The sequence below is a fragment of the Musca autumnalis genome, unplaced genomic scaffold, assembly GCF_047663935.1.
Source record: "Musca autumnalis isolate F117 unplaced genomic scaffold, ASM4766393v1 scaffold_5, whole genome shotgun sequence".
Lineage (NCBI taxonomy): Eukaryota > Metazoa > Arthropoda > Insecta > Diptera > Muscidae > Musca > Musca autumnalis.
Genome location: NW_027412088.1, coordinates 112552243 through 112696421, shown reverse-complemented (window position 1 = coordinate 112696421; position 144179 = coordinate 112552243). Strand labels below are relative to the sequence as shown.

Genomic DNA, 144179 nt, shown 5'->3' with positions numbered 1-144179 from the left:
AGGCCCCACATAGGGCCCCTTATAAAGTACGCGTCATTTTAATATATTTTGAATGTATTAGGCCCATTTGACCAAAGAATCGGTTGTAACTTTGTAATTTGTGTTTCCAGAGGCTAAGAAACATTTCTACCATAAAATGTTTATATAGGTCCACGTGTTGATATAGCCCCCATAAGACAATATCTCCCGATTTTCGATATTTTGAACGTTTTAGACTCATTATCACACCGATATGGCTGAAATTTGGTATTTAGTCTTCTTTAGGCGTATAAAAGTTTCCCCCAGAAATTTGTAGGTATAAGTCCACGCCATCATATAGCCCCATAGAACTGTACCTTCCGAATTTCGGTATTTTGAAGGTTGTGGCCACATTAATCCACCGAAATGGCTGAAATTTGTGGTGGAGGGTATAAAAAGTTCGGTCCGACCGAACTTAACGCTTTTCTTACTTGTTATTTCTATTTATTTTAATAACCAAACGTTTGTTTATGTTTTTGCCAAGAAGTCCGCCACAAAACATTCGAATTTAAATCAGCTGATCAAACTTGCAAGCTCTTACAAGAAAAATTTTCCTTGCAAAAACTTGTTAACAAAACTCTCCAAAGCTCTCCAAAATTCTCTCACTATTGTCTCCAAATTCGCTCTCTTTTACTTTACAAGTTTGTTATCGAACAGCATTTTGTAAAAGTTTGTGCAAATTTGTACAAACTTTTGGGTTATCGTACAGACCTAATATGTGCCGTTTTAATTGTTTTCAATATATCTAACTTCTTAAACACACAACCAATTGTATGTAGTTCTGTATTCGATGTTCGATGAATTTGTATTGATACAACTTTTATAATTATTATTTTTGCAATTTCATTGTTTTCGGCCATAAGGCTTAAAATTTCATGTTATGAAATATATAAAAAATAACTGTTTTCAAGATATTGCAATTTCGAAAAATCTCTGTAATTTCTGAAAAAATGCAAATATCGAAATTATCTGTTTTTTTGCTGAGTTAGTTTATAATTACTATTTCCATCCAACCGTAATCTAGTAATAATAACGTCATTCATTGGAATCTACCAATCCATCTGTTATATTCTATTACCGTTTCATTGATTTGGGAGCCAAGATTTTTATCGGTGCACCTATACTTACGTTATTTTATTAAATGAAAAAGAGAAATATTACATTATACAATTAGTATGTAGATATTTATTTCGTATGAATTTATGTTTGTCCACAATAAAAGTTTATCTTTAATTTGTAGAGTTATCGTCGCATTTAATAAAACATACCTAATTAAACAATATATGTTTAATGTTTGTAATTACTTTTTATTATCTTAGAATAAAACTGTATCTCTTGTAATATTACCACCTCTCAAAGGGTTTAGCATTTCATAATCTTAAAGTAAAATATTTTAATTAAAATATGTAAACTAAAGATGACAGCTTAAAGCCCAGAGTATGAAATCATAAATAGACAGACAGAAAGAAATCGACAGGAAAAGAGCAAAGATATTGTTGTAAAAAATTGAGGAAAATTTTATAAATAATAATTAACACTACCCAAAAAGGGATAAGAAATGCAACCAAGGAAGGCTAAAAACCATTAGTGAATGTATATTTAAGCATCGAATAAAGAACATGCACAAAATTACTATGTATAATCGAAACTAATATTATTTATTGTTTGGACTTAATTGGGGAACGCAGAAATAATAACAAAGAAAATATTATAACAATTTTAAAAGAGGGACTGGACTAAAATAGGATTTTGGCGATAAAGAGATAATTCTAGGTCGAAAACATTCTGTTTTTTTTTATATAAATTCGCCATTATGCATAAATAGAATACGTTAGGTTTATTTATAAATCGTTAAAGCACTCCTACATACGGATGTCGTTTTGTTAAGATACATACAAAACGTTCTTTAATATTTTTAATAATTTATTCCTATCACGTTTTATTATTTTTACGCATGGTTTTTTTACTTCTTAAATAACTTTGCACGCATAATAGAGCAAAACTTTTCATTGTTTGCTACAAGAGAAGTTTTTACATAGAAATTGCACAATATCGTAATAAATTCCGCATGACAATGACCATTTGTTGTTACCATAGGTCCATAGGTGGCGTTTTAGTTATTGGTTTTCTAGTTAATTATTTCAATATATTCAAGAAATGAATACAAATTAACTATCATAACATAGGTAGCGAACGAAACGAGATTACTACTTATGCAATAATTAGTGTGGGAGTCTCAACGCAATTTCTATTTATACTGTATGAGTTTTATTGTAATCGATGTAATGATAAGAATACATGTTGACCACCTCTTTTTCACCTTTCTCTCACACGTAAATCAAAAAGCATAAATCGATCATATAATAAACATTAGAATAGTATCCCGACTTTATGTTGAATATTTTATGATGATTTATCATTAATATTTTAATTATAATTTCAACTTATTATCAATTATTTAATTACTATTTAACCTGAGTCCGTATGTGTTGCAAAAATTCATAGTATGATAAACTAGATTCACTTCTATCGTCAACTAATTTCTCAATTAGCTGGGGTTTGGCTGTACTAGTATCCCTGCAAAAAAAATTAAACGGTTAAGAAGAATAGTATAGATCAATCACGACTTTTTGATTACCTTATGATCTGTACAATGGGAGGATAGGGTTTTTCATCGTTTAATTTCATTATGAAACGTTTGAGTGTGTCGTTCTCTGTACTATTTACATTTGGCAGACCATAGTAATAATCTGGCAATTCAGCTGTCGATTTAATACCTTTAAAATTGTATAAAAATTGTTATATGTATTTGTGCAAATGCCACTTTAGTGTACATACCAAACACATTTTCCAAGATATTTACTGGTACATTAAGGCCAACATATATTATTATCAATGTACCGCAGTCCATTAAGAATATTGAGCGTGAGTCCAAGCTAAATTTAAATAAAGTAGATTAATTATCAGTTGTTATTAGTTACAACTAATTTCCATCTAACACTTACTGTTCAGCCGACAACTGTAAACGTTGAACTTCAGGCAGATCATCATCATCTTCATCAGCATCACCTGCGGCATTCGCGTTTGGATTTTGATTATGGTAGAACAATATATCGATGTTGTAAAATTCGGGATAGATGAATTTCATCAATTGATCCAATGGTAAAGTTTTCATACAGTCCATAGCAAATACACGATCATCTAGACGTGTGCTTGTACCAACGCGGAAAGCAGGCTATAAGTGCGTAGATTGTCAAATAATAGATTCCAGAAACTGATGTAATTACTTACGTGCTTCAATAAGGCCGAAATATACAAAGGCAACAGTGCCAAGCTTCGTGGAACAATTAGTTGGCCCGACTGACCAGAGGGCAAATTTTGTGCAATTTTAAATGCATTCAATATATCAACTGTAGCATTAATGAATGCCTCTCGGGCGTCGGCTATATTTGAAGTTACTGACCGGTCAACAGCCATTTTAGATAGTAAACCTATAATTGCTTCCGTATCGGCCGCATGCATTACTTCTGGCAATGAAGCGGTGACCGGCAGACACATTGTATGTACCCGAATTCGACGTTCCCCTTCGCTATTTGTGTAAAGCAACGCCGCTTGGAAGCAAATAGTTTTAACATCAGTCAAACTTTCCTCATATGAAATCTAAAAATATGACAATTTGTTGCCATCATCAATACAGATATGACATTTCTCAATCTAGAAATACATACCTGCATACCGTATCCAGCATCTGGATTAACATTAGGCAACGACAGCAAATCTGTAGAACGAACAAAGAAATTGCCATGGAATGTGTGTACCTGCAGACCCCTAGTACATCTTATACGCATAACAGCTTCAAATCCGATCTTGCGCACCAAATAACGCTTAAAGCAATGTTTCAACGAGTCCACCAAATGTGTTTTAGTCTTTTGATATAATGGGAAATGATGAACACAACCACCGCTATGTTTGCTAATGCCAGCTATTCAAATATACAAATACAACAAAAATGTTTAGATTTTGCAAAAAATTAAATCACTAACAACAATAAAAATGTCATTTGAAACATACAAATTGTAGCTATATCACTATATTGCTGATTTAAAAGGAAAAGATCACAAGCAATTTGATAGCCAGAACATTCCAATGCATAACGTTTATAGAAGTCTGTGGCTGGATTTAGATGAGCGACGTCCTTTGCCGAACGGTTGTTGGGATCTTCGCGAGGCTCTAATGCACCAGGCCCTTTATTAGGAAGGCACGTTTGGAAAACGGTTATGCGACCACCAGAAGCTTGCTGAAAAGTTATGTACTCATTAAATATATAACCACGAGAAAACAAAATTAATCATTTACCATTAATTTGAAAGCTACTTGTAAAGCAGCACCCAATGCTGATCCAGGATCATGTGTATCAGCAAAACGATTCGGCAACTGGCCAAGCAAGTCCTTTACAAGTTCTTTACATTCCTTTAAATTTACCAACAAATTATCCGGTCGTGGTAAAAATGGATCTAAATTAAAAATATATATTAGACCGTTGCCGGAACTTTAGGATAATTTATAAATATTTACCATCAATATCCAATAATGTCATTTCGTGCGGTTGATTATAGCCCTCTGCCATACTATAAAAGTGAACATTACTGTTGTATGCAATAAAACCAACTTGGGTGCGAGCATCGCCAGGCATATCATCCAAATGTTTCGATAACATTGCACACACATTTTCCAAATAACCACATTGTTGAGCAATAATGGAAACATCGAAAAGGAATAGATATATTGCTGGTTGTGGAGGTCGCAGCTACAAGCATATCACACAATTAGTTTGTAAATAATATCATCTAATATCATCATCATACCATATATTCAGAAGGTGCGATAAATTCTATTGTACTAGAACGAACTTCCGGGCGTCGAGTGACATCACCATACGTTTTTGTAGCGGGATCGAATTGAAAGTCTTCGGGTACTACAAAGAGAAAAACGATTATCCTTTCTGAATAGTATTTAGTTTACTCTGGTCATTCTTATTTGTTTTCCTTTGTCAGTTATCTATGCTCTATAGTAACATATAATAAATAGTGTTTTGGAAATAGGTACATGTTAACACATTGTGACATGAACATTCTTCTTTTAAAGTGTACTGCACATTTAGTCTCTTGCATCCTTGTTTTAGTTGACTGAACCATTCGGTTATTATGTAAACATTAAGCTCAAATTCCATTAACATTATGTATGTAAAATAAAAGAAAATGACATAAACAAACGAAATACTTGAAACTTACGCTCATTGACTCTGTAACACAGATTGCATTTCCACATTTTGCTGTCGACAAAATAAACAAACGGGTTGATATATGTACGGCATAAACGACAACGCACTATATTTGGACATTGAATTACGGGTAAACTCTACAACGAAAGATAGTAGCAGAGGAAGTCAGGGTAATGTCAGTTGATAACTGGAAATGTATTTATACTCACATTTATATCACGGAATGGATGAATTACAATTCCCAGCGGCAACCGAGATTTCTGCAATAATGAATTACTTTCAGGAATCTTCGCTAAAGTACAACGCATAATACTGAAAAATATAATATGGTAATCGTAATAAAATTCACCCATGACATTCGAATTATATAACGTACTTTGGATTACAATTGATGGATTCGTGGAATTGATTATGCAAAACTATTTTCGGTGGTACTAATGTAGCAGGGGACAAAATGTGTCGATTTTGCATTAAATCAATTGTATCTTGGCCCCACAGTCGATTGAAACCCTGATGAACTACGCTACCTGCGGGGTAGTGAGGGTTTTGTTGCTGCTGTTGTTGTTGCTGATACGTCTGGTTCTGATTTTGATATTGTAATGGTCCACTATTGGGCTGTCCATTAAACATTCCAGGAGGCTGTGAAGGTCCCGACATTTGTTGCTGAGAATAGTTATATGCAGCGGAATACGCTTGCTGCGGCTGCTGGAATTGCTGTGACTGCTGTTGCATCATGGGAGGCAGTTGTTGATTTGAAGGATACAAAGGTTTCCTTTGTCCCGTCGGTAGTTGTGATGTATTGGATTGTAATTGCTGTGCTGCTTGTTGATTATTATTTAGCTGATTTTGAAGCACACTTCCGTTATTTCCTGGAAGCGGGGGCATAGATCCGCTGACTGGTGGAACGCCAGCATTGGCATTTGGATAATTGGCATTTTGTGATGGACTTTGTTGATACGTCATTGGAGTAGATGTAGGAGTGTTATACCCACTCACAGGAGGTCGATTGCCCAACAGTTGCTGTTGTGGCTGGGGAGGACGATTGTTTTGGTTGCCAGCGGTGTTCTGAATAGTGTTAGGCGAACTCGCAGATGCATTCTGCGTGTTTAAGGCAGAAGTTTTGAAGTTAGTCTGCAATTAAAGGAAAGAATGAACATATGCATTTTACTGTTGTTAATAACACTTCGACTTACAGCGAAATTATTCATTGCCGGTGTTGCTTGGGAAGTTGGTGCTAGCGTAGGGCCCACATTTTGTCCGGGTATTTGCATCGATTGAGATGAAGTTGATGTTGTGGGGGGTGGGGCTGTGCCGTTTACACGGTTAATATTTAGGCTTTGCATACTGCCACTTAATTGATTCATTGTCGACGACTGTACAGGCGGCGGCATACTTGCAGAGTTCGTAGATGATGGTGGAGCGTATTGATACTGTTGTTGGGTTAATTGAATGGAAGGGGAAGCTGTCCTTGAAGAATTAGCACTTGCTGTCATACTCCCATTGCCACCTCCATTAGGTATTGCACTCGGTCCTTGTGAGGGTCCATTCCTTACATTGGGTGGCCTCATATGAGGTGGTAAATTGCTGGCTATAGGCGGTTGACTTGCTGGCACCCTTTGAGGCCCGTTGACATTTGTTGCAGGAGGAAAGTTTCCCGGTGCAATAGAAGTCGGTGTCATAGAAGGTGGCATAAATTTACTCAAATTCGTGTTCAAGGTAGCTGTTGGTGGAGGCATACCAGAGAATTGCTGCTGTTTTTGTGGTAGCACTTGTGACATTTGTTGCTGCTGTTGAGGTTGCGGAATTTGAGTTGATCCTAAAGGTGGCATGCCGTTGACGGCATTATATTGTCCCATATTTGGTGGTGGTCCATAATTTGTATTGGCATATGACGACATTGCGATTTATTATTTATTAGAACATAGAAATTTGACAAGTACAAGTTTTGGGATCTGGAATAATAAAACTAATCGTTATTTTTGGTACATGCGAAAACTGTTGGGAGTAAATACAAATACAACAATTTATCTTATCATTACATTGTATTGTAGAACCGTGACCTTGCAAATTACAATAAAACTTTTGGAGATAGTGCTTTTCTTTCAGTTTTATCAGGAGAACATGGAAAGTACATTGTATGCCGATGTACACAAAAACAAAGAATGTGCTGCCTTATCAATAGGTGAACTAAGACGTGTGTTACCTACACGCTTGGCAAGTTTATATATCAAACCAAACGGAGAGTCAATGACTGACATTGGCAACCAAAATTGTTTGGAAAAGCGTCTTATCATAGAAAATGAGAAAATTTACAGAAAATACATTAAGATTTAAAATTAAGTACAATGATGTCGTTAATGTTAATGCATTGAAATATTATGATTTTAACAAAAATGTCGAATTACTTGTTCTTTTTTAACAAACAGGTTCTTTAATATTCCTAAGAACAAAACAAGAAACAAATTGGAACAATAAGGTATATAATGGGATAAAATGTAAAAACACATACATTTTTTACAAATTACTACATGCAATTCTTAACCACTGCGGATATTTTTGTTTTCATAGCATATACTTTTGAAGATATGGCCCTTTACAATCCTTTGGACAACTGTGTATGTAACGCATAGAGATTTAATTTCCCATAGCCGGTTTTCAGATTGTGTTTCCTTAATTTTCATAAGATAACTTTGATGAAGCACCATATAAAATATACAATCGCTTATTAATCGGAAGTAGCAACACGCTCTCTTTTCGGACAAAAGCGGAAACATAGAGCACGTTTGATATTGACCCAGATATAGCAAAGAAGACCCCACTCTGCAGCAGACAGTGCGACTAACTTATTGCATTAAAAAATAATAAAAAGAAAACTCTGAAACATGTTATACGGGTGTAATGAACTGTATTCCAACAAAGAATTCAACGACATATTCAATTTCAACCTAATACGAGAGCCAATTATAACAAGAAGAAACGTATGTGACGTATGTGTACACAACTCATTCACACGTATGCTTTCTTTCATTGAGGTCAGGGCACAGAAAACACCCGATGATCACTCCTCTCATTAGGCCTATTTATTTGAGATCATAAAAATGGTATTGACGCCTGTAAAACAAGAAAATATACTCACAGTTCCCTTTGCAAAGGAAGAAAGATGACGTCGTATAATTGTGATTTTTAATTGAAATTTGACATTTGTTTTTGGCACGAATCCGTAGTGCCTTGTATTAAAAACGCAAATTCACGGGGTGGTACATATACACACACACTCACATCACTTCACTACACACCAGCAAAGCACGGCAAAGAATTACGATAATTGGAATGTGCATCCATCAAAGAAGTTCAAAGCAAATAAGAAAAAATACTTCGAGTTCTCGCTTAAGCACAACTGAAAACAATTCACTTAAAAAACTTTCTCCTTACACTTATTTACCTTGAAAACACTTTAGCCTAGTTTTTGTAATCCTTGTAATTTTATTGTAAATTGTCCAAGTCAAAGTTCGAGAAAAACTTCGGGTGCTTTGTCTATCGTTCTCCTCCCTTTTACGACCAGATAATATTTTTGTTTTCACGAATCTCTATATTCACAATCACCATATGCATTTGTTTTTTGCACAAATTAATCACTGTCTTTTACAATTTAATTTGTTTAATTAGACTAATTCCTTTCCTTGAAAAAAATAATTTTTCATTTAGCAAAAATAGACAACTCAGCTCATTGGTGAGTATTGCCAGACAACCAATTGACAGCTCACAATTGTCAACGATGCCAACCATTTTATGGTTGGCAATGTTCGCTCTTCTTATTTTTCCAGAGGTAGAGTAAAGTGAATTGATACCTTCACGTATAAATTAGGTCTATCTGTTGATTGTTGAAAAATCGTAAAAAAATTCAAAAATAGTAGATTTTTGCCGCAAAGTTAAGGCCGGGGTACATAAGCTGCCTCGCCTGCTTACTTTGCTTGCTTCTGATAAAAGAATAAAAAAGAAAAGAGCATCCTAGTTCGAAATTTGCTCGGCCTTCTTTTATTTTTATTATGCCAGAAATGAAGCAGGAAAGCAAGGCAACCAGGCGAGGCGGCTTATATACCCAGGCCTTTACACCCAAGTATAGAGGACCGAACGTAATCGTGGATTTTCTGTCGCCTGTTATCGTTCGTGTGAAGGGTTTGCACTCCGACGACAATAGGAATGTCACCTGAGCGAACTCAAGCCCTACTTAATACCATAGACAGACGGCAGCGTAAATTTGCATTATGATCTGCATTTAATTTTAGCCTGACAGACGGCAGTTTCTGCATTTACGAAACAGCTAATTCCTGGTAAACTGTTTTGTTGTTGTTCGTCGATGGTCAGACTAGCAAGGTTTCTAACCCTGCGTTTACAAATGACAGGACAGTTGACTTCATGTATTGATTGTCAAAATCCCAAAACTTGCTTGTGTGATGTAGGCGTCCAGACAACTGCAAAAAAAAATATGAATGAAAATCATCGATTTCATTTTGTTTTCCCATGGTAGAACAAATACAAGGTAAAGTTAATACTACAACAAATACAACTCGAACAACAACCACAAAGGAATTTGTTTTTGTTTGTAACGTTACTGCCAGTTGTATTTGTAAACAAAACAAGGAAATGTCTATAAATTATTGGAATTTAAAAAACTAATAATTTTTCACATTTGATCGAATATTTTGGAAAACATGAATGAAAATTCGTTACATTTTCAATTTTTATGTTTCCACATCATTCCACTAAATGCATAAATTCTCGCAGAAAGTAGAATTCTTGCAGAAAAGTTTGGGGTCGCTGGAAATTCATAGAAAAAGAGAAGCTGTTTCAATGTTTTGTTTTAGAAATCAAAGAAGCACATGTTTATTAGGGCTTTATTTTTTTTAAATTTTAACAAAATACCTCACATATTTACAAGCGGGGATGTACTGCGCGGCTTATCGTTCGAACTTGGAGGAGGTTACATATCATTGATATGAAGAAGTCTTTCTGGGAAATGGTTTTTTCCCAATGATATATTTTTTTTCTCAAAAAATATATGTCCCTAATGTACATCGAAATTGAAATAAATGTATAAAATGTCATATGAAATTTGACACTAACGTTACAACCCAGTTCAGTCAGCTGTGTATTGCTGCTACCTTTTCTTATTCTACCATGTTGTTTTCCATTCACATATTTTGTTTTAGTTCATGTTATTTTGTTTTCAACACATTTCAATTATTATCTCACACATTTTTACAAAAAATGTCAAAAATTTGTTAAACAGGCTGTCTATGAAAAAAATGATGGACAGCTGGAGGACAGCCGACAAATGTATGTATGTGTTAGTAAATCAGAGTTGTATTTGAAGACAAACTGTCTGGTGTAAACGGCTAGTTAGGTCCTGGTCCACACTAGCGTGAATTTCATTAAAAAATTTCATGAAATTAGGCGTTCTTAAATCGAATTCCCCACTACAGCAATTTTGTGATTTTAATTTATTATGGAAGTCGATCTAGAGACGCATAATTTCAAGCAATTTTTTCAATGAAATCGCTCTAGTGTGGACCGGGACTATGTTAAAGTTTATTTTTAAGTTTCGTTAAGCCCTCGGCACATACAGTCCGTTGAGTGACACGTTGGGACACGCGTTGTCCCAAAACAGTTAAATTATGTTTAACTTTAATGCGTCAGCCATTTTGTTGTTTTTAAAAAAACTTGGCATCACTTACACTTTTTTCAAGTGGTTGTTGTAACGCGACGCATAACGCACCATATGTGCCGAGCGCTTTAGTGACCACACACGTTAACGTGAAATTTAAGATTTTTGCGCGTCCTCTTTACTTTACCATTCGCGTTTGTTGTGTTTCTCATACCACTAAAACCAAAACAAGCATAAATATAACAAAAAACAACAAAAAATTATTAAATTAATATTAATAGTTAAATTTCCATATTTGATTAATTAAATGTTTTTATTAAATCTTTTTATGCTTGTTTTGTTGTTAACGTCCCAGTAAAAAGTTTGCCTCCAAAGAGGCAGTTAAATCATATGTACAAGTAATTTGGAAGTGCATAAAATTATGCATCTTCACTCATTCTTTTTACAAGAGCGTGACCCCGGAAAGAGGCACTCCATTGCACTACATTTTAAGATACCGTCGATCACGCCATTCTGCTAGACGATATTCTAAACTCCACTTTGCCACACACAATCAAACGTTGGTTATGTAACTAAATAAACGGCAGGCAGGCTCATGTGGAATACAGGGACAGAAAATCTAAAAGCCGTAAGATTAAGATGGTTGTACCACAGGGAGGGGTCATCTCCCCTCTGCTCTTTAATGATTATGTTGCTATTTTTCGTGCGCCTTCAGAAGGAGTGAAACTTGTTACATATGCAGACGACTGCACAATTATGGCAACAGGTGTCAACATCCGCTCGCAGGAGACCAAAATAAATTGCTACCTCAACACCATTGCGTAGTTTTTGCAGAATAGACATTTACAGCTTTTGCCACAAAGTCAACTGCAACTCTTTGCACAACATGGACCAAGGAGGTGAGGAGGAAACTGAACATCAAAGTCGGAGAAATGGAGATTCCAACTGTCCAGAGTCCGAGAATTCTTGGAGTCGTCTTCGACAACCTTCTCACTTTCTCCAAGCATGCAGCAGCCATAAAAAACGAAGTTTCAGAAGAGGAATAAGGTGCTAAAAGCCATTTCTGGCACGTCCTGGGGTAAGGACAAGGAGGTCCTGCTGACTACATATAAAGCAGCCAGTCGCTCAGTTTTAAACAACGCTGCCACAGTTTGGACATCGTTTTTAAGCAATACAAGGTGGAGATCTCTGCAGACTACACAGAACAACGCCATTCGCGCCGCTACCGGATGTGTCCAGTTGTCGAGTGTGGACCATCTTCATCAGGAGGCAAGGATGTTGACAGAGAAGCAACATAATGTGTTGCTCTCTCGACAGTTCCTTCTGGCATGTCATCAGCCAATGTATCCCAACCACGATATAATGGTTCAGGATTCACCCCCTAGACGTATCCGGAAGGACATCCGACGATACAGCCCCGACATCCAGGATGTCATTCCATCGGGCAGTCCAGCAAGTAGTAGAAGGGTATGAACATAACCAAGTCCTATAACAACATCCTCCAGCGATTGCAGAATCAGATGCACTAGAACCCAGATGCACTAGAACCATCCTGGCACAACTACGATCTGGCTGATCTACCATCCTCAATACCTACCAAGCCAGAATCATACAAGGTGTTGAGGACTTGTGCCCGCATTGCAGACGGGGACCTCATGATACTAAGCACTTGTTCTCTTTTCCAGCTCGGCCTACAGACCTGCGCCCTATTGACCTGTGGTGCCGACCAGTACAAGTTGCGGCATTCCTCCAGCTTCCACTCCAACCAGACCAAAATATTTCCACAACCCACTAACCCCTCCACACCATCCTTACACATATATAACCAATCCACATACACAACTCATCCATAACCCACACACACAACCCCAATAACACCACACTCATCAACCACTTCCCACACATAACAGACTACCCTGCCAGCATTTGGATGTCAGTTTCTCACTCCCTCGCCTAGGAAGTCAATCCGGAGACACGTCAAGGAAAATCGTTGGTGAATTACACAAACAATTTCCATAGCCTTATTCCCTGCAAGCAAAAACTATCGCGGAAGTGACTTAGGCGTGTCGCCCAGGGCGATGAAAACAGTCGCGGCGATAGTCGCAGAAGTTACCCTGAAGTGACCTTCGTTGTGAAGAAATGAACCACGCCGGCGTGTCGTCTTGGAAGCCACTCCAGCGACACTTCTAGAAGATCATTTCCGCGATAGTTCTAGAAATTAAAAAAAATTGTTTACATTTTTTTAATGATTTAACACATTTGAACAAATATAGAACATTTTGCTATCTGATGATTATAAGAGACGGTGGTGCAGTGGTAAGCATACTCGTTTTGCACTCTGAAGGTCCGGGTTCGCTTCCCAAGACAGGAAACAAAACATCACATTTTTAAAATGACAAAATTAATGTAGATGGAATTTTAGAAAAAAATAAAAATTAAAAAATAAATGAATAAAAATAAAAAATTAAAATAAGTAGAAAAAAAATATTTTTTTTAATTCCAAGAATTATCGCGGAAAGTCTCTTCTAGAAGTGTCGCTGGAGTGACTTCCAAGACGACACGCCGGCGTGGTTCATTTCTTCACAACGGAGGTCACTTCCGCGGTTATCGCCGCGACTGTTTTCATCGCCCTGGGCGACACGCCTAAGTCACTTCCGCGATAGGTTTTGCTTGCAGGGTACCAGAATTAACATACATACTTTGTTGTTTTAATCCATATTGCCATCTTATGGATTTTCAGAGGAAACAACAACTACATTTTAAGTAACCCTTTGGCACTGCATTTGAACTGACCCTTTTGCATTGCATTTTAACTAACCCTTTGGGGTAGAATAGTCTAAAGCACTTCCCAGCAAAAAATTTTGGAAATTGTGCAATTGGAGTTATGATTTCACAACATCTTTCGATGTAGTCCAACAGAGTTATGAAAAATGCACTCCGTTCGATACATTTTAGCTTCGTTCCCGTACTTTTTAATGGTAAAACTCGTAAAAGAAAAAAATTTTGTTCTCACACACAAGTTTTTTGAAATAGTTCGGGAACGGAAAAATGGAAAATACGTCAAAAAAACTGGAACAAATGTCAAAGTCGGCGTATCAGCCAATCACACGCCGGCAACCATGTTACTATTTTTTTACTCGCCCAAATTTGTCGTGTAAAAAGTTTTTAAAGAGAGCGTCATTCAGCGCCATTTTTGTTTAAAGAGAAGTGAACATTTTACAACTTTATTGTGTACGGGAACGCTTTTTCGAGTAAAATGTGTAAAAGTCGTAAAAATTGTAAAAACTTTTTAGTTCTGGAACACAGCTTTTATAAGCAGTTGCTGTAGAGATCCCTACAGAAAAAACAGTCGGTTGATCCCTTTGACATTTCGAAGCATTTGTTATAAAATAAAGAAATAACAACTTCAGTTGCGAACATTTTTGCGGTAATTCACGAGACGGAAATTTTTAATGGAGTGGAGTTGGAGTCCATGTCGAAAGCTGAACTAGTGATGGGAAGGCAACATAAAATAACTTTAGGATGATGAAGGAAAATCAGATGCGCTTGGATTAAATGGAGAACGGAGGAAGTAAGCTCAAATGTGATTGAATTTAATGGAAACTTTTTTTAATTTGTGTTTATATAATAAAGTTCTTTGTGTTCTTATTTTACACAAATAATAAATGCATTTTATTTATTTTGGGATATTTCGCAATGGCTTGCATTTTAATTGCATCTTTGGACTGATTAAAAATGCAATCCGAAGAGTGCCTTTAAATTCAATTCAAAACACTACATCGAAAGCTGTGATTTGGATCGAAAATGGAGTGCATCCTAGCTGTGTGCTGTGGAAGCAAAATGGAGTGCATTCTAGCTGCGCGCTCTCTTGTAAAATTCATAAGTGAATTCATAGGAAAAGAAGTACTCCAACGGCAAATGTACCGTACACTTGTAGTGATTCAACTGCATCCGCGGATGCAAACTTTTTGCTGGGTTGTTTTGATACAGGCATTCTGCGGGCCATTGCAAAATATCCCAGAACAAATAAAATGCATTAATTATTTGTGTAAAACAAAAATATTAAGAAATTTAATACATTAACCCAAATTATGAAAATTCTCCATGGAATTCAATCGCAACCAAGCTGAACTGTTTTTGCTTCTTCTGCCAAATGGGTTTGATATTGTCTTCCTATCACCAGCTAAGATTTCGACATATACTCCAAGAACACTCCATTGGGAAATTTTCTAATCGTAAGTTACGGCAAAAATGTTCGCTAGAATTTTATTTTATAAAAAAATTTTGGGAATGTTAAATTTTTCGTAAGGGCGAAACCTATAGCTCTGCGTGTTGTGTGTGCGTTCAAAAATACAAAAACAAAATACATGTATTTCAAATTGAAAACAACAGCAAATACATGTATTTTGTTTTTGTATTTTTGAACGCACACGCAACACGCAGAGCTATACGGGCATGTTCTGCAATTCACCGTGCATCCATTTCACATCACACATGCACTTCACCTGTAAAAGAGCTTTCATATTTCACAAAAGAACTTTGGAAAGCTTTATTAGAGCTTTCAAACTTTATCATGAAACAATGAAAAAATATCAGTCTGTGTTGGCACATTAACGAATACACATGCGTGTGTGGGTATGTACGCTTTGTTCTTTTGGTTGTTTACGAAACAGACGTAAACAAAGAAACGAATGTTTGGTTTACATTCGGCGTCTTTTCGTGATTTCGAAGGCGTTTCGTGATTTCGCGCGGAATCAAGCAAAAATTATCATGATTTCGCATACAAAAATGAAATCATCTCATTTCGTGATTTCAGCGAAATCAACATCGAAATCACAGTACACATGATATACAACCCAGTTTGTGACTGAAAAAGTACCAAAAGTTGCAACACTTTTCACGTATCACAATAAACAAGGTAGATGGTCAATTGCTGCAACAAAAAATTTTAGAATCAAAATTTTTAAACAATGTGAAAAAATATTAGATTACTTTGTAACAATGCTATTTTTCATTGCGTTCTCGTACTTTTTTAATGGTAATGTTAGAAAAAAGAGCGAAATGTCTAAAATTGCTTCCGCATACAAATTTCTTAAAAAATACGGGAACGAAAAAATTACAGAAATTGCAAAAACTGCAGCAAATCAACGTATCAGCTATCGTATTTAGATGATAATGAACATGTTGCTAGTTTCTACTATGCCAAAATTGTATGGCAGAAAACAGGAGAATAGGGTGTTATTCGGCGCTATTTTTGTTTAAAGAGAAGTGTAAGTCTTGCTAGACTTTGGAGTACGGGAACGGGTTCTATACACAATGAATACGATATATAGATAGTTTTACGATAATTTTCGAAATAAAGTAGTAAAGTTCTATATTGTCGTATATTTTTGATGACTAATACGGCGTTTAGATTATAGTTTTTTGCAGGGTTAACCTTCTTTATGAGGATTTGTTTGAAGTATACACAATGGAAATGACATTTGAAAACCAGACCCACTGGGTTAACCCGGTTATATGTAAACGGCCTATAAGTCAATTTGCAACAACTTGTTTTGAAAATTCATGTTCGATCAGCTGCGCGTATGCATCTACCTTGATCATTGTGATATGTATGAAATCAACAAAAAAATAAGTGTAAACACCGGGATGTATTTCAGGATTTCGTGAAATCCAGTGGATTTTAGAGCGCAAGTGTAAACTTGGCAGAACTCTTACAAGAGCGCGTACATGTTGAATTTAGTACTTCAAGAAAAAAATACATTTTTAAATCATATTTTGTTAAGAAAATTAAATGTTTCTTTAAATGATCATAGAAAATAAATTAAATTTTAGTTCTATGCAGTTTTTTGTAGAAATTTTCAATTATTTTCTTTAAAAAATAAGGATTCACTTAACTCTCGCCATCAAAATTTCAGTGTGAGGAATATACCCCAACTAGGTGTAAAGTGTGTTGCAGAACAGCTTTAGGTGTGTTCGATACACGTGAGGTGCTGAGGTGAATGCCAGAACATGCCCGATAGGTTTCGCCCTTAAATTTTAAATGTTAGAGTTGTACAAACTGATTTATGTACTTGTAGGGATCTCTAACAACTGTTATAAAATGTAGCGAACGGAGTGCCTTTTTCACGACTCAGTTGAACTGCATGCGGATGTTGTTAAATTTTGACAAATGGATGTGATTCTTTGGATTGCATCCAAATGCGGTTAAAATGTGCGAAATGGAGTGTTTTTTAACGACTAGTCCACATTGCACTACTTCCAATTTATTTCGCTGGGCGTATGCTTGGAAAATAAAAAAGAAAGAAAATGGAAGAAAAAATCTTGCATCGAATAACAACAAGAGGCAATACAACAAACACAGAAAACCATGTACATGGGTTTCGCTACTTCATACCCCTCGCCTATAAACTTGACGTCGCCATGTTGAAATCGTGCTAGTCTGACCATCGACTTTGCAATGCAAATTGTGTCTCAGAATGAATATGCTCTCTCCCTCATATGAATATGGACTCTCTTTTACGGTATTTTATTTATTTATTAATAAACTTTACAATAATTCTACGCCATCGGACCAATTTAAATGAATTGCATTTGCCTTATGCTTTGTTTACATTTACGAAATCCACTCGATTTCAACTGTCAATTCCTTTGCGTATACGTCAATTGAAAACTCATCTGAAATCAATTGGATTTCATTTGACGTTTAAGCAATGGATTTGACAGTTGAAATCGAGTGGATTTGGTAAATATAAACGTAGCATTATTAATATTAAATAGTTGTGTTTTTACTTTTTCAGTAATAATTATACAGTAACTTCTTTTCAGAGAGTAATGCTTGGTTTACATTACGAAATCCACTCGATTTCCACTGTCAATTCCATAGCTCAAACGTCAAATGAAATCTCATCTGGATTTCATTTGACGTTTAACCTATGGATTTGACAGTTGAAATCGAGTGGATTTCGTAAATGTAAACCAAGCATAAGAGAGATTTTACTCTTTGATACGAAAATAGTAGCCCTGTTCCTTTACGTTCAAGAATCTTCAAGTTTTACAACTTTTTACTCGAAAAGCGTTCCTTTACTTCAGACACAATACAATTCATATGGGAGCAGTTTTCAACTTTTACTACTTTTGCCGGTTTTACCACTTTCAGAAGTAAAGGAACAGACCAAGTGAGAAAAGTAAAAAGACAGCAGTTAGTAAACTTTACCCTGCGTTTACAAATGACAGGACAATTGACTTCATGTATTGATTGTCAAAATCCCAAAACTTGCCTGTGTGACGTAGCCGTCCAGACAACTGCAAAAACAGTTGCAAAATATTAATGAAAATCATCGATTTCAATTTGGTTTCCGTTCAAATATTTTGTTTTTGTTCATGTTCTTTTGTTTTCAACACATTTCAATAATTTGTTAACCAGACTGTCTGACAGACAGCTGAAGGACAGCCGACAAATGTATGTATGTGTTAGTAAATCAGAGTTGTATTTGAAGACAAACTGGTGTAGACGCCTTGTTAGCAAGATAACAGTTGATAACAAAACAAAAACATTGGCGCCAATGCATAAAAGAAAAACTAACTCCAAAGCAATGAAAATGTTCTTAAATTTTAAGCAAAATAAATAAAAAATTATTAATATATTAATAAAATAATCAATAAATATAGCTGAATCGTAATATTTATATTATTTTTCCATAAAAATAAGGTAAACATTGAGCAGCTGACCATAAGCAGATGATTAAAAAACAGCTGATCGAACTTGCTAAATGTTGCTGGGCAAAATTCTTTCAGCAACTTTTAGCAATTTCTCAGCATTGTTCTCTCACTTCGCTCTCTTTTACTGAACTTTTGTATAAAAAGACAGCATTTAGTAACATTTCGTAATAATTATTACAAATTATCACGTAAAAAGACACACCTAATATAGAAAGTAAGATTGAGATCATTAGTTAGTCCCAATTTACATTGGGCGAGTTTACTTGCGGCAATTGTCATTTTGTAGGAGAGAGAGGTGAGGCATATGGTAACCCTTTGCCTCTCAGCACCCTCTCTCACATACAAACTGACAATTGCCGCAAGTAAACTCGCCTAATGTAAATTGGGACTAACTAATTAATTATAGAAATTCATATTTTATATGTACATATATACATACATATTTATTATAAAAAGAAAATTACGTTTCTGCCACAAGGCAATAGCGCACAGAATGTATTGTACTCTACTTAGACAATAATAGGTTGTCTCACAAAGTGTCTAACAAGACGTTTTGAGAACGAAGTCGTGGTAATGCTAAAGTCTTTCAATTCATTCGGCAAGGAATTGTACAGCCGCGCAACACGTACCATAAACAAAAGATCCATGAGATGGTGAACTGTGGGAATCTCAAGTTGAAGGCGGCGAGTTGAAGAGAAAAAAAAAAGAAATCATTTACCAGAAATAGAGGGCACTGATTCTTAATGGTTTTAAAAACTAAGCATAAGACGAGTGTTCACAAACGCATGGAAGAACAACCAAAGAAGTCCATCACATAAGGTGTGATATGAACACGATTCAATTTACATATATACAAAACGAATAATCCTGTTTACTGCCAATTGAATCAAGTGAAGATTACACAAAGTTGACCCAGAATAAACTTCAAGGCAGTAAAGAAAAATAGGTAAAACCAAGGCATGAGCCAAACGTTTCCTAATGAAAATCGGAAAAGCTAAATCAGTTGCATAGAGACTCCAAAGACAGGAATTAAGTTGGGACACAACCATATTTATATGACAACAAAAATTAAGTTTGTTATCAAACAACACTCCCAGACACAACAACTCGAAACCAAAATCAATGTTCGTATTATTGAATCTAACAGATACTCCACTGTTCGTAAAAGTCGCAAAAAATATATGTAGCTTTTGTCTTCGATGGATTTACACTTAGATAACTATTTATCATCCACCCCCGCAATGCCTCCATTGCATTATCAATCTTGCACTGAAGAACTGAAATGAAACGACAATCACCTTTGAAAAGTAGCTGTACGTCATCTGCAAAGGCGAAAGGTTCACACAAAAAACTTATTTCAGGGAAAAGATCATTAAGAAAAATAATAAAGAGAAGTGGCCCTAAAACGGCACACCACTTCTAACTGGAAGAATAGAGCTCAATGCACCCTCAACACATACAAGCTTTCAGCAAGATAAGAGGACATTAAGCAGCAAGCACTTCCGGAGAATCCATACAATGAATGTAATTAAGTATCATCTTCGCATGATGCAGTCAATGCAAATTAACGCTGTCGTCTGTCTAGTTTATAATCCTGAAAATCCTAATCCTTCCTCCGCCTCGAGTGGGTAGGCCCATGGTTTAATAGAAAAGGTTATAGGTCATTTAGATATGACATCATTAGCCGGATTTAGCCCATTATCAGGTTTTATTTGCTAAATCCAGTCAAAATCTACCAGATTTCCCATACAAAAATAAATCTTCCTATTGAGTGGATTTGTTTTAAATCTGGCATAAATCCTCGTATACAACTCTGTTTTTTGCAACATGTTGCTAGAAAATACAAAAAGTTGCAAGCTGGCACAAGAAACAAGGTAGATGCATCGGTGAATTGCTACACTAAAAATGATTTAACTGCTAAACCTAAATAACGACTGGACGTACACAAGTAGTTCACCAACCTACCAAAACAACGCTCTCTGAGCGTCCGTATTACCCAAATACGTTGAGTCCCAAATCACATTTAAAACACAAAATCCGCGACCGAAACTTACTAAATGTTTTCATTCGTAAAACTATAATTTTCCTTTGCAATGAATTGTATTTCATGTTTTGTTGGGCTTTCGTTTTTAAAATACAAAACACACACACATACAAACAACAACGTTCTGTCAAAGTTAAACTTTGTCAACTTACAAAAAGTATACGCTCGACGTATTTCGATAGTTCTCATAAGAGTACATGTGTTCTGCTTTTTTCACCACACACGCCCTGGGTATACGTCGGTATATAGGTATGGGCCTAAAATATAAAAATTTGTAAACAAGGCGGAACAATTAAATTTGTTTTGATGTACAAAGTTGATTTTAGTCAACCAAGACTAATATTTATGATGTCTTTCTTCTTTATTTGCCAATTCGTTTTCCGAATGTTAGCGACCAATACAATTATAAATAGATTTGTTTTAATAAATACGTATATATACAATATTTGTTTAAAGATTGCTTAGTATGTCTGCAAACGCATTTCTATCTCTAGCCTTTGATAATAGGGTTGTAGTATCTCGGATGCCCGTCCATTCTGTAATATTATCCATCCATGTTGTCTCCTTTCTTCCTCTAACAGGTCTTCCTTCTATCTTTATGTGGATTATATTTTGTAGCAATTTATATTTTTGATTTCGCATTATATGCCCCAGGTATGCAGTCTTTCGTCTTTTTATTACTGAGATAAGTTCTTTTCGCAGTGCATCCTTCTCAGTACATCGGTATTTGTCATATGGGCTGTCCAGGGAATTTTGAGTACTCTCCTATAAATCCATATTTCAAAAGCTTCCAGTCTTCTTATATCAGCACTTTTAATTGTCCATACTTCCGTTGCATATAATAACACTGACCAGACATATGTTTTGATAAAACGAATCTTTGTTTCAAGATTAATGTCATGACTCGTAAGTACTCTCTTATATTTTGAAAATGCTTCTCTGGCCTGTTCAATTCTGCATCTTATTTCTTGAAAGGACTGCCACTGTTCAGTTATTGTAACTTCCAGGTATTTGAAACTTTTAACTCTGTCAACATAGGTATTGTGAATTTTTAATGTTGTATTATTGTGTTCATTCTTCTTGCTTATAACCATGAATTTGGTTTTGCGGATGTTAATTTTCAGACCGTATTTTTCGCTGTGTATTGCGAGTTTATTCACAAGGTTCTGGAGTCCAGATATGCTATGCGCCAGTAAGGTTGTATCATCAGCATATCTTATGTTGTTCAGAAATGTTCCGTTTATATGAATGCCGATTGGGATTTTGTTTATGGATTCATGAAAAATTTTTTCTGAGTAGATATTGAATAGCAAAGGTGACAATATGCACCCTTGTCTCACTCCCTTAGATATGTCAATTCTATCTGTCATTTCCCCGTCCACTTCTATTTGTGCACTTTGATGCCAATATAGACTTTTGATACAATGCACTTCTTTCTGGTCTAGGCCAATGGAGATGAGGATGTCAATCAACTTATCGTGTAACACAGTATCAAAAGCTTTTTCGTAATCTATGAAGCATAGAAATACGTCTTTTTGTGCGTTTTTACATTTCTGGATCAATGTTTGTATAGAAAAAATTGATTCTCGGGTTCCCATACCTTCCTTAAATCCAAACTGAGATGTTCCCATGGCTTTTTCGCACTTTGAGTATATTCTGGAGTGAATTATCCGTAGAAAAATTTTTAGGGCATGGCTCATGAGACTTATAAGTCTGTGTTCGTTACAATATTTTGCGTTATGATGTCTAAACGATAAAATTATTCTTTATTTGCTCTTTAGTTAGCATTAGTAGCATAATGTGCTAACATTTTCGGTATTAAACAATAAATTTGTAATTTGACGTATGTTTTTTGAGATGAATTCAATTTACACAAAATTCTTTTGACGTTTTAAATTCGATCAGTTGGGCTGATGGTTGGTAATTGTGCTATGAACAAAAATCAGCTGCCATTTAAATCATCCAAAATGTATATCTAAATGCAATGAGATTTGTACTGGATTTATTAAATCCAGTCGAGGATTTATGGCTAGTCTAAATGAGATATTAGCTAAAGCTTTCTGCCAGTTAAAATTTTTTCTTCCGAGTGTTCCTAATAGTACGTTTATATATAACCGGATTTAACAAACCCACTGGGTTTTAAATGTCAATTCAATTACATATACGTCAAACAAATCCTCATAAAGAAGGTTAACCCAGCAAAAGGCTATAATATAAACATGGCCTAAAACTTCAAACAATATAAACTAACTGTGTATGTGTGTACTGATTGAAAAATATGCCAAATAATTTTGAAAAGAATCAAATTCAACGACTTTTTAAAATTGTTTTTCAAAACATATTTAAGGTTTTGCAATTAAACAAACATTAAATCATATCCACAACACGATGAAGAAACCTGGATACTTCATTCATTTTTCGCCTTTTTTATAAAATGCTCAAAAATGGGTTTATAAACAAACCCACTTGTTGCTTTTGTGTTTAGTAATTTTGAAGTTTTGGCCATGGTACAATTATTACAGGTAAAAGCAAGTGTTGTTGTACAACAATCGTAACAACAACCACATAGGAATTTGTTGTTGCACGTAATACTAGTGTCAACGACAAAATGTCTATATTGTAAACAAAATTTTGAGTTTCAAAAATGTTGTCGTAAAATAAGTTGGAATTATAAATGTAAACATTTACTGAAAAAACAATCTAATTTGCAATTTTATTGCAACTGTTGGATACTTCTCACAATAAAAATTGTCAGCGGTAAGTATTGCTGTAATAAATATGATTAATCGGTAATAACTCATTGTTTTACTTTCAGATGGGAGCACAGAAAACATATAAGGATCGAAATTCCCTACATCAATTAATAGAAGATCCGCAACGATATTATAGTGCAACTCAATCAGAAATGTGCTGGAGATGATGAAAAATTCATTCCATAGAGGTGGCAGTACAATCCAGGCGAAATTAAATTTTTAGAGGATTTGTATGTATGTGTTTCTTTACATTACAATTGTGTGAAAAATAAAACAAGAATGCAAAAATGTGTAAATTTGAGTTTCGAAAATCAGTGCTCTGTTCCAGAAGCTGCAAGGATGTACTTTTTTGACAAATTTATATAGGAAAGATTGCCAAAATTAAAAAATATATATGTATATATATTAGACTATATGTATATATATTAGACTCTGGAACAGAGCATAAGTTGCATGTGCCAGGAAAGAACTTTAAAAAGCTTTATACGAAATATACATAGTTCGGCCTATAGAACAAATGTTCTGTAATGGGCCAGCTAAGTAAGTAAGTAAGGATGGTGAAGGTAGAGGCAATTGCAGATCATTTGTCGGCTAGTTGGAGCAATAAACATTTATGATGTATTCCGTTTGTACGAGGTCTTGGCCAACTGGAATCATAGGGTAATCATACACACATGTTTGACTTCGATGAACATGTACATTATTCCGTAGTCCATCAAAGTTTTAAACATGGGCCAAGTTTGCAAATAAGCTACATTTATCCGCGGATTTTTATAGCTGAAGGTTAAAAATCATTTCCTTTTTCTAAACCGAATAATATTCACAAAGTTGGGAAAAATATTATTTTCTTCTGGAGAATGAAAACATAATTTGACAAAAAACAGAATTCAAAATATTAAAACTTCATATCAGCTTTGACACTAGTATTACGGGTTATTAAAATCAGCTGGCACTTGCTGTTACCTGTAATAATTCTACCATGAGTTATAGCAAGGCATATTTAAAGAAGGCAGAAGTGACAATCAGCTGTATTTTTACTTTTTTTTGTAAATTTGGTTTTCAAAATATAATAGGGTCTACTAATGAAATTTGCTACCATAAAATACTTCTCTTCATCCTAAACGTGTAATTAAAATAACCTACGACGATTCTGAATGCTTTATATTAACATTTTGATTCAAATTTGTTCTATTTTAGAGGATTTTCAAAATGTATTTATGGTTTTCCGGAGAATATTTTAAGAACGACCCTATTATTCAATATTTTCTTTGACATTAAATTTTCAATAACAACAATGTTGTTTTTGTAAATTTGTTAGTTGTTGTAATTCATGCATATACCTTATATGAATTTGCCTTGAGTTGTTGAAATTCATTCATCTACCTTAAACGCATTTTACACTTGCACTTAAAACAGATGTTTTGGGAGTTTACGTCATTTATATGATAGATATCGTATGGAATTGACAACTTAAATGAAGCATGTTTTACAGAACACGTTAAATGTAAAATACTGTTAGGGAAATAAGGTTTGAACTTAATCCCGTGTAGATGTTTTATTCCCCGATACGATTTGTACCAAATAAAACAGGGTTCGTTTTGGATTACGATTCTACAATGCTTTATTGACGTTATTCACTTCAGTTATACACAAGGCTTTATTTTTCTACTAATCACACAGCTTGTCTCTAGTAGGCACGCAGCTCTTCTTTAACTAACTGTTCTGTTTAACGTCTAAAACAGAACTCACTCGCTGTTGCTGATCCCACCTGTATTTATCGCCAAAATCTCCTTTTTCGGGAATTCTCCAGAACAGGTCTGGTAACACCCCGAATGTGTGCAACGAACACACAGACGCATATTCCTACTAACCCACTAAACAATTTTTGTCGAGGACTCTAATATTAGATTCTTTTACGAGGTTTTCCAACATTTTGTCAGAAAATTTACGGATTTCTCAAAATTTCCCTTAGAAATTGAACAGATTTTCAGCAAGATTTCTTTTACGAATTTCTGCACACTCGCCTGTGCTTGTTTTCGAAAATGTTCCGAGTAATATGCACATACTCTAGTGGGAAATTTTGATTAGTTTCTCTTTCTCGCGAACAACTTTGCCGAACTTTCGTTAAGAGTCGATATAAAGGCAAGGGAGAGTATTTGTCGCGTTCGACTTTTGTGTATTCACGCTGTTGCTTGTTTTTTAGGTACATATTTCGCAGCTGTTACGTGATAAAGACTTAATGCTAAGTTTACATTTACGAAATCCACTCGATTTCAACTGTCAATTCCATAGCTCAAACGTCAAATAAAATCTCATCTGGATTTCATTTGACGTTTATGAAATCCAGATGAGATTTTATTTGACGTTTAACCTATGGAATTGACAGTTGAAATCGAGTGGATTTCGTAAATGTAAACCAAGCATTACGGAACAAGTTATTTTGTGATGAAATTCGCACATGTTTTATAAATTGTTATTTCTATTTTAGACAATAACATATGGAACATTTGTTAGGGAGGGCTGTGCTTTATTATTTTATAAATGTCCAATCCAGCGGCGGCGAATGTTATTTAATCCAGATTGTATAATACAAAGTTCAACAAACATTTTAAATAAAGTTCCGATGTAATAATAATAGATATCCGATTGGACTCAAATTTTGGATCTAGGCGTTTTAAGGGTCAATTTTTCGATATTTGGGGTCATATCGAATATATGCAAAAAATATGCAAACCGTTTTTGGCCGAAAATCTTCATAAAAGTCTTAAAATTGACAATTAGAGTTGGAAAAAATCACAAATTAAAAATCAAAATTTAAGATTGTTGCCCATTAACAGATTATGTTATTGAGACATCTTACGACAGTGTGATGTAGGGTATAATAATTCGTATTGTAATACCATTTTTTATTATTAATTAAACTATCCAAAAATATAAAATTTGATCAAATATCAAACACTTTATGTAAATTCAATATTTTTTGTCTTAATTTGTAGCATTAGGCTGGTTTTAACTCATTTTTTTAGGCGGGAGGTGCCGCCTAAACTGTTTACTTAGATTAGATTGGAATAAGTTAACTCGTGCTACTGGGGTCTCGAAGTTATGAAAATCTCGTCTCTCTCGGAGACATCGGCGAACCATATCTGTGGAACGGGTAAAGTTATTTACCCTTATTATCCATTAAATTAAAGGCCATTCTGTTCATTTTATGTTTAAAAACAAAATACGTTATTATTACTGAATTCGAGACAGAAAGCGTCCCGAAAAACGTGACTATGTACGCCTTAGTGTGAAAATGTAGCCTATCTGGGTACAGCCGACTACTTGAAAAACGTATTGTTTCAGTTGTTCGTCCTTTGTAATTGGTTGTAATCTTTAGTGAGCTAGACTCGGAGTTTATTTTATGTCTAATCTCTTGAGCAACAAGAAGGCTCACTTTAAATTACGCCATGTAGACTGTTTTAGGAATTTTGACAGTTGTTCTTTTGTAAGTTTGGGTCGAATATATCCGGAGAAGTTTCCATCTTCGCTATGTTAAGATTTTTGTCGCCATTTGACTCTTTATGGTGTTTTGCACTGTCGGATCAAACAATGCCAATCCAACAAGTTCAGGGCTAAGATACCACAGTTGATTTATCATTTTGTTATTTCTTTTTTCTGATACTAGTTTGTCTATGTTTTCGTATTTCAATCGATTTTCAATGAGGTCTATGTCTTTTTTTATGCTAAACGCTTCGTAGAATCATGGTATAAGTAAAGAGGTAGATCTAGATGAAAACAAATTATAGAACCCTGGTTTTTCCTGAAATCATAAAACGTCAAAATTACTAAGTCCCGGTCCACACTAGCGTGAATTTCATTAAAAAATTTCAAGAAATTAGGCGTTCTTAAATCGAATTCCCCACTACAGCAATTTTATGATTTTACTCTACTATGGAAGTCGATCTAGAGACGCATAATTTCATGCAAGTTTTTTAATAAAATTACGCTAGTGTGGACCGGGACTAAACATAAAAGCAAAAAATTATTAAAATTAAAACGCCTATATCTTTTGCGCGCAACAATCAAAGTTAGTTAAAAAAAACAGATTTGGAATCACGATTCTTTTCTTAATCTACGAGTATGTTCCAAAAATTATTGATGTAGGATTAAAAACTTTTTTTAATTTTTTTGAAATAAAAAAAAAACTATTTTCAATTTACAAACGTACAACAATACATATGTACGTACCATACAAAGTATTAGAATGGTGTTGCGTGAAAAAGGCAATATGACAAGCTACATATGTTAGGCGCTCGGCTGGATCATAATAACTCAAACCAACATAAACACTAGTATTTGCAAACCAAATCAAGGTGATGATCATTGTCTTGCGAAACATGTTTGTAGTTCGAAACAAATCCAAGATGCCAGAAGAGGAGTTCGGCTGGTTCGGGCCACGGGCCCTATGAAAACGCTCTTACTTTTTCTTGGTTGTTGTTGTTGTAGCAACGCATATATCGCACCTGTTCAACAAAAGGCCAGTAACTCAAAATTTTGAAATTTTCACTTTTCATCAAAAAACGATACATAATAATCAACTCCACCTCCATTGTTTTGTTTACTCTTTCATAAAAAATACCGATAAGTCAATTGTCGTCTCTTCAGAATAAGTACTCTGTATCGACAAAACAGACTTATTTCAAGTTGCGCCCACATGTTTCAGGCATTTCCATCGCGATTTTTTCAGCAAAACAGTAGTATTTCGAATTGTTCTCTCTTTATGTTATCAATCGCCGGCCATTTTTTCAGTTAAAGGGGCACAAGTCGAAATAATTTCACTACTAAAACAAACATTTGTTTCAACAAATTGGTAGTAACTCGAAAAATGGTTAGAAACATGACCAAATACTTAATGGAATAAAAAGAAATCCAGTGCTGTAGTGTAGTAAAAAAGATATCTTTACGATGGCATAGTTTTTTGTGTATTATACCTTTAACATTAACATAAATCGTTTTTTGTCTGTACTGAAAAGTAGAAAATTTTGAGTTACTACCCTTTTGTTGAACAGGTGCGATATGTTCGTTCATGTATTATTTCAGTTATCAAGTTCCTCTGTATCCAGACTCAAGAATTCTGCAACCTGGACTGGTTGCGTCCGTAAAGAATGAGGAGACAGGTGAGTGGGGTTAGCTGGGCAGTTGAATAAATGCAGAGTATCGTGTGGTCCCAATCCACATGCTGGGCATATGTTGGGTATCATGGCGTCAATTCTGGCCCAATACAAATACTCGTGTTTGCCTTGGCAGCTGGCGTTCTTCTGCTGCGATGGATGGGGGATGGTTTCCAAGTACGGCATTCACACTGTATCTTCGTACTGCTTGCGCAACCATGTTGGTGTGAAAGCGATTCAAGCCTGCCTGATAGGCTCGTTGATCTAGCGGTTCTCTTTTATACCTTTGGACCTCTCTCTCTAGATCATGAAGGTCTCTCCTGACGTGCCTGGGTGGGGGGAGCCTGTCCATTAAATCGTGACAGGGATGCTCATTGCGGTAACACCCAAGCAGGTACTGCATCGACAACATCTTATTGTGCTGACGCACCGGTAAAACCTTCGCCTCCTCATGAAGATGGTCCACTGGTGTCATGAGGAGGCACCCTGTTGCAGTCCTCAGGGCGCCATTCTGGCAGGTTTGAATCTTCTTCCACTGCGATGCGCTAACCTTTGCGGACCACGTGGCGCCGCATACCTTGGTGTTTCTATTTGCTTCCTTTTTAGCCAAACCTATGAATAAGTCGGTTTGTGTAATCGAATTGTGGTAGAATTCTATGGTTATGGCGTTATGGGCTATGTCATTACTAATTCTTCCTTTAGCCTTACCATATTTTTTACGCTTCGTTGGAGACATTACGGAGCTCCACAATAACATGATGAAATTTGAAACTGGTTTTTACACTAATTTGATGTCATGCAGAAATTATAAATGTTTAATCGATCGCCGAATGGAAATTATTAGTAGTAAAAGTAGATAGACAAAATAATTTTCTTAATTCTCTTTCGAGTTGAGCTGTAAGGCCTTTAGAGATACATTGAAAAATTAGGAGTCTACCGAAGTCCCACGCATCCAACCATTACACTACGTTTCACGGGTGGTAAAGCCGATCTTCAGGTGTATTAGGATGTTGTTGTTGTGGCAGGCGAAGGCAAAGCTTGGAAACTAGTATATATATCGCACTTCATTAGATAAATGTATATGCGAAATTATGTCAGTTAATTGAAACTCCAAACATTTCCTATAGTCTTGCTTGGTAATCCCATTTTTCAATGTTCACAAATACTACGGTAAGTTTTATTCCTACATCATTAGTAATTGCTCTTCTATATCAGAAGATTTTATTTGATCATCAATTATTGTCTACTAAAGTTTTGACAAGTTGATGGTGGCTTAGAACGCTAAGACGTCGGCAACCTTGACACTCAGTTGTCGGAGACCCAGGTACGAATCCCAGCCTGGCTCATGCTGAAATTATTTTTTATTTTAGCCTTATTAAGGCGAAGGCCATTTATAGTGATATTTAATTAATTCTCTTTCGAGTTGAGCTGTAAGGCCTTTAGAGATACATTGAAAAATTAGGAGTCTACCGAAGTCCCACGCATCCAACCATTACACTACGTTTCACGGGTGGTAAAGCCGATCTTCAGGTGTATTAGGATGTTGTTGTTGTGGCAGACGAAGGCAAAGCTTGGAATCTAGTATATATATCGCACTTCATTAGATAAATGTAATTTTCATTTGCGTAGAATTGAAAAATGTCACCCCGGACATCTGTTTTTAAATTGCCTGATATTGTTGATTTAGCACTGAAGTCTTCCATAATGAGCGTAATGTCTTCAAGCTTTGATGCTGTTTCAAAAACCACTTTTAACGATCGGTGAATATTGTGGTCTTCGTTAGTTCGGGGTATGTAAACCGATAAGACGTTGACGTTTTTACGTAAGTTGAGAGTACTGATACCCACAACTTCACAATTGGTATCAGTATATAGAATTTGATATCCCTTTTTAGTACAGATATGCTGAGTTTTACGTGGGTACCTGCCTTTCAGCCTAACCCCACGGTGTTCTCAACACCGGACGGAAGCAATGCGTCCATCGGCGCCCTCAACACAAGTGTGAGTACCAATTCGTTCCCACGTATTTGGACGTGTTCCCCCCTTGGTTTGGGGTGGAGCCTATCTAACACTCCTGCATTGCTATGGGTTAGGCACCCGGTTGATAATGCAACTCCACATTTGAGCCAACGCTCTACCCGCGATTTGGGTATAAACCACAGCCACCGCGATACCGCGATGCTCCCAACAGGGGCCTGCACCAAACTGCCAGGCTAGATCTTTGCGACCTAGGGGCTCCTGACACCCGCGGTACCAGAATATAGCCTCCGGTCAGGCTTTACTTTTAAATATTTACTTTTAAATAACCCCCAAGAATTTTTCAAGTTTCGTCACCTTGTGCTGTTATTCAGGAATGTTTCGTTTCCGTACTTAAAAGTTTCTCCTGAAACCTTTTATATTTAAAAATTATAAATATATATGTATGTGAATAAAAACACAAAACCCACCTCTACTGGACCGATGAAATGGGTTCGGATGAAAAGATCGGATCTTTCATGATTTCCTTTCAACCAATACAAAAGATCCTATGAAATCATGTAATCGCAGGAACACCTCCTTCAAATGTTGCTGGGTACCGATGTTAGGTTAGGTTCAGGATGCGCAACTGCCATGGTGGCAGCTACTCCACTCGGAGACCTTGAGGTCCATTGTGATCATCCAAACTATTGAATTATGTGTGTTGTAGAGGTGAAAGATGTTGTATTGATGTGTGATTTGGGCTTTTTGATTGTAGATGATGGATATAGTGTGTTGATGTTGATTAGGTTGTAGATGGTGATGGTGTGTAACTGATGGCTATATGGTGATTTGTGCATTCAGGTGATAACTGTGCAAAGAGATATGTTATATATCTGTAGATGATGATGCGTGGCTATTTAGATGATGATAGAGTGTGTGAAGATATTGGTGGTGTGGAAGACAAGTGATGTGGTGCCTGTTGTGGATAGAGCTATGTGGTGCTGTGTGACTGTTGGTGATGATATATGTCTGTTGATGTGATGTGCTGTGTGGGAGGAAGATGATTAGGTTGGAAAGGTTGGACAGGAAGGGAAGCGGAAGTTGGTATGACAAGAGAGAAGAGTAAGAATAATTAGAATAATTAGTGACTGTATTGGAGAAGTCAGGTCATTTAAAGAGGGAAGATGGTTTAGTAGCTAACTACGATTTAAATTACTAATGGTTTTAGGTCTGTGCTGGCCTGCCCCAGAGCATCTTAAGGCTCTAGATACCTTACAACCAGGCACATCCTGCCAAACTTTAACGGTTTTCTCTGCGTGGAGCTTACTGAGTTTGTCGAGGAAGAAGCAGAGAGGTGGCTTGACACTATCCTCTACCTTGAGGTCCGAGGATTGGGATCCTCTTCTAGCCAATTCATCAACTATCTCGTTTCCCTCAACATTGCAATGCCCTGGAACCCAACAAAACCTAACAACTATGTTACATGTTTTTAAGAGAGACCTGCATCTTTGAACAATCCTGGATTTAGTACTGTATGACCCTAACGCTTTTAGGGCAGCCTGACTGTCCACATAAACAGCGACTGCCTTATCTATAAGGTTCGTCATTCCCACTATTAATTCCAAGGCTGAGATGTAGTCAGTCTCATCTCCCCTGGCTCTTAGTCCAATCTGGCTACATATGCGCTGTAGAACACTAGCATGTCCAAGATGTGAACCACGCCACAGATTTAGCTCTTTAAGCCTCAAGGCAGATCGTGAAGCTCGATACTGTACAAGTATGTCCTTACGTTGGATGTTCAGTATGGGATTCAATGCGGCCTGAGGGGTGCTTCTTGCTGCTCCAGTAACGAGTACTGACGCAGCTCTTTGCACAGTAGCTAATTTGGAAGATTGGAATTATTGCCTAGGGCATGCCACCAAACGAGACAACCATAGGTCAGAATGGGACTGACCACTGTCCTATACAGCCAATGTATTACATGTGGTCTAAGGCCCCAGCTCTTGCCTATGGAGTTCTTGCAGGAATAAAGCGCGATTAAAACCCTCTTGGTGCGCTCCTCCGTGTTCCTATTCCATCTTAGCCGATGGTCCAGGATCACACCCAGTATTTCGCCTCCGTAGAGAGATCCAACCGCACTCCATCCAGCGTTGGCGGCACAAATTCGGCAATATTTCTTTTTCTGGTGAATAGTACCAGCTCAGTCTTCGCAGGGTTCACCACAAGACCATTGTGGTAATAGAAAGGAGGAAAGACTTATCGGTCTGTAGTCCTTCGGCAACGCGTGGCTTGGCTTGAGAATATAAGTCACTGTTACCTCTTTCCACAGTGCCGGCAAGTGCGACAGCAATAGACAAGCCCTAAAAATAACCTTCAGTATAGTGATCAAAATCGGCGGTGCGTTTTGAAGCATCGCCGGAATGACGTCATCTGGGCCAGGCGACTTGTAGGGTTGAAAAGTGCTGATCGCCCAAGAGATCCTTGAGTCACTTATCAACCTATCGACGAAGAACCTCTCATCGGGTGTATAGGTTCTGTTCGCTTCCGAGCTCGGATACGAAACAGCGTCCTTGCATCCCGGGAAATGAGTCTCTGCCAATAGGTCAAGAGTCTCCAGAGCAGAGTTCGTCCACGTGCCATCATATCGTTTGATGCTCCCAATAGGTTTGGGGTCCTTTGAGATTACCTTACGAAATCTTGCCGCCTCGTTTACTCCCTCTATCGACTCACTAAAGTTAATCCAGGAGTTTCTCTTAGCTTCCTGACCTCACTTTTGTACTTATTGAAACTGTTCTTATACAGATCCCAATCCGTACTAAGTTTGGTCCTGTTCGCTTTGTTGTATGCTCTCCTGCTAACCTTCCTGAGGTTAGCTAGATCTTTGTTCCACCAAGCGGGCTGTGTTCTCCTACCTGGATAAGTCAATGGGCATGTCTTGTCATAGCAATCCCTGAGGACATTTGTGAGATCCTCAACCCGTCTGTCCACTTCCCTCTCTGTGTGAGGTTCAGATATTTCACACAGTCTTGAAGAGGCCATGGAGTTGAATTTCTCCCAATTAGTTCTCCTGGGATTCCTATGAGGTTGTTGCCGTTTACTTCTACTCGGGACTCGAAAGTGTATCGTCTTATGGTCCGAAAAGGAACATTCCTCCGATACTCTCCAGTCCGTTATGGAAGCATCCTCCATATTTGTAAGGGTGAGGTCTATTACCTCCTCCCTTACCCTATTCTGGAAGGTGGCCGTATTTCCCCTATTACACACTCGTAGATTATTAATTAAAATAAAATGGAATATGGACTCACCTCTCGTATTAGTGTCACTGCTGTGGAAGTGATGGGCATTTGCATCACAGCCCATTATGAGATTACAACTGCCCGAGCTCTCCTCCACTCCACGCGCACCATTCGACTAGGTGGGTCAGGTACCTCGTACGGCATGTAGACCGAGGCTAGCACCAAGGCCCTTCCGGAGCCTACTTCCAGCCTCACTACCGCCGTGTCGCCATCACTGTAATTATAGAGATGAATAGGGTTTAAACTTTTCTTCATTATAATACAAGATCTTACCTTCTCCCCATTCGACGAGTAGAACAGGGAGTACCGCCCATCGTTTAGTCCAGAAACCCTATTTTTGTAGAGATAGGGTTCCTGGACCAAAGCTATGTCAATTACCGAATTTGTAAGGGAGAGAAGGAGTTCTGCAGCCGCCGCCTTGCAGTGATGCAGATTGATCTGCACCACGCGAAGGCCCTGCTGCCCGAACTCCTTACTGAGGCTGCGAGAAGCGGAACCGAAGCCAACCCAACCCGAAGTCCAGCTCTCCCTTACAATTCTTGATGAACTCTGCGCTTGCACTGTCCATGGTGAACTTCATCACCGTGCCTTCGCCTTCTGGATAGGATCTCACCAATTTCCAGCTGTCAGTCTGGATGGGCCAGTTTTGCTTCCTGATCAGCTTCAACACCTGTTCCACATCCGAAGCAGGAGGTGGCACCCATGTTGTAGCCGCTACTCTTGATGGGATCTCGGCGATGGGAATCGCAGCCAGCCTGCAGCCGTCCCACAGAGCGCCAGAGCTGTTTACTGTTTGGGTGAGGAAATCACGCGATTCCTCATCCTTGCAGTTGATAACTTTGACACCCTTGTATACGGATGCCCTGCCAAAACCGGTCTTCCTCTCATCCACATCATCGGTAGTAATGACATTCCTCAGAAGACCTTCTACCAGCAACCAGTGATCGTCATCGATCCTACCTTCAGGGTCAGTTCTATCAATGATTGCCACCAGAAGGTCATCTGGGGCCGTCATTCTTGCAGGCCTGTGTGGCTCATATGGCTTCTCTCCAGCAGGTTTAGGAAGTTTTTGGCCCGGGCTGCCTGGTTGAGCTCCCTTAACCGTCTGTCGGGCGGCCATTTTAGCATAAGATGCCGGTCGATTGTCGGACTGGCGACCACCCAGCCTCTTAGCATCTGGATGCGGATCCTCAGAAGACCTCACTCTCTTCATACCTGGTTGTAGTGAAGAAGTAGTCTTCTGACCGCTAGGCAGCTTTGAGGTTGAAGGGCCGTCAGTCCCATCAATCACCCGACCTCCAGCAGAGCCGATATTCCCTTTCGGGCCAGTTTTGTTGTTCCCCGGAGGCTGGATTTGTTCCTCGTCACTGATACCGCAGATGCCTGTTTAACAGGCTTCCGCAAATCAGCGGCCTTGGAACCTTTCCCGCCTATGTTTTCCCCAGCGGCTTTTGCAGCATTCACCGGCGGGGTTGTCACAGTAGCTGGGGGCTGATGTGGCAACTCCTCCCGTGAATTCCCAATTCGCTTCTCCGACTTCGAGGACCGTGTCGGTGGGGCCAGTGTGGTCCGGGTGTCTTCCCCTACCGCAGACACATTAGGGGTCCGCAAAGGGTCCGAACAGGCCGGCACTACTGGTTTTTGTACTGTGGCTGGTTCCGGGGAAGTCAAACCAGTCGTTGGGCTGGCGCCTACCTCCGGATCCGGCCTCGGAATCCGGTCGATTGGAAGTGGAAGCTTCTCAAAATGAGGGTACTTCCTCTCAATACGCCTCAAGAAGCGAAGCTTCAACCTAATCTCCCGGAATTCCGCCGTGGAGACCTCACCTGGAGACTTGTCTACAAATCTAGAGCAGTAGTTAACTGCTCTTTTGTAGCCATGCTTATCTTTTCTTTCCCGGGCCTTACTACTCTTGATGGATGGGGAGGTGAGAGAATTTCCATTCTCCTCATCCATAGCCTCATCCACCAAGGCGTCCTGCCTGGGAAGAGCGGGTCAGCTGAGGGGGACACCTCCTTGTCCTTCTGAGATGGGATGACCGTAGTATCCATCTCATCATCAGACAGGGGGATGTCCTCCCAGTTGCTTATGGGAGAACTTTCCCGACTCAGGTGAAGGGACGCACTTTCCCTCAGGAGATTGAGCAATTCCCTGCTCTGCGAGTTTATTGAGTCGCTAACTCTGTCCAGGGTCGGTGTGGAAAGTCGTCCCCGCCCAAATTTAAGTTAATTGCACTAGGTGCAGCAGTGTCCATAGTCATAGCAGGGGTCGTTATCAAAGGGGTTTGGGTTTTTGTTGTTTTTTTGTTTGTAATATTGTCATCCATAGATAGATTTTTAGATGGGGGAACTGAGTACAACCACGGCATAGCCCTCCACTACCATGATTGGACTTGACAACTAAGCCTGCTACTCGTTGAGGTGCCCAGGTATCAACGAGGCTCCGTTATAATACAGTCGGTACCCTGACTGCAAACCTTAAACACCGATAGGCACGTGGTCGTGTTAGGGGATCTCGAATTATTTTGGTAGGAGATCAGCAACCAAATATATGTCACTCACCCCAAAATACACAGTAGGATTTCAGTGTATTGTGTAGGTCTTCGACAAGGAGTGGATAACCTTTGGTCAGTCACAACCCCCAGTTCAACACTCAAAGAAATTGAATGAGCAGATTGTGGCGTCAAGCCCCCGCATCGCGCCAAGATTGTTATCCCGGCGGGGATACCGATAGTATCAAAAAAAAAAAAAAAAAAAAATGACGACCGATATATTTCGGTTATCGGTATAAGGCGATGGCGTTACAAGCGAAGTTCGTGTGTTTGATGTATAAAAGACAGAAACTCAGGGCATTTGGATTACGTCGTGACAACTGGTATGTCGTTTTAAGAGTTTTGTCTAATAAACCATAGAAGGCTTGAAAAGAGCATATGGCTTAATAGTTAATTTAAACTGCAATTACATTTTGTCCAATCTTTACAATTTTATGTCTTTGACAAACCGTCTCTTATACACATGTCTATCCAATTTCCAAGATAAATTTAAACACCGTTTATAAATTAATAAATAGCTTTTTATTTGTGCCTCTTAACTATTGTTTCTTAATAAATTGTAAAGTAATTTTTATTGAGACGTTTACATTGCCCAGGTAGGTAAAACTTTAAGACTACTATTGTTACGGGAGTGGTCGATAGAACCATTTTAAATTGTGGATGGAAGAAGGCGCTGTAAACATCTTATAAAATAATGTACTAAATACAGTGTTGCATGTGTCGTGAATAAAATTTCAAATTTTATTTGAATTCTTAAACTAAATTGGTGTATATATTTTCTGTTTTCTTTACTTGTTAATAATATATTAATTATACTTTTTGTATAAATGCAAATATATAAGTAATACTATAATAATAAAAAAATGCACAATTTGTAATTAAATTTTTGTTTTGGTTATTGATTGTTTTTGCATTTATATTTGCTAGAACGAATGGGGAATATTGTGCTGAAATTGGTGCTTATTGTTTTTTTTTTAATACAAAATATATTTATACGGTCTAAATTAAAATTTGTTATATTCAAAATTAGGTAAAAAATAATATTACATTTTGTTGCAATAATATATTTCTTCAAATAGACAAAAAAATTGTTCACAATCATCAGAATCTCAGCATTTAGTTTATTTTATTCGATTTCTCTATAGGTTATTATTTTTCTCTTTAAAAAGGCATTAATTTTTAAACAATATGGTTATGTAAATACTTTATTTCTTTTATTTAAAAATACTGACAAAGGTTCAAAAAAAATTGATTTAAAAAACCCCTTTGAAAGCTTGCCAAAGTAACGCAGAGATTTTGTTTTTCCAATATAACAGTGCCATTTTTTCAACCATTATTTTTTACGAGTTTTCGTATTGTTGTTGTTAAATTTATTACTCTCTCCCTTCTATATTTTCTCGATTGGAAAAGCTTTCTGTTATACATATGTATGTTTATCGTGATTGTTACGGTTTTATGTGATAAGTTGTATATATATTTTTATTTTTAACCATTGTATTTTTATATAAATCTACAGATTTCAATGCATTAAAACTACAATATTATTAATATAATATTTGAATCGTTGTCCTAAGATTGTAACTACCACTGACTGTGTTTGCCTTATTAAGTAATTGTTGCAAAATAAGATTAACTTAAATTAAAACAGGAAATAAAAAAATAAGTCTTAATTCTTTTAACATACTTATAAATGCATTCGTTTATTTACCTAAAGTAAATGTCTTGTCTTTGATAAAGTTAAAATTTTGCATTATTAAATAAAAAAACTTTTTAGCAATCGAATTTCACCAGATTTGTAAGATAATTTTAATGCTCACAATAATCATAGCAAATTGTTGTCTTAAATCTTAAATCAGAAAAAACATAACATATAGAAACAATATGGTTTTACAAGTTTTTGTTGTGTAAATACAATATGGGTACCACCGTGGTGCAATGGTATGCACACCCGCCTTGCACGCTGAAGGTCGTGGGTTCGATTTTTTGATGTTGACTGGCCGGGGACAGTCAACATCAAAAAATTTTTAAACCGTGGCAAAATACCCCTCAGTACTATTGGCGACATTTCCTGAGTATTTCAGCCATGTAAAACTTCTCTACAAAGTGGTGTCTTAAGACACGCCGTCCGGACTCGGCGATAAACAGTAGGTCCCATATCATTGAGCTAATATGAATCGGGGTGGACTCATTGATATGGGAGAAGTCTCCCTTGTCCCGTATGGGATGTTTGTGGAACAATTATTATTATTATTATAAATAGAATATGATGCGTTATTTGAAAGTTTTATTCAAATTCATGTTCAGATTCAAATTCAATCAAAAGTTGGTGATAAAAATATGGTTTAAAAAAATTGATTGAAGACTGTTACTCCGAAGCCTCTCTATAAGAAAGAGCAACAAAACAATTTTAAGGCCTTGGTTTCTCTAAAGTATCCTTGATTGAGTTTCTCTAAAGTATCCTTGATAATAACGGCACTATATTACTTTCAAAAAATAATTGCCTTTATGGACAAGGTCAAAAAATATTATTTGATAGCAACCAAATTGGCGAATCCCAAAATGTGTAAAATTAAAAAAGTAATAATAATAAATCCATCTGATCCATTTATCCGAAATGTTGTAAATGAGAAAATGTTTTCACAAATAATTGAACGTAAACAGGTTGTTTCCAAAATCTCAATTGGGGAGATGACTATTATGGGGTTACCTTCTTATGGAGGCGACTTTTATTGTCCTCTGTATATCGCTTTTGAAAGAGTCTACTGAACTCTTCAAAACATTCCCATGTAAATGCATATATCGTTCGTTTTCTAATAATCACACTGGTACTGGTGCAAGAAAAATGGCACTGTCTTGCAAACATTTTTGGTCACACTGCATGTTGGGACAGGAATAACGTTTTGAAATGGTAAATAAAAATATTTGTTAATTAGTTTTCCCATGCAATGCCATGATTTCACTGTATCCTTTGCATTTGTGGAAATGAAGGCGTGAAATATCCGATCTTTTCTTTTATAGCAAATTCCATGACTGGCGCCAATTCGTGAAACATCGGATCATTTCTTCAACGTTTGAAACAATTCCATGAATGCTGAATACAATTTCAATAAGAATACATTGTTGCTCATATTTGTTATATTTTTATTTAGCATAGTATTTGATATATCGAATTGTTATTCCATATTTTGCTTTAAAAAGATAAATCCTTCTTTCCTATTTTGACTGATTACGTTCTAATTTTCACGAACGTTCGTTCCTTCGCGGATAGGGAAGACTTATCTTATATCAATGAATATACCTCAATTTCATTAGTTAGATGCCATGAACGTGCTTAGTGAAGATTTAATGCTTAGGATTTGAAAATTATTTGCATATTTTGGGGGTCACGTCTTGTAAAAGAATTTTTGAAGATGCCAAAAAGACGATACGCAAAATCACTTGCACCCATGCATAGATCATTTTGATAGATTTTGACTACACACAGGACACGAAACATAATTTTTTAAAGATTCAAAGGCTTTTATCGTAATGACGTCCCTGGAGTTGGCAAAACAAACAAATCAAAGTTATGACTATTTTAACGAATTGGTCGAAAATACTTGCTATAAAAACAAGAATTTAGCAAAGATCTAACGAATAGTTCTGCACCTGGATATTCCGTATTACTATTGTTCCAAATTTTTATACTTTTATAATTATTTATTTGGCCGGGCGATTTGAAAACCTTAATGAGCCCTTCGCGTTTCTGATTCCTGGGATTGAACTGAGCAAAAAAGTCCACTGGACCATATATCTACCGTGAAAATCGAGCCTCCCGATTTTGACTTTAAGTTTTTTTATTGACGTTTTTTTGGATATTTTGGCATATAACAGCCAAACCATTGAGATTTTCGATCCAACATAAATACAAAAATTGTAGCCAAGATAGTAATTAAGAACTCTCTAATACATCGCGAAAGCATTGGAAAGCTCCTTCAGGCAGTTTTGGCCTTGAGAATGTGCAAACTTTTCGAAAAATGTCGATAAATGACGCTGTGCTACAAAAGTTGACCAGAAAAATATTCAAGTGTTCTGATGCAAAATTATATCGTGTTGGGATCCATGGACAACGACAATGCCTTTAGTAAAAGTAGTGCAAATCTGGGTTTCTTACATTTTCGAATTTAAGCGGACATATCTTCTTTTTTTCACAACGGATTTCTAGTGATCCTTCTTCCTTTTAAAGGGGTGAATAATATTTTTAGAACAAGTTATTACATGTTTAAATCGGTTAACAAACGGCTAAGTTATAGTGGTTTAAGTCTGAAAACACCCTCAAAAAAACTTAACTGAATTTCTCATAATTTTCAAAAATATAATGTTTTTTGTTTTGTTCAATAATTATTTTCAAAATTATGAGAAATTCAGTTATAGTTTTTTTAATAATAATAATAACTTGTTCTAAAGATATTATTCACCCCTTTAAAAGGAAGAAGGATCATTAGAAATCTGTTGTGAAAAAAAAAGATATGTCCGTTTAAATTTGAAAATGTAAGAAACCCAGATTTTCACTACTTTTAGTGTTATAAAAATATAAAACGGAGTTACCCAATCGAAATAAAGGCATTTTCGTTGTCCATGGATCCCAACACGATAGATTTTGCATCAGAACGCTAGAATAATTTTCTGGTCAAATTTTGTAGCACAATGTCATTTATCGACATTTTCCGAAAAGTTTGCACATTCTTAAGACCAAAACTGCCTGAAGGAGCGTTCCAATGCTTTTGCGATGTATTAGAGAGTATTCAATTACTGTCTTGGCTACAATTTTTGTCTTTGTGTTGGATCGAAAATCTCAATGGTTAAGCTGTTATATGCCAAAATATCCGAAAAACGTCAATAAAAAACTTAAAGTCAAAATCGGGAGGCTCGATTTTCGCGGTAGATATGATCCAGTGGACTTTTTTGCTCAGTTCAATCCCAGGAATCAGAAACGCGAAGGGCTCATTAAGGTTTTTTTTCCTTCCACACAAATCGCCCCACCCTAATATTTATGTTTGTATAATTCAAAGTAAAAAGTCGCAGCTGGGAACGCATTCACTTTTTTAACTTCAACTAAAATTGAGAATTTTGGAAGATCGTGATTAAAAAGCGCATTCAGAAAATTTATATATAAAAATTAAAAAGATAAGAAATAAATAAACATTTAAACGATTTCAAATGCCTCAATTATATTAAAAAAATGAAATAATATGAAAATACTTAATTATACACTTGAGACAACAAATATCTTACAATACCAATCGCGGATAGGGAAGACTTCTCTTACACAAAAAAAAAAAATTTAAAGATTCAAAGACTTTCATCGTAATGACGTCCCTGGAGTTCGCAAAACAAAAAAATCAAAGTTTTGACTATTTTAACGAATTGGTCGAAAAGACTTGCTATAAAAAAACAAGAATTTAGCAAAGATGTAACGAATAGTTCTGCACCTGGATATTCCGTATTATTATTGTTCCAAATTTGTATACTTTTATAATTATTTTTGTATAATTTAAAGTAAAAAGTCGCAGTTTGGGACAATGCTGGGAACGCATTAACTTTTTTAACTTCAACTAAAATTGGGAATTTTGGAAGGCCGCGATTAAAAAGCGCATTCAGAAAATTGATTATATATAAAAATTAAAAAAGAAATAAATAAACATTTAAACGATTTCAAATGCCTCACTTATATTAAAAAAATGAAATAAAATGAAAATACTTAAGTATACACTTGAGACAACAAATATCTTACATAACCAATCAATACAAATTAAATTAACACATATAAATCTTGCTTCTCTTTTCCTACTTCCCGGCTAAATAATAAGACAAGATAATAATATAATATTATGACGATGGTAATATTCCTTTTTCGTAGAAAACCTAATTATCTTCGACTCACTTTACGTACTTATAACAGTAGAAGGAGTAAATTTGCGATTTAATCAAAGTAAAGCATATATCTTTGCAAACATGGTTTTCATAAAGAAACTAATATCATATTTGTGCCTAACATTATTTTTTGTAAACCATTTATGCCAGCATAATTAGCATTGCAACAGATTTGGAAATTATTGAACATGTATACTCGTATAACATATGTATGAAATGTTATCAGGTGTTTTCCGATTTGTTGCCGGATTTAGAAAAAACTGCTTACTTTTATCACAAAAATATATGCTTTTAATTGTGATTAAAGGCAAAACCTAAATTCGTGCGTGTTGCGTTTGCGTTCTTCAAAACAACAACAAAATACATGTACAGTTGAACCTCGATTATCCGGGAACCTCCATTATCCGGGATAGAAAAGAATGTTGGTATTTTTTCCATTTCCTCTATTTTTTATTATAAAAAACTTCATTATCAGGGAGTAAAAGCACACTTTCCACTTAATTTGATTAAGCAAACAAAAGGTGAACGAAAGAAAAGTGGAAATTCTTCCATATTACACAAGCTTTGTATTTTTGGTGTCACTAAAACCATGGGGCAAAGTCAATTCAGATGAATCTGATAATGATTATGATGTATCCTTCTAAAATTTGGTGGATTATTGGGTAAATATGCATAGTTTATTATTATTACCTTATACTATGCCATTTTTACTCAAAAATATGTTAAAAACTGCATAAAAACATTGCCTCCATTATCCGGGAAAATCGATTATCCGTAATGCCTCCGGTCCCGACCATCACGGTTAATCGAGGTCCGACTGTATTTCGAATTTAAAATACATGCATTTTGTTTTGTGTCACATATTTTAGTGGAATGTCCGCATCTGTGCTAAACATTGAGCAAATTCTTGACTGTTCCACAAACAAACATTTACATTTTATTCGATCAGCGCTTATTGTTCACAATATTCGTGATGTTTAAATCTGAACCTATATGCTTTATTGTTCTTAAAAAATTATATATTAAATATATGTATTAAAATTTAATTTTATTAACGTTGTTATTATACATTGATCTCAACCTAATTATTTTTTTGCGCATATGGTCTTAGTAACCCGGCGCCTTAAATTGTATATTTTACAAATTAATTTGTAAAATATGTTGAAAAAAAAAAATAAATAAATGTATTTTGTTTTTGTTTTGAAGAACTCAAAAATTTGGGTTAGCCATAAGAGTCTATAAAAAGTATAATTTTATGTAAAATGTGTATAAAAGCTTATCAATAAAACAGAAAGTCGATCAAATTAAAAAAAAAAAAAAGTGTTGATAACACTGTGCAACACTGAAAATGCAAACAACTTCTAGTGTGCATTTTCTGAAAGTACACATTGAGACTACAAAACCCCCAGTTGGGTTTCGTGTTTTTAGATCGGGTTCATATTTTATGGCCTTATCTACCGGGCTAAACTGCAACTAGCGCATCAAAATTGATAAAATATATAAAAGTTTACATAATTTCTGGAATTAAGGTCAGTTACATCCGAACTTTTGAGAGTTGAACCAAGTAACCTTTCGCAAAAACTTTCCAAATAAAGTGCTCAGCAATTCTTCAGAACATTCTGAAACTGTAAAACACTTATTTCATGTTGTTTAGGCGGTATTTCATATCATACTTTCTGCAAAAAAATATTTCAAAACCATTCACACAGGCTGTTTATTCTCATATTTGAAATTTCAATATATTGTTGATATATTTTTTCAAACTGTCGTTGAAAAATATGCTAGAATCTTACATTTCAACGAATATTCCCAAATATAATATTAAGAAAAATTTAACCGTTTTGGAAATACGCTGCGAAATATGTACAAATTACGGAATTTTTAGATATATTATAAAATTTGAGGAAATATATGTGGTTATTCCTGTTCATTTTTTTTCCATTTTTGTTATAATATAAGTTTGCTGCGGATGTCATGGAAAGATTCGTATTGGTTTTAAAGATATATCCCCGATTTGCTTAAAAAGTCAATATTTAACCATGTTTAGATGGGGCCATAAAATCCGAACCCGATCTAACAAAACCAAATGAGGTTTTTTGTTATTTTATTTCTGTACATTCATAAAAACCGCATTAGAAGTTGTTTGCACAAAATTACCTTGGAAATGTTGCACAGTGTAATTACCAGAAATGATTACATTAGCTGTCCTGAATATTATACATTTTGGTCTTATGTTGAACTTTCTGAAAAAATATTTTTATTTTATGTTTCTCAACTAAATAAATCAATACAGTTCAATAACTGCTACATTTTAAATGGCTCCATACTTTCATTGGTCGCATTCAAATAATATAAAAGCATTTTCATTTAAATCTATTGGTAAGGCCTGCTATTAAATAATCGTATGAATGCTTTAGATGAATAATTTCTTTCGGATCTATCCTTTGTTTCATTGTGCAACACATTACCATTATCAAATTCAATATACATACTAATTTTTTATACCAACCAAAACATTCCCTAATTTTGCAATCATTCACACATCGTATCTGTAATTTGTAGACAGTCATATACATAATTATCTCACTCGTCTTTCAACCAGATTATATTGTGCAATATTCCGTTAAAATCGGAATTGTTTTCAATAATTCATTTATATTGTGCGCTTCTAAATGACTCACTAACTTTTCGGAGGTACGTAAGAGGTTTATAAAGTTTTGTAAATTTTCGACAATTTCTTTTGTCATTGTATCGGAGGACTTGTTGATGAGTTCGGCGAGTTTTTTACCAACGTCATATTTTATAAAGGCATCCTGCAATTGAGTTGCAGACACTTCCGTCGCCGACGATGATGAACTTAAATACACCACACAAAGAATACATAAAGCAATTAGAGCTTCATTCTGCATAACCAAATGTTGCGACGTTAACATATTAATCATAGCTTCAACCGATCCTTCATGGCTTATGAATTTGTCTAAACTACTGCGATCGTAATCCATGCTTGGTATTTTATCGGCCAATTGTTCAGCTGGTGCATCACCTTTGCGTGGCAGGGCATAGGCAATTTTACTAAGGTAACCATGTTTTATGAGCCAAGCCATAAGGCGATATGATTCACCTGTAACGCCGGCATAATCTGAACTTTTACTCCAATGTACCAATTGATCGATTAGTGTAGAATTTTTTAAAAGCTCCAAAGCTAATTTCTCTGTGGAACAAAAAAAAACTTTTTTATAATGAAAAGTGACATTTCATTTCCCTGTAATGCTAACCTTGACCATCGACTGTCATTCGTAATGTACCAAGGAGTTTAAAAACTACTGGAGGTTGATGTATTTCCAGCATTGGCAATATAGTCTCTACAAGACCAGCTTGTATGACAGCACTTTTATTCGCCTTTGGAATGACCAGATTTCGTAGAGTACTCAATAAAGCATGTTGCAGTCGCACATCATCCCGAACACCATTATTTTTCGCCAGCACTTTTAATAGTTTATTCATAGTTTTATTCTCAACCATGTGAATGCAATGGCTATCGGTACGGGCAAAGTTTCCCAATGCAAGCACGCCGGTGGTTAAAAGGTCCACATCATCCGAATCTAACCAATCTTCCATATTTTTTAGTAACGACGTGGTATATAAATAATTCATTGATTCATCTGGAAGAAATTAATTGCACAATTTGATACTGCGAGTTAATACTTATTAACATATCCAAATTTCTTCAAAACTTACCTCCCGTCAAAACAAGAACTATTAATTCACATGCCAACTTCATCAGGGCTCGAGCTTCGCTTGTACGAGCCAGTGTTTTATACTTCTCTAAAAGCTGATAAATGGTTTCACAGAGGCCATCCTTTGCTAGCAAAACTTTAACGTCATCATTCTCGGCCTGATAATGCAAAAGTTCAAGGCACATTTCTGCTAAATCAGGATTTGTAGAGGCAGCCAAAACACGAGCCAGTTGTAAGTTTACATTTGCCTCGAAGTTCAAATCGGCCACATTCTCAGTCAATATACTCATGATTGGTAGAGTATTCAAAAGCAGGTCTTCATTTTCCTCAACATTCTCCACACCGATGGTTATTATTTTTGAGATTTTTGTCATGATATCCAAATCCATTGCCCGCTTTGCCAATGTCTCGCCACCCAACAAGTAATTCGATAATAGGCCTCCTCGTACTTTTATAAATTGCAAAGCATTCGCTTTGTCATTTAAATTTGTAATATCGAGCAGTTTGATTAGTACCATATCTCCCTTAAGATCCAATATGATTTCTCTAGCGTCATCGTTCAAATATAGAATATTTCCTAAGGCTCTGCAATTCTGAATAGTCAACTCCATATTGTCGGAATCGTTGTTAATATTTCGGAGATAGTCGATGAATGCTTTTATCACTTCGGGCTTGGTGAATTTTTTACGTTGTTCTTCTGATTTGGTCAGTTCTGCTATGCATTTACATGCTTCCTTGCAAACCGTAACGTTATCACATTGAATCAGTGTTAGAAGTTCATCGGACAGTTCGTATTTATCGAAAAGTTTTGGGTCCTTAGCAGCAGCTATTTCACTCAAAACGGTGGTAGCATTGTCTGGGATTTTGGTGGGATTAACGGTGGTTGCTTTAAGTTTTTCAATAAGATCATCAATTTCACCTGTATGGGGGAAAAAGGAATGGAAATGTATTACTACCTTTGATGTATTGGTGCAAAAATATCTGTGGTATTCACTTTTTTGTAATATCTACTAAAGTTTATCTGCTTTGTGGTTTCTTTTTTTAAATACAGAAAGAGGGCACCCAAAATGTATATCTATGATTTATGATGACAAAACTTTTGTCACAAAAGGTGATTTCTTTTTCCAAACAAGAAGCCATTATAGAAACCAGCAAATAATATATATTTTTGTAACGAAACTTACATCCGATTTTCAGTGTGTAAATTATAAAAAATCATTGACACTATGATAGAATGGTTAGATTACGTGCCTTGGACACAGATGTTCGGGGTTGCAACTGGAACCTGGGATCCTGGCTTTTGACGTTTAGCTACTTTGTTAAACTAAGATTATTTATCCAAGTCACTCTTCGTCTGGCTTATTCATCAAGTTGTGTAGAACTTTAAAAATTGATGTTCGCTCAACTTTACAAAATATGAAGTCCTCAGAGTTATAAACCCAACTGGAAAAATTAGGTTTTGTTAAATTCTCTGAAATGTTTAAAATTTTTGTCCAGATGTAGGTATTTTTTCAAAATAGAACAAGTAAAAAAGCGGTAAGTTCGGCCGGGCCGAACTTTTCATACCCTCCACCATAAAATATTCTGAACTAAAATGGAATAATTAGTTTTCATTCCTGTCCCCAACTTTACGTGGGTACGTTAAAATGTCAGATAATGTACATAAAATGCTTCATTCGGGAGGCCCTTTTTTATGGTGCCTATATCTAACTATGTATGTTGACAATTTTTGGTGGGCTAGAAATTGGGAGGTACCGTTATATAGGGGTTATAATAAAACATGGACCTATGTTGACAGTTTTTGATGGGAGTCTTTAATGTCAAATAACTCCTAATTCGGTTAAAAATTGTAGCTAAAATCCTCAAAATACCTAAAATCGGTACATAACGTGGGAACTCCAAATGTCATTAAAAGCTAGTTCGGAGGTACCCCTATATGTGGGCTATACGAAAATATGAACGTAAAAGAACAATTTTTGTTGGCTCTTAAATTTCAAATTACAGAAAGTTCGTCCAAAAAATAAAGCTAAGGTACGGAAAATCGGGAGGTTTGTTTTGTGGCTACACCAAAACTTGGACCTACGTTCGGTTAAACATTTTAAGTAAAATTCTCAAAGTACCGAATATCGGGAGGTATCGTTATATTGGGGCTATGTTGAAAATTGTTGATGCAGATGTGTGGTGACCACTACAACCCTCAAATGTCAAATTACAGTTAGTTCAGTTAAAACTTGTAGCTAAAATTGCCAAATTACTGAAAATCGGGAGGTACCGTTATATGGGAGCTATATCCAAACATGGACCTATGTTGACAATTTTTGATGGAGAGGTGTTGTGACCACTAAGAACTTCAAACGTCAAAATACTGCTAGTTCGGTTTAATATTGTAGCTAAAATAATCAAATTACTGAAAATAGGGAGGTACCGTTATATGGGGGCTCTTTATCCATACATGGAACTTTCTTGACAATTTTTGGTGGAGAGGTGTGGTGACCACTAAGAACTTCAAATGTCAAATCTTCAAATTACAGCTAATTCGGTTAAAACATGTATGTAAAATTCTCAAAATACCGAAAATCGGGAAGGTACCGTTATATGGAGCTATACCAAAACATGGACCTATGTTCATAATTTTTTCGAATATAAGTTTTTTGGTCACTAAGAACCCTAAATATCAAATTATAGCTAATTCGGTCAAGAAATGTGACTTAAAACATCAAAATACATGAAATCGGGCGTTAACGTTATATGGGGGCTATTCCAAAGCATGGACCTATGTCCACTAGTTTTGTTATATAAGTTTATTGACACATAAGAACCCTATATGTCAATTTTTAGCTAAATCGGTCTGAAACTTTAGCTAAAAACGTCAAAATACCGTAAATCGGGGATACCGTTATATGGGGGCTATACCAAAACGTGGACCTATGTCCACAAGTTTTGTTATATAAGTTTATTGACACTTAAGAACCCTAAATGTCAAATTATAGCTAAATCGGTCTGAAAATGTAGCTAAAAACATCAAAATACCATAAATCGGGGGGGTAACGTTATATGGGGGCTATACCAAAACGTGGACCTATGCTCACAAGTTTCGTTATATAAGTTTATTGGCACAAAAGAACCTTGAATGTCAAATTATATCTAAATCGGTCTCAAAATGTAGCTAAAAACTTCAAAATGCCGTAAATCGGGGGGTACCGTTATATGGGGGCTATACCAAAACGTGGACCTATGTTCACAAGTCTTGTTATATAAGTTTATTGACACTTAAGAACTCTAAATGACAAATTATAGCTAAATCGGTCTGAAAATGTAGCTAAAAACGTCAAAATACCGTAAATCGGGGGTACCGTTATATGGGGGCTATACCAAAACGTGGACCTATGTCCACAAGTTTTGTTATATAAGTTTATTGACACTTAAAAACCCTAAATGTCAAATTAAAGCTAAATCGGTCTGAAAATGTAGCTAGAAACGTCAAAATACCGTAAATCGGGGGTACCTTTATATGGGGGCTATACAAAAACGTGGACCGATATAGCCCATCATCGAACTTGACCTGCCTGCAAACAAAATTTCAGCATCAAGTTTGTCATTCCATTTGTAACTCATCGAATTTATCATTTTAGTTCCCACAAAGTATACATATTCTTGATCAGCGTGCAATTCTGCATCGATATAGCCATGTAGTTCCGTCTGTGAAAATCACTCTAGCGTCCAAACGGATGTAGGTGGCTTAAATTTTGGTTAAATGATTTTTTTAGCTCCGTAGATCTTTAGGTATTGCATCTTTAAGGAATTTTGAAGGTATTAGTCCCATTTGACCATCGAATAGGTTGTGGTATTTTGTGTTTCCAAAGGCTAAAACGCATTTCTACCAAAAATTGTTTATATAGGTCCACGTTTTGATATAGCCAATTTTTCCACAATAATAGTTGTAATTCGGCATTTAAGATTCCAAGAGACCAGAAAAATTCTTTTCGAAAAATTGGCGGCATATGTCCACATTTTGGTATAACCCCCATATAACAGTACCTCACGGTTTTAGCTACTTTGTTGACTTTAGCTATATTTTCCGACCATTTAAAAAGTTGATAGTGTTTAAAAAATGCATCCACAAAAATTGCAGATATAGGCCCACATTTTGTTATAACCCCATATAACGGTTCTTCCCGAACGAAATTTCTGTAATTTGATATTGGAAGGTACAATGTGAAGAATTCAAAAGGATTTGTCCACGGTAATTTAATATTTCGAATTCTCAATGAGTAGAAAACTCCATGTAGAAAATAATCAGTACCGGTTCATATTTTGGTATACGCCAAATTTATATAATCAACCTATAAGGGGATTATTATATTTTTATAGTGGACCCAAAGCCAATGTTAGCTGCACTCGCCATGTATCCCAACGCTCCATAAATTTCGCCAAGGGTGACCTCAATAGGTCCATCCTCATAAATTTCGCCTAGTGGCCCTCAATAGGTCCATCCTCATAAATGAAGAATTTTCATCATCGGTCCATATTTCAAAATGTATACAATCATTATATTTTTATAGTTGACCCAATGGCCAAGTTAGTTGCACTCGCCATGTATCCCTACGCTCCATAAATTGCGCCTAGGGGGCCCTCAATGGGTGCTTCCCATATATGAAGGCATTTCATCATCGGTTGATTTCGTTTAATTTTCTACAATGAATCCATTGGGTATCAGCATTTTCTGATAGCCGACCCAATGCTCTAGTTAACTGCATACGCCATATATTCTTACGCCCCAGAGACTTCGCCTAGGGGGGCCTTTAATCGGTTATCGAAACCATGTACGTGTAATTTTGTTCTATTTTTTGTTAGTTTATAAACAAATACGAGGGCAGTTCGGAAAAAGCGCGGATGGAAACTTCCATCTCTGTTATGAACTCATGTTAAATTATGTTTCGATCTGGCAACTCCTTCATATAGAAACAGGTGTTCAAAAAAGACGCATCCGCAATTTTTTTACAATGGAAAAATTAGAAATGCGTGCTGTCATCAAATATTTACTTAAAAAAAGGTTCATCGGGACAAGAAGTTCATAATGATATGGTGAATGTGTTAGGTGAAAGTGCTCCTTCATATGCAACAGTAGAAAAATGCAACAGTAAAAAATTTAAACGTGGTCGTACATGCATTGAAGGTGAACCACGTAGTGGACGTCCAAAAACAGCAACAACAACAGAAATTGTAGCCAAAGTGCATGATATGGTATTAAATGATCGACGAATAAAAGTGCGTGAAATTGCTAATATCATGGGCATCTCAAATGATCGAGACCATTTAATTTTGCATGAAGAACTACAGATGAAAAAGCTTTCTGCAAGATGGGTGCCGCATTTGTTAACAGTCGATCAAAAACGCATAAGAATGAACATTTCTCAAGGTTGTTTGAATCGTTTTAAGCGAAATAAAATGGATTTTTAGCGTCGTATCATAACTGTTGATGATACATGGACCCACCACTATACTCCAGAGACAAAAGAACAATCCAAACAATGGACTGAAGCTGGAGGAAGTGCCCCAAAGAAGGCAAAAACAATTCAATCGGCTGGTAAGGTTATGGCAACGGTTTTTTGGGACTTCAAAGGTATTTTATTGATTGACTATCTGCAAAAGGGCAAAACAATAAATTCAGAGTACTATTGCAACCTTTTGGATCAATTAAATGTACAACATCGAGAAAAACGTCCTGGCTTACAACACAAAAAAATAATTTTTCATCAAGACAACGCACCAGCGCACAAGAGTGTTTTAACAATGGCTAAAATCAACGAATTAAAGTACGAGTTGCTTGACCACCCACCTTATTCTCCTGATTTAGCTTCCAGTGGCTTTTACTTGTTCCCAAATCTAAAAAAATTCCTTGCTGGCAAGCGTTTTACCTCAAATGAAGATGCAATTACATTTTTAAACCACTATTTTGAAGACTTTGATTAAAACTATTTTAATCAAGGGATAGAATTGCTAGAAATGCTTTGGTATTGAAGTTTCAGGAGATTATATTGAAAAATAAAAATATTTTTTTCATTGATAGGCTAAGAAGTTTCCGAACCGCCCTCGTAAACTTAAATATTTAATGGGAAAACAAATGATCTTATTCCTCTGTGATCGAGTTATATTACAGCTGTCAACAAATCACTGGCTTTATTGTTTTATTTAATTAACATCATGGCACCAGCTTCTCAAGCATTTGTATGTGGCGCTTGCGGAAAAAACATAACCAGAACATGCGGTAGTGTCAGCTGTTTTGTTTGCCAAAATTATTTTCATCTAAAGGTGTGCTCGCAATTAGCTGATGAAAACTACGATTTTTTAATTAAAAACCCTGGGCTTTGCTTATATGGAACGTGTAGACAAAGAGAACTACAAAATTCACCAACAGCTCAATAGAAATGACATACTAGTCACTGGGTTACCACAGAATGTTGATCCTGTGGTTGTGACGCTTAATATTTGCAAAGCATTGAGTGTAAACATAAGTTTAGATAACATTAATGCTTGTTTTTGGCTTGGTAAATATAAAAAAACAATTAAGCGTGATGAGATCATGAGATATTATGTGAAGAAAAAGTATCTGAAACTGAATCGAATTGTCCAAACTGATGTGCAGTCGAGAGTATATCTAAATGACATCTTATCTCCGATTGCATTAAGAATTAAGCATGTGTGCCGTTCCTTGATAAAGAGCAAGAAAATAAAAAGCTTTCAGTTAATTCAGTCTATTCCTGTGGCTAAAGTTTATCTTCAAAATGGAAGCAAACAAATTCTACCATTAGCAATCCCACGGCAGCGGGTTCTTACGTACCGGATTGACCCGAAACCAAAAGTGTTTCGGCCAGCGGCTGCCAACCCAGCATTATATGCTGCTACAACAACAACAACCATTAGCCCAGCTTGAAGATATGACCGTTGAACTCGATCCATCAACCCCAGTCGCCAACAGACAACGTCACATAATGCCTGTTTTTGGAACTCCGAGAATATGATGAAATTATATGTATGTTTATTGAAAGACCTGTGGACGGGAGGGAGGGTTAGAACATAAGGTTGTCAATTTAAGAACCTTATCTTTTGGTCTATCATTTGGTTTTCCACACTTTATATTTATTTATTAGCCAGTTACTGTATTATTAACGCAAATTTCCTTTTATCTATTCTATTATAATTATGACTTCGGTTAGCCCTATTGGCATAAAAGACTTTTGTTCCTCACAGTGCCCAAATTTAAATATTGGCTATTTCAATGCTCAATCTCTTAAGCCTAGCAGTAATTCTTCAAAATTTTTGGAAGTAAAAATGTTTTATCTAATGGTCATTTAGATGTACATAGTTGCCATAACTGAGACCTGGCTTAAGTCATATGTCTCCAATAAGTCAATTAATATTCCGGGATTTCGTTTTTTCAGGAATGATCGGTTAAGCTGTAGAGGTGGTGGAACTGCAATTTATGTATCAGTATCTCTGAAAACACAAGTTATATCTTCAATTTCTATGGAAGGTAGATGTGAAGCACTTTTTATTCGGATTTTTGATAATAATTGCAGTCTCGTTGTTGGAGTAGTATATTTGCCAAACGGCAACATATAGGTTCTAGAAGAAACTATCACTGATATTAATACTAGGTTTGGTAAAGTTATCGTCGTCGGCGACTTGAATTACGATATTTCTAATAGTACTAAATATCCTGCTTTTAGATGGTTTCTTACACGTAGTAACCTCTCTGTTCTTCACAACAACATGACAACACATATTGATTTGCAAAGAAACTCAACTTATCTTATTAACTTTCCACTGGTGAGTGATAGATCTGATTTTTTGCGGAGTAGTCAATTCTACTTTCCAGCCCTGAATTCTACACGCAGAAAAATTTATTTTAGAAATATGTTTGGATCCAAACAAATATATGTTTGGGACCGGTTGCAAACAAATATATGTTTGGATCCAAACATAATATGTTTGGGTCCAAACAAATATATGTTTGCAACATTTTGTAACATATCTCAATTTGATATGTTTGGGTAAAACATACTTTTTATGTTAGAACATTTTTTTCATGGATGGAGAGAGGATGTTTGTCAACGAGAGTAATAACAGTGCTCTCGCGGCTGTGGAATGCTGCTTTATAATAAAGAGTTGTGTGTATTGTGTAATAGAAGACGTAGAAGCGAAGAAGGGGGCTTTGGTGGCATGTATGCGTCAAACTCGTGTGTTTCTTGTTTTGTTGTTGTTAACCAACGAAGAAGAAAAGAAGAAATGATATGAATTATTTTTTTTTCTTTCTTCAGTGTTTTAGATGCCTTTGTAGAGTCAAGACGGTAAAGTGAGTGAATAAATCAGTGTTTTGTGTTTTCTTAAAGAAATTGTGCTTTTTAGTAAATTAAATGCCCAATACATTTTATAATTGAATCGGAAAGTTGAATGGAATTATTTTATTGGACAAGGAAGAAATCGCATTTAATATTGGTAATTACATACATACTAGTGTATATTTGAAATATGGCATATCCATATTTATTTATTACATTACATAATCATTTGATTCTAGATGCCGATTCCCCGCTGATGATTTCAACTAAGAGGACAATTTGTTTTATTTCACAACTAAGGAGAAGCGTTCAACTACGTTTCTATATATTTTTCCTTTTTAAAAGTGTGACTACAAATTATTTCAATCAGTTTTTCTTTTATTAAAGTGTGTTATGTATTTCTTTGGAATTTTGTATGTACCTATGTGTTTGTTGTTCTTTTGCATTTTAATAAAAAACCACATTTGTGTGTATACTATAGAGATAGCCAGTCAGCTCTTACTGAGAGCAAGTGAGCACACATTTTAAAGTGTTTTACATTGAATTTTACGCTCCCTTGCTCTCAGTAAGCGCCCACTGGTGCATGTGTTTGTTTTTTTTTGTGCTTTTTGGGTTTATATTTTTTTGTACCCAAACATATAAAATGTTTGCACCCAAACATATAAAATGTTTGCACCCAAACATAAAATTGTTTCCACCCAAACATATCTTTGTTTGCACCCAAACATATATATGTTTGCACCCAAACATATATTTGTTTCCACACAAACATATATACGTTTGCAGACCCAAACATATATTATGTTTGGGACTGTTGCAAACATATATATGTTTGCTGCAAAATATGTTTGGGACATATGTTAGAGAGGCCGATTTTTTTTGCGTGTATGCATGCCTTTATGTTAGTTCAATATAACTTGGCGTATAGTAATACAATACAAGTAAAAACAATACGGGACTATAATGGTATAAATATGGATTCCCTCCTTCTTGATCTATATCATTCTGATTTCTCCTCAATTTACAATACAAATAACCCAGATGCCCAGTTACAAAGCATAAATAACATCCTCATTTCATTATATGAGAAACACGTATCTGAGAAAACGATTACTATGCTCATAAAGCATACGTTGAAAATCCTTCTGATGAGAATAAGAATATTTTTAAAAGATACAGAATCTTAGCCCGCCGTTATATCCGTAATGCTATAAGATTACATGGTTATAATCTATTTAGTGGTGTGACTGATAGCAAAGTGCTGTGGTCTCGTATATATTCTACTGGTGCTTTGAACCGTGATAATAATTACTGTGATATTAATGTTAATACTTTAAACGAATACATACTTTACTTCTGTGTCATGTATGTCTGCGTCATCTTCCTCCTCTAATTCAAATTATTACTTAGATTTTACACATGATTTTTCTTCGCGTTACAATGACTTCTCCTTTCGAAATGTTGACGAATTGGAATTGTGCAATGCTATATTCAAAGTTAAATCTAATGCCACGGGGACGGATTCTCTACCCATTAGATTCATAAAGATTTTATTTCCATTTATCAAGTATCACCTTCTTCATTTTATAAATACTATAATTACAACTTGTCATTTTCCCGTATTTTGGAAATATGCTAGAGTTATTCCTCTGCTCAAGAAAGGAACAACTGGTCTCGATTGTCAAGACTATCGTCCAATTTCAATTCTTCTATCGTTATCCAAAGTTGTGGAAATACTTTTAAACAATCAGATGCAAAGTTATTTAGAATCACATCGTCTCATTGATTCTAGTCAAGCTGGTTTCCGAAAACACCACAGCACCACAACATTATTACTGTACTTAATGGATAAAGCTAGAAAACATTTGGACAGTAAACATCCGTGTGTTTTGGCTGTTTTAGACTTAAGCCTTTTGATTGTGTCAATTATAATATTCTTATTTCCAAGCTATACCGACAGTTTAACTTTTCTATAACTTTGTGTAATCTAATATCCTCATTTCTTAATCGTCGATCACAATTTGTCTCAATTAATGGAATCTCATCGTACAGTTGCAACATCTCTTCTGGAGTTCCGCAGGGTTCTATACTCGGTCCTCTTTTATTCATGCTATATGTGAACGACATACGGGATTGTGTTCGGAACTTTAAGCATTTATGCCGACGATGTTCAACTTCTCACATCTACATATTCGCAATCATTAAGTGACTGTATATCCAAACTTGATGAAGATGTTGGTCGCATTTGTACGTGGGCCTCAAATAATAATGTTCAGATCAATGTGTCTAAAACTAAGTGTATTCTAATTGGTATTTCTATTGGCTCCTCACATATCACTGTGCAGAATAGAACAATATTCCCCTCTGACAGTATCTCTTGTCTTGGCTTTGAAATTGATTTAAAACTGAAATTTGGACATCTTATCTCAAATGTTATCTCTAAAGTAAACTACTCACTTAAAACGCTGTACTCGTTGGACGTCATATTGAATATGGATATTAAATATACTTTGGCTCATTCATTATTAATGTCGCATATCCTTTATGGACTGGAAATTTACTCAAGTACAAACTCACAATATTTTTGTAAACTGGTATTTTTTACCACAGGATACTTAGATTTATTCATTTTAATCACAGCCGATTCGATTATCAATCACTCTCTGTCCAATTTATAGGTTGCTCTTTTGAACATTCAGTTAGTGTAAGATGCCTTTGTAACTTCTTCTCTACTATTAAATACGGCAAGCCCTCATATTTGTTAGACACCTACACATTTTTAAATACCACAAGAAATTCTAATATTCTTGTCGAACGGTTAATACTTCATATATGGACCATTCATTTCATAATAGAGTTGTTCGTTTATGGAATGTACTGCCTTCGTCATTAACATTTTTTTCCGATTAGTCCTCACAGGTTTAAAAAGTCTTTACTTTCTTACTATCAAAGTATAACGTAGTTCTTTATTGTTTGAGTATCACTGACACTCATTGCATGTAAATGTTAAAGTACTTTTAGGGAAATTTGCGTTAAAAATTTTTAATAATACTTTTTAATAATTTTTTATGATAAACATCTTCATGCCTCAAGTATATTTTTTTAATGTTTCATTTATTTTTGAATCTCACAATTAAATTGCCTTTATTTGTTAAAAGAATTTTTTAGAATGTAAGAATATTTATGTGTCATTATAATTTGTAACAATATTATTATGTATCTATCAATTTGTAGCCCTTATAGGGTTTTTGATTGATTAATAAATTTGATAACAATAATAGGTCCATCCTCATACATGTATTATTTTCATAAACGGTCGATATTTCAAAATATCCACAATGGAAAGATCCTGAGCAATAGCCTAAAGCATATATTCTTCAAAAACGATTTTGTCAAAATCGTTTTTACCAACTGTTATAGAACATATATATATACATACCTGTCAGGGGATTTTTAGGAAATTAGTTCTAATAACGAACGATGGAGGAAGTTAATATATAAAATGAAAGATAAAGATAGGGTTACCAAGTCGGACTATAGGAAAAGTTTGTAATTAAATAACTGGCAATAACTCGTATATACAATTTTCGAATGATTTACGTGTAAATGCTAGTTTCCAAGCTTAGCCTTCGTTCACCCACTAAAATAACATTCTAATATGCCTGATGATCGGACTTAACCATCCGTGAAACGTAGCATAATGGTTGAATGTGAAGGACTTCGGTGAACTCCTAATTTTTCAATGCACTCTTAGGTCATAACAGTTCAACTCGAAAGAAAATTAATTCATAAATGGTTTATACTAGAACGAAACGAAAAATCCATCATTCATTTAACACAATATCAGAAAACTAAAGACTAAATTATTTAATAGTCTTGTTCACTTGTTACTCGACTACAGACGTGTGGTTTTCTATCGCATTAACAAGTGACGTTCTTTGCAAACAGCATCACACAGTTATCTTTTGTTAATTCTTAAACAACTACAACATTAAGCGCTCTCACGGTGAAGGAGCCGCTACTCATGGCTCCAACATGAGCAAAAAAAAAAAAACAAACCAAAATCTCTGCGAAAAGAGAACCAAAACTATTTTCAATGATGACGTAAACGCTGGAGAAGAAATAATTATCGATAATGAGACGATTAAGAAGGTGAGAGTACCGCCAATAACATTGCTCAAATGCAAAATCGAACAGTTGCATTAAATGTGCAGAATTTTGAAGATAACCGAATATTCGGTCAAAAAGATTTCTATTGGACATAAATTGTATTGTACCAAGGAGGAAGATTATAAATTAGTTTGCGAGAAAGCAGCATCTCAATTTGAATTTCAGTATTTCACATATGGAACGAAATACGATAAACCATACAAGGCAATCCTGTTAAATTTTGAAAAAAAGGATCCTAAAATAGTTAAAAATATGCTTATTGCAAAAGGGTTGAAATGTTTAGATGTTAAAATCGTCATTAGACGCATAAATAATGAAGAACATATAATTTGTGTCGTTTATTTCGAAAGAAAATCTATAACTCTGAGAGAACTTAGAGAAAATCATTCAGATATTGAACGTTCCAGAATTAAATGGGAATACCAAAAACCAAACAAATCAAACTTACTCAGTGCCATAACTGCCAAATGTATGGTCACGGATCGAATAGATGTAGGGTTAAAACGTTCTGCGCAAACTGTGCTGGAAACCATAATACCTCCGATTGTAAGGAAACCCTTTGGAAAGGCGCCAATTGTGGTGGCGATCATAAGTCTGTATCCAATGAATGTCCCAGTAGATTGAAATATATCGAAATAAGGGAACGACTAAAACCGAAAAAAGTCATTAGAACGCAAAATACTTATCAAAATCATAATAATTATGAAAACCAATTTCCAAATAGGCTTAATCAAACCTTGCCCCAACGGAATGATTGGTCCAATTCAGGACAAAGTGGAGACAACTTATTTTCAGTTGATGAATTGAAAAATATAACATTTGAATTAATTTCCAAATTACAAAACTGCAAGTCAAAGATGGAGCAATTTGATGTTGTAACTAGTATTGCATTCAAATTCTTAAATTGATTCAATCACTCAAAATAATTTCTTGGAATTCCAGAGGAATTCGAAACAAAAAAGATGAATTATTTAATTTTTTAACACAAACGAAATTGATATATGCCTTTTATGCGAAACATGGCTTAATTCAACTACCTCAATCAACATCAAAACTTTATATGCTATCGAAATGATCGCTCTGAGAGAAGAGGAGGTGGAGTGGCAGTTATCATAAGAAATAGCATACGTCATAAATTATTAAAGCCGAAAAATACATCTGAAATTGAAAATGTTGGTATTCAGATTTATATTAATAATTCTGAAATCAATATATATACATGCTATTTTCCAGGTGGTTCTCGCAATGCACAAAGAAAACAGAACTTTGTTTATGATATTCATAAACTAACTAATAATAAAAATTATATTCTCGGCTGAGATTTTAACTGCAGGCATCAACATTCGGGTTGCCAAAGGAATAATTGTTGGGGAAATCTGCTCTACGATAAATATCAAACTAGCTCCTACGACATAATGTTCCCACCTACTAGCACTTACATACCGGCAGACGCGAGGCGACAACCTTCAACTCTGGACTTATTGTTAACCGATGTACCTACATATATCCACACCGTTAAGGCCACCAATGATTTGGGATCGGATCATCTACCAGTTTTAATTGAAGTCAATAGAAATTTTGATCAGTCCGAAAATATGTTTTATGATTTCAGTAAAGCCAATTGGAATCGATTTAAATCACATATCAGTAGAAATCCGTGTATATATCATGATGTCGATACTACTGATATCGATACTGTAAATATTGACCATTTATTATTAAACCTAACTAACGGCATCAAAGAAGCTATTGATTTCAGCGTCCCTAAATACAACTTCAAAAGCAAAAGTTATGAAATTCCGAGAAACATCAAAGAAATGATTCTTTTTCGAAATATATATAAACGAAATTGGAAACGCTTTAGAGACCCCAATGATAGACACCAAATGAATGTTCTAAACAGAAAAATTAATGCAGAGTTAACTAAATTGCGAAATAAAAATTGGAACCATATGTTATCTAATTTGGATAAAGCATCTTCGCCCTTTTGGAAGATATCTAAGGTGCTGAAGAAAAAGACGAAGGTTATTCCAGCACTTAAAATGGATAATAGATTATTTTTTTCTCAAGAGGAAAAATGTGAAGTTTTAGCAGAAACGTTTCTCAAAAACCATACAATATCCACATCCCTTAGTGATAGCATTACTATCGGAGAGGTTAACGAAGTTGTACAGGATGTAAATATTTCAGTACCTGAATCAATAAGCTTAAAGTACACAACAACAGAAATAGTTTCAAAATTAATCAAAAAGCTGAAGAACAAGAAAGCTCCAGGAATTGACGAAATCAGCAATAAATGTGTGGGAACAGAATTTTGAGTGAAGTTTAGACAGAGAGCAATGATGTTTAGCTATGATGATGTCCCGCTACAATTACCAAAATGAGTTGCATTTACGACGCGAACAAGTAAAGACGTTCTCAAGACGGCTCGCATAAACGACGATTAACGACGATCATTATTCATGTTTCTTTTATTTTAACTTTCCTTTGTTTTAATTACAATTTCATTTTAATAAACTTGAGCTAAAAATTATATTAATTAACCCTAGACAAAAGCATTGAGTTTCATTTAAAAAGGAACCCTACAAATGCTTAAAAATGCTTCCTAAAAATGCAATTGTATATCTGACAAAAGTTCTTAATGCTTGTTTGAGACTATGTTATTTCCTGCTCGAATGGAAACTTTCTAAAGTTATCCCAATACGAAAAGTAAACAAATCGTTTGACGATCCGAAATCGTACAGACCAATTAGTTTGCTGTCATCCGTCAGTAAGATATACGAAAGAATTATCCAGGGAATGCAGAATGACTTTATCGAAAGAAATGATATTTTACCACATCAACAATTCGGTTTTTGAAAGCAGCATAACACTTGCCAACCACTTGTAAAAATCAGGAACATGGTAAAAAGCAATTTTAATGAGTCATTGTCTACAGGCATGGTACTATTAGATATAAAAGCTGCGTTTGACGGAATGTGGCATGACGGCCTTATATACAAGATGAGGAAATTTGGGTTTCCTCTTCAACTTATTAAAATTATACGCAGTTACCTTGATCAACGAACATTTTGCGTACCTATTGGAAAATCTAAATCTAGAATTGTTAATATTCCAAATGGTTGCCCGCAAGGTTCCTGTATATCCCCAATTTTATATAATATATTTACTGCGGATATACCTACTAATAGAAAACTGCACTGTTTCTGTATTTGCTGATGACACTTCATTATTAGGTGCTGGGCTTTATTCTAACATCGTACCTCTTCATCTCCAAAAAGGACTAAATAAATTAAACGACTATTTAAAAAATGGAAAATCATGGTTAATCCAGAGAAAACACAGGCCATTTACTTTTCCCGCAAACGAAAATCATGCTTTTTGCCACAATCACCACTTCTTTTCCTCGGTCACAACATAGAATGGAAAGCGAATGTGAAATATTTGGCGATCATATATCATTTATCGTTAATAAAATAAATAAAATCACAAGGATTATGTATCCATTAATAAATCGAAAATCGGATCTGAATATTGAAAACAAAAAACTTATTCTGAAATCAATGTTTTTGCCAATAATTTACTATTGCGCGCCTCTTTTCTCACCAGCGGCAAATAACCACATAAAGAAATTACAAGTGATTCAAAACAATTTGTTGAAATTAATTTTTAATCTCCCATGGCATTATTCAACAAAACGGCTCCATGCATTGTCTGGATTTCATCTCGTCAAAGACAAAATCGAAATATACAGAAACAACTTTGATACCCGATGTATTTATTCGTGCTATGCTCATATAAATGAACTTGTTTCATAAATGGATTTATATCCACCCCTTCTAGTCAACTAAATTTAAAGGGGAGTACACACCAACAGTCAACGTACTTTTAGGACAATTTTCCGGCAAATAACAACATTTATTTGGCTAAAAACGTTTGAAATACAATATTTACGGTATTATTTAGAGATTACAAAAGAAATTTTTCAGTTAGGCTTTGATATTCACGAAATAGACCTCGATGACTGTCAGCTTTGCTTGTCAATGTGTACTATACTTAAGGTTTTTATTTGTTTTTTTCCTTAAGGGAGTACACACTAACAGTCAAAACTGACACTCAACGTACTTTAAGGACAATTTTCCGGCAAATAACAACTTTTATTTAGCTAAAAACGTTTGAAATACAATATTTACGATATTATTTAGAGATTATAAAAGATTTTTTTCAATTAGGCTTTGATATTCACGAAATAGACCTCGATGACTGTCAGTTTTGCTTGTCAATGTGTACTATACTTTACATAAAAACTATAATATGAAAAAAAAAAAAAAATCATTGCTCATTATGTCATTAACTAAGTATAATATCTAACCTCCTGTTTTTGTAACACATTTTATAGTTCTCACACGAATTGTCAAATTTTGTAGATCGATTTACTCGCCTTAGCGCAAATGTGGAAAGCTGATTTTTGAATGAGGAATTCTTAACTATATATAGAACGTGTCTACGAAGAATTAGGTCTGTATGTCATCTAGGGGCTGAGCTATGGATGCCCAAATTATTACGAATATAGACGAACGAACAAAAAATAGTTACAAAAACAGGGGGTAAGTAGAAAAGGAAATTGTATTTTCTAAACTCTTTGTATTCTTATTTGTAAACACTGATTGTAAATCGAAATGTCAAATAAAAAAAAAAAGAAAAATATCAAAAATTATTTGTTTATTCAATTCACTTTTAATACTAAAGCCTCCAAGGCCAATAAATAGAATTAACAAAAAGTAGCCAAAATAATAAGAGTAGACATTCGAAATAAAGATATTTTCATAAATGTACATAGATTACTATTGTTTCAGTTTCTTGGACCAACAATATCGACTAGTGTAGCTGATGTTGGGACACCATCTTTTCAAAAAATTTCGTGTTGAATGTTCATATAGGCAAACGGACAGACGGACGGACGGAAGCATCAGCAAGGCAGGCAAGTACATACTCTTATGCAACAATTTTTATCAATTCTTATTTAATTCGGAAATGTGTGTTCCAATTGAATGAAAACCCCCATGCAAAAGTGAGTTCATGTTTTATTTTATAGTTTCTGAAACACCACAAATATATATCGTCACCATAAATGCCGGAAGACGTTACCGACATGGAAATCGAAATTCGTTTTTTGATGGAATCTGATATATTAAGCTAAAATACATGCTCTGGCAAAATTTCAAGCTTCTACGTTTAATAATAACGATCCTATTCAAGAAATGCCAATAGACGTAACAGCATACTGTAATTTTCATAGAACACAAAAGGCGTAACCCACATTATTTCAAAACTAAACAGCAGTACAAACAATGTATTATTTGATATTTGCAGCAATTAAAATACCAGAGGGGGGGCTTAATGCGTTAATGTATAATTTCCACGGGGCGGATTCGGTTAACCGGTTATTTGACCCGAAAGTCCAGGTTCAAAACCGGGTTAGACCCTGTTCTACTGAACCGATTACTACAAAATGGGTAAGGTATGAAAGCTTATGGAAATACCTATTACATGGTGTAGTTACTTTAACAGTTTTGTCTCTTACTCGGCTTATTCCTCCATATTTGTAATTTGACTCTTAGGTGACGATATCTCAAGAATTTTTGTTTTATCAGCGTTCGCCTTTTTCTTCTGTTTTTTTTTCATTTTTTTTTTTCATTGTCAACTAATCGTCAAAAAATATCGAAAAACAGTTCTGCCATTTTTACCTGAAGAAATTCGTCTGGTAGCCTGTGGTAGAAGAGAAAGGCATTTTTGCTCTCTCTCACTCTCTTAAAATGGCTTCCAGTTTTACCAGTTATTAGGGTTATGGAACACTTTGCAGGTTAAAAATGGTAACAAATGGTAACCTCACGTAAGTAAAGGAACATAACTTATGTTAACCGGGTAAAAGGAAGTGGTTATTCGGAAGGCAATGCTCGTCTCGATATTGTTAATTTTTCCAAGAGAAAGAACGAACGGAAATATTCAAAATTTGAGGCGTTGATACGAAAACGTGTATATGCTTAAAATTCACGTCGTTCTAGTACAAAGATGTATTCTTTAAAGACGGATACGATTAGGCTGTAAGTTTGCAAAAGATGGTCTGGTCAACCAACCCATGGTTTAATAAAGTTCCACTGATTGCAGTAATCAAATAGGTCCAGAGAAAAACGCAAATGTTCTGTATTGGTTTACTTATACAAAAAGACAGGAGATCCTGCAGTCACTGCGAGCATTGGCTTTTGATCCTAGCAGTATAATCTTTTTTAAAACTGATATCAAAGACGACTACCAGATTTTACCATAGAGAAGATCCGGAAATTTTGAGGCAGTGGATCCTCCTCAGATGTACACACAAAGTTTCAAAAAAGAAATTCCAACACCTGCAAGACTTAAAACGCTTAATTCCAAGTGATTTTCATTACTTTTATGACAACATTCCTTATGACAATTATAAGTTACATTTAAACTGTTACAGATCACATAATTTATATGAATACAACAATAAATATAATATTCCAGATTTAATATCTAATACAATTGAAATTATAAGTTATTATAGTGATGGTTGGAATTAACAGTTCACCTAATTGTGTTCGATTGAAATATCAACGTCAAGACTGGGAATTGAACCCAGCACCATCAGATTGCTAATTTAAAGTTCGCTTAACCGCGTAGGCCAATAAACCAGTCCTAATTTGTTTATAATTTTTCATTTATACTAGTTTCTTCAAATGTTTACTCAATAAATTGTGGGTTACGTCTTTTAGCATTTCAGAAAAATACAATACCAAAAGACGTAACCCACACAGCTTCCAACATTCTGGAAAAAAATTTAAGTTTTTTCCAAAAATATATTTCTTCTCTGTCTTAAAACGCGATACTAAAAATTTTCGATATTTTATAACACCGTTTTCATTTTATAACGTTTTTTGCTTCTCCTGTAAAGTTTTATATTTGTGGGTTACGTCTTCCGGCATTTATGGTGACGATATACAACACACATATCTATTTTCCTTGAAGGTACAAATGTATATCATTAAAAAGGATAATGATGTTATGTAGCCGCCTCCACCTACATTATTATGCATGTAAAGAACGTTCGGCAATAATAACGAAAACCTCATTTTCTATCTAATGTTCTTTAGTCTCGTTGAGTTTTTCATTTTGCACGTGTTGTTGCATAGCTACGCCGCGAATTGTGCAAACTGGCACAGAGTGGTATAAGTAATTGTAACTAGTTTATTACTTTTACATTAACAACTTCAACAATTACACCGACTCTAACAAAAGTGTCCTAGAATGTAAATCCGCGAGCAGAACCTAAATAGAGTACACTAAACGGAAATAAAATAAAAATATACGATTATTTGGTATAACATTCTTGAAAAATATTTTGCATTTTAAAGCATGATAAATTTAAAAATAGGTATATACAGTACTGTGTAAAATAATAGCAGTACGGAACTGCTATGTGCCAACTATTTTACATAAATATGCAACTTATAATAAACACCATTAAAGTTTCCTGCTCAGGAAGGTTCTTGCGTGCAAAATAATAGCAGTGTACGTTAGTAAAACGAACATGTTAAAAGCTACTTATTTATATAACTTTTTACAGTTGAAAAGTATTTTGAAATGAAATTAACACTTTCAGTGTCAAAAATAATATCTGCCCATGTTAAAACATTGCTAAATGTCGAATATATTCGACAAATGGACTGTGAGGGTTAAGACGAAATAAGATCAAATCTTTCGGAAATGTGCCAAATAACCACTTTTATGGATTGGCATGGCCTTAATTTTTGTTTTGTGTCAAAGATCCAAAAATGAAAATCCGATAGGTTTCCGAGATTTGAAACCAACACCCTATAAACATAAACTAAGATCAGCCGCCTATAGACGAAGCTATAAACCGGGCAATTATTGCAGAATCAAATTATTATTTTCTAACAGTGGACTCAATAGACTAATTAGCTGTGCTCGCACGACCCCTCACGAGGTCGATCCACAAATATGAACGCTTTTCATAAACGGTCGACATTTCAAAACTTCTACAATCATCCTGTTACCAGATTATTATTTTCTAATAGCGGACTCAATGGACTAATCAGCTGTGCTCGCATCCTGTTGGTACGCGGCCTACATTTCGCCTAGGGGGCCGCTCACGAGGTCGATCCACAAATATGAAGGCTTTTCATAAACGGTCGATATTTGAAAATTTCTACAATCATCCTGTTACCAAATTATTATTTTCTAATAGTGGACTAAATGGACTAATCAGCTGTGCTCCTGTTGGTACGCGGCATACATTTCGCCTAGGAGGACCCTCAATATGTCCACCCACAAATATCAAGGCTTTTCATAAGCGGTTGATATTTCAAAATTTCCACAATGAAGCTGTATGAACCTGTTTTCATTTCAACTTTCCGTGTGTGCGTATCTTTTCAAGATTCTGAGAAATAGTCTAAAATATATATTACTTCAAAATCGGTTTTATCCCCTGTTATAAATCTATTATACGTGAGAGAATGTGTCTTTGCTAAATGGGGTGATAGCGGTTTTTCATAATCGTTTTTATCTTCACGCACATAAAATTAGAGGGTAGAGGAGTTCCAAAAAATGTTTTTTTGGTCGCCCTAATATACACACTAGGGTGAGGCGATTTGAACATCATCCCGGGATTATATTGAGCAAAAACTCCTCCAGATCATATGTCTTCGATGAAAATCGAGCCTCCCGATTTTGGGAGCTGTTTGAAGGAGCGTTCAAATGCTTTTGCGATGTACTAGACACTTCTTAATAATTGCCTTGGCTACAATTTTTGTTTTAGCGTTAGTTCAAATATCTCAATAGTTTGGCTGTTATATGCCAAAATATCCAAAAACACATGGATAAAAAATTTCAAAATCGGCAGGCTCGATTTTCACCGAGACATATGATCTGGTGGACTTTTTGCTCCGTATAATCCCAGGAATCAGAAATACGAAGTGCCTATTAAGGTGTTTTCCTTCCCTACAAATCGCCCCGCCCTAATACACTAGTTTGTTTATCACTACTGTATATCATGTAGGTCAAGTCAACTCCATTAAACCATTTTGCTTCGGTCTCTCTATAACGAATTTTCTCTATATAGAAAGTTCGACTGTATATCTCAAATATGTCATTATATAAAATGATTGAGTTCAAATAAAAATCAAAAAAGGTATGTAGAACTTTTTATGATAAAAAAGTCGCTTTTATTACTCAGAAATACTCAAAAACATCTTAAGAAATGCTTCTTTATTCACTTTCACAGAGACGTAATCAAATGCAAAATAGGCTGCATCCTCGTCGTACCATGTCGTTGTCTTGACTTCTTTCGCGTAATAAGATGTAGTCAGTCACCCATGATTCAACTATTTTTTTAGATGCTAACAAAGATGTAGTCCGAAATCACTGGGTAATTACAATAACATAGAACTAATTAGGTATGTTTTTTGTGTTAACAATATTATTTACAAACGTATTATAAACGTTGCTAAAATCTGAAATTTTATGAAATGGATTCAATTCGGACATTGTCGAAATGGGAGCATGGACTGCTTTAAAAACTATGCAATTTTTTAATTGAAACGTAACTATAGCGGTATTCACTCATGGTTGTAGATTTAGTACTCAACAACAAGCAAATGTTGCAATATGCTTTACCGAGCTGTTGTCAGACGATAGTGGTAAGTGTTAATTTTTTTGGAAGAAGTCTGTTTTATGGGTTGATAATGGAGAGAGAAGAGCTTTTTATCTTAGAACTGTCCCAAATCATGCATCTTCTTTCGAGACAATTTTCAATATATGAAGCGTTCCAAATTTAAAGACCAACATACTTTACAGATTCCCCCACACCACACACCATACATAGCGATCATGAATACTCACGTAGGGAGCTTCTCACGAGTGAGTTGCAGCTCACTTCTCACGTCTCGACCTATCACAAATGACAAGGGAGGAGCGAAAAAAGTGAAGAGGGGTTCACAAGTTTGAAAATTGAAAATAGTGCCGCATTTTGTGAACCCTTGAAAATATAATTTGCGTTGCCATATCGTTATTTTATTTACAAATAATTTTGCAATAACTAAATTCGTAATTTTTTTTATAAAACATTACTTTATTTTAAATTAAATTAATATTTCTAAAACGAAAAATAATTTTTATCAACAATCCACTTTAAAAATACTTGGTAATTGATAAAAATATTAAATGTTTGATATGTGGCAACATCTGTAACAGCTGTTTTTGTTTTGTTTTGACAGATACATACATACATATGTAAAAATTGTTTATTTACGCCCGAAGAATTTCTGCAATTTGCAAAAAAGTGAACAAAAACCGTTTAAAGGTCATTAAATGGCAAAAAGAAATGAAAATGTTTAATATTGCGTTTTGAATGATGTGCGAAACGACAAACGCTGAGGAATACAAAGAAAACCAAGCTACATTTTGTGGAAGTCGTTCCATGCGATGCATGGAATGTCTCACTGGATCTTTTGTATTAGTTCAAATGAAGTTGTGAAAGATCCCATTTTCAGCATTTGGAAGGAATTTCAAGAATTGTAAATAAATACAATACGTGAAACATCCGATCTCTTCTCCAGCAATAGGACCAATCATATGAATGCTAAGTACAATTCGTGAAATTCGGATCCTATTCAACATTTGAACCAATTTCATTGATTTTAAATACAATTTCTCAATTTTCAAGAAGGTTAACCCTGCAAAAGGCTATATAATATAAACATGCCCTTTTTTATGAATTTAATCCTTCCTATTGTGGCTTGTTCGTGGAATATGCCATGCCAAGGTGGTTGTTAAGATACCATTCCACTGGGTTATTGAAGATGCCATCCAAAATGATTTGGATCTTTTAGGGGTCACAGTCTTGTAAAAAGAATGGGCGAAGGTGGTAAAAAGGTGACATATAACTTGCACTCATGCTTGAATAGAATCTTTGGCATCGAATATTTTGCTGGGAACTTTAGCGAACAAAGAACAATACAAAGGCACTTAATATATGTCACTTATCATCTTGAGTGGCCGAAAAGTTTGGAAGTACCTACAAAAAAAATTTTAGAAAGGTGTTGCTCCTGATAGGATCCTCTTCCATTCCTGTTTTCATCATATGATTCTGAACCGCTCCCCATATCTGAAAAATTTTGGCCAACTTCAACTCCACCTCCAAATTACGCCAAACTCGATGGAGTCTTCCTTGCTTCATTGATACACGGATGAACATGTATAGTTGCCAAAAGAATTTCTAATTGTTTTTTGTTTGTTACCTTTAACGTAAAACACAAATAAATACAATTGATTATCATTGCAAAATATTCGTTTCTTGTCGATTTTTTCTATAAAAAATGTCCATACATTTACATTTTTTTGTTCAACTCACCTTGATTTCTGTGGTGGGAGAAAATTGCCTCACATTCTCACTTTTTTGACATTTATGATAGCTACATTTCTCACGAACGTGAGTTTTGTTCTCCCTTATGATGTTTATAATAAGGGAGGAGGCGAGAGTGAGAAAACTCACGGTGAGATGATGTTCATGATTGGGCTGATAGAAGTGCCCACAGCAATCTCCTGCTCCTCCTCCACCTCAACATCAACATCATCTTCAATGGAATTTCCCCTCCACCATAAAATAATTAAAAAAAACATTTTGGAAAATGTTGTTGTTGCACGCGTAAATTGGAAAAAAATATTTTGGTAAAGAAAATATTTTGGAAAATGTTGTTGTTGCACGTGTAAATTGGAAAAAAATATTTTGGTAAAGAAAATATTGTTACGAATGTAACTGATAGCATGGTATAAGTAAAAAGGTAGATTTAAATGAAAAAAATCTATAGAGCCCTTGTTTTTCCTGAATTCATAAAACTTCAAAATTAGTAAACAAAAAGGCAACAAGTGGGTTTGTTTACAAAATACCAATTTTGAGCATTTTATAAAAAACGCGAAAAATGAATGAAGGGCCAAGGTTTCTCCACATAATCGAGTTGTGGATATGATAAAATGTTTGTTTCAATAATAAGCTGAAGGATTTCTTCCATACAAATGTTCTAAAAACAATTTTGAAAATCATTGAATTCTATTGTTTTTAAAATTGTTGGCATATTATTCAAACATCACACACACATACAAAGATTGTGTATATTGTTTTGACGTTTTAGGAACAGTCGAAAGAAAAAAAATTAAATTGATAGGAAGCTTTAGCTAACCTTTATAATTAAACCATGACTGATAGGTTTAAGTTAGCTTAGTTTAATTTCCGTTAATTTAAAAATTTGAATTGTAACGTAAAGTTTTATTACGCAGTTACTTTATTTAAGCAACAACAATTATCATGTCGAATTATATTCATTATTCTAGATGTTCTTTACCTTTCATTAATGTGCTTTTGTTTTGTTTTGCCACAATCATGTAATTATTAGTTGTGTCTTTTTACTTTTTCAGTAATAATTATTCAGTAACTTCTTTTCAGAGAGTAAGAAATATTTTTGCTCTTTGATACGAAAATAGAGAAAAAAGTAAAAAGACAGCATTTAGTAAACTTTAGCAAGATAACAGTTGATAACCAAAACAAAAACATTGGCACCAATGCATGAACGAAAAAATAACTCCAAATCAAAGAAAAAGTTCTTTAATTTTTAGCAAAATAAATAAAAATAATGAATATATTAATAAAATAATCAATAAATAATCCTGAATCGTAATATTTATAGTATTTACCCATAAACATAAGATAAACATTGAGCAGCTGACCATTAGCAGATGATTAAAAACAGCTGATCGAATTTGCTAAATGTTGCTGGGAAAAATTCTTTCAGCAACTTTTAGCAATTTCTCAGCAAACAACTGTCAAAATTGTTCTCTCGCTTCGCTCTCTTTTACTGAACTTTTGTGTAAAAAGACAGCATTTAGTAACATTTCGTAATAATTATTACAAATTATCACGTAAAAAGACACACCTATAGTTTAGTTTGTTACTTCTTTATTGCACTTGTTTGTTGTTGTAGTTACGTCATTACTGTGCTTGTCGTCCAATTGTATTCCCCCATGTATGTATGTGAGTATGGTTGTTCGCTTAGTGCGAATGTGCGTCTGTGTGTTCGCTGCACAGATTCGAGATGTTGCCATATGTGTTCTGGAGGACTCTAGAACAGGGAGACTTTGGGGTATAAATACCGGGGAAATGGCAATGACGGAGTAGTTGTGTTTTAAGCGTTGAACTGAACAGATCGGGTAAAAGAGTAGCTGCGTGCTAACTAGAGACTTGCTGTGTGCTTAGTAGTTAAAGTCGGTTCTGAATAAGTGTAATAAAGTAAATAAAGCATTGTAGAAACGTAATCTAAAACGAACCCTGTTTTATTTGGTACAAATCGTATCGGGGAATAAAACAACGTCTACACGGAGATTAGTTAAATCTAATTCCGTAACAATTGGTGTCAGCAGTGAGATTACGATCATCCTACAATGAAGTTTAAGGATCTACGAGTGGAAGACTTGAAGAAGGAGCTAAGTAAGTTGGAGTTGTGTTCTACTGGCAACAAGGCCGAACTACAAAAACGCTTGTTGGAAGAGTTCGAGCGCCGTGGAATGAACATCGATGAATATGAGTTCGACAGTAAGGAGGAAGTCGAGTTATCGGCAAAGGGCGAATCCTGCGTTGAGGAAGTTTCGTCCGTAGCTGCCAGTGGAGACGATTTGAAATCAATGCTGGCTATGATGATGGTGGAAATTAGAAAAATCACCGAAAACTTAATGGCAGAGAATTCTAGGATGTTTGAAGAAAATTCAAGAAACTTAAAAGAGAAGTTGGAAGAGAATTCTAGAAAAATTAACGAGAAACTCGAGAATATCACGATGGTGATTGAAAAGAGAGTAGAAAACGTGGAGGTACAAATGAAAGAGTTGGATAAAAAGATTTTGTCTGTTGACGAGAAATTTCTGGCCCATGATAAGAAATTTGTGAACCTTGAGAAGAAAATGTCGGAACTGGAAATCAAAGGCGGCCCAGTGAGAGCTATTCATAACACGTTAAAAATTAAGCCTCCAGTGTTCGACGGCTCTACCTCTTTCAATGTGTTCAAATTACAGTTCGAGACAATGGCTGCTAGAGATTCTTGGAACGACAACGACAAAGCGGTATCACTCCTGATGGCATTGAAGGGTGATGCTGCTGACGTATTACAGAGTATTCCCGCCGCTTCTAGGAACTACTATGGAGATATAATGGCTGCTCTTGAACGTAGGTACGGTAGTGAACACAAGCAAGAGATCTACCGAATGGAACTGAGGGGAAGAGTCCAGAAGCCAAATGAGACTTTACAAGACTTTGCGGCTGATATAGAGCGGTTGGCGCAGTTGGCATATCCAGGAGAGACACATCCGTTGGTGGACCGCATAAAGATTGAGACATTTGCAAGTGGTATTCGCGATCCAGAGATAAAATTTGCGACGTATGCGGCACCGATAGGAACATTTGCAGAAACCGTGTCATTTGCCCTGGCCCAAGAAACCGCGAAGATGCTGGTGAAACCTAAAGCTTACAACGTGCGGAGGCTGCAAGTTGAGGACAACAATTCCCAGACCGTTGTCGACCTGCTGAAAGATGCACTGATGCGTGTGAAACGAGGGGCTGCTAGAACGAAAAAGACTTGTTATAACTGTCGTAAAGCTGGACACATTGCACGAGAATGCATATTGGAACGACCAAGGCCCAGATCCACCTCACCGCCTTCAAAAAGCGACGACCAACCGGTGGCCAAGAATCTGGAAAGAGAGATATCAGGTGAATAAAATGAATTCCGTCGATCACGAGGCGTCGCTGGCAGAGGATGAAAACGATGGTCCCACAATTTCTATAGCCATAGTCCAGCAGAAGAACCACAACTTAACGGTGAAAGGCTTCGTCAATGGTGTATTGCGTACCTTGACATTGGACACCGGTGCAACAAAGTCCATTATTAGACCGGATTTGGTGAAAGGGAAGGTATTGCCGTTAAATGGAGTCAAATTGCGGACGGCCACAGGCGAGACTACAACGGTGCATGGAAAGGCCTACCAAAGGCTGAGCATGGGTAGAAAATCTGTAAATTTCGATTTTATAGTGGCCGATATTGTGGACGAAGTCATACTTGGTGTAGACTTCATGATTGCCTTCGATATCAACCTGGACATAAAGCACCTTGTGATGACTTGGTCCAATGTGGAAATACCGATAAGTGTGGGCTACAACGAGAAAAGCAAACATCGCCCAAAGGCAGAATCCGGCGAGATCGCTGTCGATGTCCGTACGCTGAAGGTGGAAGCCGCCGACAATTGGCCCGTAGGAAAGCGGAAAAATCCAGCAACGAGGACGAGAAAGCGAAGATGTACGTCGAGGAAAGGTCCATCGAAAAGCGGCCGTACAACAAGGAAGGACAAGTCCGATGAAGACCAGGTGACACTTAGGAAGGTGACCACAAAGAAAGAAGGTATAACGTCAAGATTCCTGGAGAGAAAGCAACGTCGTCCAGAAGAGCAAACATCCAAAGCTGACGGCGTAGAGGGTACGTGTAAATTGGTTGCCCCCACTACGGAATTGGTTGCCACCACTACGGATCGAGAACTGCGTCTAGTCAAGAGGAACAGGCTTAAGGGGGGGGCAATGTTACGAATGTAACTGATAGGTTTAAGTTAGCTTAGTTTAATTTCCGTTAATTTAAAAATTTGAATTGTAACGTAAAGTTTTATTACGCAGTTACTTTATTTAAGCAACAACAATTATCATGTAGAATTATCTTCATTATTCTTGATGTTCTTTACCTTTCATTAATGTGCTTTTGTTTTGTTTTGCCACAATCATGTCATTATTGTTTAGTTTGTTACTTCTTTATTGCACTTGTTTGTTGTTGTAGTTACGTCATTACTGTGCTTGTCGTCCAATTGTATTCCCCCATGTATGTATGTGAGTATGGTTGTTCGCTTAGTGCGAATGTGCGTCTGTGTGTTCGCTGCACAGATTCGAGATGTTGCCATATGTGTTCTGGAGGACTCTAGAACAGGGAGACTTTGGGGTATAAATACCGGGGAAATGGCAATGACGGAGTAGTTGTGTTTTAAGCGTTGAACTGAACAGATCGGCTAAAAGAGTAGCTGCGTGCTAACTAGAGACTTGCTGTAAGTGTAATAAAGTAAATAAAGCATTGTAGAAACGTAATCTAAAACGAACCCTGTTTTATTTGGTACAAATCGTATCGGGGAATAAAACAACGTCTACACGGAGATTAGTTAAATCTAATTCCGTAACAATATGTTGGAAAATGTTGTTGTTGCACGTGTAAATTGGAAAAAAATATTTTGGTAAAAAAAATATTTTGGTAAAGAAAATATTTTGGAAAATGTTGTTGTTGCACGTGTAAATCGGAAAAAAATATTTTGGTAAATTGGAAAAAAATATTGTTTGGATTTTGAAAGTGAAAAAAGTGAAGGACGTTTTCAAAACATGAGTTCGACGGAAAATATTGTTATGTGTTTATTGGACATTCTGCATCGCTGTATGGAACTTTTAGAACATTCCGAACAAACTAACAAGAAATTGCTGGAGGTTCTATTAAAGGTAATGAAAAAAATGGAAGAAAGGGATGAAAATCAAAATCAACACCATCAGCAGCAGCAACATAACATCAATACATCACTGAATACAAGTTTTTCTCCAAATAATAGCGCCAACTCAAGCGACCTCTTACCGAATTCTGTTAATTTTTCTGAAGACTCAAATTCAAACTCCTGCAGTACAGCACTGGATCACAATAATAGTGCCACCTTAACGCCACTACCCATGGATGCTGGTTCGGATACAGAACGTTCAAGGGACTCATTGATATCGAATAAATCGCAAAAGAATAAAAAGTCCAGTAATTGTGGTGCGGCGGCTGCGACAAGTGGAACAATAAGCCCTCAACATCTGGCAGTGCGAGGATAGGAACCGAATTGGGTTCTAGGGTTTTTTACAACGAAGTATGAACGTCTTTTTTGTGAATATTTTAAACAAATCATAACATCTTAGTTTCAGTTTTATTACACTTTTTTCATAAAAATTTAATTTTTTGGCCTCCATTATTTTATTTCTTTTATTTTTCCCATTTTCTACCACAAAACAAAACTCCGACATAAAATAAAACTCACAACACAGTGGTGCCAAAACAATCAGCTACATTCTTGTACAAAAAAAAAAAAAAAAATAATAAAAAAGCGAAAATGGACTTGTATCGGCCATGTTCTTAGAAGACCCGATGATGACATAGCCAAATCTGCATTGCAATGGAATCCCCAAGGCCACCGCAGACCGGGACGTCCACGCACGTCTTGGATAAGGAGTGTTAAACATGAATATGAAGCCCTCAACAAGACATGGAACCAAGTTAAAACCATCGCTAATGATCGCAGAAGATGGAGAGAATTCGTAATCGCCCTATGTTCAACATGAACCTTTTGTTCTATATATTTGTTTACTTTTGTGTGTAGATATATGAAACAAAAATAAAGGACATATATATATATATATATATATATATACATCCTTGTGAAAAGTACAGTGCAATGCATGGCATGGTGCAATGTTTACAATACTTTTAGGTCGAGTAAATTAATTTATGATCGAGTTAATAAGCGTGCAGCTTTGTACCCATATGAATCAAAGTCTATGCACAAATAAATCTTCTCGATACGAGTTTGAACTTCCCAGATAGATTACTTTTATTATGAAAATTACAACAATAAAGCTCACTAGATTAATAAAACAAAATATATTTGAAAGTAGATTAAATCGATCGATTATACTATTTTGACATTTATTAAGCGAATACTAGAACAACATGCATAATTAATAATAATATTTATGTATGGATATTGGTATTTAGTTGGAATCGGACGTAGATATGGGTAAAATAAAATATCCAAATACGACGGTAACCTACAATCCTCTGTTTATACTTTTCAATACAAGGAATAACGGGTTATGCCAATTTTGGAGAGATTATCACATGATGGCATTTTCAAACCTTGAGCCTGGGCAAATTGTGCCCGACTGCCAAAACTGCGAGCACGTGCCATCATTGCTTCACCTGCAATATAAAATGGGGAAGAGAACACACACATTATCCATATACGTCAAATGTGTGATGTGGTGATACATAAAAATGCGGAAATTGGTTTAAGGTTTACTTACGATAGCTTCTTTCGCGGAAACAATGTTGTTTCATGGTGTAAACATAATCTTCTTCAACGGAATTCTCTAAACGTGCCAATGAACCCTGATAATCATTTTCGAAATTCTCCTTAACATAGTACGGTATGGATAGATGCTGTGTTTGACGCCGAACATTAAATTTGCTACAAAAATACAGATACAAAAATGGTGAGTAAGAGAAATATGTGTCACATGGAAAATGATTGAATTTAAAATGTTTTAAGGCCAAGCACAAAAACTGCGGTACTTTATTTTTTAAGGTATGTGCTGCCAATAAAAACATTTGGATCTTCAATCAATTTTTTATTTACGTATATTAAAATACTTACTTTGAATGGGACAAACTATAAACTGGATCTGTTGAAAAGAACGACATAAACATTGACAGCATTATCATGACAAGTAACAAGACAAAGACCAAGCTTGGTTGTTGGCCATTTTCTTGGGGCTGGCGTTGATTGGCCGGTTGATACGGACGTCGACGGTATGTACCCTGAGATGGTGGATAATTCCCAAAAAACATATGGAAGAGTTCTTCTGCTGTGAAATCCTCATTGGCATGGAATGATGCCTCCGAAGAACTATACTGTTCGTGATGACGATGATGGTGATGGTCTCTATCATTGTGGTAGAATTGGTGATATGACGAAGGTTTGTGATGAGAGCTTGTACCATTCGAGCTTATGTAATTGCCACCAGCTAAATCGTATTCCTTGCGTTTTCTGACATCGGTTAAGATATTCATAGCATTTCCCAATGTCTTGAAGGCTTCTGCTGCTCCCGGTGCATGATTCTTATCTGGATGTAGGTGTAGTGCTAATTTCTTATATGACTTTTTTATTTCACTCTCAGAAGCATTGCGTGATACGGAGAGAACATCATAGTAATTTTGACAGCTATTTATTTTCTTCACCAAGGTTAGTTGTTCATTTGTATAGTCAACACGTGTAGATGCGGTATCAGACTGACGTGCAGTATCCGAATCACTTTGCTTGCGTTGGCGCAGTGTAGATGTATTACCTTCAGACCTGTTCTTTGAAGTGTTGAGTTTTAGTTTCATTATTAAATCCTGTAGCTCCTCGGCTCTTGAATTGGGATACTGTTGCTTTGCGGTGTCCAGTATTTTAATGGCCTGTTCGTAATTTCCATTGTTCATTTCTAGCAATGCCGCGTCGATCATTTGTTGTAGCTCTTCGCTCTCATGTTGTTCATTTATGTCATTTCCTTTTTCTCCTTCGTCATCGTTGTGATCCATAGCAGCTTGTTTCATTGAAGAATAACACAAATATTTGGTTTACGTTTTGTTTCTAATATCATTTTATGCTTTTTATATGTTGTTTATAAAATGTCAATGAACAAAAACGATAATGATTTTTACAATATTCACTAAAACACACTGAGAAAAACGAAAGCAACATGATCAATACACGAATATGAAACGAGAATGTTTTTCTACAAAGCGTTAGGGTCCTCTTGGCATTGCTGTATTTAAAATTTCAGCAAGTACCACTAAGGGACATTATTATATGTTTTCTTTTACTATTGGATGGATTTGAAAACACAAAATAAACCAACATGGAGGCATAAAAATATAATTTTCACATTAATAGGTAATGCAAAAAAGGTCCAAGAAGGTTAACGATCACTTTTATCTATATGTTAACTGGAACGCTATGAACCTGATGGAAAATTCCAAACTATAACGAAAGAAGACTTATAATAATGGGGGTAATATCCTGTTTATATTAGAGCTTTTTGCAGGGTTAACATTCTTTGAGGGGATTTGTTTGAAATATAAGCAATGGAATTGACATTTAAAACCCAGTCGGTTTGTTAAATCTGGTTATATATAAACGGGGTATAAGTCTATCTATTGAATCCTAGGCCTACAGAAGTTCGGCCATTCATGCCTTGTTCATACTGACGGTAATTCGCTCTCTATTCGTTGTTCGAGCCCAAATTATGTATTAATTACTTCATTTCCTGACAAAATTCTGAGAGCGAACAACGATTTTTGTACATTGTTCAATTTAAATTACTCTCCGAACGACGATAAAATATGCCCCATACAAAAGAAGAGTATTTATCGAAATAAATTAATTTTGAGAGACAAAATTCAAAATTTATGAAAAAACACCAACATTTTTAGGAAAACTGCAAAACATGACTAAAAAGTAAACGGTGTAACGATTAGTATACATTCAAATCATAGTAAATGTTGTCTTCTCTTCCATTCCAGTTGCATTTTTTGTCTATTTTTTTCAAATTCGCGTACAAATCTAGAAACTAAAATCAAATGCCTGCCTGAAAGTCTGTATATCAAAAAGATATTTTGGCAGGTCTGTCTCTCGATAATTTTGAAAATAGAAAATTTGAAAAATGTGATAAAAACACACAATTTTAAGAAAAAATAGAAAACATGAATATAATATAACAAAAAATAGCTGTTTGAAGGAAAGAAAAGCTTGATGATCTGAAATTATTTGCAAGTGAAAAAGGAAAGCCAAGGACTCGAACCCACATAGTCAATAAAATACGTTACCTGGTTTCATTGGTGGTAAAGCAAATCTTCGGACGTATCGACTATGTAATGGCTTCTCTGTCCTAGAACTTATCGTTTTTCAAATGCAAATGTGTTTTTGTACATTAACGCGGATACTTGGCCACAGAAATGTGTTTTCTTCATGACAAACGCTTTTTGCGCTGACTTTGAAGTTATGAGTTGGCTTTGAACGCTAACACGCCATGACAACATTTTTTGATATGTTTTTCAAGGACGTGGGTTCAAATCCCAGTCGGGCTCAGCCTGTTTTTTATTTTTTTGAAATTTTGCCGATAAGTTCTAGGACAGAGAAGCCATTACATAGTCGATACGTCCGAAGATTTGCTTTACCACCAATGAAACCAGGTAACGTAATTTGGTGACTATGTGGGTTCGAGTCCTTTTCTTTCCTTTTTCACTTGCAAATAATTTCAGATCATCAAGCTTAACTCTAAACGAGAAAATTAACAAAAATCATTAAAAAATGATCTTCGCCCTAAAAAGGCAAAATTTCAAAAAGGAAAGAAAAGTATTTTTCCAGTTCATATCAACTAATTTTCCATGTCTTTTGATTGAAACTTCCTTTAAAATCAGCAAACAAAATGTTTGAAATATGAACTATGTTGGTATGAAGTACAGTGCTGCTCAAAACATATGCAACTCAGATGCCTATATCACATTTAACCTATTTTTGAGGACATTTTGTGTTTTGAAATATATTTATTTTTGCAGTTTGATTCTTTGTTGACCCTACTTTCAAGATTTAAAAATTATTATTCGGTTTTTAACACTTACTTTAAAGAAATATGTTAAATATCCGTGAATCACGTGTTTTGGCCTGCTCAAAACATATGCAACTCCGTGGTTCGCTATCTATTACCTAATTTTTGATGAGTTTTTTGCATTGATTGGTATAAGATGGTTTTTAGTCAGAAAAAGGGGACCAAAAACTTTCATGAGGAATACATTTTATACTGCCTATGTTTAATTTTGACAGACAAGTATGCCGAAAACAAGACATTTCAAATTATTTAAGAAAAACAAAAGTTATGGTCCGATATTTGTATCAAAGATATGAAAAAATGTTTACTTCTCAAAATTGTGGGTCCAACGCAGTCCAAAAATAAACATAAGGACAGTACAATATTTAAAATTAAGCTGTATACCTCGTAAAAAGTACTAAAATCGCCATAAATGGGAAGGAGGTGAATGTACAACTATATCTCCTGCAGGGGATAATGAAATAATGATGCGGATTATTAAGCGGAATTCTCAGAGTCCATCAACAGATGTTAGATAAAGGTTTTACATCTATAAATATATACAATACTCTCCGATACATGCCACAGATACCGGTGTACCAATATGGACACATTTCAGGAAAACAGTAATTTCCAGGAAAATTTCAATTTTTCATATAAATTTTGCAAACAATGTTTGGAATCGGTTTAGGAGTTGTAAAATCGAGTATTTTTCGTCGACTTTAATCAATATTTGAGTTATATGGCTTGAAAAAATGTACTTGATGACCAGGACGAATGATAATCGAGTTTTTCCCCTTATACCAAAAAGTTAACCAAAAACGAATATGGTGTTTTATATTGACCTGGAGGTATTTTTGTGGAAAGAGATGGCACTGGAGGCATGAGGTCGAGATATTTATTGGATTTAAAAACTAACCGGACTTATATTATGTCGAAATCGCACCACGTACAACCACAGATGTCATATAAGAGGGTGTTTTGGCATAATACCTCCACTAAACGTACATATAAGTACGCAAAACTTGTAATTTTTGCAAATATTTTTTGTGTTCCTATCGTATACGTTCAGATTAAGTAATCTAAAATCATATAGAAGTTTCCGGGCCCTAAATTGGACTCTAGACTGTTGAAAATCGAATAAAACCTTGGTATTTTACAATTATCCTTAGCGGCAGGATTCCAAAGGATATATTAATTTATTTAGTAAACTGGATACCTTTATGATGTGTCCAGATAATAAATAAAAGGCTTAACTCACAATATATTATCAAAACAAAAATAATATCTTCAGATTTTGAATAAAATTTTCTCAGTTGCAAATGTTTTGATCAGGCCCAAATGTGAGTCCTAGCTTTGTTTTGTATATTTTTGTAAAATAAGTACAATTATGGTCAATTATTTTTTAAATCTTTAAAAAGCGGTTAATAAACAATCAATCTACAAAAATATTTGCATTTCAAATCCATAAATTACCTCAGAACTATATAAAAAGTGAAGTAGTCATTCCCGTTGCAAATGTTTTGAGCAGCACTGTATGTACCATGTCGTATGAACAACGGGTTAATTCGTATACGTAATTGTGAGAGCGAACAACGTAATTAAAGTACTGGTATGAACATGGCATAAGAGTTCTGTTAACAACTTTTGAACAACAAACATAATAGATTTTGCATTATTGTGTTTCAGGTTTCTTTGTATTTTAAATCACAATGAGAATAAAAACTATTACAAAAACAGGGGTTAGTCGTCAAATATGTGAATATTCAATTTTTTATGTATCGGACATTTGGGTTGGTGTAACCATTTATTTACTTCAAAAAAATTAGAATTTTCAAAATTTTTTACCGCTTATCAATAGGACCAATATCCTTTTACTCTACAATATTAAGAAATTTATTATAAAATTCATCGAAACTAGTTGACCAATCCGGTTACAGAGTTGCGCAAAAATAAAAACTAGGAGTTTAAAATAATTTAATTTATCGCAGATGTTGCATACTTCATAAACACAATTATTATTTCCAAGAATATAATTTTATATACATATTTTTTTTTAAATAGTCTGGTTTAATCCAATTGTTGTTTTAAAATACTAAAACCATAACAACTGGATTATGCCAGACTATTAAAAAACAAAATTGCAACAGTTATCCTAAGAAAAACGCCAAAAATGCCCTACATAATTTATAGTTTGGAGTAGGAAATGATAACATTAAGAGCATTTCCAGAATCCTTTTACCCTACAACATTAACATTAAGGTCATTGCCTAATTAATTGCATGTGCCAAAACCAAATTGAAATACATGTACGTATTTTGTTTTTGTTGTTGTTTTTTTTTATTGAACGTACACGCAATTATTTAGGCAATGACGACCTAAATCACAATTAGAAGTACGTCTTCAAAAAATTACTAAATTACAGAAAAAATTACGATTTTTTATAAACTTTATGGGAATTAGTTGATTAAAGCGCTTACTCTGTTTAGAAATAACTTCCGGATGTACATATATGAAGACCAACAATTTGAAGGTTTTGTTACATTAGAGTAAAACATTTGCTTGTTTTGTTTTTTGTTGAAGTTCAATCTCATTTTCGATTGTTTGAGTGGAGTATTCCCCCATTGGCTCAACTTCATTTATTACCCTCTATTACAGAGAGTAATGTTTTTCAAAACGAACTGACAGTGTTGCAAAATTTTACTGATCGCTACCAATATCATGATTTCATCCCGGCGAAGGGAATTATCAATTGGCTTCTCAGTTTTTGAAATGATGCCTTTTTTTAGCGAAAAACCGAACTCTTTAAGTGTCTAGTATTCCCATATGAATGAGATTCACACTCACTTTTCGGCTTTTCCAAAGAAACACCAAAATCAAAATATTTTGCAACATGTCAGCACGAATCAACTAAGAATTCTTCGAATTCTGTGAGTTGAAAAGAACACCAACACAGTTGCCTGTGAGGTTGTTTATTGGAATTTTGTTTTTTTTTTTTTTTTTTTTTTTTTTTTTTTTTTTTTAACAAAGCTCCAATTCGCCCGTGCCTCGGCTGTTTTTTGTTTGTTTTGTTTTTTGTTGAAGTTCAATCTCATTTTCGATTGTTTGAGTGGAGTATTCCCCCATTGGCTCAACTTCATTTATTACCCTCTATTACAGAGAGTAATGTTTTTCAAAACGAACTGACAGTGTTGCAAAATTTTACTGATCGCTACCAATATCATGATTTCATCCCGGCGAAGGGAATTATCAATTGGCTTCTCAGTTTTTGAAATGATGCCTTTTTTAGCGAAAAACCGAACTCTTTAAGTGTCTAGTATTCCCATATGAATGAGAATCACACTCACTTTTCGGCTTTTCCAAAGAAACACCAAAATCAAAATATTTTGCAACATGTCAGCACGAATCAACTAAGAATTCTTCGAATTCTGTGAGTTGAAAAGAACACCAACACAGTTGCCTGTGAGGTTGTTTATTGGAATTTTGTTTTTTTTTTGTTTTTTTTTTTTTTTTTTTTTGTTTTTAACAAAGCTCCAAATTCGCCCGTGCCTCGGCTGTTTTTTGTTTGTTTTGTTTTTTCTTGAAGTTCAATCTCATTTTCGATTGTTTGAGTGGAGTATTCCCCCATTGGCTCAACTTCATTTATTACCCTCTATTACAGAGAGTAATGTTTTTCAAAACGAACTGACAGTGTTGCAAAATTTTACTGATCGCTACCAATATCATGATTTCATCCCGGCGAAGGGAATTATCAGTTGGCTTCTCAGTTTTTGAAATGATGCCTTTTTTAGCGAAAAACCGAACTCTTTAAGTGTCTAGTATTCCCATATGAATGAGAATCACACTCACTTTTCGGCTTTTCCAAAGAAACACCAAAATCAAAATATTTTGCAACATGTCAGCACGAATCAACTAAGAATTCTTCGAATTCTGTGAGTTGAAAAGAACACCAACACAGTTGCCTGTGAGGTTGTTTATTGGAATTTTGTTTTTTTTTTTTTTTTTTTTTTTTTTTTTAACAAAGCTCCAATTCGCCCGTGCCTCGGCTGTTTTTTGTTTGTTTTGTTTTTTGTTGAAGTTCAATCTCATTTTCGATTGTTTGAGTGGAGTATTCCCCCATTGGCTCAACTTCATTTATTACCCTCTATTACAGAGAGTAATGTTTTTCAAAACGAACTGACAGTGTTGCAAAATTTTACTGATCGCTACCAATATCATGATTTCATCCCGGCGAAGGGAATTATCAATTGGCTTCTCAGTTTTTGAAATGATGCCTTTTTTAGCGAAAAACCGAACTCTTTAAGTGTCTAGTATTCCCATATGAATGAGAATCACACTCACTTTTCGGCTTTTCCAAAGAAACACCAAAATCAAAATATTTTGCAACATGTCAGCACGAATCAACTAAGAATTCTTCGAATTCTGTGAGTTGAAAAGAACACCAACACAGTTGCCTGTGAGGTTGTTTATTGGAATTTTGTTTTTTGTTTTTTTTTTTTTTTTTTGTTTTTAACAAAGCTCAAATTCGCCCGTGCCTCGGCTGTTTTTTGTTTGTTTTGTTTTTTGTTGAAGTTCAATCTCATTTTCGATTGTTTGAGTGGAGTATCAGTTCGTTTTGAAAAACATTACTCTCTGTAATAGAGGGTAATAAATGAAGTTGAGCCAATGGGGGAATACTCCACTCAAACAATCGAAAATGAGATTGAACTTCAACAAAAAACAAAACAAACAAAAAACAGCCGAGGCACGGGCGAATTGGAGCTTTGTTAAAAAAAAAAAAAAAAAAAAAAAAAACAAAATTCCAATAAACAACCTCACAGGCAACTGTGTTGGTGTTCTTTTCAACTCACAGAATTCGAAGAATTCTTAGTTGATTCGTGCTGACATGTTGCAAAATATTTTGATTTTGGTGTTTCTTTGGAAAAGCCGAAAAGTGAGTGTGATTCTCATTCATATGGGAATACTAGACACTTAAAGAGTTCGGTTTTTCGCTAAAAAAGGCATAATTTCAAAAACTGAGAAGCCAATTGATAATTCCCTTCGCCGGGATGAAATCATGATATTGGTAGCGATCAGTAAAATTTTGCAACACTGTCAGTTCGTTTTGAAAAACATTACTCTCTGTAATAGAGGGTAATAAATGAAGTTGAGCCAATGGGGGAATACTCCACTCAAACAATCGAAAATGAGATTGAACTTCAACAAAAAACAAAACAAACAAAAAACAGCCGAGGCACGGGCGAATTGGAGCTTTGTTAAAAAAAAAAAAAAAAACAAAAAACAAAATTCCAATAAACAACCTCACAGGCAACTGTGTTGGTGTTCTTTTCAACTCACAGAATTCGAAGAATTCTTAATTGATTCGTGCTGACATGTTGCAAAATATTTTGATTTTGGTGTTTCTTTGGAAAAGCCGAAAAGTGAGTGTGATTCTCATTCATATGGGAATACTAGACACTTAAAGAGTTCGGTTTTTCGCTAAAAAAGGCATCATTTCAAAAACTGAGAAGCCAATTGATAATTCCCTTCGCCGGGATGAAATCATGATATTGGTAGCGACCAGTAAAATTTTGCAACACTGTCAGTTCGTTTTGAAAAACATTACTCTCTGTAATAGAGGGTAATAAATGAAGTTGAGCCAATGGGGGAATACTCCACTCAAACAATCGAAAATGAGATTGAACTTCAACAAAAAACAAAACAAACAAAAAACAGCCGAGGCACGGGCGAATTGGAGCTTTGTTAAAAAAAAAAAAAAAAAAAAAACAAAATTCCAATAAACAACCTCACAGGCAACTGTGTTGGTGTTCTTTTCAACTCACAGAATTCGAAGAATTCTTAGTTGATTCGTGCTGACATGTTGCAAAATATTTTGATTTTGGTGTTTCTTTGGAAAAGCCGAAAAGTGAGTGTGATTCTCATTCATATGGGAATACTAGACACTTAAAGAGTTCGGTTTTTCGCTAAAAAAGGCATCATTTCAAAAACTGAGAAGCCAATTGATAATTCCCTTCGCCGGGATGAAATCATGATATTGGTAGCGATCAGTAAAATTTTGCAACACTGTCAGTTCGTTTTGAAAAACATTACTCTCTGTAATAGAGGGTAATAAATGAAGTTGAGCCAATGGGGGAATACTCCACTCAAACAATCGAAAATGAGATTGAACTTCAACAAAAAACAGCCGAGGCACGGGCGAATTGGAGCTTTGTTAAAAACAAAAAAAAAAAAAAAAAAAACAAAAAAAAAAAAAACAAAATTCCAATAAACAACCTCACAGGCAACTGTGTTGGTGTTCTTTTCAACTCACAGAATTCGAAGAATTCTTAGTTGATTCGTGCTGACATGTTGCAAAATATTTTGATTTTGGTGTTTCTTTGGAAAAGCCGAAAAGTGAGTGTGATTCTCATTCATATGGGAATACTAGACACTTAAAGAGTTCGGTTTTTCGCTAAAAAAGGCATCATTTCAAAAACTGAGAAGCCAATTGATAATTCCCTTCGCCGGGATGAAATCATGATATTGGTAGCGATCAGTAAAATTTTGCAACACTGTCAGTTCGTTTTGAAAAACATTACTCTCTGTAATAGAGGGTAATAAATGAAGTTGAGCCAATGGGGGAATACTCCACTCAAACAATCGAAAAAAAAAAAAGTAAAACATTTGCACTATGAAGGAAATGCGACTTCGAATTGATATTCCAATTGCATCTTAGTTTCACATACTAATGGCTAACTAGGAAAATGGTTCTTCCTTTACTTGGCGTATCAACTATTGAGCATTCACCAAAAGAAAAGCCTGTTCACCCTATTCTATCCAATCTACCTAAATAATACAAAAATAAATCGGTATAATGATACATAGAAAATGCAATTGCGAACATCTGTTACCGGTTTCGCACAAGAACTCACTTCTCCAACAAAAAAAAAATGGAAGGGGATAGATAACCAAGCAGCGCACATCATGTGTTACTAAGTGACATTTTTCCAGACATTACTCCTTCAGTTATGTTCGCTGTGTGTGAACCAACGGGCTTTTATTACAACATTTTCCCTGATACTTTAATATTTAAGTTCCCGGCAGGCAAAGTCAAACCACCACCATGAACGTCGGTGGTACCACCTCCATCCACTAACAAGCAAAACATCATTATCGTCATCATACTTTACACTACGTTGTTTATGTTTATGAGTAAATAAAGTAGCAAACGTAAAATAGGCAAAGCTGAGAAAGGGAAAATTGGATAGCATTTGACAACAGACGGAAAGAGCTCAAACGACAGGAAAGTTATCACTGTGAAAAAAGGCGGGCAGGTTGGATTGTTGGTATAATCATTGTCAGTAGTAGCACCAGAAGCTCTGAAGGCAGTGGTGAAGAGTGTGCTCATATCTATGTTATTTTATTGTTGTTTGCCATCTATTGTTTTTTTCTTTGTGCGAAGAGTATGAAAATGATGATTTCGATAGCGACATTCGTCGTTACAGTTTGTAACGTTAAGCACACCCTCTTTGCACGGTGCGTGTCCGGGTTCCATTCCCAAGCCATGCAACATCCCAAGCGAAATGCGGGCGTCATTTCCCGAATATTTCAGCCCCGTAAAACTGTTCTACAAGTAGTGTCTTAAGGCACGCCACGCCGCACAGCGGTTCAGAATTATTTTTTCCTGGTCAATACTCTATAACTTTTGAACGGTAGAGATATACTAATTTGTTTCGACAGATAACTCAATCATCTGTCCGTGAATCAAAAACGATCAATTTAGGTCTAATAGATACAGAGGAATTTGAGGTCAGAGTTAAAATTTTGAGGGTTGGCTTTTTTATTTGGGATGATGACTTCTATTTTGTTTTTCAAAATAGTCAGTCTTAATCCCATAGTCGTTGTTTTAATATATTATTAAAACAACTTTAATTTATTAGTGGAAAAAATTGGCGATGTTTACCGAGGAGTAAGTAGGGAAGACTATAGTTTCAGATCTCGCTACAGATTTTCATCAGTTCCCTTGTTTCTTGTTTTTCAACAAGAAACTTTTTATACCCAAGTGCCTTGGTAAACATCAATAATTTTTCCACTAATAAATTAAAGTTGTTTTAATAAAATTTTAAAACAACGAATATGGGATTAATCTTGGCTATTTTGAAAAACAAAAAGTTAAAATTTTGAATTCTTTCATAGTTTGCAAAATATGAGTGTTTTTGTGTTTTTATATTTTTTTAAGAAAAATTTTATTTCAAAAAAATGTAAAATTTGCTTAAAAGTCTAAAAACTACTCCTTGGCTTTTTCATAAAATTCATATAAAAACTCATTTGTAGACATCGGATTTTGCATATTTGCATATTTTTTAATATTAAAGATACGAAGATTCTGATTGGACCAAAATTCGTTTCAAAGAAATCTAAATTCAATGGCAGGGTCATATTTCGTATTTATTTTGCATATTTGCATATTTTGCATATGCAAAAAATATGCAAAATATGCAAAATATGCAAAAAATATGCAAAATATGCAAAAAATATGCAGAATATGCAAAAAATATGCAAAATATGCAAACAGATTTTGGCCGAAAATCGTCATAAAAGTCGTAAAATTGTCATTTAAAGTTGGAAAAACCATCAAAAAATACATAACAGTGTTCTAAACTAAGACTGTTGGCCGTATAAAGTCGATTTTTTTCAGCAGATTATTAGGTTATGGAGACCATTTACGACAGTGTGGTGTAGGGTATAAAAATATGGTATCGTAATACCATTTTTTTATTATTAAGGTATGTAAAAATATAAAATTTGATAAAATATCAAACGTTTTATGTAAAATTCAATATTTTCGTTTTTGGTTTTAACTCAAAGAACCAAATGGATCTCGGATTTTTAGCCGGGAGCCGCCTAAACCTTTTAGTAGTGTTAGATTTTAAGATTGCCAAAGTTTGAGCACAATTCGAATATGTTAAAACGTGGTACTGGGGCCTCGAAGTTATGAAAATTTATATTTTTTTTTTTGCTATTTGGCGACTTCGACGGCCCATATATGTGGAACGGTTAAAGCTACTTGCCCGTATTACGCATTTAATTAAAAGCTATTCTGTTCTTAACATTTCTTGCTGAACAACAAAGTACGTCTGTAAGTGTTACTGAAGTCGAGATGATAAACCCCATGTCCCGAAAAAGGCCTTAGGTCAAAAATGGAGTCTATTAAAAAAACTTTTTTCTTCCTATATTATCAAATTTTTGCGAATGAAAACGAATATATTTTACTTCATTTGAAAATGTTGCCTATTAGGGCGAAGATCTATTTTAATATTAATTTTAATTCATTTCTCGTTGGAGTCGAGCTTAATGACCGATGATGTTTGCAAGTGAAAAAGGAAAGCCGAAGATTCGAACCCCCACAACCACCATTATGTGACATGTTCCGCCTTTTGTAGAGACTCATCAGGCATATCGGCAGTGGAATGGCATCGCTATCCATCCAACATTTCCTTTTTCAAATGTAAGTTTGTTTTTACAAAGATGGAAATTTGTACATTCATTGTATGGCTTCAATGACAAACGCTTACATTTTGTTCATACATATTTAAATTTACATAAGGGACCGACATAATGTGGTTTTGGAGCCAGCTAGATACAGATGACAACTTGGTTATGAATTCGACTCCTTGCTATGTCGCTCACAATTTTCAAGTTATTTACCATCCTTTACCCCTCCTGGTAATTTATGTTCTGTGGTCAAGTTGCATTATCTTTTTCAAGAAATGTTGAGTTAAAGTTTAATCTCTTGAACAACAATTAAGCTTCACTTGTAATTATGCCTGGTAAACTTTTTTCTAGGAATTTCGGCAGTTGATTTTTGTAAGTTTGGATCGATTATTTCTGGAGAAATTTCTTTGTTTTGTTAAGATTTTTGTCGTCTTTTGGATCTTTACGGTGTTTTGTACTATCAGATCAAACAATGCCAGACCAATAAGTTCAGGACTAAGGTACCACATATGATTTATCACTTTGTTATTTCCTTTATCTGATATTGGTTTGTGAATGCCTTTCGTATTAAGTAAATCTTCAATGCGGTTTAGGTCTTGTTTTGGACCTAAACATATTTCTGAATATCGTTTTCACTATTTTTTGTATTAAACTCAATCTATTGTCTCTATTTCTTTTTAACCTATTGATAATGTTTACCCAATATATCCTATATTATATCTATATAAACATTATCTTGTTCATTATACGTTTTGTAAAATCAATAACCCAAACTCTCACTTATAACACTCAGTTGTTGCCGTGTGGGATACCAAATAAATAAATAAAATAGAAAAAAACATTCTGGGGGCGTCCAGTCTCGAACGATTTAAACGCAAGGTGCTTCTACGGCCTCTTGTTCTTGGGAAGTGGGCTGGGCAGTAGTTTTAAAACACTCTCGCCTACTTCGACCTTGGATTTGTCAATCGCAGACTATTCTTATAGAAATTGCTTGAATATGTTTGGTTGATGTCCGGATGTGCTTCCAAACTTGCAGTCAAAAATCCCTCTCAACAATTTTCTAACAAGTTTGTACGGTGGTACAGAAGCTCTCGACCTAATATCAGCTCGAGCTGGTGAGACCCCATTTTTCTAGGCATTTGTACACTGCTAGTTCTTGTTTCTCCCATGAGCTACTATCAGTTTCAGGAACACCTAGGAGTTGTTATTTACCCCCATGTGATACCAGGACAGCAACCCGTTTTTTCTTCCCTGTTTTGAGAATATCTGGTAATAGTTTTCCATGTCAGTGCACACAAATAGCCTCGTTCCTTAAAGCTGTTGCGTTTATTTTTCACGGTTTATTCTCCGCTGTCCACGGATAAAGCTTCTAGAGATCTTATATTTCTAGGGATCCTCTCCGATAGCTTCTACTGTAGCCATAATGATACTAGTAACGTTCCTATTCACCTTACAGGGGTCCAGCACCAATGACAATTGCATAATTACGATTTTCTTGAAGCCACGCTTGATTGTTTTCGGGACAGATGGTTCTTCAGATTCTACGATACGTTTAGCATCAAAACAAGACCTAGACCTCATTGAAAATGTATTGAAATATGAAAACATTGACACACAAATTTCAGAAAAAGGAAATAACAACAAAATTAATAATCTGTGTTATCTTAGTCCTGAACTTGCTGACCTGGCATTGTTTGATCCAACGGTGCAAAACGCCGTAAAGAGCCAGAAGGCGACAAAAATCTTAACAAAGCAAATATCAAAATTTCTTCAGAAATATTCGATCCAAACTTCCAAAAGAGCAACTGCCGAAAATCCTAGAAAAAGGTCTGGCATAATTCTTGTTGTTCAAGAGATTAAACATTAACTCCGAATTTCCAGGAGGCGCAAAGGATGGTAAACAATTTGAAAGTTGCGAACTACATAGCAGAGCGTTCTTCAAGTAGTCAGCTGTACCCAGATAGCTCCAAAACCACATGATGTCTGACTCTCGAATAAATTTAATTTAGAACAAAATGTAAAAGATATTTGTTTTCATTCCAAAAATTGATAAAAATGAAGAAAATGTTTTTTTAATAGTCTCCATTTTTGCACAAAGGCGTACCTAGTCACGTTTTTCGGGACATTGGCTTTATTATCTCGAATTCTGTAATACCTATTTGGTATTAGATTTATTATATATACTAATATTTTGTTGTTCAGCAAGAAATGTTTAATTTAATGCTTAATATGGACAAAAAGCTTTAATCATTCCAGAGAAATAGGTCGCCGAAATCGCTAAATAGCCAAAAATCGAGATTTTCATAATGTCGAGGCCCCAGTGGCACATGTTAACATATTCCAATTGTGCTCAAACTTTGACAGTCTGACCAAACTAAAAACTTTATGCGGTTGCCTTTGAACAATAACCAGCCCAACGCAACAAATTATAACAAAGAAAATATTAAATTTTACATAGAACGTTTGATATTTTATCAAATTTTATATTTTTGCATAGTTTAATAATAAAAAAATTTATTACAATACCATACTTTTATACCCAACACCACACTGTCATAAGAGGTCTCGATAACACAATAATCTGCTAAAAAATCAACGTTAAACGGCCAACTATCTTAATTTAGAACATTTTGAAGATTTTTGACGATTTTTCTAACATTAATTGACAATTTTACGACTTTTATGACGATTTTCGTCCAAAAACTGTTTGCATATTTTGCATATTTTTTGCATATTCTGCATATTTTTTGCATATTTTGCATATTTTTTGCATATTTTGCATATTTTTTGCATATTTTGCATATTTTTTGCATATTTTGCATATTTTTTGGCATATTTTTTGCATATTTTTTGCATATATTTTGCATATTTTTTGCATATTTTTTGCATATTTTTTGCATGTTTTTGATATGACCCCAAATATCGAAAAATTGACCCTTAAAACGCCTAGATCCAAAATTTGAGTCCAATCGGATGAGAAATAAAAAACATGCAAAAATCCGATGTCTACTCATTTGTTTCAAAAATGTCCATTTGTGTAAAAAAGCTATAATTCATAATTCATCATACGGAACCGCCACAAAAGTATATATGAAGGCTGAAAGAGGACACTATCATGCATCTTTTTGCGAAAAAGAAAAATTTTTCATGATGTTTCTTAAAAAGTTGAAATTTCACTAAAAATTAGTATCTGAAAAAAATTAAATAGCTCACTTTGTGTTAACCCAACGGTAATTTATTAAAACGTTTATTAACAACAACAATCCTACCTACTAAACAAAAAAGGAATCAATAAAATATCTGCTATAGTTTCTGACAAATAGCGATTTTTTCTTCAGAAATTTGCAAAATTTACATATTTTTCAAATTGAGCATTTTTATTTTTAGGAGCACGCTGCGCCCACACCTTATAATATTTTTACTTTCGAACCCCATATAGACATTAACGAGCGGTGATGACAAAGAATTTGGATATTCTCCACCGAAGTTATTTTTCAAAAGCTTCTTCAGTAACTTCTTCATGTAGTAATTAACTAACTAGCTGATGAATTAGATTCTGTAGCTGGTTTTCAATTTCCCTCTCATACCCAACCATGATGCGGATCATGGTGAGTACGCGATTCCTACGTGAAAAGGAAGTCGCCTCGCCTCGGCTGGGGTGGGAAAAAACTTTTTATACCTAAACATCTATTGTCAGCTCGTCGTAAACAAAGAAAAAACTTCAATGAGAAGTTTTTCTTTGGCAACCAAACAATGAGAAACTTTTTCCACTATTAAATTAGTTGTTTTAAAATATTGAAACAACAACAATGGGATTAAGCCAAACTATTTTGAAAAAAAAAAAAAAAAAAAACAAAATTGTAAAATGATTTTATAAGAATGTAGTTAGAACTTTCCAAACCTTGCCCCAGTTTGTTGAGAGAATGAAAAATCTGCACTAACCGCAGCCATACAGTCAGAAGTATACAGTCCACGCCAAAAATATTTTCGAAACGAAACAGTGTTTGAATTTGCTACTAGTTTTTCACAGCATAGCACAGGGTCTATGCTGGTGCTGTGAAAGTGTCGCAGCGTAGCACATAGCCATAGCATCCAAAACAAAAACGAATGCTATTGGTATGCTGTGCTGTTTTCAAAAACAAAAACGTAAACTGTTTGCTGTGCTATGCTACGATCACAAAAGAAGCATAGCACATGGTCTGTACTGTGCTTGTGAAATCTTCACAGCACATAGCATAGCATATTCATGAGAATAAAATGCTTTTGACTATGCTAGGGCTATGAAAATTTCACAGCACAGCACATAGCAACAGTCATGAAATCAAAAAACGATTGCTGTGATATGCTATGCTGTGAACATTTCGGCATAGCATAGCATCAATTATATTAACCCAGCAAACCTACTGAGAGTTGTTCAGTGTTTCCGTACACTGAGAAAGGGAGTATGAAATGTATGTTAAAAAAGGTAGACGTGGCAATCACCTGCATTTGTACTTTGCTATAGATTTAATATTCAGAAGTTATCTATGTTACACGTTGAAAAATTCACATGCAATTTTTTTAGCTACTCTCCTTTCCTTTATGGGTAAAAATCAAAAAAGTTTCGAATGAAAGTTTCATCGTGTAACTTCGTAAATTTAAAAAAAAAATCGAGTCGATTTATGCATGTCCATCCGTCCGTCTGTTCGCAACATACAGGTCGCATTTATTGTCCTATTCAGCTGAAATTTGGGGAATATCATTTGTTTACCCATAGGAAGAACGTTATTGCTTTTGGTAAAAATCGGTTCAGATTTTGATGTAGCTTCCATATATACATATTTCCGGCCGATTTTACGTATTTACTGCACCAAACACGCTATATACATACGTTCGATTTTGATGAAATTTGGAATATGTGAGTGAGTTCGGTTTAGACATAAATCTACCAAATTATACCGAAATCGGTTCAGATTTGAATGTAGCTTCCATATATATTTTCGGTCGACTTCAGGTATTTACTGTACCAAACACGCCATATATGTCCGATTTCGACGAAATTAGGAATGTGTGACTGAATTCAGTTTAGAAATAAATGTGGCAAATCATATCGAAATCGGTTCAGATTTGAATATAGCTTCCATATATATTTTCGTTCGATTTCACGTATTTCCTGCACCAAACACACGATATCTTGTTATGTGTGACGAAATTTGGTCTAGTAATAAGGGTACCATATTATATCGAAATCAGTTCACATTTATATATCTCCCACATATATATATATATATATATATATATATATTTTAATATTCACAGTGGTGTAGGGTATCATATAGTCAGCGCCGCCCGACTTTGATCCTTTCCTTGCTGGTTATTATTATATTTTAGCGCACTTTTAAAATGTTTTTATATTTTTCCTAAGAACATTTTTAGAACGATCAAGCCTATTATTCAATATTTTCTTTAACTTTTTTTATCTATAACAACAATTACTCTTTTCCAGTAGTGCGATTCTCCACTCATTTTTTGAGTTACCGACAAAAATCGGTAAAATTAAAATTTTAATTTTTATAATTTCGGTAATTAACCAGTTCGCCGGTATGTTTGCGACGAATGCAAAGTAGTCGTAAACATCTAGCGATAGCAAGAGTTTTGTCAACTTTTATTTGAATTTTTCATTTATAATTTTGCGTTTTAATTTCACCGATTTTTGTCGGTAACTCAAAAAATGAGTTAGAGAATCCCACTACAGAACCTGCAAGCATCTACCATTTTTAATTTTTTGCAGGTTCTGGAACAGAGCAATAGTTGCGATCAAATTAATTTATAATTATCGAAACGTGCAATTAATCATGGTTTCACTGCTCAATAGAAAGGACTTTTATATTCACTCGAACGTATTATGCTAAAATAAGTTGTCCAAGATCACCTTCACTTATGATTCAACTACGTACTTCTTTGCCACCAAACTTTTTTCTGGGTTATGTTTGATGCTATTTTGTTGATTTTGTTCATAGCACAGTACAGCAATAGTTTTCGTTTTTGTATTCATGAATGCGGCTGTTTACTATGCTGTTAAAATGTCAGCAGCACAGCATGTCAATAGCATTCGTTTTTGCTATGTTTGTTTATGCTATGTGCTGCGCAGAATTCACAAGCACAGCATAGACCATGTGCTGTGCTGGTAAAATGTTTGCAGCATAGCACAGCAATAGTTTTCATTTTTGATTATGATGACTAGACATCGGATTTTGCATATTTTTTAATAATAGCGATACGAAGATTCGTTTCAAAGAAATCTAAATTCAACGGCAGGGTCATATTTTGTATTTATTTTGCATATTTGCATATGCACAAAATATGCAAAAAATATGCAAAATATGCAAAAAATATTCAAAATATGCAGAATATGCAAAAAATATGCAAAATATGCAAACAGTTTTTGGCCGAAAATCGTCATAAAAGTCGTAAAATTGGCAAATAATGTTAGGAAAAATCATCAAAGTGTCCTAAATTAAAATTGTTGGCCGTTTAACGTCGCTTTTTTAGCAGATTATTATGCTATTGAGACCCCTTACCACAGTGTGGATATAAAAATATGGTTATATGTATATTGTAATATCATTTTTTCTTATTAACCAATTAAAAGATATAAAATTAGTTAAATTGTCATATATTTTATTTAAAATTCTTTTTTTGTCTTAATTTTCTTTGTCTTAATTTGTTGCATTAGTCTGGTTTTAACTCAAAGGGAAAACATCGATGTCGGTTTTTTATGCGGCACTCCCCTAAAGTGTTAAGTCTGGTTAGATTTTAAGATTGTTAAATTTTGAGCACAATTGGAATATGTTAACACATGCCGAACAACAAAATACGTAAGTAATACTGAATTCAAGATAATAAAGCCAATGTCCCGAAAACACCTTAAGGTGAAAATGGAGTCTATTGTGAAAAAACCCTTTTTACAGTTTTTAATTTAACTTGCTTTTGTGTCTGTTTAGTTCAAATCTAGTAACTTATTTTCCACACAGTTGTAGTTGAACAGTCGAACTAAAACTTTGCACACTTTTCAGACTTGGATGACAATACATGAATATGAAACCAAAACCAATATGGGTACATTTGTTTCTTAGAGCCCCCATATAGCGGTACCACCCGATTTAAAGGATTCTGATTAAATTTTTAGGCCGAATTGGCTATAACTTAGCATTTGGGGTTCCCAATGGTACAAAAACTTCCTCACTTAAAATGTTGGACTCAGGCCAAGGTTTTGGTATAACCCCTATATAACGGTACAACACGATTTCAGGTATTTTAAAGTTTTTATCTACATTTTCGGCCTAAATTGGCTCTAATTTTGTTATGAGGTTCCCAAAAGTTAAAAATAAAAAATAGTTAAAAAAATAAGTTACAGTGTTTTATTTACAAATGCACTTAGAACTAGAAAATATAAAATTATAAATATATAATAATATAAAATTATAAATATATAATAAAAATATAAATAAAATTTTTAATGATTAAATCTCTCAAATAAAACGCTTGCATTTGAATTAAAAATTGTGGCAATATTAAACGGCCACCAGCGTTTTATTTGAGAGAATACATCATTAAAAATTATGTTCTAGTTTTAAGTGTTTTTATAAATAAAATATTGTAACTTAATTTTTTAAATTATTTTTTATTTCTTCCCATATTATCAATTTTTGGGAATGAAAACAAATGTCTTTTACATTTTGTTCATATTTAAATTTATTTAAGGGACTGACATAATGAGATTTTGGAGACATCTGCGTAAAGATGACTACTTGGTGATGAACTCGACTCCTTGCTCTGCTATGTCGTTCACAACTTTCAAGTTGTTTAACATCCTTTACCCTTCCTGGTAATTGATGTTCTGCGGTCAAGTTACAGGATCTTTTTCAAGAAATTCGGAGTTAATGCTTAATCTCTTGAACAACAAGTAAGTATACCCTGTAATTACGCCTGGTAGACATTTTCTGGAAATTTCGGCAGTTGTTCTTTTGTTATGCCCCGGTTACACTTAGCCGGATTAACCCAGTGGGTTTGGATTTCAAATGTCAATTCCATAGCGCAAACGTCAAATAAATCCTCTCGAAGTGGGTTAACCCGGCAAAAAAACTCTAGTGAAACCGTACTATTAGTTTGGTTTTTTCCATCTTCTTCTGCTTGCTTTGTTAAGATTTTTGTCGCATTTGGCTCTTTACGGTGGTTTGAACTATCAGATCAGGCCAACAAGTTCAGGACTAAGATACCACAGATGATACAACATTTTGATATTTCCTTTATCTGATATTTGTTTCGTATTTCAATAAATCTTCAATTCAGTTTAGGTCTTTTTTTGGACCTAAAAAATATTTCTGAATTTCGCTTTCACTATTTGTTGTATAAAACTCAATCTATTGTCTCTAATCCTTTTCAACCTATTGATTATGTTTACCCAATCCATCCAATATTATATCTACATAACCATTATCTTGTTCATTATAGGTTTTGTAAAATCAATAACCCACACTCTCATTTATAACACTCAATTGTTGTCCTTTGATACAAAATAAATAAACAAAATAAGAAACGTTCTTGGCGCGTTAAACCGGGCTCGAAAGATGAAAACACAAAGTGCTTCTACGACCTCTTGTTCTTGAAAAGTCAGCTGGAAAGTAGTTTTAAAACATTCTCGCATACATCGAACTTGGATTTGTCAATCGCAGACTATTCTTATAGAAATCGCGTGAATATGTTTGTTTGATGTTCGAATGTGATGCCAAACTTGCAGTCAAAAATCCCTCTCAACAATACTTCTTATAAATCTGTACGCTGGTACAGAAGCTCTCGACTTAACATCTGCTCAAGCTAGTAAGACCCCATTATTCTAGGCATTCGTACACTGCTAAGTCTTGTTTCTCCCCTGAGCTACTGTCAGTTTCAGGAACGACCAGGAGTTGTTCTTTACCCCCATACCAGATGATACCAGAACAGCAACCCGTTCTTTCTGCACTGTTTTGGGAATACCTGGTAATGTTGTTGTTGTTGTAACAGTGTTTTTGTTATGTTTATTTGTTCGTTCCTCTGTTCAATCTGGCTCTGGGTCTATCTCCAGTTCAAGAAAAGTGGCTGCTTCGATGGGATGTTTCCATAGATCCACTGGAGTTAGATGGGTAGGTTTGGCGGGGCAGTTAAAAAGGTGTTGTGTGTCGTGTGGGCCCATGCCGCATACTGGGCAGATGTCTTGCACGGTGCGATCGATTTCCGCCCAATAAGAATTTAGGCGACTGCAATATCCCGAGCGTAGTTGGGCCAAAACTACTCTAGTTTGTCGTGGCAGCTGACGCTCCTCAGCTGCGATAGATGGAGGATGTACTCCAAGTACTTTATTCACACTATAATTGCTTAAGGCCTTGGCAACTGCGTCCGTGTGAATGCTATTCAATCCTGCTTGATATGCTTGTTGATCTAGGGGTTCTCTCCTGTATCGTTGGACCTCTCCCTCTAGAGCATGGATATCCTTCCTGATCTCCCTGAATGGGCCGGGCCTACCCACAAGATGGTGATTGGGATGGCTCACACGATAACATCCAAGCAGGTACTGCAACGAAAGCATCTCATTGTGTTGCTTTACAGGAAGAATAGTAATAGTTTTCCATGCCAGTGCACGCAAATAGCCTTGTTTTGGGGTATCTTCCTTGAAGTTGTTGTTAGTATTTTTCACTGTTTATTCTCCGGAATAAACGGATAAAGCTTCTAAAGATCATATATTTGTTGGGGTCCTCTCCTAGAGCTTCTACTGTAGAAAAAATGATACGACTAACGTTCCTATAGGACACTTTACAGTTTATGTTGAAGCTGTGCTTGATTATTTTCGAGACATATGGTTTTTCAGATTCTACAAAGCGTTTAGCATTAAAAGAAGACCTAGACCTCATTGAAAATCTATTGAAATACGAAAACATAGACAGAAAAAGGAAATAAAAAATTATAAATCTCCTGTGGTATCTTAGTCCTGAACTTGTTGGCTTGGCATTGTTTGATCCGACAGTGCAAAACACCGTAAAGAGTCAAATGGCGTCAAAAATCTTAACAAAGCGAAGATGGAAACTTCTCCGGAAATATTCGACCCAAACTTACAAATGAACAACTGTTCGAAATTCATAAAAAAGTCACAGCTTCACTCCGAGTCGAGCTCACCACAGATTACAACCAATTAATTACAAAGGACGAACAACTAAAACAATGCGTTCTCCAAGTAGTCGGCTATACCCAGATAGGCTCCATTTTCGCGCTAAGCCGTACGTAGTCACGTTAATCGGGACACTGGCTTTCTATCTCGAATTCAGTAATACTTACGCATTTTGTTTTTGAATATAAAATAAACAGAATGGTCTTTAATTTAATGCATAATACGGGCAAATAGCTTTAACTGTTCCACAGATATGGGTCGCAGAGAGAGACGAGATTTTCATAACTTCGAGGCTCCAGTAGCACGTGTGAACTTATTCCAATGGTGCTCAATTGGCAATCTTAATCTTAAATCTATCTAAAATCTAATCTAAGTAAACAGTTTAGGCGGCACACCCTCCTAAAAACATCCGACACCGATTTCTTCCCTTTGAGTTAAAACCAGCCTAAAGCTACAAATTAAGACAAAGAAAATATTAAATTTACATAAAATGATTGATATTTTATCAAATTTTATATTTTTGCATAGTTTAACAATAAAAATAGTATTACAATACCATATACCCTACACCACACCGTCGTAAGAGGTATCAATAACACAATAATCTGCTAAAAAAATCGACGTTAAATGACCAACAGTCTTAATTTAGGACACTTTAAAGTTTTTTTGATGATTTTTTCCAACTTTAATTGTAAATTTTACGACTTTTTTGACGATTTTCGACCAAAAACTGTTTGCATATTTTTTTTTTTTTGCATATTTTGCATATTTTTTGCATATTTTGCATATTTTTTTGCATATTTTGCATATTTTTTTGCATATTTTGCATATTTTTTGCATATATTTTTGCATATTTTTTGCATATATTTTGCATATTTTTGATATGACCCCAAATATCAAAAAATTGACCCTCAAAACGCCTAGATCCAAAATTTGAGTCCAATCGGATGAGAAATAAAAAACATGCAAAAATCCGATGTCTAATGATGACAATGCTATACTATGTGCTGTGAAGATTTCACATGCTATGCTACTTTCATGCTCGCAGCACAGCACAGCAAAAGTTTTCGGTTTCGTTTTTGATAATAGCACAGCATAGCAATAGTATTCATTTTTGATTTTGTTGACTATGCTTCGCTATATGCTGTGAAGATTTCAAAGCCGTAGCATATATCATGTGCTATGCTATTTCAATATTTGCAGCATAACACATAAATTGCTTTTGCTTGTGAAATAAACAACTAGCGCAGCATAGCAACAGCATATTTTGGTGTTTTCAGTGCTGTGCTCGTAGCAAATTAAAACACTGGATCGAAATGTCGGAGCGAAATCGGATAGGTTTAGGTGAGTATTTGGAACGAAATCGGAAATTCGGGAGGCGAATTTGTTCTTCCGAATTTTTGTACAGATTTCTGAACGATTTCGGAATAATGTCGTATGAAAATCGGAGGTACCTTCCGAATCTTCGTAAAGATTTCTGAACGATTTTGGAATAATGTATGAATATCAAAGAAAACATTTTTTCTCTGAGGCCTATTTTTATTGATCAATGTTTCTTTGTTATGTTTTTATTGGAAGATTGTAATTTCAAACGTTTCTAATGATTTTTACTGTTGTTATCATTTTGTAGTTATAGTAGAACAATGTAAACTTTGTGTATGAATATTGCTCTGTTCCAGAAGCTGCAACAAGCTACTATTTTTTACAACGATAACAATTTTTCCTTTATGTTATCGGAAAAAATAGTAAAAATTAGTAAATTCTTGCAGTTCTGGAACAGACCATATGTTGAGTCTACCAGCACTAGATTGAATTATTTTTTACACTATGCAACATTGAAAATGCAAACAACTTCTAGTATGCATTTTTTGAAAGTACTTATTGGAGTTTCACTGCATTGTTAATATATTTATCAATTTGTCGTTGAAAAATATACGAAAAACAAAGTGATAGCGGCATTTTACAACAATGGAATGTTCTGAAGAGTTATGTATTTCATTCCAGCCAATATTTTTCACAAAGATAACATTACGAAAATGTTATCAGTGGTGCTAAATGTATAAAAATTATGGAATTTTTCGGTATATTATAATAGATATATTATATTGAGGCAATAAATGTAGTTTTTCGAGTTCATTAATTTTCCAAATATTTTATTCTTGCCCTTATCCACAAATTTGCCTCAGTAGTCAGAAGAAAATTCACATTGGTTTAGAGATATAGACCCGAATTGCTTTATAAAGTCAATATTTAACCATCTTTAGATGGGGCCATAAAATCCAAGTTGGATCTGGCACAACAAAGCCCAACTAGGGTTTCTGTCGCTTGGGTCTGTAATTTCAAAAAATCCTCAGTTCAAATTGTTTGCACAAGATTACCATAAAAATGTCGCACAGTGTTATATGTTGCATTTATATTTAAAATATTTATCGAAAACAAAATAAATTGAAACCAAACCATTACTGTTAGATATATACCAAAGGTGGTTGTTAGCGAAGAGAAATTTGTTTCCGACATATCGATCCAAGTTCGTACCGAAATCGGAAGAGAAACATTGGTATATTCGAAGGGAAATTTACTTCCGACAGTCTCTCTGAAATCGAAACGAAATCTGAACGAATTCCCCTACGAAAAATCGTATAGAAATCGAAACAAAATCTGAACGATTTCCCCTACGAAAAATCGTATAGAAATCGAAACAAAATCTGAACGATTTCCCCTACGAAAAATCGTATAGAAATCTGAACGATTTTGCTTCCGAAATAGTTCAGATGTATCGGACATCCGCTAATTGGTTTGCTGGGTGTAAACTTTATTTTGAGTGAGAAAAAATGAAACTTCTACTCTGTAGAAATCACAAAAATCAAATGCAGTGGAATCCATTTTTTATTGTACTCATGTTACGAGGACTACTATATAATTTTCTGGCCTAATAATGAAAATATGGTTACATTATTTTTCAAAGTATTTCCAGAATGATTTAACGCGTTTGCTTGCGCTCAAACCAATTGTCGAAAAACTTTTTCCACTCCGATTGAGACAACTTCAAAAGAATGCATTAACAGCATCTTCTAACGACGAAAATCGTTGACTACTCATTTTTTCATGTGCGGGAATAAAAAGTAGTTATTGGGGGCCAAGTCAGACCTGTACGCTGTACCATGAATTCCCCATTTAGGCAGCCAAAAGACGCTGTTTTAAGCCGATGTGTGAAATCTCGCATCAAAGTCCACAACGATTCGTCTTTTCTTGTTCGTTTTTCGAATTTCTTTGAACACTTCAGGCAATCAAATTGTGGTGTACCATTCAGAATTGACCGTCCAAAAGCAGAATAGTGCCATATGACCAGTTTTGCTGAAGAAACAGGCGACCTTTTGGTTTGAATTGCTTCTTCTACGTATTAATTCCGTGGGATTTATCTCGCCTTCGTAGACCTGTTGCTATTTTGTTTCGGGCTTATACGCATTGATCCTTCGTCAACTGTGGCGATCTTATGAACGTCTTTTGAAGCTCGCTATCATATTTTTTATTTTATTTACTTTTTTACACCAATCGACACTAGCCTTTTTTGAGGGATTTTCAAATTGTGCTGGCTCCAACGGAGACGTGTTCATACAATATCGAATGTATGCTGGTGGAAGAAATTCCTGAAGATGCCTCTATTTCATGACGGTCTTGAATTATAAGTTCAACAACGGCATTAGTGCCGTTTTTGTACGACCATCGTCTTTGACAGCGTAGGCCACGATTGAATTCATTGTAACAGTTTTTCACAATTCTATATGATGGCAATCAGACGCCTTACAAGGATATAATTTCATCGCTGCACTCTTGCCGTGATAATCCACGTCGAAAGTTGTGAAAAATTATCGGATAAAAATGTTTGAAAGTTAATTCCATTTTTTTGGAAAATGTACTGAGTGCGTTTTGCTAAAAATTTTCAAACTTTCCAATGACGTAGCCCAGAAATTTGTCTAGTAGCTCTCGTACTTACAATAAAGGAAAGTAGAACACTAGAAAAAACTAGAGCGTTATTGTACGACATTCTTATATTGAGGTAAATCCCCCGAGATATATTTTTGGAATTTGTAATACTCGAATGACAACCTCGTTTTTTGTTTATCTCGACAAACAAATTTATAGTTTTTCTTCATTCATGTGATGTAACTTCTTTAACACCTTATCCCACAAACCAGAATTAAAGGTTTTGCGTCACAGTTTTTGACTATTACCACCCTCAAACGATATTACGTTTGTTGTTTAGCATTAATTGGTCCTATGTGTGTGATTCCATTGTCCTATGAATGAAGGACGAAACAACGTTGGGTCTATATTTCACCAGTTCCTGTGATTTTACAAAATTATTGTTCTTTGTAGCATAAGGCCAATGTCAAATAAAATATTTTTACACATAAGCTCAGATGTTAATCTATTCAAAAAAACTCCAACCACCACCCTAAAATAACATCTACCCCCAAATTTGTTCAATGAAATTGTTTAGCTTTTCACTGTCGTTTCCTTTTTTTAGACTTTAGTTATTTAGGTTTCTCTGGACAAATTTACGTTGTTTTATATTTATTTTATGCGTATCAGGGAGATTTAAAATTTATCTACGGACAATTAATGGTCCGAATATTATAGGTATGAATAAAGTTGAAACGCAGAGTTGTACAAATCATTCGGTTGTCTTACGATGAACAACTTTTTGATAAAAATAATATTCATCGGAACTAATTTTTTCTTAATTGTAAGCTTACATAGTTACTGATACAAAGGATGTCCCGAACCCGACAGACAGGACTCAGAATGCCGAGAGAAGTCGATCGCTGTAATGGAAGGTAGGTCTTCTGCAATTATTTCGGACATAAGACGAATTTACCCACTAAGCTCGGATCGGGATGATCACAAATACATATATCACATGTGTTGCGTCTAAAGTCGAGAAATTTCCCTTGCTAAAGGCCGGCCGAAGGCCGCATATTTAAGAAAAAATTACATTTTTTAAGAAAATTTTGTTCGTAAACTCGACTTGTTCCTTATTTCGGCATGTTACAGAACTTATTACTATTATTCCAAAACATATTTTAATTTGTATTTGGTATAGTTGAATTGTGAAAGGTGATTAGATATCTTAATAATAACGAAATAAGCAGTCATGTAGGACACGCAGTTCTTTCAGTGCTTTTATGCTAAGTTTACATTTACGAAATCCACTCGATTTCAACTGTCAATTCCATAGCTCAAACGTCAAATGAAATCCAATGGATTTCAGATGAGATTTCATTTGACGTTTGACAGTTGAAATCGAGTGGATTTCGTAAATGTAAACTTAGTATTATTTACACAGCAAAAGCGATTATTATTTATTTTTTATCTGAATATGTTTGCGGTAGTACGCAAATCTGTAAATCGCCATTGTTGATGTGGAATTGTTGGTTGTGTGTTTAAGAGAGTACCAAAGAAAAACACAAGCTACCGATAATAGACAGAGGGTGGAGGTAGACAGACGTTGTCGTAAAAAAAAAAAACGGGGAGAAAAAATAAATCCTTTATAAAGGGGGCAAACAAGCATCATAATGAGTTGTAAGAGCTGTGAAGTTATATAGGCAGTACACAACGCACTCACACATGGATGGAGCAGTATTGATTTTCCGAATAGCCTTTAATAAATCAAAGTATAAACAAAAGGAATACTTTTAAAAGGTGCAAAACAATTGTAAACTATAACAAAAAAGCTGTAAACTAAAACAACAATATGAACACTTCCAATCCAATTAAAAGTTTTCATTTTTGTGTAACTTTGGTTGATTTCTTTCTGGTATTTTAACAAAGTCAAGAGCATTATAAAACGTTTGACGACACACCCTTTGTTTGGATTATCTGAATAAATAAACATAATAAACATTTTTTTCACATCCCTCGGTGTAAAAAGGATGGAACACGAAGTCTAAATCTAAACTCCTTCAATTTGATGTAATTATGTGTTTGTTTATCTGAGTTCATTTCTACCCCGTGGTCCATGCTAATTGAAGAAATATAAGCAAAACAAACTCCGGAATTTGTAGGGGAGTGGGAGGTGAGATTTGACTGTCTGGAAATTATGCATTGTACTTACTCGCCATTGTTTGTTGTTTCCTAGTGTTTTCTACTAGCTGGCTAGCTGGTTCTGGTTGGATGGTTGATCACTGTATGTCTCGCTGCTGCCTGTTTGTTTGTTGGTTTGTCTGCCTCTCGAGAATTTACTGCATTTGTTTGATGTTGGATTATTTTATTTATGTTCTATAGGTTCTGTTTTACTTTCTGTTCCAATCCAAAAGAGCAGTGAAACTATTCACTTTTATAGTTTTTTATCTAAACAAAAATTTTATGTGTAAATTGTAATAATGCTATCCTTTCTTTTTGGGTTTATTTTTGTTTACTTTCTTTTGTGGTTGACTTTTCTTGAAATACATGAATCACTTAGTTATAATAATTTTTATTTTTTTCTCTCAAAATATTTTACTTCTAAGTATGTATAATATGCCAAACATATTATAAATCACGGACAATTTCACTCCATGAAGAATTATTCATCAATTGAAAAGAATGTAATTTGTATTAAATTATAATATATTTGTTTTTCACTATTTCTTTCACTCACTCAAAAGACAAAATTAATTAATTTTAATACATATTCTTCTATTTTTTCTGTTGTATTCCTTTATTCCGTTCGTTCGTCGTCTACCGATTCTCTGTGAAACGATTCTTTAGGGATACGTAGGTCAGCGTGAAACCCAAATCGATCACCGATGATTAGACGAAACCGATGACAAGGTATCGATAGTAGATAACATCGATTACATAATGCCATGTTCATTCCAGTACTTTAATTACGTTGTTCGCTCTCAATTATAGCCCGTTTCCACGGTACGTCGTTCGTTCTCTATTCGTTGCGACCCATAACTACGAATAAATTACTTATTTCTCCACACAAAATTATATGAACGAACGACGATTTTTTTACGTTGTTCGATTAGAAATACTCTCTGAACGACGAATAAGTATGTCCCATCCCTAACAAATGAGAGAATTTATCGAAAAAATTAATTATGACATGTCTAAATCATAGCCGACCAAGAAGAGCGAGCGCTTAAATTGTTTATGTGTGGGTAAAATTACAGACAGAACAGGTTGATGATTTTCATATTGAGTGTGAAATGAAAAATATATTGTTGGCGCGTTCGCTTTGTATGACTTAAATTAAAAATAATATAAATAACTTCATAATTTGAAAAGTATTTTTCTTCGTATGTTAATTTTTTTGAGAGAAAAAACAAATTGTATCTAAGCATATATACATTTTTCATTGTTGCATTGCAGACGAGGCATTCTGCGTCATTAAAAATATTAATACAAAACAAAAATCATTTTCAAATTCTTCCCTCCACATATTTGCTGTACAACTGCAAAATCTTTTCTGTGTACCCAAAAATAAACAAATAAAGCGGCATCAACCTGCTTGCATGAAATTCAGTACAAGACTGAAGTAAAAAAATCAAAACATTTGCTCTCTTACTTTGCGTTCGGGTCGCGTGTGTGTAATTTGCCGAAAAACTTCGTAACCAAATCAATACCCACGAACGGGTTTGGTCTAAATTCAAAATTGAAAAATTTGTTAATAACGCAAAAATTTTTAGAAAAAAGGAAAAAGATGAATGGAAATTAATGAACTAAACTTTTTATATAGATGCAGATGGAAGATGGATGTATTTCCTTCTTAATTCCACACACATTTCTTGTCCATTAGTTCAAAATCGCGTAAAAAATCAGAAACAAAAAGGAAACAAACAACTGAAAGTCTGTAAACACAAACATTCTTTTGACATGTCTCTCTTTAATTTTAAAAATAGAAACATATAAAAATATATTGAAAATACAAAATTATCCAGAATTTATGGAAAAATTAATGAAATGTGTGTGGTTAAATATAGAAGATACATTTGAAGGAAAGTCTATTGCTTTTCCTATTCATTTAATTTATATTTGATGTGTTTTCGGTTCAAATTTTCGTGAAAACAAGGAAACAACAATTAAGGAAATTTTGTTTATGTTTCTGTTAATTACGAATGGTGTCGTGGAAACGGGTTAATTCGTGTACGTCGTTCGACAGGCGAACAACGTAATTGAAACGCTCGTGTGAACATGACATTAACCCGTTCATACGACATGGTACATACAGTGACTGCCACTAAAAATGATGCAACCTGAAATAAAAAATGTAAACGTTGATAACTTGGAAACGAGTTGAGATTTTTTAACAATTCCAAAAACAATTTTGTAGGCTAAAGAGTTGTCTTTAACCCTGCGTTTACAAATGACAGGACAGTTGACTTCATGTATTGGTTGTCAAAATCCCACAACTTGCCTGTGTGACGTAGGCGTCCCGACAACTGCAAAAACAGTTGTAAAATTTTGAATGAAAATCATCGACATCTTTTTGTTTTCCGTTCACATATTTTGTTTTTGTTCATGTTCTTTTGTTTTCAACACATTTCAATTATTATCTCACTTATTTTTACAAAAATGCCAAAAATTTGTCTTCCTTACTGTCTGTGAAAAAATGATGGACAGCTGGGAGACAAACGACAAATGTATGTATGTGTTTGTAAATCAGAGTTGTATTTGAAGACAAACTGTCTGGTGTAAACGCCTAGTAAGATATTATACAAAAATAACCTGATTACAGGACCGTTATACTAAAATTTTACCGGGAAACTAAAAATGGGCACTTTTAAAATGAGCATTAAAAATGATGCACAACAACAATCGATTAATAATTTCCAAATTTTTCGCTTTTTATGCAATGTTAAGCTGGGTACACATTGTCAGTTTTGAATGACAGATTTGTTGTTCCTTGCTAGTGTGGCCGTGCATTTTTGTCATTCATCATGCAACCACAAAATATTTTGTCGTTGCTGAAGTGTTGGACAGTTATCGATAATTGCAAAAAATCGTCATTCAAAACTGACAATGTGTACTGTACTTTCCCAGCAAAAAAGTTTGGAAGTAGTGCAATGCAGAGTTATGATTTCAATACATCTTTCGATGCAGTCCACACGGAGTTATGAAAAATGCACTCCGCTCGATACATTTTAGAAGCGCTCGCTTATATATCCCTAGCCAAGCAAGTCAATTTTTTGATCCCTAAAGTCGCAGTCTTTTTTCTGAACACAAGAAAGAGTGTCTAAAATTATAAGAATTGTTTAAAAAAATAAAGAAGTACAAACTAAAGATACAGTATGCAAAGTTCATATTCGTACAATTATTTTATTAATTCCATATTTTATATTAAAATATGATACAATTGATGGGAATTACTATAACGAAGAAAAATTTAAAAATAAATAAACAAATTTTTAATTTATTCCATCATTTAGGTATAGATGGCGCCTGTGTGGGTGGCAAAGTTCGCATTCGTACACCTAAAAGCACTATATATTTGTGGTATTTAAGGATTTTTGAAACAACATACCACCAGTTTTTGTTGTTTTCTTCTTATAGAGTGCCTTTGCTGTAGAAAAATGTAAAAATAACGAAAATTTAATTAAATATTTTGCATGAATAAAATGTCGGACGAAAATCCGAAATACTTAAGAAAAATGTGATAGATGCGATTAACTATGGTATTTTATTCTCAATTTTTGGACGAAAACAGCTAATTGCAGTCCTTCTGAAACAATATTTGAGGTCCCCTAGGAAAATAAATGTTGTCAGCGTTCGGAAATGCAATGAAACGTAATATCGGCTAAAGTAACGTAAAGCCATTTTTGGTTTGAATGTCGTAAAAATCGCAACTTCTGTTTTATATTTGGCATAAGATGTATTGAAGTATAAGAATAGGTTTTCGAAAATCTTGTTTTGTCAAGACATATCGGAAATTACGAGAAAAAATAGATAATTAAGGGTGAAAATTTCCCCGAAAATAATGCATTTCTTCAATAGGTTACCCCACGTTTTGTCTTGGCAAATTTTCTTAATTCTTTTGACATTTATGCATTCATGTAGGACCGTTTGGTAAAGAAATATAATTTTCTACAAATAAAAATCATTGTTTTTGCAATTTTATCAATCATAACCCTCGTGCAAGAAAGCGTAAAATTTCAGTCGCACGGAGACAATATAAGGACTTCTACAGTTTAATTGTTCCTTATAATTTCTCACAGTTTTCGATATAAAATGATATTCAAACCCCTATTCTAAAACTTCAATATATTTTGTGCCAAATATAAGACAGAAATTGCGATTTTTACGACGTAGAAACCAAAACATGTCTTTGCGTTGCCCTAACCCGGATTACGTTTCGTTGCATTTTCGAACGCTGACAACATTTATTTTCATATAAGACCTTGAATATTATTGCAGAAGGTCTGTTATTTCCTTTCAAAATTCGAGAAAAAATTACCATAGTTAATCGTTTCTATGACATCTTTCTTAAGTATTTCGGATGTTCGTCCGACTTTTTATTCATGCTAAATGTTTAATTAAATTATCATTATTTTTACATTTTTCTACAGCAGAGGCACTCTAAAAGAAGAAAACAACAAAAATTGGTGGTATTTTGCTTTAAAAATCCTTAAATACCACAAATATATAGTGCGTCTAGGTTAGGGGTGAGCACGCCTGTGTGCTAGCTCACAGGCAAATTGTGAAAACGTACTCTTAATTTTTTGCGAACCATAAACAATTAAAAGTTTATGCAATTTTTTATTTATATTTTTTAATAATTTGCATTGTGGACGATTTTAGACAACATTAGTGTTTAAAAAATGTTAAAATAAGTAATTAAACATCAAGAAAAACTAAATATTAATTCTCTCTTAAATTTGCCTCTCTCTCGATTTTGCTCAGCTCTGGTCTAGGTGTACGAATACGAACACAGGCAAATTGTAAAAATTGTACTCTTAGTTTTTTGTGAACCATAAACAATTAAATTTTTATGCAATTTTTTATTTATATTTTTTAATAATTTGCATTGTGCACGATTTTAGATAACATTAATGTTTAAAAAATGTTGAAATAAGTAATGAAACATCAAGAAAAATTAATTATTAATTCTCCCTTACGTTTGCCTCTCTCTCGATTTTGCTCACGTTGATATTAATATCAACGTCAAAAAAGCTGGAAAAAATTTCAAAGTCGGCATATCAGCCAATCAAACGCTCAAATTTGTCGAGTAAAAAGTTTTTAAAGAGAGCGTCATTGAGCGCCATTTTTGTTTAAAGAGAAATTAACATTTTACAACTTTTTTGTGTACGGGAACGGGGTTTCGAGTAAAATGTGTAAAACTCGTAAAAATTGTAAAAACTTTTTAGTTCTGGAACACAGCTTTTGTTGTAAGAGAATTGTATGGAAAGTTGTTAAGTATAGTACACATTGACAAGCAAAACTGACAGTCATCGAGGTCTAATTCTCCCTTACGTTTGCCTCTCTCTCGATTTTGCTCACGTTGATATTAATATCAACGTCAAAAAAGCTGGAAAAAATTTCAAAGTCGGCATATCAGCCAATCAAACGCTCAAATTTGTCGAGTAAAAAGTTTTTAAAGAGAGCGTCATTGAGCGCCATTTTTGTTTAAAGAGAAATGAACATTTTACAACTTTTTTGTGTACGGGAACGGGGTTTCGAGTAAAATGTGTAAAACTCGTAAAAATTGTAAAAACTTTTTAGTTCTGGAACACAGCTTTTGTTGTAAGAGAATTGTATGGAAAGTTGTTAAGTATAGTACACATTGACAAGCAAAACTGACAGTCATCGAGGTCTATTTCGTGAATATCAAAGCCTAACTGAAAATTTTCTTTTCTAATCTCTAAATAATACCGTAAATATTGTATTTCAAACGTTTTTAGCTAAATAAAAGTTGTTATTTGCCGGAAAATTGTCCTAAAAGTACGTTGACTGTCAGTTTTGACTGTTAGTGTGTACTCCCCTTAAAGAGCCGATAAGAAATCGAAAATCGATAAAAATTATGTGCACGCGTTGCCAACAGCGCAGAAAAAAATGGCGTCTCGGCGGGGTCGCGAAAAATTTTCATTTCAGCAAGGACCATCGTCGGAGCAAGTGCAAGTGGTTAAGGTTAATTTTGTCAATTTTTGTGAATTTTTGTGAAAACTTCATACATTATGTCGGTAAGTTAATTTGTGTTATCTTATCTTTTTGTATATATCGTCAATCTATTCCAAAACTGCAAGAATCTACTAATTTTTTCTGATAACATAAAAGGAGGTAAAAAATAGTATAATATCGAAGTAAAAAATAGTAGTTTCTTGCAGGTTCTGGAACAGAGCAGAGCATTTATAACCTATATTTTATAATAACTAATTAAATTTTATATTTCTCTAGGGTGGTAATGTTCACAATCATTACAACAATATCACAATTAATGTGTCAAGTTTCACAGGAAAGCCGGAGCAGTTGGCCGAAATGGCCTCCAATGCCGCCAACCCCTCCAATAGACAAAATCGATATCAACCATATCAAACAAACAAGAATAAGAAATCAAATGCTGAAAATGCAGAAAATGTAGAAGAAAATGTAAATGGAGATTCTTCCAGTGGAAAACCAATACAAAACACACAAAATGTAAATGAAGATTCTTCCAGTGGTAATTAGACTTAAACAATATATAGATCAAGACTTGTATTGGTTAGAACAAAATTTCAAAAAAGAAATAACGTAGTTAGAAATATATATATATTTTTTTATTTTTTATTATGTTTTCTTATTGTATTTATCAATATTTATATTTATTACATTATATTTAATATACAAAAAAATAATTTAAAAAAAAATTAAAAAACATTAAAGCCATTGCCGGTATCCAGCCCGGAAGAAAAACCAAATATAAAACCTATACAGGTTTTTAACTCCGCCATTGCCGGTACCCAGCCCGGATGAAAAACCAAATAAAAAACCAATAAAGGTTTTTAACTCCGCCATTGCCGGTCCCAAGCCCGGATGAAAAAGGAGGAGGTGTTTAGGATTTAGTTATAATTATTTTTATTTTTTTCTCTCAAAATATTTTACTTCTAAGTATGTATAATATGCCAAACATATTATGCCTGTTCCAGAACCTGCAAGAAGCTACTATTTTTTACTACGATAACATTTTCTTCTTTATGTTATCGGAAAAAAATAGTAGATTCTTGCAGTTATAAATCACGGACAATTTCACTCCATGAAGAATTATTCATCAATTGAAAAGAATGTAATTTGTAATAAATTATAATATATTTGTTTTTCACTATTTCTTTCACTCACTCAATAATAAAAGACAAAATTAATTAATTTTAATATTCTTCTATTTTTTCTGTTGTATTCCTTTATTCCGTTCGTTCGTCGTCTACCGATTCTCTGTGAAACGATTCTTTAGGGATACGTAGGTCAGCATGAAACCGAAATCGATCACCGATGATTACACGAAACCGATGACAAGGTATCGATAGTAGATAACATCGATTACATAATACCATGTTCATTCCAGTACTTTAATTACGTTGTTCGCTCTCAATTAACCCGTTCATACGACATGGTACATACAGTGACTGTCACTAAAAATGATGCAACATGAAATAAAAAATGTAAACGTTGATAACTTGGAAACGAGTTGAGATTTTTTAACAATTCCAAAAACAATTTTGTAGGCTAAAGAGTTGTCTTTAACCCTGCGTTTACAAATGACAGGACAGTTGACTTCATGTATTGGTTGTCAAAATCCCACAACTTGCCTGTGTGACGTAGGCGCCCCAACAACTGCAAAAACAGTTGTAAAATTTTGAATGAAAATCATCGACATCTTTTTGTTTTCCGTTCACATATTTTGTTTTTGTTCATGTTCTTTTGTTTTCAACACATTTCAATTATTATCTCACTTATTTTTACAAAAATGCCAAAAATTTGTCTTCCTTACTGTCTGTGTAAAAATGATGGACAGCTGGGAGACAAACGACAAATGTATGTGTTTGTAAATCAGAGTTGTATTTGAAGACAAACTGTCTGGTGTAAACGCCTAGTAAGACAGCATACAAAAATAACCTGATTACGAGGGCAGTTCGGAAACTTCTTAGCCTAGCACAAAAAGCGCGGTAAAAACAGAAACAAGTTAAGTGTTTTGGAAACTTCCATCTCTGCTATAAACACATGTTAAATTTTGTTTCGATCTGGCAACTCCTTCATATAGAAACAGGTGTTCAAAAAAGACGCATCCGCAATTTTTTTACAATGGAAAAATTAGAAATGCGTGCTGTCATTAAATATTTACATAAAAAAGGTTTATCGGGACAAGAAATTCATAATGATATGGTGAATGTGTTAGGTGAAAGTGCTCCTTCATATGCAACAGTAAAAAATTGGGTTGCTGAATGCCAAAAACAGCAACAACAACAGAAATTGTAGCCAAAGTGCATGATATGGTATTAAATGATCGACGAATAAAATATCGTGAAATTGCTAATATCATGGGCATCTCAAATGATCGAGTCCATTTAATTTTGCATGAAGAACTACAGATGAAAAAGCTTTCTGCAAGATGGGTGCCGCATTTGTTAACAGTCGATCAAAAACGCATAAGAATGAACATTTCTCAAGCTTGTTTGGATCGTTTTAAGCGAAATAAAATGGGGTTTAAGCGTCGTTTCATAACTGTTGATGAGACATGGATACACCACTATACTCCAGAGACAAAAGAACAATCCAAACAATGGACTGAAGCTGGAGGAAGTGGCCCAAAGAAGGAAAAAACAATTCAATCGGCTGGTAAGTCCCAATTTACATTAGGCGAGTTTACTTGCGGCAATTGTCAGTTTGTAGGTGAGAGAGGGTGCTGAGAGGCAAAGGGTTACCATATGCCTCACCTCTCTCTCCTACAAAATGACAATTGCCGGAAGTAAACTCGCCTAATGTAAATTGGGACTAAGGTTATGGCAACGGTTTTTGGGACTTCAAAGGTATTTTATTGATTGACTATCTGCAAAAGGGTAAAACAATAAATTCAGAGCACTATTGCAACCTTTTGGATCAATTAAATGTACAAATTCGAGAAAAACGTCCTGGCTTACAACACAAAAAAATAATTTTTCATCAAGACAGAGCACCAGCGCACAAGAGTGTTTTAACAATGACTAAAATAAACGAATTAAAGTACGAGTTGCTTGACCACCCACCTTATTCTCCTGATTTAGCTCCCAGTGACTTTTACTTGTTCCCAAATCTAAAAAAATTCCTTGCTGGCAAGCGTTTTACCTCAAATGAAGTTGCAATTAAACCACTATTTTGAAGACCGTGAGGAAAACTATTTTAATCAAGGGATAGAATTGCTAGAAAAGCGTTGGACTAAGTGTATTGAAGTTTCAGGAGATTATATTGAAAAATAAAAATATTTTTGAAAAACTAACTATTCTCTTTCATTGATAGACTAAGAAGATTCCGAACCGCCCTCGTACAGGACCGTTATACTAAAATTTTACCGGAAAACTAAAAATGGGCACTTTTAAAATGAGCATTAAAAATGATGCACAACAACAATTGATTAATAATTTCCAAATTTTTCGCTTTTTATGCAATGTTAATCTGGGTACACATTGTCAGTTTTGAATGGCAGATTTGTTGTTGCTTGCTAGTGTGGCCGCGCATTTTTGTCATTCATCATGCAACCACAAAATATTTTGTCGTTGCTGGACGGTTGGACAGTTATCGATAATTGCAAAAAATCGTCATTCAAAACTGACAATGTGTACTGTACTTTCCCAGCAAAAAAGTTTGGAAGTAGTGCAATGCAGAGTTATGATTTCAATACATCTTTCGATGCAGTCCACACGGAGTTATGAAAAATGCACTCCGCTCGATACATTTTAGAAGCGCTCGCTTATATATCCCTAGCCAAGCAAGTCAATTTTTTGATCCCTAAAGTCGCAGTCTTTTTTCTGAACACAAGAAAGAGTGTCTAAAATTATAAGAATTTGTTTAAAAAATAAAGAAGTACAAACTAAAGATACATACGAACAATGCTGTAATTCACGAGACGCAAATTATTTTTGAAGTGGAGTTAGAGTTTTTTTGGAAATCTGAACTGGAGTTAGAGGAAAAATGAAAAACCATTTGGATGATGAAGCAATAGGTATGTTCTTTTACTCAACAATTTGTACAAGTTCAGTTACTTCTTGTAATCGGCTAATGCTTGGTTTACATTTACGAAATCCACTCGATTTCAACTGTCAAATCCATAGGTTAAACGTCAAATGAAATCCAGATGAGATTTCATTTGACGTTTGAGCTATGGAATTGACAGTTGAAATCGAGTGGATTTCGTAAATGTAAACTTAGCATAAGGTCTTTTGCATTGTACTGTAGAGCACTGATGGGCAAATTGCGAGAGACTCATGTATTTTTTACACTTTTGTGTGTGAGGCAGAGCATTTCTGCCCATCAGTGCTGTAGAGTAAACGAACAACATCCAGTAACAATTCGTACAAATTTTGAGTAAACGAACACACATAATATCAGTTGCGGTGTCACAAAAAGCAGAGCAGAGGAAGTAAACTCAGTTATAATCGTTGATGTACACGCCTTTACGTTGTCGTAACAACAGAGAATAACAAATCCAAATGAGAGCCATGTCAGCCGTTGTTTAACAAAGGGACATTACTCTCCCAACAATTCTCTCTCATTTATTTTGGACATCAATGGTTATGATCAAATTTAATGGAGAGTTTTTATAATTTGTATTAGTGTAGGGCATAGCCGACCAAGAAGAGCGAACGCTTAAATTGTTTATGTGTGGGTTAAATTACACTGACAGAACAGAACAGGGTGATGATTTTCATATTGAGTATGAAATGACAAACAGAGGAAAAAAGTTGTCACGGCGTGTTAGCGTTCAGAGCCAAACATAGTGGTGGGTGTGTGGGTTCGAATCGTTGGCTTTCCTTTTTCATTTGCATTATAGATCATAAAAAAGCTCGATTAATAAATTAAAAAAAAAAATTAATACTAAAAATGATCTTCACCTAAAAAGGCAAAATTTTCAAATAGAAAAAATATATTGTTGGCGCGTTCGCTTTGTATGACTAAAATTAACAAGTAAAAAAGCATTAAGTTCGGCCGGGCCGAACTTTTCATACCCTCCACCATAAAATATTCATTCCTGTCCCCAACTTTAAGTGAGTACGTTAAAATGTCAGATAATGTACAAAAAATGCTTCATTCGGGAGGCCCTTTTTTATGGTGCCTATATCTAACTGTTGACAATTTTTGGTGGGCTAGAAATTGGGAGGTACTGTTATATAGGGGTTATAATAAATCATGGGCCTATGTTGACAGTTTTTGATGGGAGCCTTTAATGTCAAATAACTCCTAATTCGGTTAAAAAAATTAGCTAGAATCCTCAAAATATCGAAAATCGGTACATAACGTGGGAACTTCAAATGTCATTAACAGCTAGTTCGGAGGTATCTGGGCTATACGAAAATATGAACTTAAATGAACAATTTTTGTTGCAGAATTTTTGTTGACTTTTAAATTTCAAATTACAGAAAGTTCGTCCAAAAAATGAAGCTAAGGTACGGAAAATCGGGAGTTTTGTTTTGGGGCTATACAAAAACATGGACCTACGTTCGGTTAAACATTTTAAGTAAAATCCTCAAAGTACCGAAAATGGGGAAGTATCGTTATATTGGGGCTATGTTGAAAATTGTTGCAAATGTCAAATTACAGTTAGTTCTGTTAAAAATTGTAGCTAAAATTGCCAAATTACTGAAAATTGGGAGGTACCGTTACATGGGAGCTATATCCGAACATGGACCTATGTTGACAATTTTTGATGGAGAGGTGTTGTGAATTGTGAATTACTGAAAATCGGGAGAGGTGTGGTGACCACTAAGAATTTCAAATGTCAAATGTTCAAATTACAGATAATTCGGTTAAAACTTGTTGGTAAAATTCTCAAAATACCTGAAATCGGGCGGTAAGGTTATATGGGGGCTATTCCAAAACATGGACCTATGTCCACTAGTTATATAAGTTTATTGACATTTAAGAACCCTAAATGTCAATTGATAGCTAAATCGGTCTGAAAATGTGGATAAAAACGTCAAAATGCCGTAAATCGGGGGTACCGTTATATGGGGGCTATACCAAAACTTGGACCTAGGTCCACAACTTTTGTTATATAAGTTTATTGATACTTAAGAACCCTAAATTTCAAATTATAGCTAAATCGGTCTAAAAATGTAGCTAAAAACGTCAAAATACCGCAAATCGGGGGGTACCGTTATATGGGGGCTATACCAAAACGTGGACCTATGTCCACAAGTTTTGTTATATATATTTGTTGACACTTAAGAACCCTAAATGTCAAATTATAGCCAAATCGGTCTGAAAATGTAGCTAAAAACGTCAAAATACCGTAAATCGGAGGGTACCGTTATATGGGGGCTATACCAAAACGTGGACCGATATAGCCCATCATCGAACTTGACCTGCCTGCAAACAAGACGCATTTTCCCAAAATTTCAGCGTCCTATCTCTATTTTTGTGGATGCTAGAGTGATTACCACAGACGGACGGACGTGCTCAGATCGACTTAGAATTTTACCCTGATCAAGAATATATATACACAGTCTTACATAAGTATACGTACGCCCCATAAATCTCGGGTTTTAGAAAAAGTAAGGATATTTATGAAATTCCAAGTACACAGGATTATTTCGTCTCACTAATAAACAATATTTAATACAACAAAAGTATATTCCATAATATAAATAACGGTAAATTTTACAAAAACCAAAAAATGATACTTACAAAAGTATACATACGCCCCAAGGAAATATGAGTTTTATCGTACAATTTATGGAATTAGCAGCAAACTTTATACATTTTATTGTTTTGGCGAATGTGTCTGGGTGTCCGAGATATGTTTTAGAGAAAAAAAAATAATTTTTGGGTGTTAAATGCCGTTATTTAATGCCAAACTTCTTGTATACCTCGTTAAAGCGGACCCTTGCCGATTTCTTTCCGTTTTAGGTATTTGAGTATACAAAAGCCACAATATTAGTGTCAGATTATAGATTTTGATATCCTAGAAAGCTTTTTAGTTGACCTTGTGCATAACACACCTTCCTGGGTGTCGATAAATTCACATTTTTCCTGGGATATCTCAGTAAGTTAATAGATTCCTCGGAATTCTTGGCTCAAATTACATACAGACGACCTTGAATTGTGTTTTAATATGGTGTTATATAATCCTTGGACACCAATTGAATCAGAAATGTGAACTATTCTGTTAAAAACCTGCTCCCAGAGCATCAAAATATAATCACTACCAAAAAGCATGAAATTTACACTGTGGACAACGTAGTTTTCGTATTATGATCATTACCGTCAATATAAGGTCGGAAAGTATCGGATAATTGTACATTTCTGATTCAATTGGTGTCCAAGGATTATATAACACCATATTAAAACACAATTCAAGGTCGTCTGTATGTAATTTGAGTCAAGAATTCCGAGGAATCTATTAACTTCCTGAGATATCCCAGGAAAAATGTGAATTTATCGACACCCAGGAAGGTGTGTTATGCACAAGGTCAACTAAAAAGCTTTCTAGGATATCAAAATCTATAATCTGACACTAATATTGTGGCTTTTGTATACTCAATTACCTAAAACGGAAAGAAATCGGCAAGGGTCCGCTTTAACGAGCTATACAAGAAGTTTGGCATTAAATAATGGCATTTAACACCCAAAAATTATTTTTTTTCTTTAAAATATATCTCGGACACCCAGACACATTCGCCAAAACAATAAAATGTATAAAGTTTGCTGCTAATTCCATAAATTGTACGATAATACTCATATTTCCTTGGGGCGTATGTATACTTTTGTAAGTATCATTTTTTGGTTTCTGTAAAATTTACCGTTATTTATATTATGGAATATACTTTTGTTGTATTAAATATTGTTTATTAGTGAGACGAAATAAACCTGTGTACTTGGAATTTCATAAATATCATTACTTTTTCTAAAACCCGAGATTTATGGGGCGTACGTATACTTATGTAAGACTGTGTACTTTATAGGGTCGCAAATGAGTATTTCAATGCGTTACAAACAGAAAAACAAACTTAATATACCCTCCATACTATGGTGGAGGGTATAAAAATAATATGCAGTGAATCACAGTCAAAAGTATCCACTTCAGTTTCTTTTATTAAAACTGCCATTGCTAAGAGTTGATTAATGATAGCGATTTCGTTCTTTTTATATTTGTACATTAGGGTCTTAACTTAAATATAATAAAATTAACGAAATTCGGGTAAATTTAGATAAAAAAATAAAAATTGTTAAACAACATCGATTCCTACCTCACAGTGAAAATTATCCACTCATATTATTTTTTTTCGCACATTTCCCGTCATTAAATGATATTTTGTATGCGTATTATAATGACGCCTAAGGTAAGATGGATATACATTTTTTATTGTTGCATTGCCACATATTTGCTGTACAACTGCAAAATCTTTTCAGTGTACCCAAAAAAAAAAAACAAATAAAGCGGCATCAACCTGCTTGCATGAAATTCAGTACAAGACTGAAGTAAAAAAATCAAAACATTTGCTCTCTTACTTTGCGTTCGGATCGCGTGTGTGTGATTTGCCGAAAAACTTCGTAACCAAATCAATACCCACGAACGGGTTTGGTGTAGGGGTGAGCACGCCTGTGTGCTAGCACACAGACAAATTGTAAAAATGTACTCTTAGTTTTTTGTGAACCATAAACAATTAAATGTTTATGCAATTTTTTATTTATATTTTTTAATAATTTGCATTGTGTACGATTTTAGACAACATTAATGTTTAAAAAATGTTGAAATAAGTAATGAAACATCAAGAAAAATTAATTATTAATTCTCCCTTAAGTTTGCCTCTCTCTCGATTTTGCTCAGCTCTGTATTAGTCACTGATGGGCAGAAATGCTCTGCCTCACACACAAAAGTGTAAAAAATACATGAGTCTCTCGCAATTTGCCCATCAGTGGTATTAGTGCATTGATGCTCAAAATAAAAAAGAGAGTAAAGTAGTGAGAGAATCACAAGAAAGTTTGTATCAGCATTCAGTGGTTGTTAGAACTGCTACCAGTAAACATGTGGCTGGTGTGTGCGGTTTTGTTCAGTGTCCCCACTAAAATTATGCGTATATCCATGCACATGTTTACTTGTCGGCTGCTCAACGACGACTGATTGTTATTCTCACATACGTTAACGTATATGGATAATCTTGGCTGGCATTGATGCTCAAAATAAAAAAGAGAGTAAAGTAGTGAGAGAATCACAAGAAAGTTTGTATCAGCATTCAGTGGTTGCTAGACCTGTGACATGTATCGGGTGTGTGAGGTTTTGTTCAGTGTCCCCACTAAAATTATGCGTATATCCATGCACATGTTAACTTGTCGGCTGCTCAACGACGACTGATTGCTATTCTCACATACATACGTTAACGTATATGGATGATCTTGGCTGTATTAGTGTAATAAAGTTAACCCAGCAAAAAGTTTGCCTCCAAAGAGGCAGTTACAGTGTGTTTTTGTAAAAATGCTTGCCTGTCACACGAACCGTTCGTACTAAAACGTATGCGTTCAAAATTTGGTTCTTGTAAAATTTTACGAACCATTCGTTTTTATCTGAAAGCTTTCGTCTATTTCATAAAAGCTTTTATATTTCAGGGTTTCCATGATACTTATTTTGTGAATTTTGCATAGGCATCTGCACGTAAAATGTGTTACTTAATGGCAACCCCGATAAACAGATGAAAAACAAAAAATAAGAAAAAAATGCAATCAAACTTGCCCAAAAATAATTGTGATAATATGAAGAAACGGATGTACATATACGCGTGTGCTTCTATGGAAATAAATAAAATTGCATTCCCTTCCAGTTTTCGTGTGTTTTGTGCCATTTATTACTCAAATTATTTAATTTTCATTCAAAACGATGGGTCTTTTCCATTCGTTTATTTTTGACGTATTCGTTCGTCTGATTTTGTTACGAAAACCAAAAAAAATTACGAAAATAAAAAGCTTTCATTTGTTTGTCACACGAATACAAACGTCAACCGCTATGAAAACCAAATTGTGTCTTCGTTCATGAAATCGACGAACGAATGGGAAAAAACTTTTTACAAAAACACGCTGCTAAATTATATGTACAAGCGATCTGGAAGTGCATCAAATTATGCATTTTCACTCATGATTTTTACAAGAGTGTGACTACTGAAAGAGGCACTCCATTGCACTGCATTTTAACTGACCCTTTGGCACTGCATTTAAACTGACCCTCTGGCACTGCATTTTAACTGACCCTTTGGCATAACATTTTAACTAACCCTTTGGGGTAGAATATGAGGCAGTCCAAAGCACGTGTTTTGATACAGGCATTCTGCGGAAATTATGCAAGCCATTACAAAATATCCCAGAACAAATAAAATGCATTTATTTTTTGTGTAAAACAAAAATATTAAGAACTTTATTACATTAACACAAATTATGAAAATTCTCCATTGAATTCAATCGCAAACATCCGCTCTCCTTTTAATCCAAGCTGAACTGTTTTTGTTTCACTGCTAAATGGGCTGTCTTCCCATCACCAGTTATGTTTTCGACATGTACTCCAACAGCACTCGATTCGGAAATTTTCTTCGTGTGAGTTACCGGAAAAATTTTTAGTTTGTATTAACAAATGTTTGGAAATGTTAACACGCTTACATATCTCTTTTTGTAAAATGTATTCCGCTGCCAGTAGAGATGTACACACTGATTTATGTACATGTAGGGATCTCTAACAACTGCTAATGAAATGTAGCGAACGGAGTGCTTTTTTCACGACTCCGTTAGGACTGCATCCGGATGCTGTTAAATTGTGAGGAATTGGAGTGCCTTTTTCACGACTCCGCTGAACTGCATCCGGATGTTGTTAAAATGTGACAAGTGGATGTGATTCTTTGGATTGCATCCAAATGCAGTTAAAATGTGAGGACTGGAGTGCCTTTTTTTACGACTCCGTTTGAACTGCATCAAAACATGCCGTGACAGAACTAGTCCACATTGCACTACTTCCAATTTATTTTGCTGGGATAATATTCTTGTCCACAAGAATAAGCAATGTATTTTATTTATTTTGGGATATTTACAGTGGCTTGCATTTTATAGCATCTTTAGACTGCATTTAAATTCAGTCCAAAACACTACATCAAAGGCTGTGATTTGGATCGAAAATAGAGTGCATCCTAGCTGTGTGCCGTGGAAGCAAAATGAAGCGCATCCTAGCATCCTGCGCGCTCTCTTGTAAAATTCATAGGAAAAATGTACTCCAGCGGCAATTGTTCTAGTGATTTAGCTGCATCCGCGGATGCAAACTTTTTGCTGGGTTATTTATTTATTTACCCAGCAACAATTTTTGGAAGTTGTGCAATTGGAGTTATGATTTCACAACATCTTTCGATGTAGTCCAAAAGAGTTATGAAAAATGCACTCCGATACATTTTATAAGCAGTTGCTGTAGAGATCCCTAAAGAAAAAAACAGTTGGTTGATCCCTACACATTTGTTCAACAGATAAACAAGAGTGTATACATTTCGAAGAATTTTGTATAAAATAAAGAAATAAAAATTTAAGAGACGGAAATTTTTAATGGAGTGGGGTTGGAGTCCACGTCGAAAGCTGAACTAGTGATGGGAAGGCAAAATAAAAAAAAAACTTTAGGATGATGAAAGAAAATCAGATGCATTTAGATTAAATCGACAACGGAGGAAGTAAGCTCAAATGTGATTGAATTTAATGGTAACTTTTTTTAATGTGTGTTTATACAGTGAATCACAGTCAAAAGTATCCACTTCACTTTCTTTCATTAAAACTGCGATTGCTAGGAATTGGTTAATGATAGCGATTTCATTCTTTTTTATATTGTTACATTAGTGTCTTAACTTAAATATAAAAAAATAAAATTAACGAAAATCAGGTAAATTTAGATAAAAAATTAAAAATGGTTAAAAAACATCGATTTCTACCTCACAGTGAAAAGTATGCACTCTAAAAGTTTCAGGAAACAAAAAGGATTTCTTATGGGTACTTTACACGATATGTTATTCTACATATGTGCTGTCACTTTGCATATAAAAAGTGACAACCCATATGTAAAAAACATATCGTGTAAAGCAGAGTGAGGCAGAGAAAATTTTTGGTCTCTCTTGCGCTCTCAATGAGCGTAATTTTGTTATACCCTCTACCATAGTATGGAGGGTATATTAAGTTTGTCATTCTGTTTGTAACACATCGAACTAATCATTTGCGACCCTTTAAAGTATATACAGTGACACAGAATAGTATACATACACCCTGCAAAAATGCAGTTTTGGTTAAATCGTTGGGTTTTTTACAGCAACAACTGCACTTCGTGGCTCCTTGGTGACAAAATAACCATAATTACACAAATTTATTTTAATCTAATGTGTATATTTAATACGATTGAAGAAATTCAATTTTCACAACACAGAAAAGTATACATACACCAAAAGGAAATACGAGTATTATCGTAAAATTTATGGAATTAGTAGCAAAATTTATAAATTTTTTAGTTTTGGCGAATGTCTCTGGGTGTCTGAGATATATTTTAGAGAAAAAAATAATTTTTGAGGGTCAAATGCCGTTATTTAGGGTCAAATTTCTTATATATGTACCTCGTTAAAGCTGACCCTTGCTTAATTTTTTGAGTTTTTAGGTTTTGTACTTTAAAAAAACCCAAAATTAGTTTCAGATTGCAAATAATGAGACCCAAGAAAGCTTTGGATTTAATATTGAGCAAAATATTCCTTCCTGGACGTCGATTAATGCACGTTTTTCCTCAAATTTCTCAGGAAGTTAATATATTCCGCGGAATTCCTGGCGCAAATTACATACAAAATGCATTGAATTGCCTTGTAATATGGTCTGATACAATCCTTGGACATTCATTGAATTAGAAATGTGACATATTTTGTTACAAACCTGTTCCCAAAACTTCTAAAGCAACAAAATATAAGCACTACCAAAAAAGCATGAAATTTGTACTGTGAACAACGTCGTTTTCGTATTATGATCATTACTGTTACTATAGGCGCGAAACGTTTCGTATAATTGTACATTTCTGAGTCAATTGATGCCCCAGGATTGTATCCGAAAATATTACAAGGCAATTGAAGGTCATCTATATGTAATTTGCACCAAGAATTCCGCGGAATCTATTCACTTCCTGAGAAATCTGAGGGAAAACGTGCATTTATCGACGTTCAGGACGGTATATTATGCACAAAAACAACTTCAAAGCTTTCTAGGGTCTCAAGATTTGCCATCTGATACGAATTATGAGCTTTTTATAAAGTACAATACCTAAAAACGCAACAAATTAAGCAAGGGTCAGCGAGGTATAAAAGAAATTTGACCCTAAATAACGGCATTTGACCCCCAAAAGTTATATTCTTTTCTCTAAAATATATCTCAGACACCCAAAGACATTCGCCAAAACTAAAAAATGTATAAATTTTGCTACTAATTCCATAAATTTTACGATAATACTCGTATTTCCTTGGGGTGTATGTATACTTTTTTGTGTTGTGAAAATTGAATTTCTTCAATTGTATTAAATATACGCATTAGATTAAAATAAATTTGTGTAATTATGGTTATTTTGTCACCAAGGAGCCACACAGTGCAGTTGTTGCTGTAAAAAAACCCAACGATTTAGCCAAAACTGCATTTTTGTAGGGTGTATGTATACTTTTCTGTATCACTGTATATTCTTGATCAGGATAAAATTCTAAGACGATCTAGCCATGTCCGTCTGTCCGTCCGTCTGTTGTAATCACTCTAGCGTCCGCAATAATTGAGATAGAGTGCTGAAATTTTGCACGCGTGGGTCTTTTTTTCATAGGCAGGTCAAGTTCGAAGATGGGCTATATCGGTTCACTCTTTGGTATAGCCCCCATATAACGGTACCTCCGGATTTGAGGTATTTTGACGTTCTTCGAAACATTTGCAGACCGAATTAGCTATAATTTGGCACTAAGCACTAAAACTTATATCCCAAAGGATATGGGTATAGGTCCATGTTTTGGTATAGTCCCCATATAACGGTACCTCCCGATTTTCGGTATTTTGAGAATTTTAGCCACAATTTTTAACCGAACTATCTGCAATTTGACATTTGAGGTTCTCAGTGGCCATGAAACATCTCCACGAAACATCGTCAACATAGGTCCATGTTTTGGTATAGCCCCCATATATCGGTACCTCCCGATTTTCGGTATTTTGAGAATTTTAGCTACAATGTTTAACCGAACTAGCTGTAATTTGCCATTTGAGGTTCTAAGTGGTCACGAAATATCTCCATCGAGCATCGTCAACATAGATCCATGTTTTGGTATAGCCCCCATATAACGGTACCTCCCGATTTTCGGTATTTTGAGAATTTTAGCCACAATTTGTAACCGAACTATCTGCAATATAACATTTGAGGTTCTCAGTGATCATGAAACATCTCCATCAAACATCGTCAACATAGTTCCATGTTTTGGTATAGCCCCCATATAACGGTACCTCCCGATTTTCGTTATTTTGAGCATTTTAGTTACAATTTGTAACCGAACTATCTGCAATTTGACATTTGAGGTTCTCAGTGATCATGAAACATCTCCATCAAACATCGTCAACATAGTTCCATGTTTTGGTATAGCCCCCATATAACGGTACCTCCCGATTTTCGTTATTTTGAGCATTTTAGTTACAATTTTTAACCGAACTAGCTGTAATTTGCCATTTGAGGCTCTCAGTGGTCATGAAACATCCCCACCAAACATCGTCAACATAGGTCCATGTTTTGGTATAGCCCCTATATAACGGTACCTCCCAATTTTCGGTATTTTGAGAATTTTAGCTACAGTTTTTAACCGAAATAGCTGCAATTTGACATTTGAAGTTCTCAGTGGTCATAAAACATCTCCAACGAAACATCGTCAACATAGGTCCATGTTTTGGTATAGCCCCCATATAACGATATCTCCCGATTTTCGGTATTTTGATTTTTAACCGAACTAGCTGTAATGATCGGTATTTTGAGAGTTTTAGCTACAATTTTGTCTATTCAAAAATAATCGTCAATATAGATCCATGTTTTGGTATATCCCCCCATATAACTGTACCTCCCGATTTTCGGGAATTTTCAGTGGTCACGAAATTTCTTCACTAAAATTCGTCAACATGGGTCCATTTTTGAGGGTCTACATTGTTTTGATGAAACTACGCTCAATTTGACTCTTGAACTTCCCTGCAGCTATAAACCTTTTTCGCCAAAAAAAATTAAAGATAGGTTGACTCTTTGATATAGCCCCGTAGGTGGTACCTTTCACCTAGCTGAACACATTTTTTTAGATTAGATAACACTGTGCAACAACATGGAGATGAAAGTCTGGGGCAAGGAAAATTCCTCTTGGGGAAGAAAGGCCTTGGTGAGTATATTATGAACCCCGAAAGACAGATCCGCCGTGAGTCGAACTTCCGCGTTATGGCGTGATGAAATTTTTGTTAGAGACACTGTGGGCCATCAGGAATTAGCTTTATATCTTTGTTCACTGTTGCTTAAGTGCTCTACAAAAACAACAAACAAAGATATAATGCTAATTCATGATGGCTTACAGGGTCTCTTGCAAAAACTTCATCACGCCATAACGCGGAAGTTCGACTCACGGCGCATACAGTGACACAGAAAAGTATACATACACCCTACAAAAATTCAGTTTAGGCTAAATCGTTGGGTTTTTTACAGCAACAACTGCACTGTGTGGCTCCTTGGTGACAAAATAACCATAATTACACAATTTTTTTTTAATCTAATACGTATATTTAATACAATTAAAGAAATACAATTTTCACAACACAGAAAAGTATACATATACCCCAAGGAAATACGAGTATTATCGTAAAATTTATGGAATTAGTAGCAAAATTTATAAATTTTTTGTTTTGGCAATGTCTCTGAGTATCTGAGATGTATTTTAGAAAATACAAGTAAGAAAAGCGTTAAGTTCGGTCGGGCCGAACTTTTTATACCCTCCACCTCAAATTCCAGCCATTTCGGTGGATTAATGTGGTCACAACCTTCAAAATACCGAAATTCGGAAGGTGCCGTTCAATGGGGGCTATATGATGGCGTGGACCTATGCCTACAAATTTCTGGGGGAAAGTTTTATACGCCTAAAGAACACTAAATACCAAATTTCAACCATCTCGGTGTGATAATGAGGCTAAAACGTTCAAAATATCGAAAATCGGGAGATATTGTATTATGGGGGCTATATCAACACGTGGACATATATAAACATTTTATGGTAGAAATGTTTCTTAGCCTCTGGAAACACAAAATACAAAGTTACAACCGATTCTTTGGTCAAATGGGTCTAATACATTCAAAATATATTAAAATGACGCGTACTTTATAAGGGGCCTTATGTGGGGGCTATACCAAAACGTGGACCTATATAACCCAACTTTGGTAGGAATGTTTTTTGGCTTCTGAAGACACAAAATACCAAATTACATCCAATTCTGTGGTCAAATGGGTCTAATACATTCAAAATATATTAAAATGACGCGTACTTTATATGGGGCCTTATATGGGGGCTATACCAAAACGTGGACCTATATAACCCAACTTTTGTAGGAATATTTGTTGGCCTCTGGAGACACAAAGTACCAAATTACAACCAATTCGGTGGTAAAATGGGCTAAATATCTTAAAAATTCCTTAAAACGACGACGCGTCACGCGTCATTTTGTATGGGGGCTATACGAAAGCGTGGACCTACATAGCCCGCTTTCAATACCAAAAGTCCTACGTAAATATAACATATTTTCCCAAAATTTCATCAACCTACGTCAATCCGTTCGGACGCTAGAGTGATTTCCACAGACGGACGGACATGGCTATATCGATGTAGAATTGCACGCTGATCAAGAATATATATACTTTGTGGGGTCTACAATGATTATTTCGAGTAGTTACAAACGTAGTGACAAACTTAATATACCCCCATCCTATGGTGGAGGGTATAAAAATAATTTTTAGGGGTTTAATGTCGTTTATCTAAGGTCAGACTTCTTGTATACCTCGTTAAAGCGGAGTATTTTATTCTTTGCGTTTTTTTAGGTATTATACTTTATAAAAAACACAAAATAAGTGCCAGGTGGCAGATCTTGAGATCCTAGAATGCTTTTAAGTTGTCCTTGTGCATAGTATACCTTCCTGGGCCTCGATAAATGCGCGTTCTTCCTGAGATGTCTCGGGAAGTTAATATATTCCGCGGAATTCCTGACGCAAGTTACATACAAATGGCATGCAATTGCCTTGTAATATAGTCTGATACAATCCTTGGGCATAAATTAAATCAGAAATGTGAAATTATCCGAAACGTTTCGCCTCTATAGTGACGGTAAAGATCATAATACGTAAACTACGTCGTTCACAGTATAATTTTCATGCTTTTTTGGTAGTGCTTATATTTTGATGCTTTGGGAGCAGGTTTGTAACGGAGTATTTCGCATTTCTGAATCAATTGAGTCCCAAGGATTGTATCAGACTATATTACAAGGCAATTCAATGCCTTTTGTATGTAATTTGCGCTAGGAATATATTATCTTCCTGAGAAATCTCAGGAAGAACGCGCATTTATCAGGGCCCAGGAAGGTATATTATGCACAAGGACAACTTCAAAGCATTTTAGGGTCTCAAGATCTGCCACCTGGCACTAATTTTGTGGCTTTTATAAAGTAAAATACCTAAATAACGCAACGAAATAAACAAGACACCGCTTTAACGAGCTATACAAGAAGTCTGACCTTAGATAAGGGCATTTAACCCCCAAAAATTACTTTTATATAAAATACATCTCAGATACTCAGAGACATTCGCCAAAACAAACAAATTTATAAATTTTTCTACTAATTCCATAAATTTTACGATAATACTCGTATTTCCTTGGGGTGTATGTATACTTTTCTGTGTTGTGAGAATTGAATTTCTTTAATTGTATTAAATAAACGTATTAGATTAGAATAAATTTGTGTAATTATGGTTATTTTGTCACCAAGGAGCCACACAGTGCAGTTGTTGCTGTAAAAAACCCAACGATTTAGCCTAAACTGCATTTTTGTAGGGTATATGTATACTTTTCTGTGTCACTGTATGTCCTTCGGGGTTTTTAATATACACACACCAAGGGCTTTCATCTCCAAAAGGAATTATCTCTGCCCCAACATTTGTGTTCACAGTGTAATTTAAGCAATAGTGGGAGGCAGTAGGAAGGAGTCTATCCATTGTCGAAAAGTTGTTCCACCTAAAATTGTAAAAGGACCCTAATTATTCCATTTTATTTAGACTATTTTATGGTGGAGGGTATAAAAAGTTCGGCCAGGCAGAACTTAACGGCTTTTCACTTGTTGTTGTTCACAACGTGTTAACATCTACACAGGCTGTGAGCGATAACAAATTTACGCTCACTTAGAGCACATGGGCTCTCTTGTGAGTCACAATGCCTACCCTTGGTGAAAAGTACCCATTAGGAGTTTAGCACTTGGTATGACATCCTTTGTTATCCTTTGCAGCTTTTAGCCTTTTTGGCAAAGGTTTAACTAAGTTTTCGGCGCACATATTAGGGTTCCTGTACTTGGTACGACATCTTTTTTATCCTTTACAGCTTTTAGCCTTTTTGGCAAAGATTTAACTAAGTTTTCGGGGCAAGATATCGGAATTTTTCACCATTCTTCTTGCAATGCATATTTCAGGGTTCCTATTTACGTTACGATTTTTTATATTTGTCTCCAAAATACTCCATAAATTATCTATAGGATTCAAATCCGGGGATCGGGGAGGTGTTGGAATCACTTTTGGACAGTTACATAGCATCCATTTTGCAAAATATGTGATTTGTGCGCGGGCTCATATATTGATAAAATTGGAATGTTGTCCCAAATCCCATTTTTTCAGCGCCTAAATTTCAAATTATTCTTTCAGAATGTTTAAATAATACATCTTATCATTAATTCCATCGATAAAGACACGATTTCCTACACCGGAAGCACTCATACAACGCCATACCACAACAGAGTCTCCTCTGTGCTTTACTGTTGAAATTGTGTGTTTAGGGTCCAAGGCCATGGTAGAATAAGAAAAGGTAGCAGCAATACACAGCTGACTGAACTGGTTTGTAACGTTAGTGTCAAATTTCATATGACATTTTATACATTTATTTCTATTTCGATGTACATTAGGGACATATATTTTTTGAGAAAAAAATATATCATTCGAAAAAAAAACATTTCCCAGAAAGACTTCTTTATATCAATGATATGTAACCTCCTCCAAGTTCGAACGATAAGCCGCGCAGTAAATCCCCGCTTGTAGAGGCGATACAACGTTTGTTAATATGTGAGGTATTTTGTTAAAATTTAAAAAAATAAAACCCTAATAAACATGTGCTTCTTTGATTTCTAAAACAAAACATTGAAACAGCTTCTCCTTTTTCTATGAATTTCCAGCGACCCCAAACTTTTCTGCAAGAATTCTACTTTCTGCGAGAATTTATGCATTTAGTGGAACGATGTGGAAACATAAAAATTGAAAATGTAACGAATTTTCATTCATGTTTTCCAAAATATTGAACCAAATGTGAAAAATTATTAGTTTTTTAAATTCCAATAATTTATAGACATTTCCTTGTTTTGTTTACAAATACAACTGGCAGTAACGTTACAAACAAAAACAAATTCCTTTGTGGTTGTTGTTCGAGTTGTATTTGTTGTAGTATTAACTTTACCTTGTATTTGTTCTACCATGGTCCAAGGCGGTATTTGCCCTATGACATACATACCTTAATTGGTCCATATGACCAAAACAGGCTGCCAATGAAAGCAATGAAGACAACTTTAACGTGTTTTGGTACATATTCCATGGCAGAACTACCAGGTAGTGGTATCACACCAGCTGATCGAATATGAAAAGTCAAATTCCTTTATAAAAAATTATTTTTGTTGTAATTTCTCCAACAACATAAAGAAAGTTTTGACATAACATATTCAAAATTTTACGATGCCACTACCTGGTAGTTCTGCCATGACATATTCTTAACTACCGTGTTTAAACGCGTTCCGGTGGAAGAAAAATAGCATCCCAGCAAAAATTGCAAGTCGTACAAAAGCAGGGTACACACGATCAGTTTTGACTGTCGAGTTTTCGGAAATATCGATAACTGTCAAGCTGTCCAGCAACACCAAAATATTTCGTGGTTGTCGATGACTGACAAAAATGAACGGCCACACTGGAGAGGCCAGAACTGCAAGAATCTACTAATTTTTACCATTTTTCCGATAACATGAAGGAAAAAATGTTATGGTAGTAAAAAACCTTCTTGCAGGTTCTGGAACAGACCAGTGTTTAAAGCGGCGTACACATGATCAGTTTTAACTGACAGCTTTGCTCAAATAATCGGTTGCTTGACAGTGTGGCCGTTCATTTTCGTCATTCATCAGACAACCACAAGGAACATGTCTCGTTTAGGGACACCTTTGGGATCGGGCCGAAATTTTTACTGTAGGTAGTCCTTGGCATCCTGATCACATAGTTTTATAGTTTTCCTATCGCAAAAATGGCAGCGTATTCGAATCCACATTGGTTGCTATGTCACATACGGAATTCATTTATTTCCACAGATGATACTGGAATGTGTGAGACTGTAATGGTTAGTGACGACTTGGCCAATTTTTTGGAGAGGGTCATTTACAAAAGATTTTTTTTTAAGTCTGCCAGATATAACTTGAATAGGAACTAGGACTTTCCGAATTACGCCCAATGATGACAGTATCCGATGCCGTGTTTGTTTCTTCCCCACTTTGGTCAACTACATGAGAAATCGAAATCGCCTACATTACTGAATGTTATTTATTTACGGGGGCTCAAACCAAAATCTCTCCTTATGGTGACTCCCCCGTAGTCAGTTTTTTTTCGCGGGGAATTCAAAGATCCCAGAGATGAGTGATCACTTTATTCTATTCCAAACAGTTCGTTATAATTGACATCTTAGTTAGAGCAAAATATTATGATCACCCATATCCCCCTATCCGCCGTTGGGGACGCGCTCGGTACGAGAACTGACAAACACCCTCGGGTTATATACTTATATAACTTACTTAGTAACTGTTTCCGTTATTGGTAAAGTATTTTAATACTTAGTATTTAAATACTTTTTAAGGCACTTACTAATTTATTTACATACATATTATAGGCATTTTCAGTGTTAACCTTCTCAATGAGGATTCCTTTGACGTATACGCAGAGAAATTGACATTTGAAACCCAGTGGATTTGTTAAATCCGTTCATATATAAACGTACTATTACTAACTAATGCTAAGTTTACATTTACGAAATCCACTCGATTTCAACTGTCAAATCCATAGGTTAAACGTCAAATGAAATCAAGATGAGATTTCATTTGACGTTTAAGCTATGAAATTGACAGTTGAAATCGAGTGGATTTCGTAAATGTAAACTTAGCATAATAGTATATTTACATATAATTGGATTCAGAAATCGTAATAAATTTAGTGTAACACTATTTTATGCCAACTATTTTGGAAATTTGTCTTCCATCCAAAAAAAATAGTTCAGTTCCTATTTCATTTGTACATTCTATTGCTGCATCTGATATTGATTTAGCATATAGAATGTTGTCAAATGATGGTGTACCATCATAACGACTTCGTAGTGCGGAGAAAAAATGTTCTACGGTATGATGTGTTGTACATTTTCTTATTAGGAAATTTCCGTGAGTTTCCCATAGGTAAAGCATTCTGTTTATAGCAGAAAGAGGACGCGCAGTCTTCTTTTTACCATAAAGAGTATGGCTTAAAAAGAGGGAAAACCTTCTGAAGACAGTTTTTTTATGCTCAAAATAGAAAATTTCGTTATTTTCTAAGAATTCAAGAATTGCTGAAATATTTGCTACAAGTTCTATTGTGGCATCTGAACCTATGCTGTTAATTGATATAGGTTTTTCTTGAAGATAATGCCTTCACCATGAGAATGTGTTTCTCTTCTGGGGAATTTTGGTAATTACCCGGCATAATTTGTTGGAACAACATATTAATATCATTATTTAATAATGACAAGCTTTGATTACAATTATTACCAATTTCAGCCTCATAAGCATAATTATGATCAATTGGTATAATTTCATCATTGCTATGATCATTATCATTTTCAATGTTGTCCTGATCAACATTGATTGGTACCATTTCATTATTATGACTATTGATACTTTTTCTTCCGTTAGGATTGGAAGAGCTTCTTGTACCATTTCATTTTCTTCCGTTTTCCGCCGTTGGGGACGCGCCCGGTATGAGAACTGACAAACACCCTCGGGTTATATACTTATATAACTTACTTAGTAAATGTTTCCGTTATTGGTAAAGTATTTTAATACTTAGTATTTAAATACTTTTTAAGGCACTTACTATATAAACGAACTATTACTAACTAATAGTATATTTGCATAACACCATTTTATGCTAACTATTTTGGAAATTTGTCTTGAATCCAAAAAAATAGTTCAGTTCCTATTTCCTATTACATTCTATTGCTGCATCTGATATTGATTTAGCATATAGAATGTTGTCAAATGATGGTGTACCATCATAACGACTTCGTAGTGCGGAGAAAAAATGTTCTACGGTATGATGTGTTGTACATTTTCTTATTAGGAAATTTCCGTGAGTTTCCCATAGGTAAAGCATTTTGTTTATAGCAGAAAGAGGACGCGTAGTCTTGCTTTTACCATAAGGAGTATGGCTTAAAAAGAGGGAAAACCTTCTGAAGACAGTTTTTATACCCTCCACCATAGGATGGGGGGTATATTAAGTTTGTCACTACGTTTGTAACTACGTTTGTAACTACTCGAAATAATCATTGTAGACCCCACAAACTATATATATTCTTGATCAGCGTGCATTTCTACATCCATATAGCCATGTCCGTCCGTCTGTGGAAATCACTCTAGCGTCCGAACGGATTGACGTAGGTGGATGAAATTTTGGGAAAATCTATTATTTGTACGTAGGACTTTTGGTATTGAAAGCGGGCTATGTAGGTCCACGCTTTCGTATAGCCCCCATACAAAATGACGCGTCGTCGATTTAAGGAATTTTTAAGGTATTTGTCCCATTTTACCACCGAATTGGTTGCAATTTGGTATTTTGTGTCTCCAGAGGCCACAAAACATTCCTACCAAAGTTGGTTTATATAGGTCCACGTTTTGGTATAGCCCCCATATAACGCCCCATATAAAGTACGCGTCATTTTAATATATTTTGAATATATGTGACAGCCACATTGGCCGTGCTCGCCTTGGTCACTTGATTTTACTTTTCTTTTACCTTGAACTCAAGTGAAGATTCCATTGGATCATATTCCATAATGTCAATGATACCGGCATAGATGAATTTTCACATTATGTTCATGTGATGTGGCATGAATTTTGAATTGCAGAGGATTTGTTCTGTTCACAGAATCCAAGAGATTAATTTAACCACTCATCCAAATTGACTGGAATCGCATTTCGAAGAGATACCACCATCCGTGTTGAGATCCTGCCACAGACATTGTTCTCCAAGCATAGCGATTTCCATACACAGCATTTGTCCCTTTGCATATTCGCTTTGTTTCCACCAACTTTTGTTGGATAACAATCTTTTATGTATGCCACCAAATGGATTAAATAAAAGAGCGCTTATATTTATAATTTCTGCCTTGATAAACAATTTAATTTCTTCCACATTCATTTTCCTTTTATTTTTCTTTATGCCGTCCTTGTCAACAATGTAAATAAAGGGATTCCGCAGTGGATTTTTGACTTATCTGATTTATCTGGGCGTATCTACACCGCACTGTATAATTTGATTCTTCACATACAGACGGTGCTGATTACGGCATGATCACCTTTAACATTGACGCAATAAAAACTGACTTTTTTGTACAGTACATCAAAATTATAAAAACCCAAGTGTTAATATGTCTCGATAGTTAACTTCGGTTATATCACCCAATGATATTAGTCGTTGCTAATCGATTTCAAACCTTAAAGCCGCATATACATTTAACTGGTTTTACAACACATATGAAAATAGACATATCTTATAAAGTACTTAAGCAACAATCACGTCGATAAAAATGTTAGCCATAAAATGATTAATAGCACGTTTAAATACGTGCAATCAGATTAAATAAATCTATTTAGTATCAAATGTCAATTTCATTGAACATAAATTAAACCCCATAAAAAGGTTAACTCGGTAATCTGCTAGAATGCAAATACAACTTTAGTACCAACATTATATCTTTTTTTTGTACATCAAAAGGCAAAATAAGCAAATTTGAAGTTTTTAAAATATGATTTACCCAGTAAAATTTGATTATGACTATTATTAGTTTAATTTTATGATCACTTTTGGCTTCAATATAATGAACTATAATTCTGACCGATAAATCCAAAGAATAACAAAATAAATGTTATAATAATGAGGACAAGCATTTTTGAGAGTAAATAGCATTAACACCTTCTAAAAAAATTAAAAACACAACCTTAATACGTTTTAATCTTTTTTTTCTGTGAATCAACGGAATATATTTTGGAAAGTGCTGCCAAGTTTCACTATTAAAAAGTCAACTATGTGCAACAGCTGACACCGATAACACCGATATCACAATATCACTATGGTGCTATCGAAAAGATCCCTCATCACTAGAACACCAACATGTGAGTTTCAACCTCAACCAAAGTCACCTTGACATTGTTAATTCATTTCAAAAGTTGGTATTAGTGAGGATTAAGCTACATTTAATAGCTATAAAATTACAAGTCATAATTTAAAAGGTGAATTAAAAGTCCAGTAATATAGTGAATACTATAAAACTAAATTTTTTTCTTTTAGTATCACAATATTGAGTTAAAATACTTAGTATTTAAATACTTTTTAAGGCACTTACTAATTTATTTACATACATATTATAGGCATTTTCAGTGTTAACCTTCTCAATGAGGATTCCTTTGACGTATACGCAGAGATCCGCAGATCCATAGGTTAAACGTCAAATGAAATCAAGATGAGATTTCATTTGACGTTTAAGCTATGAAATTGACAGTTGAAATCGAGTGGATTTCGTAAATGTAAACTTAGCATAATAGTATATTTACATATAATTGGATTCAGAAATCGTAATAAATTTAGTGTAATAGCCCGTTTATATATAACCGGATTTAACAAACCGACTGGGTTTTAAATGTCAATTCCATTGCTTATATTTCAAACAAATCCTCATAAAGAAGGTTAACCCTGCAAAAATCTCTAATATAAACAGCATATAACACTATTTTATGCCAACTATTTTGGAAATTTGTCTTCCATCCAAAAAAAATAGTTCAGTTCCTATTTCATTTGTACATTCTATTGCTGCATCTGATATTGATTTAGCATATAGAATGTTGTCAAATGATGGTGTACCATCATAACGACTTCGTAGTGCGGAGAAAAAATGTTCTACGGTATGATGTGTTGTACATTTTCTTATTAGGAAATTTCCGTGAGTTTCCCATAGGTAAAGCATTCTGTTTATAGCAGAAAGAGGACGCGCAGTCTTCTTTTTACCATAAAGAGTATGGCTTAAAAAGAGGGAAAACCTTCTGAAGACAGTTTTTTTATGCTCAAAATAGAAAATTTCGTTATTTTCTAAGAATTCAAGAATTGCTGAAATATTTGCTACAAGTTCTATTGTGGCATCTGAACCTATGCTGTTAATTGATATAGGTTTTTCTTGAAGATAATGCCTTCACCATGAGAATGTGTTTCTCTTCTGGGGAATTTTGGTAATTACCCGGCATAATTTGTTGGAACAACATATTAATATCATTATTTAATAATGACAAGCTTTGATTACAATTATTACCAATTTCAGCCTCATAAGCATAATTATGATCAATTGGTATAATTTCATCATTGCTATGATCATTATCATTTTCAATGTTGTCCTGATCAACATTGATTGGTACCATTTCATTATTATGACTATTGATACTTTTTCTTCCGTTAGGATTGGAAGAGCTTCTTGTACCATTTCATTTTCTTCCGTTTTCCGCCGTTGGGGACGCGCCCGGTATGAGAACTGACAAACACCCTCGGGTTATATACTTATATAACTTACTTAGTAACTGTTTCCGTTATTGGTAAAGTATTTTAATACTTAGTATTTAAATACTTTTTAAGGCACTTACTATATAAACGAACTATTACTAACTAATAGTATATTTGCATAACACCATTTTATGCTAACTATTTTGGAAATTTGTCTTGAATCCAAAAAAATAATTCAGTTCCTATTTCCTATTACATTCTATTGCTGCATCTGATATTGATTTAGCATATAGAATGTTGTCAAATGATGGTGTACCATCATAACGACTTCGTAGTGCGGAGAAAAAATGTTCTACGGTATGATGTGTTGTACATTTTCTTATTAGGAAATTTCCGTGAGTTTCCCATAGGTAAAGCATTTTGTTTATAGCAGAAAGAGGACGCGTAGTCTTGCTTTTACCATAAGGAGTATGGCTTAAAAAGAGGGAAAACCTTCTGAAGACAGTTTTTATACCCTCCACCATAGGATGGGGGTATATTAAGTTTGTCACTACGTTTGTAACTACGTTTGTAACTACTCGAAATAATCATTGTAGACCCCACAAACTATATATATTCTTGATCAGCGTGCATTTCTACATCCATATAGCCATGTCCGTCCGTCTGTGGAAATCACTCTAGCGTCCGAACGGATTGACGTAGGTGGATGAAATTTTGGGAAAATCTATTATTTGTACGTAGGACTTTTGGTATTGAAAGCGGGCTATGTAGGTCCACGCTTTCGTATAGCCCCCATACAAAATGACGCGTCGTCGATTTAAGGAATTTTTAAGGTATTTGTCCCATTTTACCACCGAATTGGTTGCAATTTGGTATTTTGTGTCTCCAGAGGCCACAAAACATTCCTACCAAAGTTGGTTTATATAGGTCCACGTTTTGGTATAGCCCCCATATAACGCCCCATATAAAGTACGCGTCATTTTAATATATTTTGAATATATGTGACAGCCACATTGGCCGTGCTCGCCTTGGTCACTTGATTTTACTTTTCTTTTACCTTGAACTCAAGTGAAGATTCCATTGGATCATATTCCATAATGTCAATGATACCGGCATAGATGAATTTTCACATTATGTTCATGTGATGTGGCATGAATTTTGAATTGCAGAGGATTTGTTCTGTTCACAGAATCCAAGAGATTAATTTAACCACTCATCCAAATTGACTGGAATCGCATTTCGAAGAGATACCACCATCCGTGTTGAGATCCTGCCACAGACATTGTTCTCCAAGCATAGCGATTTCCATACACAGCATTTGTCCCTTTGCATATTCGCTTTGTTTCCACCAACTTTTGTTGGATAACAATCTTTTATGTATGCCACCAAATGGATTAAATAAAAGAGCGCTTATATTTATAATTTCTGCCTTGATAAACAATTTAATTTCTTCCACATTCATTTTCCTTTTATTTTTCTTTATGCCGTCCTTGTCAACAATGTAAATAAAGGGATTCCGCAGTGGATTTTTGACTTATCTGATTTATCTGGGCGTATCTACACCGCACTGTATAATTTGATTCTTCACATACAGACGGTGCTGATTACGGCATGATCACCTTTAACATTGACGCAATAAAAACTGACTTTTTTGTACAGTACATCAAAATTATAAAAACCCAAGTGTTAATATGTCTCGATAGTTAACTTCGGTTATATCACCCAATGATATTAGTCGTTGCTAATCGATTTCAAACCTTAAAGCCGCATATACATTTAACTGGTTTTACAACACATATGAAAATAGACATATCTTATAAAGTACTTAAGCAACAATCACGTCGATAAAAATGTTAGCCATAAAATGATTAATAGCACGTTTAAATACGTGCAATCAGATTAAATAAATCTATTTAGTATCAAATGTCAATTTCATTGAACATAAATTAAACCCCATAAAAAGGTTAACTCGGTAATCTGCTAGAATGCAAATACAACTTTAGTACCAACATTATATCTTTTTTTTGTACATCAAAAGGCAAAATAAGCAAATTTGAAGTTTTTAAAATATGATTTACCCAGTAAAATTTGATTATGACTATTATTAGTTTAATTTTATGATCACTTTTGGCTTCAATATAATGAACTATAATTCTGACCGATAAATCCAAAGAATAACAAAATAAATGTTATAATAATGAGGACAAGCATTTTTGAGAGTAAATAGCATTAACACCTTCTAAAAAAATTAAAAACACAACCTTAATACGTTTTAATCTTTTTTTTCTGTGAATCAACGGAATATATTTTGGAAAGTGCTGCCAAGTTTCACTATTAAAAAGTCAACTATGTGCAACAGCTGACACCGATAACACCGATATCACAATATCACTATGGTGCTATCGAAAAGATCCCTCATCACTAGAACACCAACATGTGAGTTTCAACCTCAACCAAAGTCACCTTGACATTGTTAATTCATTTCAAAAGTTGGTATTAGTGAGGATTAAGCTACATTTAATAGCTATAAAATTACAAGTCATAATTTAAAAGGTGAATTAAAAGTCCAGTAATATAGTGAATACTATAAAACTAAATTTTTTTCTTTTAGTATCACAATATTGAGTTAAAATACTTAGTATTTAAATACTTTTTAAGGCACTTACTAATTTATTTACATACATATTATAGGCATTTTCAGTGTTAACCTTCTCAATGAGGATTCCTTTGACGTATACGCAGAGATCCGCAGATCCATAGGTTAAACGTCAAATGAAATCAAGATGAGATTTCATTTGACGTTTAAGCTATGAAATTGACAGTTGAAATCGAGTGGATTTCGTAAATGTAAACTTAGCATAATAGTATATTTACATATAATTGGATTCAGAAATCGTAATAAATTTAGTGTAACACTATTTTATGCCAACTATTTTGGAAATTTGTCTTCCATCCAAAAAAAATAGTTCAGTTCCTATTTCATTTGTACATTCTATTGCTGCATCTGATATTGATTTAGCATATAGAATGTTGTCAAATGATGGTGTACCATCATAACGACTTCGTAGTGCGGAGAAAAAATGTTCTACGGTATGATGTGTTGTACATTTTCTTATTAGGAAATTTCCGTGAGTTTCCCATAGGTAAAGCATTCTGTTTATAGCAGAAAGAGGACGCGCAGTCTTCTTTTTACCATAAAGAGTATGGCTTAAAAAGAGGGAAAACCTTCTGAAGACAGTTTTTTTATGCTCAAAATAGAAAATTTCGTTATTTTCTAAGAATTCAAGAATTGCTGAAATATTTGCTACAAGTTCTATTGTGGCATCTGAACCTATGCTGTTAATTGATATAGGTTTTTCTTGAAGATAATGCCTTCACCATGAGAATGTGTTTCTCTTCTGGGGAATTTTGGTAATTACCCGGCATAATTTGTTGGAACAACATATTAATATCATTATTTAATAATGACAAGCTTTGATTACAATTATTACCAATTTCAGCCTCATAAGCATAATTATGATCAATTGGTATAATTTCATCATTGCTATGATCATTATCATTTTCAATGTTGTCCTGATCAACATTGATTGGTACCATTTCATTATTATGACTATTGATACTTTTTCTTCCGTTAGGATTGGAAGAGCTTCTTGTACCATTTCATTTTCTTCCGTTTTCCGCCGTTGGGGACGCGCCCGGTATGAGAACTGACAAACACCCTCGGGTTATATACTTATATAACTTACTTAGTAACTGTTTCCGTTATTGGTAAAGTATTTTAATACTTAGTATTTAAATACTTTTTAAGGCACTTACTATATAAACGAACTATTACTAACTAATAGTATATTTGCATAACACCATTTTATGCTAACTATTTTGGAAATTTGTCTTGAATCCAAAAAAATAGTTCAGTTCCTATTTCCTATTACATTCTATTGCTGCATCTGATATTGATTTAGCATATAGAATGTTGTCAAATGATGGTGTACCATCATAACGACTTCGTAGTGCGGAGAAAAAATGTTCTACGGTATGATGTGTTGTACATTTTCTTATTAGGAAATTTCCGTGAGTTTCCCATAGGTAAAGCATTTTGTTTATAGCAGAAAGAGGACGCGTAGTCTTGCTTTTACCATAAGGAGTATGGCTTAAAAAGAGGGAAAACCTTCTGAAGACAGTTTTTATACCCTCCACCATAGGATGGGGGTATATTAAGTTTGTCACTACGTTTGTAACTACGTTTGTAACTACTCGAAATAATCATTGTAGACCCCACAAACTATATATATTCTTGATCAGCGTGCATTTCTACATCCATATAGCCATGTCCGTCCGTCTGTGGAAATCACTCTAGCGTCCGAACGGATTGACGTAGGTGGATGAAATTTTGGGAAAATCTATTATTTGTACGTAGGACTTTTGGTATTGAAAGCGGGCTATGTAGGTCCACGCTTTCGTATAGCCCCCATACAAAATGACGCGTCGTCGATTTAAGGAATTTTTAAGGTATTTGTCCCATTTTACCACCGAATTGCTTGCAATTTGGTATTTTGTGTCTCCAGAGGCCACAAAACATTCCTACCAAAGTTGGTTTATATAGGTCCACGTTTTGGTATAGCCCCCATATAACGCCCCATATAAAGTACGCGTCATTTTAATATATTTTGAATATATGTGACAGCCACATTGGCCGTGCTCGCCTTGGTCACTTGATTTTACTTTTCTTTTACCTTGAACTCAAGTGAAGATTCCATTGGATCATATTCCATAATGTCAATGATACCGGCATAGATGAATTTTCACATTATGTTCATGTGATGTGGCATGAATTTTGAATTGCAGAGGATTTGTTCTGTTCACAGAATCCAAGAGATTAATTTAACCACTCATCCAAATTGACTGGAATCGCATTTCGAAGAGATACCACCATCCGTGTTGAGATCCTGCCACAGACATTGTTCTCCAAGCATAGCGATTTCCATACACTGCATTTGTCCCTTTGCATATTCGCTTTGTTTCCACCAACTTTTGTTGGATAACAATCTTTTATGTATGCCACCAAATGGATTAAATAAAAGAGCGCTTATATTTATAATTTCTGCCTTGATAAACAATTTAATTTCTTCCACATTCATTTTCCTTTTATTTTTCTTTATGCCGTCCTTGTCAACAATGTAAATAAAGGGATTCCGCAGTGGATTTTTGACTTATCTGATTTATCTGGGCGTATCTACACCGCACTGTATAATTTGATTCTTCACATACAGACGGTGCTGATTACGGCATGATCACCTTTAACATTGACGCAATAAAAACTGACTTTTTTGTACAGTACATCAAAATTATAAAAACCCAAGTGTTAATATGTCTCGATAGTTAACTTCGGTTATATCACCCAATGATATTAGTCGTTGCTAATCGATTTCAAACCTTAAAGCCGCATATACATTTAACTGGTTTTACAACACATATGAAAATAGACATATCTTATAAAGTACTTAAGCAACAATCACGTCGATAAAAATGTTAGCCATAAAATGATTAATAGCACGTTTAAATACGTGCAATCAGATTAAATAAATCTATTTAGTATCAAATGTCAATTTCATTGAACATAAATTAAACCCCATAAAAAGGTTAACTCGGTAATCTGCTAGAATGCAAATACAACTTTAGTACCAACATTATATCTTTTTTTTGTACATCAAAAGGCAAAATAAGCAAATTTGAAGTTTTTAAAATATGATTTACCCAGTAAAATTTGATTATGACTATTATTAGTTTAATTTTATGATCACTTTTGGCTTCAATATAATGAACTATAATTCTGACCGATAAATCCAAAGAATAACAAAATAAATGTTATAATAATGAGGACAAGCATTTTTGAGAGTAAATAGCATTAACACCTTCTAAAAAAATTAAAAACACAACCTTAATACGTTTTAATCTTTTTTTTCTGTGAATCAACGGAATATATTTTGGAAAGTGCTGCCAAGTTTCACTATTAAAAAGTCAACTATGTGCAACAGCTGACACCGATAAC

At 34.7% G+C, this 144179-nt stretch overlaps 3 protein-coding genes across 20 annotated transcripts; all 3 read right to left on the bottom strand.

Annotated features, from left to right (window-relative positions):
• Nucleotides 1-1175: 1175 nt before the first annotated feature.
• On the bottom strand, nucleotides 1176-9104 carry Sec24AB (Protein transport protein Sec24AB). Of its 2 annotated transcripts, none has more exons than XM_073992413.1 (15): nucleotides 8742-9104; nucleotides 6493-7251; nucleotides 5676-6430; nucleotides 5509-5611; nucleotides 5310-5436; nucleotides 4884-4993; nucleotides 4594-4825; nucleotides 4375-4532; nucleotides 4090-4315; nucleotides 3747-4000; nucleotides 3310-3678; nucleotides 3024-3253; nucleotides 2857-2954; nucleotides 2657-2795; nucleotides 1176-2595 (listed from the first exon to the last, which is right to left on the bottom strand). In XM_073992413.1, the coding sequence occupies exons 2-15, from the start codon at nucleotides 7195-7197 to the stop codon at nucleotides 2484-2486; spliced, it is 3618 nt and encodes a 1205-aa protein (XP_073848514.1). In that variant the 5' UTR covers nucleotides 7198-7251; nucleotides 8742-9104; the 3' UTR covers nucleotides 1176-2483. The 2 variants fall into 2 exon arrangements, with proteins under 2 accessions (XP_073848514.1, XP_073848515.1); XM_073992414.1 differs by having other exon boundaries at nucleotides 8436-9083.
• Nucleotides 9105-34220: 25116 nt separating this feature from the next.
• Nucleotides 34221-35881, bottom strand: LOC141387027 (uncharacterized). The gene has a single exon (XM_073956111.1). The coding sequence runs from the start codon at nucleotides 35101-35103 to the stop codon at nucleotides 34363-34365; it is 741 nt and encodes a 246-aa protein (XP_073812212.1). The 5' UTR covers nucleotides 35104-35881; the 3' UTR covers nucleotides 34221-34362.
• Nucleotides 35882-36940: 1059 nt separating this feature from the next.
• Nucleotides 36941-113248, bottom strand: vimar (visceral mesodermal armadillo-repeats). Of its 17 annotated transcripts, XM_073956852.1 has the most exons (7): nucleotides 113143-113221; nucleotides 108063-108089; nucleotides 106487-106590; nucleotides 105962-106197; nucleotides 77219-78149; nucleotides 76869-77032; nucleotides 76450-76764 (listed from the first exon to the last, which is right to left on the bottom strand). In XM_073956852.1, exons 4-7 carry the CDS (start codon nucleotides 105966-105968, stop codon nucleotides 76637-76639), a joined length of 1230 nt encoding a protein of 409 aa, XP_073812953.1. In that variant the 5' UTR covers nucleotides 105969-106197; nucleotides 106487-106590; nucleotides 108063-108089; nucleotides 113143-113221; the 3' UTR covers nucleotides 76450-76636. The 17 variants fall into 17 exon arrangements, with proteins under 17 accessions (XP_073812948.1, XP_073812943.1, XP_073812938.1 ...); XM_073956847.1 differs by lacking the exons at nucleotides 76450-76764; nucleotides 76869-77032; nucleotides 77219-78149; nucleotides 106487-106590; nucleotides 108063-108089 and adding exons at nucleotides 36941-45565; nucleotides 45630-46016; nucleotides 46093-47010 and having other exon boundaries at nucleotides 113143-113248; XM_073956842.1 differs by lacking the exons at nucleotides 76450-76764; nucleotides 76869-77032; nucleotides 77219-78149; nucleotides 106487-106590; nucleotides 108063-108089 and adding exons at nucleotides 36941-45565; nucleotides 45630-46016; nucleotides 46093-47010 and having other exon boundaries at nucleotides 105962-106286; nucleotides 113143-113219.
• Between the last annotated feature and the right edge of the window lie 30931 nt (nucleotides 113249-144179).

Coding starts and splice junctions, on each gene's coding strand:
- Sec24AB (XM_073992413.1), bottom strand. CDS start 7,197: ATGTCGTCATATGCCAATACAAATTATGGACCACCACCAAATATGGGA. Junction 4,994..5,309: donor GTGTTACAGAGTCAATGAGC/GTAAGTTTCAAG, acceptor TTCTCTTTGTAG/TACCCGAAGACTTTCAATTC. Junction 2,796..2,856: donor TATCTTGGAAAATGTGTTTG/GTATGTACACTA, acceptor ACAATTTTAAAG/GTATTAAATCGACAGCTGAA.
- LOC141387027 (XM_073956111.1), bottom strand. CDS start 35,103: ATGAAGAGAGTGAGGTCTTCTGAGGATCCGCATCCAGATGCTAAGAGG.
- vimar (XM_073956847.1), bottom strand. Junction 46,017..46,092: donor AGTTCTTGTTTTGACGGGAG/GTAAGTTTTGAA, acceptor AATTTCTTCCAG/ATGAATCAATGAATTATTTA. Junction 45,566..45,629: donor AATGACAGTCGATGGTCAAG/GTTAGCATTACA, acceptor TTTGTTCCACAG/AGAAATTAGCTTTGGAGCTT.